Source organism: Mixophyes fleayi, chromosome 4, assembly GCF_038048845.1.
Source record: "Mixophyes fleayi isolate aMixFle1 chromosome 4, aMixFle1.hap1, whole genome shotgun sequence".
Lineage (NCBI taxonomy): Eukaryota > Metazoa > Chordata > Amphibia > Anura > Limnodynastidae > Mixophyes > Mixophyes fleayi.
In genome coordinates, this window is record NC_134405.1 from 237106795 (window position 1) to 237250973 (window position 144179).

At 39.5% G+C, this 144179-nt stretch overlaps 2 protein-coding genes across 2 annotated transcripts; both read left to right on the forward strand.

The window, feature by feature from the left end:
• Positions 1–2670: 2670 nt before the first annotated feature.
• Positions 2671–12508, forward strand: RAB21 (RAB21, member RAS oncogene family). The gene is made up of 7 exons (XM_075209531.1): positions 2671–2996; positions 6114–6173; positions 6921–7028; positions 8875–8938; positions 10810–10864; positions 10965–11053; positions 11486–12508. The coding sequence occupies exons 1-7, from the start codon at positions 2844–2846 to the stop codon at positions 11620–11622; spliced, it is 666 nt and encodes a 221-aa protein (XP_075065632.1). The 5' UTR covers positions 2671–2843; the 3' UTR covers positions 11623–12508.
• Positions 12509–27225: 14717 nt separating this feature from the next.
• On the forward strand, positions 27226–117600 carry TBC1D15 (TBC1 domain family member 15). Its single transcript, XM_075209532.1, has 17 exons — positions 27226–27333; positions 49595–49693; positions 51205–51279; positions 57295–57433; positions 59442–59652; positions 62547–62649; positions 68776–68973; positions 72344–72472; positions 76043–76146; positions 95539–95633; positions 102402–102518; positions 109692–109792; positions 110187–110286; positions 110994–111091; positions 111396–111512; positions 114446–114532; positions 115793–117600. Exons 1-17 carry the CDS (start codon positions 27310–27312, stop codon positions 116006–116008), a joined length of 2013 nt encoding a protein of 670 aa, XP_075065633.1. The 5' UTR covers positions 27226–27309; the 3' UTR covers positions 116009–117600.
• The last annotated feature ends 26579 nt before the right edge of the window (positions 117601–144179 follow it).

The window sequence follows — 144179 nt, forward strand, 5'->3', positions numbered from 1 at the left end:
TAAATAATATATAAATAATAAATATAATAATATAAAATAAATAAATAATAAAATGTCATAGTAAAATGACATTTTTTTTATACTCTGCATTATAAAACTGCCCTGTGGCTCTCACAAACTTGACCTATAAGTGGAAGCCTATGGACTCACAAAGAGTCGTCCTTCAGCACTCGGGAGAGGAAAAACCCCCTGTGGAGGAAATCTGTGGGGAACCATGGCTGCGAGGACCGCCCTTCTCTCTGGACACTAATAGGCTATGCAGAGTTAAATGACCAAAATATACTTTCTAAAAATATACTTTCTTAAAATATATAAATATAATATAAATGTAAAAAATAAATATAATATATAAATAATAAAAATAAATAATATACTTTCTAAAAATATAAAGCTGAGCATTTCTTCATCCGTTTTTCCAGTCTGCTCAGTTTTACTGGGATATCGCGGGTAGCCACTTTCTCCGCTGTCTTCTTCTTCTGCGCATCCTGAAATTGGGCCACCAAGCTCTTAGGAAGACAGCAATTTATACCTTGGCAGGTATGACATTTTAATGCAGAACATCAATGATATCACAAAAGACACTGGGTGCGTCCAGCCCCACTCACTGGGCGTGTCTAATGCAACTAGTAGTACTTTGATAAGCTCTGTGTCGAGTATGAACTGGTGACAGTTTATGGCTGCAAACAAATTAATTTTACATTGTAAGGGGGGTATTCAATTGTTAGGAAATCCCGCCGCGTAAAAACTACTACCGTTATTACGGTAGTAGTTGGCTGGATTTCAGCTCGCGGCTCAGGGAGCTGCGAGCTGAAATCCAGCGAGAAAATAACCGTAGTAACGGTAATAGTGCGCGGACCGCGACATTTTCGGCGTTTCCGCCGACAATTGAATACCCCCCTAAGAGACTTTTTAAAGTTTCCTCTGTAGACAATTTTCCCCTGAACTCAGTCTTCACTTTGCGGACCATGCTGAACACGCAAACAATTTCAGCATTGCTGTGAGGGAGGACTAGGAATCATTTTGCCATATTTACTAATAAAGGAAACTTTGGGTTGCCTGTTACTGGATGTGTGCAGTGTCAGACTGGCCCAGAGGGGTCCCGGGGAGATGCCCTGTGGGCCCCACTGCCCGATTGCCTCGCCTCCTTTCCCTAGGGGGTGGGGCCAGAAAGCGATCACCAGGGCTCCCACAGACATAGATGTGTAGGAGCAGCCTGTGCTGCTTGGTAATACAGAGGAGCTTCCTGCTCATGCAGGAACTCCTCACTGTCTCTGTAGCGCTCTGATTGGCTGACTGACTGTGTAGGCCAGACAGAGCACAGCTGATCTGATTGGCTGACACAATCAGAGCAGCTGTGCTCTGTTTAGCTGGCAGTCACTCAGCCAATCAGAGCACAGACATGCCCTCTACTTATACAGCCATGGAGGAAGCAATGCAGGTACGTTTACGGGTGTATGAGAGAGAGAGAGAGAGAATGTGAGTCAGTTTGTGTGTATCAGAGTGTGCGCGAGACCTGCATTGGTGTGTGCCAGTGTGCGCGAAACCTGCATTGGTGTGTGCCAGTGTGGAGAATTGTATTAGTGTGGGTCAGACTAGCCCACCAGAGAAATCCCTAGAGGGCCCCAAAGCAGGGCCGGACTAAAAATCAGCTCTGGCATTTAAAGCACACAAGCCCACTTCTGTTCCAGATAATAATATTACAGTACTTTTTGCAAAGGTCATTGTTATATGGTGTCCCGTGCGATACAAATGTTTTACGTGCAGCTTGACTCTCTTTTTGCAGCTTAGGGCGCACTAGTATCAGATAATATGTGTGTGTGTATGCTATGGAATTTAGATTGTAAGCTCCAATAGGGCAGGGACTGATGTGAATGTGTTCTCTGTACAGCGCTACGGAATTAGTGGCGCTATATAAATAAATAGATTATGATGATGGCTGCTCTCTATTCCCAAGGGATTCATCTGCAAAGCAGAAAAATCTGAAGAGGAACATTGTGCAACAATATAAAAAAAACACATCAAATGCCCAACCTCATAAACTTTTCTACCACTCTTTCATTAAAATAAACTTTACATTTTTTAAATTAAACTTTATCTCCTAAAATACAGCTGAAGTACAACTGGAAGGTCCAAAATACCTCACCATAGAACACTATAGAACAGGACCCGATAGCCGCCAGTTAAAAGCTGATGCAAAAGTCAAGCCACCTTGTGGACTGCAATCAGATATACACCCTTCTGCAGAGACAGAAAACCCCCTAAATGCGCCTTATTCAGTACTTTCACACTGCTCCACAAAACTAGGTGAAATACTGTGCTTAATCAGTGCTTAGCGAAGAAAGACAATCATTGCCCATCTCTTCCCATTAGCCAATGCAAACTACTCCTCCATGGAAACATCGCCATCATGATCCATAAAACTAATCTCATCACGCTAAAAAGGATTTGACCTTGCTCCTCCACTCTTGCATTTGAAAAAATAAGATATACTATACTGACAGTGGCCACCGCGCATGCGCACTTCACAGCTGAATCTGTAATAACCACCGGTAAACAGCTAGATGCGCCACGCCCACACCACGCCCTTCTGTGCTTGGGCACGCCCCCTTCAGCGGCAGCTCCCTCCGCAAGCGGCTCACCACCAACATCACATGACCGAAGAAGTGACGTAAGAGGAAGAAGTCGCCATTAGAGAGTGGCCGATAGAAGATCCGGGAGTCTTTGGCCTTTCAGATAAGCGCCGAGTATCTGATCGTTGTGTCTAGTGTCAGGGCAGACAGGGGCGCTCTCCGGGGCTGCTTGTGCCCTTTGGTGTAGCTTGTTCTTTCGCTCCATTGGTGTCCATGGCGGCTGGAGGTGGAGGCGGAGCTGGCAGCAGCAGCAAGACGTACTCGTTCAAGGTGGTGCTGCTCGGGGAGGGCTGTGTGGGGAAGACGTCGCTGGTTCTGCGCTATTGTGAGAACAAGTTCAACGATAAACACATCACCACCCTGCAGGTGCGAGTCCTCTGTGTGCAATTGCTGTCTCTGCTGCAGGACATAAGGGGCCACCTGGGATCACGTAGCGCTGTCACACAGTACTTGTATTACAGATGGTAGCGAAGTTTGTCACCATTGGTGGTGACGTGAAGTTCTATTAAGTTTCGTTTTCTCCCCCATGTGTCAGCAGACATCGGTAACTACTTAGTTTTGTTACCTGGTGTTTCCCCCGGGATTGGGAATCCGTGCAGTGGTTACTTGTTGCTCTAGAATACCTTGTGTTTCCTGCTAGCTGCAAAGCATTTCTGGTCCGACAATCATGTTATGTTTTATAGTTTTGCCAAATCACTTTTGTCCTAACACATGTCAAGAAAATAAGTCTCTTATGTTACTATACAGCACAATATAATGACTTTTGGGAACACTGAGTTGTGTGACTATGTAGTGGAATGCTTCAGGCTGAGGAGACTGCTAATATCCTATATATTTTCATTTCAGGTGGACATTTTGAGAATTAAATAAGTCCCTTGAATGAGGCATGTGTGTTTTTTGCTTAAAATAATGTCTGTACTAAGCACTAGATGACACACATTTTACAGGTTGTTCCCATAAATTTATTATTGCTTGCTTAGTATTCAATGTTATTGATGATATAGACTAGTGGTAATGCACAGGGCTACACTACTGTTTAAATATGTTGAAAATAAGCTATAGATGAAAATTTGAATAGCAAACTCATGTGGAATGCTTTCTACCATGTGTGTTACCCTACTGGCATTTCTTAACTTTGGCTTTTGTGAAGTATTGATAATACTTGAAGTCTCTTGAGGTTGAAGTCTCTTACTCAAAATGTCATACATTTTGAGAATGTGATATTTAAAATTGTGAATGTTGTTTACAGGTATGGGGTGCTCTCTGTACCTTTACTAGAAACATTACTTTTATGTTCCTTGTGCAAGGAAATGAGTCCATAAAACATAACCTTTGTTTTGGCCTACAACTATTACTTTGTTGTCAGTTGACGTATTTTTATTTTGTTAGTGGATTCTAGGGGACCCAGCAGGATCACTCTGGTTCTGATCGGCACATTGTCTGTTCTTTCCATTGTTAAATAAAGTACTTTGGGTTAATTTTTGGGTAACTAGCCAACTCTCCTAAATTCTATTTATCTTAGGGCAGCACAGTGGCCTAGTGGTTAGCCCACAGCGCTGGGGTCATGAGTTCAATTCCTGACCATGGCCTTATCTGTGAGGAGTTTGTATGTTCTCCCCGTGTTTGCGTGGGTTTCCTCCCACAATCCAAAAAACATACTGGTAGGTTAATTGGCTGTTAATAAATTGACCCTAGTCTGTGTGTCTGTGTTAGGAAATTTAGACTGTAAGCTCCAATGGAGCAGGGACTGATGTGAATGAGTTCTCTGTACAGCGCTGTGGAATCTGTGGCGCTATATAAATAAATGGTAAAGAGTACTCATTTTGAATGTTGACTTGCTGGTAGATGGCTGGGTTAATTTAATATCCTAAAGCATCTTGTTAGGCTATTGGTTTTGGTGTAGGATTTTTGTTTATTTTTTTTTCCATTTGGTTAACATCTAGTAGTCACAATGCTGCCTCACTAATAGGCGTACTGTAGTTTTTGGCTTGATCACTAGTCAGGAGGACACGTACAAGAATGGGTAGGAAGTCATAAGGCATTCACAAGATGTTACATTAATATTACAGTGTTAACATTCAGGAAATTATGCTGTATAGCACATCTGTCTCTAATTTAATACCAGAGCTTTCATCTCAGTCGGTTGTAGTCATTCACATATAATTTACTGTTTTATCTTGTAAACTGTTATCCAATTTTTTATTTATTTTAATTTTTATGGTTTTGAAGAGACCTTTAATTAACCTTCCACATTAAAAATTGATCATCTTTTCACAAAAGTAATTTGGAATGGGTCCATCCACTCAACATATTGCATGAAAATCTGCCATTCATAGCCTGTGCTGCATAGTTAACTCTGTAACAGGGAAGATATGACATAGAGGCTCTAAAACTTCAATTAGCACCTCTGTGTTGGATGTCACCTACTGTGGAGAGAGCCAAGCTGCTCAGGACATCCTGTATGTGTTTGTATGAGGACCCTATTCAAAATTGGTGGAGGTTCTAGGAACAGGGCCACTTTTAATTGTTCTTAGCATTACTTTATTTTTCAAATCCAATTTTAAGGCCACAAAAATGAGATTTGGAAGTTTCCATGTTTCAATAAGGCATCAGTGTTTGTAGTATTATGAATACACCTTGCTTTTGACCTAGCATGTACTGTATATAGATATAGAGAACAACCATATTTCTAAACAGGGACAAAAACTAGCACAAGTGTTGAAAAAGTCAGTATAACTGACAAAAAAACAATTGTGTGCTTATGTATAAGAGAAAGAGAGAAGATATATATCTATCTCTGTGCCCTCTTTCATGTGTACCTGTCTTCACTCTTGTAAACTGTTGATGAAATATAAATTGTATATCAATCTGGACAGAGTTTGCTAGCAGTCTGTGAAAGCTCCCCATAATTTAAAGAGCACCTGTTGCCTGCACAGTAAAAACATTTATAAATCGTGATACTGGATTATTGTTTATAAAGCTTCATGGGAACTCAAAGGCTAAATTCTCATGAATATAATTTAGCCCACAAAAGTTGCTTCAGCTGTTTGTAAGGGGCACTTGAACCCGTTTTTCTTTTGCTTCCACAATACTATTCAGTGCTTTGTTTTCGTGGTCCATGCAGGTTCCCCAACAGTGCTGAGAAAGGACTAAAATACCTTGCAGAGAATTCAATTCGGCCTCGTTATTCTAGGAATAACGTGGTTTGCGCACTATTAACATTACTACGATAAAAGAGCGCAGTATTAACGTTGGTACGATAATGTTAACGCTGATTGGGCTGCGAGCAAAAATCCAGGTTAAAATTGCCGTATTAACAGTACTACAGTTAGCGCTGCGTTATTCCTACACTATTGTGTCCGAATTTAATTCCCCCCCCCCCCTCCCGAATGTCAGCTAAATGCCTAAACACTTACTAGGACAAACAGAAGAAATTCACCAACCTGGACCTCACCAAGACTAATGCTTCCTCTTTATTTGCAGGCATCCTTTCTTACAAAGAAGTTGAACATTGGAGGAAAAAGAGTGAACCTTGCTATTTGGGTATGTCATGTCACATGTCAAGTCTATATATCAGCATCCTTAACGTAGTTTTATACGAAGATATTATAATCAATGCCAATGATTATTAATTTAAAACCTAATATGGGCAGCACGGTGGCTAATTGGTTAGCACTTCTGCCTTACAGCTCTGGGGTCATGAGTTCAATTCCTAACCATGGCCTTATCTGTGTGGAGTTTGTATGTTCTCCCTGTGTTTGCGTGGTTTTTTTTTTTTGGTTTTTTTTTTTAACCTGGGATTCGGAGTCCGTCCTGTGATGCCGAGAGCAGAGTTTGCTCCTGCTACCCTTGTGTTTTGCACTGACAACATGCTGCTAGTACTTCTAGGATAGAGTGTAATCTGTGTGTGTGGAATTATCCTTTGTTCTAAAAGCAGAAAGGGATATATCTTCAGTGTATCCTTTGAAAATCCTATTACTATTTGTTGTTCATTTTATATTAAAAATAACAAATAGATTCCGTTTGATATTCTGCAGCAACACAGGTTTTTTCTGTTTTTGTTCTCTGTTTGTGAATATCTTTATGTACTCTTCAAAGATTCCTTATCGCCTTTTTGTAAAACACCTGTACCCCGTACAATATGTTTAGGTCTCTCTACAGTCAGTCATTTGTTCACAATAAGATGTAACTGAGGGCTTTCTATGCCGCTTTGGTTCTTCAGTGTCCTGCTACAGAGAGGAGTTTACAAAAAAAAATAAAAAAATCTTTTTTTTGTTTTTTCTTATACAGGATACTGCAGGTCAAGAGAGATTCCACGCACTTGGTCCTATCTATTACAGAGACTCTAATGGAGCTATTTTAGTATATGATATTACAGATGAGGACTCCTTCCAAAAGGTATCGCTGTCTCAACGCCTTGCCAAATTACAGTAAACAAAGCTAACTTTTAACACTGACATTATCCTATTTTTAATAGTGTACTTTTGACCAGTCATCATTTTACTGACGTTGTAAAGCCTAAATAACAGCCTGCATCATTTTCCTTGAAAAAAAAAAAAATATACCTGCACAAGCACAACTCCATGCACTCGCTAACAAACAATTGCTACAATTTAAAGGGGACATGTTACTTTTTATCTGCTATTTGAAGGACTAAAAAAAGTGAGGGTTTTTATTCTATCTATATCCAAGAGAGCATAGAACCACAGCAAGTGCTCTGTGCCAATGCCTTGACACGGTTTCTGTTGGGTACCATACCGATTTATGCTCTCCCCTGGTCAGCTTCTTCTAGTGCAATCCCCTGCCTTGTGAAGCAGGGCAGTAGTGTTTTAAGGAGGTAGCTGACTAGGGGAGATCATAACACTGCTGCTGGCTCATGTGTCTGGGTGTTTGCATACATTGTGGACTGCGCTCTTTCCTGGGCATAGGGAACACGGGAAAAAAAACCGTTTGAAATAAGAGATAAATATGAGTCTGTCTTGTAAATTCTGTGGACTCCTAACATGCCTACAGTTATATTGTTTTGACACCTGAGAGATTTTAAAAAAATAATCGCATCTCTAGTATATCTTCCATTCCCAAAAAAAAAATAGCCTGTGAAAATTCTACATATGAGCTATGTATTGGGTTAAGTGAGCATTTTTAGCTCTTGCTGTTGTCTAGCGGGTGATTCCAGTATTGTTGTAGCACTATATTGTGCGATCACATATAATACTTTACATTGTAGCCAACTGAGCTACATAGAAACAGGGGTGTGTGAACATGCCCATTCATTTCTAGGTAGGGGCCAGCAAACCAAGCGAATCACCAGCTTCCGAAGTAGAAATGAAAACTTAAGTCATTATGGAGAAGACGTTAGCAAGTGAGAGCAGTGATGGTGGTCTTTAATGTGGAGAACCCTTTTAGGAAGAAAATGTATTGTGAAATAAAGTTGATTTCTATTGCTATGAGAAGATTACATTAAGCATTAACAACACGAACATGAAATATCACTAAATATCACCAACTCTAATGTCAGAATATAGATGTTTACAGTGTACTGCAGCTTGATGTAGATTTATTTAGATGAATGGAAAAGAGGCTCTAGAAATAGTGTAGTATATTAATACAGGGATTATAGGTACTGAAGCAAGGTATAAATATCTGTGCACCAAAATGGAAGTAAAAAGCTTCCTTCCAATGGTTTTACTTTTTTCTCTTGTTATTGCAGAAAGCCAGTTTTTCAACATAACTTCATAAGTCGGAACGGTGAAGTTGTAATGTTATTAGTGTTGCGCTCCTCAAATCAGTGGCTGGTGAACCAGAGAGGTTCTGCTTACTGTAATTTACATACAGTGCCTTGAAAAAGTTTTCAGCCAGAATATACAATTATTTTTTTGACAGTTGTGCACAAAGTATTAACTTCCATGTCAAAATAGATATTCCAAATCCATTCCACATAAACCTTCTGAAAATGAAAAAACTGAAATGTTTGACTGTAAAAAGTATTTATATCATGTAAGTGTGAGCTCACATTTGCATTGGTGCAGTACCTCAAGTAAAACCATTTAATGACTCAAACTTTGAAATAAATAAGGGTCAGTTTTGTAAAAATACATAAAACTGTACAACATAATGTAATAACTTTGTCCCACCCCCCAAATTATTGTAGTGGCTGACACTTGAGAGATTTGTTTTCAGATAAAGTGTGCATTGTGAAATACATTTTTCTTTGCTTGACTGCTTTAATTCTATCCTCCTGCAGGTAAAAAATTGGGTGAAGGAGCTGAGAAAAATGCTGGGAAATGAAATCTGTTTATGTATAGTAGGTAGGTTCCCTCTCTCTTTAAATTACAAATTCTTTTTTTCGTAAAATAGTTTGTTTTTCATAGTACAAAAATCTGTTCCCGTGATGTAAAATACAGTTGTGGGGAATACCCCTTAGTGCACAATATACAGGGAATATTATGACTATTCATTAGTATGTTAGCAATTCACCTGTATGAATTGCTAAACTCTAAATTGCGTAAAGCTTGCTTATGGAACGTTTTCCTAAAGTTCATCTAATATAACTAGAAAAAGGTTTGCTCTTTTCAACCTATACAGTTATATATAATGCATATTAAAAGTACAATAAATAATTGTTTTGTATTTCTTAATAATACAACGGTTGTGTGGCTGTTATCTAAAGTGGAATATATGCCTCATTTAGAGCTGGCCACGCACTGCCCACCATGTCCACGTGTGTGGCCAGAATGGACAATCTCTGGCTGTTCTGTTTGTGCAGTTAAAATATGGCACACAGTCCAGTAGTGTAATTTTCTGAACACCCTTTAGAATATGGTTGATAATAATTCGATTTCCTCTTGATTGGATTTTTCTGATCATGCTTTGTTTTTGTGCCACCTACTCTTTTATATTAAGAGACTATTGCAGTGTGTCCAGTGTAAGTGATAGGAATCACCTGGTGATACAACTTCAACGTGTCTGGATGGACTCTAAGCTAATTGTGCTAGTTAGTCTGAGCGAAGTGACTACAGTGATAACTGACTGCAGCTCTATTAGGTTGAGAACCTTAATTTCTATAGAAGTAGCATTTTGTTCCACTATATAAAACAATCACACTATAAGTTCCTTAACCCCTTCATGGAAAGGTGTATTCTGTAACTGACATGACTGCTTTGGAACAGTTTTTTCTAAGGTGTTTATGAAACTGAAAATACATCTTTATTTTTTTTTCTCTCTGGTTCTTACTATAGTTTGACCTAATTAGTGCAACTCCAGAAAATAACTCTACAATTAACAGGCTATTTCTCCAAATGTATATTGGGGTTTAAGGTCTAGAAACAAAGTATAGTTCGCTTTATTTTGTTTCATAGTTTTGTTTTTTAGACCAGGGATCCTGTTTCAAATCACCCCTACAGCCTGCGTTGGCTGTAACCTGTATCGAACAGCCACTAACATGCAAGCCACTGTTAAATTTAGAATCCGCTGAATTTGTTGCTTCAGATATGCTCCATTTCTCCATGGTTTCTTTTTTTTCCTGAGAAGTCCTTTAATATTGCAGGATTTCCCTCTATGACCGAGTAAGCACAGACTTCTCCATATAATCACAGCATTCACTTTTGATACAATATAAATGGATTTTGTGGCTGAAAAGAAAGCAAAAAATTGTTTTCTTGCACCTTTTATGTGGGCAGCTTGGCTACATATAAATGTCATTTCTGCATAAAGTACTCATCCCAACATCAAACAAATGGCACAGGAAATTGCATTAAGATTATGTGGGGGAAAAAAAGATTAATTGCCCCAAGAAACATATAATTATATCCAATTCTAAACATTATTTATAACATCACCTATACAATAATTTGCTTTGCTCTCTGTACCTTGTGATCCACCATACCTCTCAAGCCCAACTTTACAATTAGTTCCTTTCTTGTAAAGACCACATTCCCTCATAAAATCTTAAATTAATATTAACATATGTCAAGATATAGGAGGTCCAGTAGTGTGCTGGTTATAAACCCCTTCAGACAGGGAAATAGTACAATCTGTTGCATCACTCAGATCTTGCTTTTTGCTGTTTTAGCCATCTCCCTTGTAAACAGTGTAACCTTTTATCAGCACCAGAAATCCACACCTGTCTAGCTGACACTGTTCCATATTTGGCTTTAAGTAATTTCTGTTTTTCCAACAGGTAACAAAGTAGACTTGGAAAAAGAAAGACATGTGTCAATTCAAGAAGCAGAAGCGTATGTTTTTTTTTTTTTTTTTTGTTTGTTTTTATATTTGAAATTAACTTATATATTCTGGATGAACCATTATGAATGAATTTCTTTGTTTTCCTTCAAGGTATGCAGAGTCTGTGGGTGCAAAGCACTACCATACTTCAGCCAAGCAGAATAAGGGAATTGAAGAGTTATTCCTTGATCTCTGTAAAAGTAGGTATTGAGAGATATGGTCACAAACTGTACATTATTGGTATAAACCAGCATTCTATTTAACATGCTAATCACTTGAGTATATATGCAATAAACTTTCTCCTGGAAGGCAGTGGGTGCACAAGTCTGGTCTTCAATTGTTCTTAATGTAAATGAGATTCAGTAATGCATAGAGTTTGGTTAGAAAATGGGGAATTTAAAATGTTTTGAGATTTAAAACAAAGAAAAAAAGTGTGGTGTCTGCCTTGCAAATGTATACATGTGATGTGAACGCTGACCAATTGATTGCTTGCTCACATCTCCCTTGTTCTATGCAGAAGTTAAAATTGCTATATCTCAAAATCCCTCAAATAGTTAAGGGCATGTGGTTTAGTGTTTTTTTTATTGTGTTAATCCCCAGTAAAAAGCTAATATCCGTTTTGAATTTCATAGGAATGATTGAAACGGCACAAGTAGATGAAAGGGCTAAAGGAAATGGCCCCAGTCAATCGGGAGCTGCAAGGAGAGGAGTACAGATTGTAGATGATGAACCACAGGCACAGATTTCTGGAGGATGCTGTTCTGGATAAATGTACAAACTGAGTGCATACTTGTCCTATCAGGATGATTGCCATATTCCAAGTCACATGTTCTTTTACTATGGGAGTAACAGAATTTAACATTTAACAGTATTTAAATGAGGAAAAAAAGTAACAAAATCAGAGACCGAGTGATATACTAGTGGAGTGCGTGACCAGAGAATTGGCATTTTCTACAACTGTTAACAGAGCAATTACCAATGGCCTTTTTACATATGTTTTTCTTTAAAGAAGAATAATATGCATGTAGAAAAGACCTACTTAAAGCTTCATTTATATTCTTTTTAAATCTGATCCTTATTTAATAACTTATGTACTTTGTTAGAATGGTATGCACTTTGCTGCCCTTTGTATTCTGTGGAAAACTAAATGTATTCTAAAATGCATTTTTTTCTGGCAGATACCAGTCATATTTTTGCAGGGTTTGCACATATTCTGACTGTCCACTTTGGTTATACTTAATTCATTCTGTAAAATGATCTGGTAAATGTGCACTGTGCATTACATATTAAATATTTTATCTGCTTTTTCATGTGCAAAAAAAGTACTACAATAATATGAATGTCATATTCTCTTTAATACTGTTCTACAAAGTGACCTTCATGTCCCTTGTATCTTCTATTTCTTCTTGCCTATCAATATAACTTGCTCTAATTGCTGTGATTGAACACCCCCCTCCCCCTCACACTTTCAAAATATTGCTAATCTTAAAAGATCTGTTCTCCTAATCATCATTGGATCTCTCTAATTGCAGATCAAAGAATATAACATGAGGACTAGAGCTAGAACCTCTAATTTGGTACATATTAACACCCCCACCCTCCATGTAATTGTTATTATTCGTTGTAGAATAAATCCATTTGTGTAACATTGTAAATCTTTTTAGTTTTGAAGAAAATTACATTTGAAATAATTCTGAATCTTGCGTAACAGTTTGAACTAATTTTCTTTTTCTTTTTACAAACTGCTTTTTTAGAGTGAGCCAAATTTAATTTTCCTCTGATTCACTAAACTTATAGTTTGTGTGGATAAAACATTGAAATATTGGAAGCAGTAAGACTGTTCAGTAAAGAGCAGGGTGGTGGCTTTTCTGCACTATATATATTAGTAGATAAACACGGGTGAGTTGTTGTTTTTTACTTCAATTGTCTTTTATGAAGGAACAGTAAAGGTAATATCTACGACCTGGCTATAAATCACGACTTATTCATTTTGTGAGTGCTCTTTGACATCCCATTTGCAGAGGTTAATAGAGAAATCTGAATAAATCTGTGTATTGGTAAATATTTTAATGTTGGTTAAAAACGCAAAACTAAAATATAGAATAGTGTGCTGCAATAATGTGTCAATATTATGGTTAATACATATATACTCACAATATGTAGTAAACTGTGTCTTGGATCAGCGCTCATAGGGGCATATGCAATTGACGGGATTGCCGAAAATCCCGCGCTCAAAAAATATTACCGTTAATACAGTAATATCTCGCTGGATTTCAGCTCGCAGCTCCCTATTAACGGTTTTCCCGCGCAGGATTACCGTAATAACGATAATATTTTTGGAGCGCAGGATTTTTGGCGATTCCGCCGTCAATTGAATATGCCCCATACAGTTTTGTGGTATGCAGGTTTATATTGAATACAGCTAATGTGTTTAGACTGAGCTCTGTAGTTGTACTACTCCAATCCTGGTAAATTGGTGTTTCCCCTGCTTAAAAACTAGTGATTGAGTACTTGCCTGCAGACACTGTAGAAAGTGTGTGATGGAAATTAATAATGCTAGACCCAGTAGAGCAAATTCAAAACCCACAGTCTGGTTTATGCACTGTGGGCCACGGATTGCACCTACTACGTTAGGAGGATAAGCAATAGAATAAACATTTGATCTCGGCAGACCACATTCCAGAAGCACCTGTCTGTCTTGCAATTGTGGCAGCTCTAGTAGTTGCTGATTTGCAAGGACATCCATCCCTGGCTCTGATCCAGGATCCCTGCCCACATCTGCTGGAACAGCCGCAATAACCCAGTCCCTTCTTTGTCAGCCTTGGGCCCCTCCTGGGTGTTCCTGAGCCTGGCCAGGAAACAGAGTAGAAATAGAGTAAGGATTCCTGGTCCTACTAGCAGCATCTCTATAATGAATGCATGGCTCAGGTCCAGTCTATATGCTTTTAGCCAGCAATTCTGGGCAGTATTAAACATGGAGGGTTTCAGACCAGGGCATCCGCAGGTATGTCTTTCTTTATTGGGCAATACCAGCTGGCTATTGATCTCAAACCAGCCTCTACCCTAAGCCCTTTTAAAAAAGACATCACTGAATAAAGTGTGAAACTGGCCTGGCACTTAATAATAGGAAGTAGCCTCATCTTACTATAGGTATAGCTGCTTTATTTCCCCTAATACCACAAGTGACTTACCTTTCTGTTCAGGCAACCAAAACACCCTTCCTATTTCATTGAGGGCTATACATCTTTAATATCTGTGCTCATAATACTCTCTGGCTACGCTTCGACTGGCTGAGCCTATCGCCAACATCTTCACACTTAATACAGATATGTAAAATAAATAAAAGGTGCATCATCTGCCGCATGACTTTTGGATGTGCCACGGTCTGCGTATCCTGGCTACTGCACCACCAACCAGGACAGCAAATTTCACGTCAATATCAATGACTATTTTAGAGGTGAATCTGTTTTAAAGCAGCCTTTTGTTACTTTCTGTCACAAACATAACATTCATACTGATAACTTTAGCAAAACTGATACCATTCACTCTGCAGTAGGTGGGAAAGCTGCTTTAATGATTTACATATAACCTATGAGAAGTACACCATCACTCTGACAGAGGTTGTTTAAAAAACATGGGGGAACATGATCATTGATAACTCGACACAAAGAAAAGTTGTTGAAAATGAGGGAACATGCTTCTCAGCTGATATGCAAAATAGTCTAAAAATATTGACCTTTAAACAAGGAACTTGCGCATAACTCCTCAGCCGTCTCAGATTCATTGGAGAGGTTAATGCAATTGGACCACCTCAACCTCAATTGATTGAAATAAGATCGGTGCGATTCTTGTGAACATCAAGATACTGCCTATAAAGTGTGAAATGGAGTTGCTATCCAGGTTGACATTTCACATTTAGCAACACTTACTCTCTATGAGAAGCTGACAGAAGTCCTTTCAGTGCAAGCTATAGAGAGCTTTGATCAAAGCAAAACTGAATGGACGATCTTGACAACGGAGGGAATCGCACCAATATTCCTGTTCAAGGGTTCCCTGTGGAGATACCCTCCATAGGTCTTGACAGATGCCTTATCCAAAAGTTTTATTTAAATCCGTGACCTGACCCTAATGATCAGATCGCCTTTGATAGGACCCTTAAGTTGCATGCCAAAAAAAAAAAAAAAAGCTGTGTGTTGTTATTTGTGTGCGGACACAACACAAATGTGTTTCATGATCTGTTATGGCACACACTGCACCTACACAGATTGTTGTAACCCCTTATGCAAGAATAATGTGAAATATTTCTGTGGATTCCCATACAGGTGTCACAGAGTGCTCTCCTATAGACCTGGACATTTTTATAGACATTTTGTACAGCAGTAAATATACACAAAGCAGATATACTGGATTGGCAAGTGTTGTTCCTTTAGCTGGGCCCTCCATACAATCTCACAAGTAAAGAGCAATGGCAGACTATTCAATTAACCAAAAGAAGCACCAAAGTCTGACACAGACTTCAGACAAGACGCAAAAGAATTTGAGAGACTGCTTTACTTGATATTTATATGATATTTTCTTTGTTCTCTTCCACTCCATATAGGTTCAAGTGATGCAAAGGATGATGAGCATCAGGAGGCAACATAAGCAAAGTGCACTTAGCTGAAATTGGTTATTGTGATTTATTTGTTCAATTTCCAACAGTATACTCTAGTACTCAAATTTGTTAGCTTTACTCTATACCTCACCATGATTACTGTGAAAGAGTCTTTATCCAGGCCCGACCCAATAGTTTAAGCACTCATTCCACCACTTGAGCCCCAATATAGTCTGAATAATTTTACCCATGTATACCAATAGTGTTTCATGTTTATGATTTGCTACTTGTTGGCTTCCTTGTATACATGTCCCAACCCATGGCTGGTCCCTTTGCCCTCTTCCCACCACTCCTGTCCTTATGCAAGATGTGGGCACTCTCCTTGGAGTGACACCCATGACATCAGAAAAAAGGAGGTCACAGACTTGATGCGGCAATCTGTTGACCCATATGGCTGATGAACTCCAGATAGTTTAGATTAACGCTAAGGGTGTGAATATCCCAGAGAAGAGATCTTTGCGCAATACAGACCCTGCATGCTGATAAACACTGTCCCACTGCACCTTAACCAAATGTATATTTCAAGGAGAAAACAAAGGTGGTGGCAATCCTTTTTGCTAGGTGGCTGCTACTGGTGGATGTGTAGACATACAGGTGAAAGGAGCGGTCTGGTGAAGTGTAACATCTTTAGCTAAATATTCATGTTTGTAGATGTATATGCAACCAACTAGGGTTAACCAGCCTCATATGATAAGATTCATAACCAGGTGCAGTTGCTTCAAGAAGGAATGACAGTGGATGAAGGGGACCACAATTGAGCACTAAACCTTAAACAAGTTAAGTCAAGTGGGGCACCCCAACATTCGGGAAAGGAATGCCGTAAAAGCTGCTATGGGCTCCATACAAAATATGGAAAATAAGTCTTTCTTCACCATTGAGCATGGGCTGATGAAGTGTCGGAAAGGCCAATGGTGCTAAGTATGTGCAGTAGGAATGGATGATCAACTGTGTCAAAGGCTGCAGACAGGTTCAGAAGGTTAAGCAGGGAGTAGTGGCCTTTGGATTTGGCAGAAAGATCATTAGTGACCTCTGACAGGAAAGTTTATGTGGAGTGGAGGGGGCAGAGTCCAGATTGGAGAGGATCGAGGAGGGAGTTGTCGGAAAGAGAGCTAGAGGGACAGTTGTAGACAAGCTATTTGAACAGTTTAAAAGCAAAAGGGAGGAGTGAGATGGTTTGGTAGTTGGAGTCAAGATTTGGTTTTTTTTTTAAGGATGGGTGAGACAAGGACATTTTTAAATGAAAAGAATATGCCAGTGGAGAGGGAAAAGTTGAAGAAGTGGGCAAGGTGTGAGCAGGCAATAGACAAGAGGGATCTAAGTTGGAAGTTAATGGGATCAAGAGGGCAGGTCTGTGGAGGAGAGGACATAAGAGAAGAGAATGTACTTCCTCACCCGAGGAGAGGAGGAAGCACAATGGGGGGTGGGGTGGGGTGGAGGCCGGGGATCTATGAGAAAAGTTGGAGGAAATTTTGTCTCTAATGGAATCAATTTTGGTGGGGAAGAATGTGGCAAAGTCTATGGCAGTGACGTACGGTGGAAGGGAAAAGTATGGAATTGAAAGTAGCAAAGAGGAGATGGGTGTTAGATGACTGAGATAAGATGATACTTAAAGAAAGATTGGCTATCGAGAGGGAGGAGCTGTAGGAGGAGAGGATGAACTTGAAGTGAAGAAAATCTGCTAGGGAGCGAGATGAGGGGGTTTTGATGAAAACCTTGACTGAGGCAAGATGTTTTGATTCACACAAGCCACCTGTTCCATTGAGGCGACTCAATACAAAGTTTGGTTGTGGTGGTACAGATACCCAAATGTATTCAATTATGTTCACCAGAGTTCCCTAAAACTTGCAAGAGATGTATTGAAGCGGCAGGCAGTCCCCTTCATTTCTGGTGGGAATGCCAGGAAATCATCAAGGGATGTAAGGGGGGAGGGGGGTGCCTAACGATCAATTATTCTGAAATTACAATGAATGAATCCTAATACTTATTCACCAAAGGCCACTGAATGAAGGTTGTCATCTGAAAGATTGGATCACTAAAGTCAACTTTTACATGAATATGTAAGATATTATATCTGCACCTAATGGTAGGGGTGAGAAATTCTGTATCACATGGTTATGGTGGTTGGAAGGATTCCACTGTGTACAATTTGCTGTGTGAGGAGAGGCGTTTGGTAGTATACCTTTGGAAAGTAGTGCTGCAACAGGGTTTGCAGCAAAACACATTAGGGAATATATTTACTAAACTTTGGGTTTTGAAAAAGTGGAGATGTTGACTGTAGCAACCAATCAGATTCTAAGTTGTCATTTTGTAGAATGTACTAAATAAATGATAACTAGAATCTGATTGGTTGCTATAGGCAACATCTCCACTTTTTCAAATCCACAGTTTAGTAAATATACCCCTAGCTGTTTGAGTCATAAATTGACCATTCTCACTTATCCATAAGTGCGACGGAGTGAGGTGGGATGCCATATGAGAGTGTGCACAACCTCAGGAGCTACCACAAAAAGGTTTTTAAGTGGAAGATGACTGGCACAACAACTCCACCTTTATCCATTCCCTACCCCACCTCAGCCATCTCAGGTTTTTGGACCTGTACCCACACTGCTAGTATACATTTAGACTGGTTTTACAATTTACTAGCAGGGGTTTTAATGTATACTACAGCTACTGGACATAGTACATGCTGACTGAAATTGAATCATATTGTGTTTAGTGATGAAACACAAATGTAAGTTAAAGTGACAAATGTGGAAATGTATGATCTAGCATGGATACACTGCTTTTTTGTTGATGTATTGTTTCATTCCCATATCTAATAAAAACAGATTGAATAAAAAAATGATATATATACAATTATAAATGTTTTGCATTTTGATAATGAAGTCAGTTTCAATGCATAATGGTATATGTATTTACACTTACATGTTTTTGCACTAGTAGTCCTTATTGTTTGAATGTGAATCAGTCTATGGGGAGACGTATGTGGGGTTAGACGTGTGTGATTTCTACACTAAGTGGGATTTTCTCACAAAGTGGACGAAAATGCACAGTTAGACAACACAGTTGGACAAACATTGGACTACATTGGATTACTCCCAGGAATAAGCTATATCTGCAAAGTCTATTTCTGCAATACTTGTCTATCTATACAGTGCACTGCAAAGAGGTACTTCTTTAAAAAACCTCTCATCACAATGTTTAACAAACTGCTCTTCTTGGTCTCCTTTCATGGCATTGTTTTTAGGACTGTGTCATCTTTCACCCCTCCACCAACACAAACATTTGTCCACATTGCACCTTCACTACTCCACTCACCTCTAGTTAACACCCATGAACTGTTGTCCTATTTATTATCTCTAACAGGTACAGCCTCCACCTGTCGCCAGAAAATAAAAGGTCACACATCTTACAATCCCCTTGCCTATCTTTCGCTCTCTCTCTACTTCTATTAGCCGGTGATGTATCACCTAATCCAGGTCCCCCACACTCCTCACACACACATGCATCAGAACACTACCGCTCTATAGCAAACCTCAAACACATTACCTGCCTCCCCTCTCTTCCAAAGTCCTTTAAATGTGCCCTTTGGAATGCACGCTCTGTTTGTAACAAACTTATCTCCATTCATGATCTCTTCCTCTCAAAAAAAACTCAACCTTCTGCAATAACTGAAACATGGCTCATGCAATCAGACACTGCCTCACCTGCAGCACTTTCACATGGTGGCCTCCATCTCACTCACACCTCCAGACCTGAAGGCAGACAAGGAGGTGGGGTTGGACTACTTCTCTCCCCACAGTGCACGTTCACAGTTCTACCAAACGTCCCATCACTCACGTTCACATCTTTTGAAGTACATGCTATTCGCATTTTTAATCCAGTCTCTCTACGTGTTGCGGTGATCTTTAGTCCCCCTGGAGCACACCAACAATTTATTGAGGATTTCTCTGCATGGCTCCCTCACTTTTTATCTTCAGACATCCCCACCCTCAGCCTGGATGATTTCAACATCCCCATTGATAACCCACCTTCCAAGGCTGCTTCCAAACTACTCTCTCTAACCTCCTCACTTGACCTCTCGCAGTGGATTGAATCATCTACTCATCAGGATGGCCATTGCCTTGATCTTGTCTTCTCTAGACTATGCTCACTTTCTAACTCTCTTAACACACCCTTCCCCCTCTCGGATCATCACCTTATCAGCTACACGCTCACCCCCACTGCTCTAACCTCTCTACTGTCTAACTCTACCAAGCCTCCTCATACCCGTAGAAATCTTAATTCTATTAATATTCAACAATTTTCCACCTCTCTCCAACACCTTCTCTCCCCTATCTCTACATTCTCCTCTCCTGAGATGGCAGTACCTCATTTTCACCAAACCTTAGCAACAGCCATTGATCAAGTGGCTCCAGCGACACTACATACTACACGTCGACTTCAATGTCAACCGTGGCACACTACAGCAACGCAAAATCTTCAAAAACTTTCCCGTAAAGCAGAACATCACTGGCGTAAAACTCACACCTCTAATGACTTCTTCACATATACTTCTATCTACCAATTCTATCGAAATGCTCTGGACACTGCAAAACAAACATACTTCTAATCTCTTATCTATGCTCAGGCTTCCAACCCCAAATGCCTTTTTAAGACATTTAAAGCTCTTCTCAATCCTCCCACCCCAAACCCTTCGTCCACTATCAGTGCCCAGGATCTTGCTTCCTATTTCAAGGACAAGATTGATGAGATCAGACTAGAAATGGTATCCTCTTCCTCGACAAGCAATTTGTTCAATTCCTTTCCACCAACCTCTGACACCCTCTCTTCATTTGACCCCACAAATGAAGAGGAAATTTCTACTCTCTTCTTATCCTCCTACTCTACCTATCCTTTGTTCCCCACATTGACTCTATATCTAAATCATGTTACATACATCTTTTCTACCGAATCCAATATAAAATACTCTTACTAACCTACAAGGCCATCAGCAAAGCTGCACCAACATACATCTCCTCTCTTGTCACAAAATATCTCCCAACTCGGCAACTCCGTTCTGCACAAGATCTGCGTCTCTCATCCACACTCATTACATCCTCCCATTCCAGATTACAGGACTTTTTCTGGGCTGCACCCACTCTATGGAATTCTCTCCCTCACACAATAAGACTCTCCTCTAGTCTACAAGCTTTCAAGCGTTCTCTGAAAACCCACCTCTTCAGACAAGCTTATAATATTCCTCAACCACCCTCTTAACCTCACCCTATTACCCCCTGTTATACAACTACCCCTTGATCACCATTGTTGTGTGACAGGATCATTTAGCTTCTGAGTAACTTTTACCTTTGCAATCTGGCTGGGCTGACTGCAAATGTAGACTTAACCTCATGTGTCAAACTCCCATTGTCCAATAGATTGTAAGCTTGCGAGCAGGGCCCTCTCACCTCTTTGTCTGTTTTACCCAGTTTGTTTATTAGTGCATCAAAGGTATCTATGAATTTTTGTTCACAGACACCTTTTATTTACAAATGCTTAGCACTGCTGTTGGCAACAGTTTGAGCCAAGTTATATTAATATGAGAATATACTAATCAAATTAATTTTGTCCCAATAAAACCACTTTGGAGCAAGCCCTGGTGCGTTATGTTGATGACTACATTTTCATCTGGAATGAGTACATCAACTCTGTACAAGAATTCTTTACTTCTAAGTGGGCTACACGTGAAACGATCCTGCCGCTTGAATCTCCCTGTGATGAATGTTGGAAATTTCTACTGTATTCAGACTGAAGTACTATCTTTCATGAAGCTTTTGTTCTTTCGGAGGGATAGTACAACAAAATATAAGAGGCAGTTAAATCAGCATACAAGCTGGTTGATGGAATGAACAGTACTCATAACATATTCTACTCATGTCTTATACTAAACAATATGTCTATCTCTGCAATTCTCCAAAGTCAATGTGGTGTAATATCCTAGGTTAAACTATTACATCTAAAAGCTACAGTTTACAAGCCATAAGCATTTATCTACATTCCATGTATGTTTGTCAACCTTGCAAGATTTTATGATATCATAGGTCACTATATCCTTCAACTCACTAGACTATATAACGTTCCTGAACTCCTCCAAAATATTTCCTCTCAAAACACACCAACATATGACCCTCTACTTACAGACATTCTGCTGAGTTAATAAAAAGTACAATTAATTTAAAAATGAAGCATTCCAGAACAAAATAGAGGTTCATTCTATAACAAAAACAAACACATAATCTAGACAATATTACAAGTGACTGTATCTCATATTATAACCATTTAGTAATTAAGGGATGATTTTCATTGTGTATGTGAAACAGCATGACTGAAGTGCTGTAGATATTACTTTGCATATTACAGGATCTTAAAATATGGGCAGTGCTAAATCATGACAGTCCAATGGTTTTCACTGATTGTGGGGTGCTGTGTAGTGTTCCAGGCCATACAAATTTAGATTTAATATGAAGGTCTGTGGATGACAAGTTTTGGGGGTATACCACAGAGGGAGATCAGGTATGTACCATACAGAAAGTTTCTCCTTTACAGAGCAGGTGTTGTCTAGCAGTATAAGCTGTGAAGCAATTCACCCACTGTACTAATTTAATACAATTCTATATATTCTTGCATGTCTTTAGCTTACACTGCTTATTTTACTTATTCAGTCTTCTGATGTGCCAAAATTACACCCTTATCGCCCACTGCCTGCAGATTTACAGTATGTTGTCAAAGAATGGGAAGGCTTCAATTCTAGCCATTAATTAATGTTGGCTGGTTATGCCAGCCGTGTGCATGGCGATCCCACATACAAAACCCAGCTGAAAAAACAGGTTACAGCAACGATGGGCAACAATAGGTGTCTCCTTAAGTGATTAATGTATTGTTTTAATTCAATATATGAATTAAAACAATATATTAATCACTTAGGGATATGCCACAACAGGAAATATGTGACAACAGAGGATATGTAACAACAGCGGATATGTAACAACAGGGAATATGTGACAGCAGGGGGATATGTGACAAAAATGGATATGTGACAACAGGCTCAACAGCAGATATGTGACAACAGGAGATATGTGACATCAGGGGATGTGTGACAACAAGCCTAACGGAATATGTAATACCCTGCAAATCACAGGTATATTACTGTATGTACTCATTCAGAAAACTAATTCCCCAGAGTGCCTCTGGGAAGTTAAATGCAATTTGCATCTGCTATTTTGAAATTGGCAAACTGCAGTGAATGAACTAGAAGGTTCCAGAACATTCTTGGTGAAAAGGGGAGGAGCCAAAAATGGAGTGGCCAGAGGGAGACGTGTGTGTGACTGCTGGCTGAGCTAATGAAGGATCTTCCCACCAGGAGCCACTACATGCTATGTCTGAATTGTTGTCCTGAGGGATGTTTGCAGCTAGCCCAGAAAGAAGCACCTTTGCAGCATAGGAAAAGGCCTACCTTGACACTGCCCATAAGATGCCAGCAAGACTCATATGAAGACAGATAAGTTTCTTTTGCATTGCTATGTTCAAGTTATTTAAGTGAGACATCAAACTGTGCTATTAAAACCTCTGACCGGGACTGTAATATTGCTTTTTTGAGAGGTGTTTTGGTGTTTTGGCACTGGCTAAAGGAAGAGTTTGTTCCAGCCAAATCTGTATTTAAAGTTATCTGCAAGCTGACTGAAACTGCCTAAAGTAGATGCTCATGAGAGAATTGCAAGTTGTTTAACCATACAATAGATAGGTAGGGTAATCTGCGCTTCCTATAAAAGCTGCCTCTGTACGGAACCTCTTAAATAGAGGGAGGTCCCTACGCTGTAACACTTGAATAAAGGTATGTTCTGGTTTCTTGGCGCTTGTAGGGATGTAACTCTATTGTGATGTATGGAGATCTATCAATTGTTTTGATAAAACCAAAAGCAATTTTTTTTTTCCAGATATCAACATTGCAAAATTAAACAGTGGTTCTGGCCTACAGTTGCTGCGAGAGAGTTGCTTAGTCCATTAGATGGATTGCTAAGTGGGCACTGTACTTTACACTGGAAATCGTTTATTGTGCAGGATTGCTGTTACGGAGCTCAGGAGTCACGCATGCATCAAGGTGACTACTGATTTCAACTTGTACAAGTAAATAAGCTTCATGTGTCAGCTGACACTTCGCTTAACATGTGAATTATAATTTACCCCCTTGGGTTCAGTATATCATTAAGTGAACTTGAAAGCATCTAACCTGAACAAGCTGGATTAATCCTTGTTGCATCTCTACTGATTTTTGTCTGATAAGTATAATTGGACTAACTATAATTGTGATTGATTGGTCTAAATTATCTGCTGCCGCAGCATTTAGTGTACTGGTCTAATTAACTTATAGCAACCAGTTGTCTCCTAAAGTATCTGGTCAGTAAAGCACAGTGCCTAAGTTTAAAGTGTGATATATTTATTCAGTGACCTATGTGTTGTGTCGATTTATGTTTGCATATTGTTGAACCAAGATTTCTAAAATGTTATTTATTTTGTGACATGTTGAATAACATTGCATGTTGATGGTATAGTGCTATTACTTTTCTACTCTACCGCTACTTATCTGCTGCTGTAGTAAAGCCTTGTGTCACAAGCAAAAAGAATAAACCCACGAGTTTATGCAGTTTTCGCCCTTCCTTGTTTTATTCCAACTCTACCATACCACCGGGCCTGTAGAATTCTTCCTTACACTACTTTTGGGTGTCGACCAACTGCCCCGTTACAGAAATGTGACAACAAGCGATATGTGACAACAGGACCAACAGGGGATATGTGACAACAGGTGATATGTGATAATATGTAATTATTATAATACATGTGTGAATGACCCGTGTGTATTACCAGTGGGATCAGTTCCTTTTCTTACAACAAAATTAACAACTTTTTCCATTGAGAATATACCCTGGTGTCACTGACAGATAACTGTGTTTGTGTCACCATTCAGACCCGCTGATCAGACAGGCGCTCACTTACCTCAGTCTCCCTGACCACTCCCCTCCGGACGAATACCACGGCTCTCCGGTGCGGTCGCCATCTTGCCCGGTGCTGCACATGTGTGGACCCGGCATTTTCATTCATGTTCTGAGACCAATCAGCTGGCAGATCCACTATAAAAGGCACCGCATGCAATAGAAGGGTGTCAGATCTTCATGTCTCTCCTCCTGGTTAGACGTGTCCAAGTCTTGACTCCTGTTCTCTCCTGGTATCCTGTTGTGCAGTCTCCAGTGCCTTATTACATTGTACAGAAGTCGGCTCAAGACCTCTACGGCAGCTGCTGCTGCAGCAGAACATCTTACTCCGCTGTATTCCTAATTCATAGGTGCTTCCGAGCGCCATAGGAACTCTACGGCAGCTACTGCTCCAGAACATCTCCTACCGCTGTCATCCGGATCCCTGGGGATTCCTATCCCCTGAAACCTCTTGCTACTCTCTTCCACCATTTACTAGGCGCTCCCTTTGGTTTCACTCGTTACCTTCTGAGAGGACCACGACCTCCGGTTAGGGAGCCGCTAAGTCCATACTCCCTAGTGGGGGTCCCTGATGAAAACCTCCCTCTCTGTTAGACTCCGCACCTCAAAGAGGGTAGCGCCAAATTGGGCAAACCTTTCGTGCACTCCTAGATCTACAGATTGTGACAGTTGGACTATTTGTATTTTGAAGTCTGCTCAGATGTATGAACACTTGAAGAGTATTTATATATAAGAAACCTTATACATTCCCATTTGATCACTTGAGGTGTTAGGAGGCATGGAAATAATAACCAACAGCTGATAATCACGTTCTCACACATTAACTTCAGTTTGTTTATATCAATAAAAATCATATTTTGCTCTCTGTATTGGGTGGCAGTCTCATGGCTGCCCTATGTATTGTTTGGTGGTCACAAGAGTGGGCAGCACTGTGTCTATGTGGTTAGCACTTCTGCCTTACAGCACTGGGGTCATGAGTTAAATTCCCGACCATGACCTTATCTGTGAGGAGTTTGTATGTTCTCCCTGTGTTTGCGTGGGTTTCCTCCGGGTGCTCGGGTTTCTTCCCACACTCCAAAAACATACTGGTAGGTTAATTGGTTGCTAACTATTTGACCCTAGTCTGTGTGTCTGTGTTAGGGAATTTAGACTGTAAGCTCCAATGGGGCAAGGACTGATGTGAGTTCTCTGTACAGCGATGCGGAATTAGTGGCGCTTTATAAATAAATGATAACAATGATTATACTGTGTGGCAGTCTCATGGCTGCCCTCTGCATTGCATGGCAATAACAAGAGTGCTCTGTATTGTGTGGCAGGCACAAGGGTGCTCTGTATTGTGTCAAAGGGGTGCTGTGAGGTCTTCTGCTGCTGTAGCACATCCACTTCAAGGTTGGATGTGCTGTGCATTTAAGTGATGCTCTTCTGCATATCACCCATGGTTGAGTTACTGTTGCCTCCCTGTCAGCTGGCCATGCTCATCTGATGTCTCTCATCAACAAGGTGTTTCCATCCACAGAACTGCCGCTCGCTGGATGTTTTTGGCTTTTAGCACCATTCTCTGTAAACTCTAGAGACTGTTGTGTGTAAAATCCCAAGATCAACAATTTCTGGGGTACTGAAACAACCCATATGGCACCAAGAATGATTCCACAGTAAATTCTGGTGTTTGGTTGAACAATAATTACAAATTTTGACCATGTCTGCATGCTTTTATGCATTGACTTTCTGCTACATGAATGGCTGATTAGATATTTGCATTAACTAGCAGGTTTATAGGTAAACCTAGGTGGACAGTGAATGATATATATAAATTCTTACGTTTTTCAGTACCCTGTACTTTGTTCAATGTTACAAACCTGACCATGAGCATTTTTTACGTATGTTTCTCTTGAAGCACTTTATAATTAAAATATTCAACCATTGTTTGTATTTTTGTCATCCATGGTCAATAAAATAACATACCTTTACCTCTCAACTGTCCCAGTTCCATCAGGATAGTCCTGATTTCAGGGATTATCATGATTAGCCAGGAGCTTGTCCGGCTTGAGGGACAGCTGGGGCATATTTCCACTCTTCACACACATGCTGTGTGAGCAAGTTAGTGGTGCACTCTTTATATAAGGGAAGGGAGGGAGACGCTAGCTATGCCCTCCATGGCGCTGCCCACGCCCACACACAACTGGCCACACCCACACATCACTGAACACACTTACCACAATAGGTCCTTTATAATTTTCAGCCCCAGGCCAATGTGGCCCTTAATCTGGCCCTGAAGGGGAGGGTGAGGAGTTTCAATTTAATTCTGTAGGCCATGGGGAGCCAATTATGCCAGCTATGGCCCTGACATGGCTCATTGCTGGATACATTCAATTGTGTAAACCAAAAATAGTGTTTTGCTTTCACTACTCTAGTGATCACATGCTCCTAGGAGACCGCATTTGTTTTATCTCAATTATGTAACGTATGAATCATTTGCTGAAGGCATTTAGCCTATTTCTATTAAAAAAAAAGAATTGCTTTTCGGAACAATGGCCACCCTAGTAGTGTGCTTACGTGAGTAAGACAATATATAGGGCAGTTGTCTCCTGGATCTTATTACGGGGACTCTGAATGGTAAAAACATCAGATGACAGGCAGTTGTTATTGCCCCTTGTGACACATCACGTGCTGTCTAGTCATCACTAAGAGACGGACTGCGCATGCGCGACTGGCAGCACCCGTGTTGTTCCAGGGCACGTGAAAGAGGGAAACGTCATCATAAACACTCGTAGGCAAGATGGCGGCGCCTGTCACCGGAAAGGTAACGGAAAAAGGAAGTTTTGTTGTCCCGGTGATCCCGGAAATGCTGCGTCTGTGGTGTGAACAGTCACAGAGTTAGGCTGTCATGTTTTATTTGCATACCTTTTGGTAATGCACATAGTATACATACATTGGCTGTTATTATACACGGTTATGTTATTCACAGTGGACAGTCCTGCTACTCGTCTTTTACTGCCGTCATTGGCGTACCACGAATATGAACTATGTGCTCAGTCACCTATCGCACCACCAGAATCGGGACTAACAGTATAGACTCGCTTTCTAATATATGGCATTGAATCTATGTATATTAACAAATAATAGTTTACATCAACCTATTAGTGTTGAACTAGTTTTCAAAATGTTCTTGCAGTTGCTTTAATGTTTGGTCAATGGTCTAACCTGCTTTTGTCAAACTACTGTGTTTTTAGTGCTTTTCTGTTTATTGCATAAGTTTAAGTGCAGGGAAAGTTTTGACATGTATGAACTTTTAAGAACTCCTCCCCCTTTTATTCCATCGTGGAATAACCTGGACTGACCCTAGTGTTGGCCTTTCCTTAAGGTTTGGATCTGAGCAGGTTTAAAGTGTGGTATGCTGCTGACTTTATAGCCTTGAATTATTTTGCAAATCTCCTGACCCACACAAGTTTAACTTACACCAAGTAAAAGCCTTTTAATCTGTCCAATTTCTGCACTTGTTGCCCTCACTCCTAGTCAAACTGATGTATCCCTTGTCGCCATATGAAACAATATGTAGAACATTTCTGATTCAAAGGGCCTCATTTCATCCCTTATTCTAAATGCACAAGAATTGTATGAATGGTAATATGAGCATGATTTAGGACCTACCCCAAAGAAACATTATGGAGAAAATTAGGCAATTGCAATATTTCTATGTTAATTAAATAAAACTGTATAAAATGTTAGTGGGACTATATCCCAACAAGCTGCATAAAGTGTTTGGTTTGGCTGATCTAAGGTACACCTGGACGCCTTTCTCTATATTTAGTGGATGTGTCCTAGCCACATCCTGGGATAATGTTAAAGAATAGGATAGGGTGAGATGAAACATTCCTAAATATCCATGGTCTTTCCTGCTTTCTTACCCGGTCCAGAATGCAGATAATAATTTAAGCAAATTGGCATCACATGTTTTTTCAGCTGCTAAGTGTTCCTTAGCCAAGGCATGGAAAAAGCCAGAAATATCCTTAGGAACTTAGTGTGAGACATTGCACACTTTGAAAATTTCACCTGTTATCTTCACATCATCATCATCATTTATTTATATAGCACCACTAATTCCGCAGCGCTGTACAGAGAACTCATTCACATCAGTCCCTGCCCCATTGGAGCTTACAGTCTAAATTCCCTAATATAGACACACACCCACAGACAGAGATGGAGAGACTAGGGTCAATTTTGATAGCAGCCAATTAACCTTCCAGTATGTTTTTGGAGTGTGGGAGGAAACCGGAGCACCTAGAGGAAACCCACACAAACACAGGGAGAACATACAATCTCTACACAGACAAGGCCATGGTCGGGAATCGAACTCATGACCCCAGTGCTGTGAGGCAGAAGTGCTAACCACTAGGCCACTGTGCTGCCCAACATTATGGGTTCCAAGTATGAAACCAATGTTTTTTTTCCTCCACAGACAAGGATACTATTGTTTGTTGGATTTGTTATTGCATTGACCTTGGGGCTTTAGCCATGGGGAAAAAAAACCTCCCTTCTCTGCATAAATTCCAGCTAAGCTAAATCATGCCTTCAAAACAGCTGAGCTAAACATGTATTCCTCTGCCCCCTTCCGCTACAATACAATAAATGGACCAATAAAAATATGCTTTTTTTTTTACATGTGTGGTTTTTGGGTAAAAAATGCCTCTGGGCACATACCTTTTAGTTCCTCTTGGGCAATATTTGTTATTTGTAATATATCATAAATTAGTGATTATGTATCACAGAGATTACTGTCAACATTTGTAAGTGTTTTTCACATGCCATACAAAAAATGCTTTCTATCAGTATGCATTTATTTATTTACTTAGCAAACTGTTATGTTAAATGCCAAGTGTCTTTCCAAAAGTAGCTATTGCATCTAGAGCAGGGGATCTTAACCTGGGGTCCTTGGATAGATTTAATTGGGTCTGTTTACTTGGATGGGAAAATAATTACATCTTTATTTTTACTAACCTGTAATCGAAATGTAGACTTTTCTTCAATTATGGATGTAGGCAACAAACCACAGTAGTATTAGCAGTATATGTGACTTTGTCACCAATAGAAGTTTATAGTAATATTTTCATGTTGTACTTCGTGCAGATTGCCATGCATGCTATGAAAAAGGGTCCATAGGCTTTCACGAGATTGCCAAAGGGGTCCATAACACAAAAAAAAGTTTAAGAACACCCGGCCTAGAGGAAAAGTAGTATAATGGATGATGTTAAAGGGGTTTAAAAGTTCAAAACGTTTTGGTATATTCATAGCTTGGAGCTATCTAAACAAGTTGACCCTGAAATGCTTTGCCATATAAAGCATCAATAGCAATATCACAACAATCTTAAGATAACAGAAGGTACATAAATTAATTACTCAGTTATTATTTTATCACTTTGAATTTGACAACCACCAATATATTGGTTCTGTTAGTCGCCAGCAATTTTAAAACCTATGATCAGGCACAGCAGAAAGTCAGTAAAAAAAACTAATCAGGATTCTAGGCTAAGTTATCCGTAGATGTACCATAAACCCTGAGCCTTAAAATAAAAACTTGATAGTGCCCATGTGTGGATATTTTGTAGGGCAATTGAATTTACTGTTTTATTTTGTTGTTCGTACAGTCCTGTATGGAGTGTTGTTGTGTCTTTAAGAATGACTGTTGCAAACCATTAATATGAGTGTGCCACAGAAGATCCTTTTACCTTTTATAGCTCACATTTTGTTGCCATAAACGGGTAAAAGGAAACCTTTCCATTTCATAAAATGCTATTGTTCTTGGCATTTATTAATATTAGCAATTATTTATAAAGCAGCCTTCTTTTACATAGGGTTGCATATTTTTTTTTAAGAGGTAGCCTGACATTACATTTTAGTACAAACCAAACCATGGTAGCCCTGTTCCCAAGTGCTATCTAAAAAAGACCATCTAAAGTGGCACACAAAATGTACGCTTGGTGAGGAAAGAGCAGTTGAAAGCATGGAGATTGAAAAGTGTAAGAGGGGGTATAGTGGGCTAAGCATGTAAGTTTTTTTTGTTTTTTTTTCACTTAAATAAAAAGATGAGTTTTCGCTTTCCACTTTAAGGACCACTAATCCAAAAGGAAGTAGTCACCATCTATGCACGAGTTATTAGTAGCATTTACATATATGTATGGGTTCCCATACCATGACTGAACTTATATTTGATACTGAAGTTATGTTTGCTATGTAGCCGAGTGCAAATTATTGCTCTGTCATCATCTATTGTCTCTAAAGGTGGCTAAAAGACGAAGTCTGTTGTTTGATTACTGGCAGGATGTCTTATGAGGGTTTACCCCCCCCACACCCATGGTCATAACTTTTTCTCAAGTATCTTCCCTTTCAATAGGCTTGTGAAAATGTTGCTCATCTGTCAACATTATAAGTAGGTATTTTAATATAAAGTATGGCTGAAAAAAACCCCCTGATAAACCTGGTCACCATGGCTTTTAAGAAACCTGCCCTGGTGACTTTAGCATGTCCTGGTTTATTCCACTTCTGTGCTCCAGCTGTCTCTTGCTTACTGATAGCCAATTACATCTGCTACAACCCAATAAAATAATTTTTTTCTTTTGCATGTTGCATTACAGAATGCTGCTGTTACAGCAGCCAGCCGGAAACTCTGGTGACTACATGGTTGGGGTTTCCTGTAGAAACCTCTGACGCTGGCTACTGTAACAGTGCAATGTTCTTGAATGTGTATGGGGCAGCTCACTATACCGAGAACATTTTCTTATAGGTTCCAGTAGATGTGCCAGAGGAAAGCTAGGTAGAATGTAATGTTTAATGGGCAAAAGCTGTAGTTGGCAAAGCTGGTGATATGTTGTGAGGGCATATATTGCTGCTGTCTTGGGAAAGCACATGTTGGTGTTGCTTTTTGATGGCAGGATGGTATAACATGTTGGGGGGAATTCAATTCCCCCCCAGATTAGCGCTGCGATAACGCTATTGCCGTTATTACGGTAAAATCAGTCCGGATTTCTGCTCACAAAAAGCCGGCGTTGAAAGTACCATAATAACGGTATTTAAGCGCACTATTACCGTAATATCGGTAATAGTGCGCAGGCCGCGTTACTTTTTGCAGTAACGCGGCCAATTGAATATCCCCTGTAGTGTATAGATTAAGATAATTGCCATTTTTGCAGTTTGGCATTTTGAAGTAATTGTTAGTATTTTTGCTCTACAACCTGAAATTGTGAATGTCCTCACCACTGAAAAGAAATATGTACAGCTCTAAAATTTATTTACTAATTTGCTGACTTCGATTTTTGTCCAAGTGTGATATAAGGCAACATATTTTAGGTTTAGTGTTTTTTTGTTTTTTTTTTAAGTAGAGAAGCTGAAGGACAGTAATGGATTGAAGGTGAGAGATATCCAGTGAAGGAGGATATTTTGGCCAGTTAAACTGCTGTAACATCATTTACCCTGTATCTTTCTTTGAATCCAACAACCCACACAGTGCATTTCTGCAGAGCAAACCAACAAACATGTCACTGTCTCAGAATAATGTATTTCAGAGAATAACCTCACTGTACTATGGCAGCCTGCTGCAAAAAGAGAGGGAAGAGTGTGAAGGACATAATCAGTAATACAAAGTTTCAATGTATATTAATCTCCAATATTGGTATTACTTGCTATCTAGTGACTATATACAACCATAAGTGCTATGCTTGTGTTAAATTGGCTCCAAAGTGATTATATTTGTTTATTGCTTGTTTTACTTCTATGTGTGCCTGCTCAACAGCACCACCATGTTTTAATCTGCATTAAATAATAAATGCGCAGTCGTTGGTTATGCATTATTGTGAATGCAGGTCTATCAGTAACTTAAGCATCAATCAACTCTCTTGACACACCTCCCCTAACATTGGGTAATGTGTGGTGCTTCAGTGAATGAGAGGTTTGCAAGAGATTGAAGCACCAATTCAGTAGGTTTCAAAGTACAATCATCTTTACAAGGCTAGTGTTTAGTTACACAAAAATGAAATGTATATTGATGGGTACACTTTGAAGGAATTGTAATATATAAAAATGAAAGTGCTTGAAGGCACTGTAATTTAAAAAGAAATCTGTGCCTAGTACGAGGTAATACATAAGCTAGGCATAGTTTTTTGCTACCACCTGTGTAAAATATGTACATTTCCCAAGGTGTTTGTGCCACTGCTCTGCCACATTTTCAGACCTGCTCAGGGAAAAGACACCTATGGGGAGGAGAAGTCACACTATATATCCTCTGGAGGTGTTTTCTTTTTCCTCTCTGCTCAGGAGATAACCCATTGTAAGGGCTTCCATGGCATCTGAAGAGGAAGAAAGTCTAATATGCCTGGAGATCCTGCTATACAGTATTTCCACACTGGAATAGTCAGCGATGTTAAAGGTCTGCTGTCTAACAAATTGTTCCAGAATCCCTTCCCATCCCAACTGAAAAAAATGCTCTCCCACCCTATTTGATCTATTCAAGTTTTTTTGGAGAAGCTTAGAGCAATATGCAAAGTCTGTTATTGGGGTGTGTGATTTTATTGCAGTTTATTCTTCTGTATTTATGAACACATATATCCATTTCAAAGGATGCATACATCACATGATGTATTGACCATCAATGACCTGCTGTGCATATGGTAGAGCAAATAATTATGGGATAAACATTTATTATGCATGGTATCGCAATTTAGGATATATTAAATGTTCTGTGAATAGTGCAGTAGGGCAAAAGGGTAAATACTTAGCATGCGCTGTATACCAAAATAAGTAAATATAATGCACACAATCCCCATACTCACACTATATACAGCTATATGGCCATGGTACACAACCCCATGACACAATGTACAGGCCAATAGTTATAATCCTAACATTATATACTATGCTACGTTATAATTCTAACACAATGGGACATTATAAGTTGTGAACCCAATGAGATGTACTTGACAAGTAATAAGTGCCACAAAATGTAACATGACCAGCAAGTTGTCCTGTGAAGTACCCAGCGTGATACCCTACATGTGCCCAGATATATGGTCTGGCTGTTCCCAGCTGTCATTTATCTTTTCCTCTGAACACGTCGCCTCCATTTTTTGACCTGTCTTTTCTCTCCTGCACGGTCATGAGTTCAGCTGGCATGTGTTGCATGACAAAGCATCATTGGCACAGCTCCAATGCAGTGTTGCCCAGGCAGGCCTGGACCCCAGCCTCCCAATTTGGACATTTCCTTTCTCATGGATGAAAACTTTACAAAGCAAACTCCTCCCATTAAATACATATTGAAAACACACACATGTTCTTTTGTGCTATCAAATTCTGTTTTACTTTTGTAGACATTTCTGTATGCTTGTTTAGTGCCATCTTGTGGCTATTAGCAAATGATTATACCACCACCCATTTATTACCCAAGAAGAATGACATAATCTGAAAGACACTTTTGGGGAAAGATCTATTGAGCTATATGTCATAATATTGTGAGCGAGCAGAAACCCCTGTGTCTTTAATCTGGTCTCAAATTAGTGACATCATAGAGGATCATCTGACTTTGAAGTCAAATGAGATTTTAGTCTGGTTATAGAGCCAGGTAAAACAAGGGTTAACCTATTTGTAGTACTGAGATCATCATGTGTTACTAAGAAGTCAGTTTTAATGGTTTGCATTTTCGCTATTTCCAGATTTTTGGGAATAGATATAAAATATATTTATGGAAATTAGAAGTAAACCTGCTATTATAAATTAATTGACAATCGGCTAATATTCTAGATACATAAATGTAGGAATACAGATCATTTTGAAGGTTCAGAATGTTTTTCCCCGCTCTGTAGTTGCAACTGTCCCTGCGTTTCTAGCTTTCAGGTTTATAGGTTTTTGTCTGTGATATTGTGTTTGTAATTTTGACTAATGGCCCAGTACTTTCTCATCTACATGTAATTCTCAGGATATGTATTATTCTGTAAGCTGTTCATGATAGTTTATTGAAGGTGATACATTATAGTGGATTTATGCTGTAATCATGTCCAGAGACTCATGTAAATAAAGTTGTGAGTGGAATTTCCTTCTGTTCCTACATGTGACACGAATATGTGCATTTGCTTATTGCAATGTGCCCATTTAAAATTGTATTCAAGTGTTAGATTCTATTCTAATTGTCTGGATAATGTCGACTGTGTAATGGTTGTTTTGTCTAATGTGTGATCACTTAATGGGTAGTTTAACAGATTGAAAATAGAATGCATGACTATTGGAGACCTGAATACTGTATGTAGTGTTTTTGCTTAACTGTTGTGGAATACATCTGTAAGGTTGTTTTTCTTGACTTAATTGTGTGTGGCTTAATCTTCATTTATTTTCACATGACAATTCCCTAAACAGACATGCCCTTGGAAAGGCCAGCTGCCAAAGTTGTCTGATTGCTATGAGAACATTGAACAGATTCTGTTTCTGTTGTGTTGTTTATCATTGCAATATTCATAACATGTTTTGGTTCTTAGTATTTTATTTTTACTAGAATATACATCTTGATGTTGAAAAGGAACTCAATAATTAGTGTCTTTTTGTAATCTTTCTTACTGTGTGTAAAGGACAACCAGCCTGCTCGACTGACGACGTATACATGGGCAGTTCTCCCAAAACTGTCTAAAACCTGTTATATTTCTTTAAAAGGTCAACTTTAGTAAGCCTTGCTGTCACATTCTGGATGTGTAACAGACTCTATTTACAGCTTACGAACAACTAGTGATTTTCTGCATCCCCAAAGCTGCTCTGACAACCAAGGAAAAGCGACTACAAAAATAAAAGTATTTTCTGAAGCTTTGTTTCTCCCCTTCCTCAAATAAAGGCTTACAAAACATATTGTTTTCCATATGAGTACATTCTTAGTATAATTCCTTTTAGGTTAAGCTGATATCAAGCTAAGAAGCAGCTCGAAATATAAAATTTTGTTCAATCTTCAGTCGTATACTTGTTTTTAGGATCATGGAAAGCAGAGGAAGTATGAATTACTGATTAAAGCAAATGTTTTGTTGGCATAATCCATTTTATATTTTGATTGACAACACCAGTGCCACTTTTATCTTTGTAAAGATGGGAAACTCAGCTCTTCAAGGCAAAGCAATCTGTTACTCCTTTTCCCAAATAATTTGCATTGTTGTCCATTCAGTAGTAGTTATTTGGAATTTCTATGATCATATATTTACAGAACTGGAATTGGATACTTGCCAGAAATATGGAGTAACTGGTAAAGTGGCTATTTATATTACACAAGTTAACCCGTGCATGATACTCATGCATTCTAGTCAAATCAAGCTACTTAAGGTGTTAAAAAGGTTCTTGTCATGCATTTGGGCCTAGCCCAGGCCTCCTCAGGGGAAGAGCGTTACTTCCCGACGCAAGCGCCCTTTTTAATGTGTGTTCATGAGGTAAAATTACCTCACGAAAATGAGTTTGACCCCTCAACTCGTAAATTTAGCCTTTACTACCCCTCCCACGGGGGGAAGGGGGGATGATGGAAGTTAACTGACTTCACTATTATAATTTTTTTGTCAAATAATGTCAGTATACCAAATTTCAGGTCAATTGGATGAGCCCTTTCTGAGAAAATAGTTTTTTACACACACACACACACACACACACACACACACACTAACGCACGCCTCTACACATGTGTGTTCATGAGGTAAAATTACCTCACGAAAATGAGTTTGAGCCCTACCAAATTTCAGCCCTTTTTGAATTTGTTTCCCCACACACACTAAGAATTTAGTAGGTCAGTGTATAACTCCGCCCAGCAGGTGGGGATGCAACTTGTTTTTTTTTTTTTCCACAGTCACACAGACAGACAGACGCCACTAAGCATTTATATATTAGATATCTGGTGGAAATTTGAGTATTGCTAAAATAAAAGGGTTTATTAAGACTCCATTATTGTGCTATTACAAGCATGTATAAAACACCTTATTCTATTCATGGTTCGTATATACAGGGACTGAGAAGTAGTCAGGTCTTGGTGAATGCAGGTCAACCTGTACCGCACGTAGAGATTGCTGAAACCTTTGTCGACCGTGAACACAAGTGTTTAGAGTTCTGTTAACCCAATGTGCAGTTCTGGTTTAGCTGCAATCACTGTCTGAACGCAGCTTGGTGAATGTACCATGAGTTTAGAGACAGCGCCCATGTGTAGGAGTCTTCATCTCTTATTTGTTCCAGTTGTGAAGTAGTGAGGCTAGAGCGACCTGCAGCCAATCTGATCATCAGAATGTTCTCCACAGCAAACACTTTTTAAAGAGACAAGTTTGCTGATTTTGTGGGAAGCAGTAACGTATCTGTTTTATTTTATGACAGGGGCAGTGTTGTGTGGAAAGGGGAATGGAGAAAAGTAGGAAACGGAAGATTTGGTGTTAGCTAGCGAAACAAGCCTAGTCCACAGCGAAGTACCTCTATGTGTTCATACATCCAAACACAAGTTGCCTTACATAAAAAGTTACTAATGAGATTCACAGATACACATTGAAGAGTTATATAACTTTGACAGCACATTATGGGGCATATTCAATTGTTAGCGAGTTTCGAAGTTCGAGCGTGTTAAGTAATTTTTTGGCTATTTTTCCTTATTTTCGAGCGCGGAAACTTCTCCCGCAATTCTAATCTTTTTTTTATTTTTACTGAAACGGTGTTATCGCGCTCCAACCGTTTGTCAATGTTAAAGTATAGGCTGGATGCGAACCCTCAGCGGAAAAAGCTATTCAATTGTTTTTTTACGCTGAGTGTGAAACAGGCAAATCTGCTGTTTCATCTCGCACCTCCTTGGTCTGCTCAAAGAAATTTTTTTTTTATTAAGTTTAGAAAAATATACAGTAAACTGAAAAAATAGGTGTAAAAGTTCATCAAAATAACCTAAAAGCTGAGAAGTACTTAAAAAAGTGTAATAATAATTAATAATTTTTGGAAAGTTCACCCTTTAAAAAAACCCATTAGTTGTGCATGTATTTAAACTTTTTTTATATCATTTTTTTAGAGGGGGGGGGGGGGGGGGGGGGTGGTTGTGCCTGACCTCAGTCAGCTCTCGGTGAAAAGTAGCATGTTTTTTTTGGGGTTTTTTTAAAACCAAAATCGTTTGCTCCCCACTCTATTTAGTCTGAGCCCTAGTGCTGGCAGGCTATTGATGTGTGAGTTAAAATCTTTGAAAAATTTGGTGTAGGGTTCCCCCTATTTTAATTGAACCAGCACTAGGCAAACCAGCCGGGGTGATAGGCACTATAGCAGGGGGGGGGAACGCAGTTTGGGTCCCACGGCCATAATGACTAAACACCCACAGACTGTTCAGCGCTGGGCTGGATTCCCTAGGGAGTGTGGTCCGCTGAAAAATGTAAGCGGGCCACCCCCCTAGGGACACCCAGCCCAGTGCCGATAGCACTAGGGCTCTTCCTACTACCCCTGGGCTGTGAGTAGTAGGGTAATAAATGGGGATTTTGTATGAAAAAAAAATAATAATATTTTGATTTGTGGAACTACATGTCCCAGCCAGCCATGTTGGCCTAAATAGTGTGGACATGCTGCTACTTGTCTAACTACAAGCACCAGCGTACCCATGGCACCCAGGGCATGTTTGCACTTGTAGAACCACAAGTGCCAACATGCTCTTACACCCATGGCTGGCTGTGATCTGTAGTTCCACAAAGTAAAATGTTAAATAAAAGCACAACACCCTCATTCCAACCACAAATCTTTATTAAAAATAATAAAACCCCAAGAAATACAGTAAACACCCTCATGTACACCATAGATTGAAAAAAACCAAAACAAAATACTCACCATTGACGAAATCCTCAGTTTTATGATGCTTTACCTACACGCACTCATTTACGCAAAGCCCCAAAAATTATTTGTACCTTCCAAGAAATGTCCGGCTTGCCCACTGTGCCACAAATATTTGTACCTTACAAATGTCCATGCTTGGCCAGTGTTCAAGAAATGTTTGTAAATGGCAACCTCCTTGTAAAATCTTTTAATCAGCTGTACAGGGGGGGGGGGCATTGTTGCTTGCAGTGCTGGGGCCCTTCTTGATTGCAGTGTGGGGGCCCATTCTCTTGTGCAGTGCTGGGGCCCTTCTTGATTGCAGTGTGGGGGCCCATTCTCTTGTGCAGTGCTGGGGCCCTTCTTAATTGCAGTGTGGGGGCCCATTCTCTTGTGCAGTGCTGGGGCCATTCTTGATTGAATTAATTTGCATTCATTTTTTTATACTAAAATGACTGCCTTAACCACTCCTCATTTCAAACTCGCTAGGACCAATAATAGAGCGCGAGGGGGTGGATGCAATATAACAATTGAATTGAGCGTTTTGTTTTTTTAAACGCGCGCTCAAACAGGAAAAAACGAGCACAGGTTGTTTTTTTTTTCGAGCGCAGGATTTTCACCCGTCTCGCTAACAATTGAATATGCCCCTATGATTGTTATACAGCTGAGTTATTTGTTCTGTTGTCAGCCATTTGTTAGGCTAGGCTGTCTGCAGTGTCCATCAGTAAAATTAAAACTGAAACAATCATGATTATATCTTAAATATCTTTAGTTCTGACGTTTTCCTGGAAACTTTTACATATATATTATTAAACAGGATTAGTAGCTATTTTTATAAGTCAAATTGTATTCACAGATAATACATTTATTATATAATTATTACATTAATTGGTTGCAAAAAACAAACTAAAACAAAGCAATAGTAAACTAATAAACAACACTTATTTTTTTAAGGTACCACTTATGCCAAATTAATCTGAGGGTTTCTGTGAGACAGTAAGTTGGAATAAACTCTATTTTGGCAATGCACAATGGGAGTTATTTGTATTTGGTAAAAGCATTGGATATAGTTCAACATAATTCGTCCATAAAATGAAAGCACTGGGACTAGAAGAAAAATATGTACTTAGGTAGATAACCGGCTCAGGGATAGGAAGCAGATTGGACTAAGGTTATTAATGTGGGCCTCAGGAATAAGTAAGGGTGTATATAAAAGGGGCAATAAAGTATGAGGAGCAAATGTAAGTTTGTCATATAAATCACTTGTTAAACCACCATCTTGAATATGGGGTACAGTTTTGGACACCTGTGTGTTAGAAATACATAGGAGAACTTCAGATGGTTCAGAGACATATAGAAATAATCTAAGGATTAAATTATGAAGGACTTGCCAAATGGGAATAAAGGCACCTTGGAAGTGGCTAAATTAATATCCATATCTCAAGGACAGTACGAAGATTTGTCTGACAATCTTTTTACACCCGGGATTGTTCAGGTAACAAGGTCCACAGCAATTGGCAGGACAGCCTTTTCATTGCTAAAATAGAAAAGGGGTTTTCACTTTGAGAATAGTTAAGCCAAATACACACATCATGACATTTTTTAAATGCATTTACATGCATTTTTAATGTTTGTGAACATGCATATGAAGCCAACGCTAGAAATCACTGTTTGTAGTGTTACCATACCCATTGGTGTTTTAACTTGTAGTCAGTGGTTGAAGTGGGTTAGTAATCAACGCTATGCCATACCACCACTACTACCACTGTTTTTATTTTATGGTCAAAATGATTGACCACTCATCCTCCGTTCCCTCTTCCCTCCCCTACTCCCATGTCTCTGTATTACCGCCGTTTAAAGACTTCCGATATGTCCACTACCCTGGCATCCCCACCCACATAAGGGCACGTAATCTAGCTAGCAGTGTGGCTTTGATTGCCTTCCCTCCACACCTCCCAGCAGTGTGGTTGCGATCGTGACCTCCAAGAAGTGTGGAATTACATAGCTACAGTCATTCACTTTACGTACCAGTGGATTTGATTGTTTAACTTTTTTACCTTTGTGGCTCCTTTACCCAAACAGAAGTGGGATGCAAGACTATGCATTTCACATGCATTTCGTTCACTCTCGCTGAGTGAGACACAAGTAAGCAGAGAAGAGAGAAGTCATCAGAGAAGCGAGTGTGAGTGGGAGTGTTCTAAGAGAGAAAAATGAGGAAGCAGAAAAAAGAAAATGAGAGAGAAGAAAGTTTCAGGAGGACAGGTAAATGGAATAGTGTGCATGGGTGTCACTCACCGGACGGTTAGTGCCTCTGGTCTGGTACGTGGCTCTCTCTCATTCCTGCCGGCGCCTGTCCTAAGCCGCGGCCGTCCGCCATCTTGACTGGATTGCGCATGTGCAGGACTCTTGAACTTTAAACCTTGCTTTTAATCCTATTGGTGAATCGATCACCACTCACTATTTAAGGCACCTGTGTCCTTAGTATCATCGCCTGTGCTTGGTTCTCATTCCCTTGAGACTCCTAGGTGTTTCCTGTGTTCTGCTCGTGTGATCGGTTTTGCTGTGGACAAGTCCTCTCTGCTCATCCGTGGTAAACTTGCCCGCTAGAGACTACCTCTACTCCGCTGCATGCCTACACCTGGACAAGCCTTATCTGCTCTTCTGTGGTAAACGTACCCGCTATAGACTGCTTGCCATTCCGCTGCATACCTGCACCTGGACAAGCCTGCTCTGCTCATCAGTGCTAACGTACCCGCCACAGACTATTTGCTATTCAGCTACTTGCCTGCATTTGGACAAGTCTCCCTTGCTCATCAGTGGTATACTTGCCGCTACAGACTACCCGCTATTCCGCCACCTACCTGCACCAGGACAAGTCTTCCCATCACCGCAGTGGTACAACTTGCTATCCGCAGACCACTGACGCTCCCGCTACCTACCTGCACCTGGACAAGTCTTCCCATCACCGCAGTGGTACAACCTGCTATCCGCAGACCACTGACGCTCTCGCTCCTACCTGCACCTGGACAACTCTTCCCATCACAGCAGTGGTACAACTTGCTATCCGCAGACCACTGACGCTCTCGCTCCTACCTGCACCTGGACAACTCTTCCCATCACAGCAGTGGTACAACTTGCTATCCGCAGACCACTAACGCTCCTACCTGCACCTGGACAACTCTTCCCATCACCGCAGTGGTACAACTTGCTATCCGCAGACCACTGACGCTCTCGCTCCTACCTGCACCTGGACAACTCTTCCCATCACAGCAGTGGTACAACTTGCTATCCGCAGACCACTGACGCTCTCGCTCCTACCTGCACCTGGACAACTCTTCCCATCACAGCAGTGGTACAACTTGCTATCCGCAGACCACTGACGCTCCCGCTCCTACCTGCACCTGGACAACTCTTCCCATCACAGCAGTGGTACAACTTGCTATCCGCAGACCACTGACGCTCCTACCTGCACCTGGACAACTCTTCCCATCACAGCAGTGGTACAACTTGCTATCCGCAGACCACTGACTCTCCCCGCTACCCACCTGCACTGGCACGAGTCTTCACTGCACATCAGTTATACCTACCTCCGCATTATAGTTGCAAGTCGCTGACTCCTGCTGCATAGCTGCAAGTTGCTGACTCTCCTGCTGCATAGCTGCAAGTTGCTGACTCTCCTGCTGCATAGCTGCAAGTTGCTGACTCTCCTGCTGCATAGCTGCAAGTTGCTGACTCTCCTGCTGCATAGCTGCAAGTTGCTGACTCTCCTGCTGCATAGCTGCAAGTTGCTGACTCTCCTGCTGCATAGCTGCAAGTTGCTGACTCTCCTGCTGCATAGCTGCAAGTCGCTGACTCTCCTGCTGCATAGCTGCAAGTCGCTGACTCTCCTGCTGCATAGCTGCAAGTCGCTGACTCTCCTGCTGCATAGCTGCAAGTCGCTGACTCTCCTGCTGCATAGCTGCAAGTCGCTGACTCTCCTGCTGCATAGCTGCAAGTCGCTGACTCTCCTGCTGCATAGCTGCAAGTCGCTGACTCTCCTGCTGCATAGCTGCAAGTCGCTGACTCTCCTGCTGCATAGCTGCAAGTCGCTGACTCTCCTGCTGCATAGCTGCAAGTCGCTGACTCTCCATTGACATTCCTTATCCTAAGTTGTTGTACTGTTCCAACCATTCACCATACTGCCCAGATGATCGCTGTGATAAACTCCGCCCCTCTGGTAAGCATAATCACACCTGGTGAATCCTGGGTAGAAACTCCTAGTGCCCGTGACAGTAAGAACAGGCCATGACAGACCCAGGATCGGAACCAACAGCTAGGGAGATGCTGCAGCATCTGGTTACTCGGATTGAACAACAAGATGTACGGCAGCAACAGCTGTTCCAATGTTTTCAGGCCCTAGCTGCCCGAGGAGACCCTGTGCTACGCTACACCTGCCTACTCCCGCTAAATATGATGGAGACCCGAAAACTTGTAGGGGTTTTCTCAACCAGTGCTCCATTCATTTTGAACTTCACCCTCACAATTTCCCTACTCATCGCTCTAAAGTTGCCTATCTAATTTCTTTGTTTTCCGGACAGGCTCTGGCGTGGGCCTCCCCTCTGTGGGAAAGAAATGACTCTCTATTAGATAGTGCCATATTTATTTCAACTTTCCGAAGAATTTTTGACGAACCTGGTCGTGTTATTTCTGCTGCCTCCAGTATTCTCCGACTACGCCAAGGATCCCGTTCAGTAGGCCAGTACGTAATCCAATTCCGTACACTTGCCTCTGAACTCCAATGGAACAGTGAGGCGCTGATAGCTGCCTTCTGGCAGGGTCTTGCTGACAAAATAAAAGATGCTCTGACTTCACAAGAGTTACCCTCTTCCTTGGATGATTTGATTTCTCTGTGCCACAGAGTAGACATGAGATTTCGAGAAAGAGATTCTGAAAGAGAAAGTTCATCTAAAGTCTCCGTTCACCCGACATCTCGAGTTCGTCACCTTCCGCCTCCTGTAGAACCCATGGAGATAGGACGCTCTAGACTAACTTCTGAGGAGAGAGAGCGACAAGTGAAAAATAGACTCTGTATCTATTGCGCTGACTCTACTCATATGCTGAACTCTTGTCCCAGAAAGTCGGGAAACGCGAGTCCCTAACCTGTTCCGGAGAGGTAAGGTTAGGGTCCCTGGAATCCTCTCCATGTCTCATGGACTCTAAAATTTGTTCTTTCGCTGTTACTGTTTCCACTTCTACCAAGTCATTTACGTCTCAAGCACTTCTGGACTCTGGTTCTGCCGGAAGTTTTATTTCAAGTTCCCTAGTGTCAGTGGTCCTTACCAGTGATTCCTTTAAAAACAGCTATTGTTGTCACCGCTATAGATGGCTCACGAGTTATCAATGGAATTATTACTCAACACACCATTCCTTTGACCCTTCAAATCGGAGCTTTACATCAAGAGCAAATTTCTTTTTTGGTCTTTCCCGTTACTACCAGTCCTATTGTACTTGGCTTTCCGTGGCTTCAACTCCATTCTCCTCAGATTGACTGGAACACTCTGCAAGTCATTTCCTGGGGTCCGAATTGTCATCACAAATGTCTGACTCGAGTTGTTCCAGTAAAAATAAATAAATCTTCTATAGCACCTTGTCCGCCCGGCCTTCCTCCACAGTATGCTTCCTTTGCGGATGTATTTGATAAAGCCCAGTCAGAACGCCTTCCACCCCATCGGGTTTAGGATTGTCCTATAGACTTACAACCTGGCAAGAACCCTCCTAGGGGTCGTGTATAACCTCTGTCGTTACCAGAGACTCAGGCAATGTCTGACTATGGCAAAGAAAATCTCCATCGTGGGTTTATTCGGCCGTCCACCTCTCCCGCTGAAGCGAGGTTCTTCTTTGTTAAGAAGAAGGATGGGTCATTACAACCTTGTATAGACTATTGAGGCCTTAACGCCATTACCATCAAAAATCGCTACCCTATCCCGTTATATACCGAACTGTTTGACCGCATCAAGGGAGCTCGAATATTCACTAAACTAGATCTTCGTGGCGCCTACAACTTAATTTGGATCAAGGCCGGAGACGAATGGAAGACAGCTTTTAACACCAGGGATGGACACTATGAATATCTAGTCATGCCTTTTGGGTTGTGTAACGCCCCAGCTGTCTTCCAGGGATTCGTGAATGAAATCTTCCGGGATCTGTTGTATGTTTGTGTCGTCGTCTATCTGGACGACATATTGATTTTCTCGCAAGATCTGTCCTCCCATCAACAGCATGTGGCAGAGGTCCTTTCTAGACTCCGAAAAAATGTACTATTCTGCAAGTTAGAAAAATGTTCCTTTGAATTATCCCAGATTCCATTCTTGGGATATATTGTTTCTGGAGTTGGTCTAGAGATGGATCCGGAGAAAGTCAATGCAGTGCTACTTTGGCCCCAGCCAACTACTCTCGGGGCGATTCAACACTTCTTAGGATTCGCAAACTTTTATTGACGCTTCATTCAAGGTTTCTCCTCCAGTGTCTCCCCAATCGTGGCTCTGACCCGTAAGGGCGCCAATACCAAGCAATGGTCAGATGAGGCACTTCAAGCATTTCAATTCCTTAAGAAGGCGTTCTCCACCGCTCCTGTTCTTGGACAACCTGATGTGACCCTTCCCTTCTTCCTCGAAGTAGATGCTTCTAATAATGGACTAGGGGCCATTCTATCCCAAAGATCAGAACAAAGGAAATTCCATCTCTGTGCTTTCTACTCCCGAGCTCTTCTACTTGCCGAGAAGAACTATACTATCGGGGATAAAGAGCTATTGGCCATAAAAGTGGCTTTAGAGGAGTGGAGATATTTACTGGAAGGGGCTCGTCACCCCTTGACTATTTTTACTAACCACAAAAATCTTCTCTATTTACAGTCAGCTCAATGTATGAACCCCCGACAAGCAAGATGGTCACTTTTTTTCTCTCGCTTTGATTTAATCATAACTTTCAAACAGGCTTCAAAAAATAAAAAGGCTGATGCATTGTCTCGGGCGGTTGCTGCTTCCGCTGACGTTGAAGATTGTTTTGACCGTCCTATATTGGATCCTAAATCTGTGAGTTTGGCCACTTCTTCCACCAATGTTCTACCATTTGGGAAACCCCTTGTGCCACCACCTCTGCGTAAAAAGATTTTGTCGTATCACTCCTCTCGTTTCACTGGACATTCTGGAGAACGAAAAACACTAGAGATTCTCTCTCGGAGCTATTGGTGGCCCTCGATTAGGAAAGATGTCAAAGAATTTGTGGCTGCTTGTGACATTTGTTCCCAATTTAAAACCTCCTGTAGAACACCGGCGGGCCTACTCCAACCACTACCTATTCCTTCCAAACCATGGACCCATATAAGTATGGACTTTGACACTGATCTTCCCCCCCCAGCAAGAAATGTAATACCATCTGGGTAGTGGTAGATAGATTCTCAAAGATGGCCCATTTCATTCCTTTGACAGGATTACCCTCTTCATGTACATTGGCTGACCATTTCATCAAGGAAATTTTTCGGATTCATGGATGTCCATCTGAGATAGTTTCGGACAGAAGAGTGCAGTTCGTCTCCAGATTCTGGCGAGCCCTTTGCAAAACCTTGGGTATTCGACTGTCATTATCATCATCATACCATCCTCAGTCGAATGGGCAGACCGAAAGAGTCAACCAGGATTTAGAGACTTTTATAAGAATGTTTTCCTTAGCCAACCAGGACAATTGGGTAGACTTGCTTCCATGGGCTGAATTCGCCCACAATAATATGTATCACGGGTCCTCTTCGAAAACACCTTTCTTTGTAGTATACGTCACCAGCCGTCTCTCCCAGAATTTCCTGCCCTCCCTCCCACCCAAGTTCCTGCCAGAGATTTAAAACTATCTGGTCTCAGGTTAAAACCTCCCTGAAGAAGGCATCTTCCAGATATAAATTTTTTGCTGACAAAAAGAGGCGAGCAATTCCACCACTCAAAATTGGAGACCGCGTATGGCTTTCTACCAGGAATATTCGCCTGAAGGTTCCTTCCATGAAGTTTGCCCCACGTTATATCGGTCCATATAAAATCACTCAAGTGATTTAATCCCGTGTGTTTCAAGTTGTTATTACCAAAGAACCTTTGGATCTCCAATGCCTTCCACGTTTCATTACTCAAGCCTCTCATCATCAACCGATTCTCGGTTCCTCCTCCAGTACCTCGCCCAGTTCAAGCTCATCAAGAGGAGGAGTTCGAGATTACCCAAATACTGGATGCCAAAATCTCTTGTGGAATCCTTCGCTTCCTGGTGCATTGGAAGGGTTTTGGCCCTGAGGAGCGCTCTTGGATCCGCGCAGAAGATCTCAATGCTCCAGCTCTTCTAAAGAAATTTTATTCCAAATATCCGGGCAAACCCGGTTTCAAGTGTTCTGTGCCCACCTTTAAAAGGGGGGGTACTGTCATTCACCGGACGGTTAGTGCCTCTGGTCTGGTACGTGGCTCTCTCTCATTCCTGCCGGCGCCTGTCCTAAGCCGCGGCCGTCCGCCATCTTGACTGGATTGCGCTTGTGCAAGACTCTTGAACTTAAAACCTTGCTTTTAATCCTATTGGTGAATCGATCACCACTCACTATTTAAGGCACCTGTGTCCTTAGTATCGTTGCCTGTTCTTGGTTCTCATTCCCTTGAGACTCCTAGGTGTTTCCTGTGTTCTGCTCGTGTGATCGGTTTTGCTGTGGACAAGTCCTCTCTGCTCATCCGTGGTAAACTTGCCCGCTAGAGACTACCTCTACTCCGCTGCATGCCTACACCTGGACAAGCCTTATCTGCTCATCAGTGGTAACGTACCCGCCACAGACTACTTGCTATTCAGCTGCTTGCCTGCATTTGGACAAGTCTCCCTTGCTCATCAGTGGTATACTTGCCGCTACAGACTACCCGCTATTCCGCCACCTACCTGGACAAGTCTTCCCATCACCGCAGTGGTACAACTTGCTATCCGCAGACCACTGACGCTCTCGCTCCTACCTGCACCTGGACAACTCTTCCCATCACAGCAGTGGTACAACTTGCTATCCGCAGACCACTGACTCTCCCGCTCCTACCTGGACAACTCTTCCCATCACAGCTATCCGCAGACCACTGACTCTCCCCGCTACCCACCTGCACTGCCACGAGTCTTCACTGCACATCAGTTGTTATACCTACCTCCGCATTATAGCTGCAAGTTGCTGACTCTCCTGCTGCATAGCTGCAAGTTGCTGACTCTCCTGCTGCATAGCTGCAAGTTGCTGACTCTCCTGCTGCATAGCTGCAAGTTGCTGACTCTCCTGCTGCATAGCTGCAAGTTGCTGACTCTCCTGCTGCATAGCTGCAAGTTGCTGACTCTCCTGCTGCATAGCTGCAAGTTGCTGACTCTCCTGCTGCATAGCTGCAAGTTGCTGACTCTCCTGCTGCATAGCTGCAAGTCGCTGACTCTCCTGCTGCATAGCTGCAAGTCGCTGACTCTCCTGCTGCATAGCTGCAAGTCGCTGACTCTCCATTGACATTCCTTATCCTAAGTTGTTGTACTGTTCCAACCATTCACCAATGTGTCAAACTCCCATTGTCCCATAGATTGTAAGCTTGCGAGCAGGGCCTTCTCACCTCTTTGTCTGTTTTACCCAGTTTGTTTATTAGTTTTCTATGTTTGTCCCCAATTGTAAAGCACTACGGAATATGTTGGCGCTATATAAATGATGATGATGATGTTCAGCTGAATAATATACCTGAAATAACTGGAGTGTTTATACTTGACTAAATATGTCCATCATACTCTGCTTTTTTACTGGAGCAGACACAGTATAACTGACAGCTATGCAGACTTGCTTACCTTGCAGAAATGTACTGTGTAGATTGGTGGATTCATACACAGGGACAGTGCCAGTTTAGCTTATATTACCCCTGTCTCAGTTTTTGTCGTCCAGCTGATTCCATCAGGGTAGTAGTTTCTTAATGATATGGGAGATGCTTCAGCTATCTGCAATGTAGTGGGAAGGCAACATTTTAATTTTTAACACATATGCTGTAGTCAGGCTAACACTAAACATTGTATTTTCTCTTTTATATTTTATATATAGAAATTTCAGTTTGGTGGTAGGGCTAGGCTAATCCCAGGAATCTGGGAGCCAATGCGTTTACAACATTATTGCTGGGATCTAACGTCTAATTTCAGTGTAATTAAATTAATATTTTTCGCTTCTTAAAAGATCATCATGAACATTTTTTTATATATAGCGCCAGCAAATTCTGTAGCGCTTTACAATTGGGAACAAACAATAATAAAACAATACTGGGTAATACATACAGACGGAGAGGCAAGAGGCTGGATCCTAGATTTGTTTGACTGGCTGCTGAATGGGTCATCAAGTAATTTTTTTTATTTCTAAGCTATTTCTCAAGTCCTAAAGTGAGGTAACAGTGGACAGCTTTGCTTGAGTGATTTTAATCAATGGAAAATCATGTTTGAATTAGTACTTAACTAATATATGGTTTTGCAATTATACCATACAGACTATTTAATGTCATGAGCTATCATGCAATCCAGGATGGAATATCTAACTATTTCATCATTATCACCATTTATTTATATAGCACCACTAATTCCGCAGCGCTGTGCAGAGAACTCATTCACATCAGTCCCATTGAAGTTTACAGTCTAAATTCCCTAACATGCACACACACAGAGAGCGACTAGGATCAATTTTGATACAGCCAATTAACCTACTAGTATGTTTTGGGAGTGTGGGAGGAAACCCACGCAAACACAGGGAGAACATACAAACTCTGCATAGATAAGGCCATGTTCGGGAATTGAACTCATGACCCCAGCACTGTGAGGCGGAAGTGCTAACAACTTAGCCACCGTGCTGCCCAACTATTTAGCAGATTAATTGTGGTTCAAACTTATAGTTTGATAAAAGAGTTAAGTCATTGTATGATGATATTTTATACACAGTCCTTTAAATACTATGTCCATCAATATTTGATTATGTATTGATTTGCTTAAAAAAACAACTGCTTTTTTTTTTTGTTATTTTTTGTTATTAAGTCTCACTGATGCACTTTATATTGTGGCTGAGTGTACAGCATTGAACATCACTCCGATGCCTGGATGCCTTATCAAATATCTTTGCTTCATTCAGCAGGGCAATTCTGCAGCATATTTTCCTAACAACTTGATTGATTCTGTTAATATAAATAGTTTTAATACATATATTTCTTTTTTCTGCCTTCCAGATAGTTTTTGACCAGGAAGGGGTGTTCATACATTCTTCTTGTGGAAAAATGGACGATCAAGACAGCTTAATACCAGGAACATTGTGTGTGATAGACAAGGTATAGGTTTTTTTTTGTTTTTTTTATATGGTCTGCTGTTTATCTTTCATATTCATATAAAATATAAAAGGTTATTTGCAAAAGTGTATAATTGCACACCAAGGTGCAAATGATGGAAGCACAGAGATCTGCATTCAGTGAAAAATTACAATTCTCACATGTGTAGCTGGCTGGAACTGAGTATTACTTGCTGATTGAGAGTTAGGCGAAAATTAAGTTTCATTTTATGGGACAAGATATTTAAATACTATTTAAGGAGTGGAGAGGGCAGTTTTATGAGATAATTTTCTGGTTATTGGAGGGCCACCAAATCTTATTTGTCTTCAGAAGTACTCGAGATCAGGCCTTGGCCTATATCTTGGGATGTTTTAGCATTTTCGATGTGCTATTTATTTGAGAAGGTGCATTTTTAGGAACCTTTCCACTGGTGTGGTAAAAGTACATGTTTTCCCACTTTTTGGACCTCCAGATGGAAGCTCAATCGCAGCGATATCCGTTATCACAGCCCCCCCCCCCCCCCACACACACACACACACACACACACACACACACACACACACACACTGTGCAAAGGCACCTGGGGAGGAGGGTGGTCCAGATGTTGCGAGTCGCATGTTCAGGACCCAACTATTGCCTGATAATATGTATCGTCATCACGGACTTGCCGTCTTAACCTTAAGGATCAGTGGGATACAGGAGGGTGGCCTACTCATTCGAAGATCCGATTGAACTCTCCCAAACTTGTGAGTCTTCTAGACTTTCTGGAGTGTAGGCAAATGTACTTTAAATTAATGAATGGGGTCATGTTGTATAAGACAATAGAGGTTTCAGGCAGCAGAATGGCTGGGTATACTCTTCTAGGCAGGACTATAAAGTGATGCTTATGCACATTTCCAGATGGACCTGCAATCCTGCAGAATTAGACAGTTCCCAAAACAAGAATGTAGCTCAGCCTCTATGTATGCTCAAGGTGAATAATGAGGTTCATTTGCTCAAAGTGAATTGTCCTGCAGATTCACACTTTTTCATAAATGAGGCCATTTGATTGTTAATGTTATTGGGAGCCAGTGCAGGAATTGATACAGGGGGAGAGCAGTGTTGTGGAGGATAGACTGAAGAGAGGAGATTGTGTTTTCAGGGTCAGGCTACAGGTAACAGTTGTCAGTGAAGAATAGGTCTTAATGTACCGTTATATTGGGCATATATAGCCATATGGTGCAATGTGCATAAATAGGCCAGAACACATAGCAATCAATCAGTGTTTGCTCTCATTTTCTAAACTGCACTAGGATAATGTCAGCTACAAGCTGGTTGCTTGTTATGGATTACAACAGATTTGTGCGTACACCATATATTTTGACAACTGGAGAATATAGATGAAAAATCTTCATAATTATGAAATGTTTACATTTTGAAACAGGTCTATGTAAATAGCACACAATACAAATATACTAAAATTACATCTGTAAACTGCAACTTTCACCATTGTGTTCTTATGTTTTTTTTTAAAGGATGTGGAAGTCATAGTAGATTGGAGACCTCTTGAAGAAACATTGGATTCATCTAATATTCTTTGTGCTGTAAAGGTATTTAGTTTGGTTCGCTGTACTGTGTTTATATAAGGTGAACCCCGCTTTTTTGTTTCAACATTTTCTCTATTTTAAAATAAGTGGGATGAAAGGAGGTGTTGGGAAATGAGTGGGAGAAAGGGGGGGGGGGCCAAGTAGGAGGTTTAGTGAATATTATTGGGTTTGATTGTCTTTAGGTTGCTCTAAATTGCAGAACATAGACAATTAGAAGCAAGGAGCCACTCATATTAGACCGAAGTGAAATGTAGTAGAATATCTTATATGGGAGAATAATACTGAAACATTGAAAGGGAACAGAAGAAAATAAATATGTTCGTTACAAAATAGACAATGGAGACAATCATAACTTTTACATGTATATTTGGGAGAGTAATTAGTAGTTAAATTATATAAGGCAGCCTGTTTTTAGGTGTTATGACTGGGTCACTTTTTTATGGTATAAATTTATTTAAAGGAAATAGCGCTGAGCGCTTATTTATATAATTGTAAAGGTACTTACTTTTGATATTGTGTGCATTTTGTTAACGGAAATATTTTTATTTCTGAGACCAGGGGAGGAAATTCGTTTTTAGTTTTAACTTTGCTAGAGGAAATGCATTATTTCTGAGATATATACCTGATGCAATAAGCATTTGTTGAGGAAGTCTTTTGTATATTTTGGCGTAGGGAAATGACTTGTTTGGGGTTTTGTACCTTTTTTCATTGGGAAATCTCAAGTTAGCAATAGAGTGGAGGAATGTGTATTCTGCAACTGTGTGAAGAAAGGACCCATGTTAATGTCATGTTAATTAGACCTTTTGATGTGTGGGGGGTCCAGCACTTGAAGGCACAGGAAGGTTTAATTAGACTTGCTGTTAGATTTCCTCTGTATCTAAAACAAGATGCAGGAAATCACAGCAAGTTTAGGATATCACAGATAAGTGTAAATATTGTTAGCTTTGCATTGCATGTAAATCAATGTTTGGGTAAACATCTTGCATCCTGATACTAAAAATAGCTCAGACCTCAGGGGGCTGGCTTACCCTGTGAGGCTGTGTCCAAAACTGTATAAAAAAAAAAAACACTGTTTTGTATTGAAAATTGTTCTTCTTGTTTCATCTGACTTGATCGCTGGTACCAACCAGTGTGAGCAAATAAACATCACTTGCTTCAAAGACCTGCTTGGAAACTTCTCTATCCCTGTGACCTACAGATTAGACCCAACTCTAATCCATTCTCGGCTGTTCTTGGACCCAACTTTCCGGTACCACCGCTCTGCCCGCTACCCAGCAGCTCTGGCCAGGGGTATCCATCCACAGCAACCCTGATCCATAGGAAGAGGTCAGGGGTACCAGGCCAGTTACGCCAGTAACGGGGGGTACACTAGCAGCGTCAGATACCCAGAAGAAACCTCTTACTGGATGCCGGTAAGAAGTCCACTGGTGGCAGCATTTGTAATCTAACTGCGGTTAGAGGGTGCATTTGGGATAGCAGAAGGGATCAGTGACAAAGTAAGCCCAGCCAGTTCCCTGCAACAACAGACAGGGTGGCATAGGCGGTCCATCCTGTCACAGATTTCTGGTGGCAAGCGGTGGGATAACCCCAGGCAACTTTTCATGCACCAGTCAGGAGAGCAAAGTTATTCAGGAGAGGAATAACTGCAGCCAGGAGAACGATCAGGATGTCTAAGTACAGTAAAATGTCCAAGGCGGACCTTGAGATACTGTGCCAAGCAAAGAAGTTAGAAATTCCTTACACATCGTCAAGGAGCGAAATTAAAAAGGCCCTGAAAGCCTGGGATACGCAGTACGGGTTAGCAGATGAGGAAGCTAACTGCGACAGTGACTAGGAGGAGACGTTAACTCCAAACCTAGAGGTACCTACAGTAAGATCCCAGAACACACCTGTTTCCAGCTACAGCCCCCTCCCACAGAGTGAACCAATGGAGCAAGTTCCACAGCATGATGAGGGTAACTTTTCAGTACTAATGCAGCAGCTGGGGTCTCTGGGAGACAAAACAACTGAGGCGGAGCGGTTGCTTATCATCAAGTTCTCGGGTGATCGGTGGGCACCACCTCCTGCAGCGGCTCGTGAACAGACATCTGCTGCACACAGATTGGGATCTCTCCACTTTACCAAATTTGATGACACTGTTGGAGATATTGATCGACATTTGCAGGTGTTTGAAATGTCTTGTAGCCTCCATGACTTGCCCAAACAGGAGTGGGTAAAGTTGCCACGCTGCAAGGTCGTACAGTGGAAGCTTATCGTGGAGTGGCCCCAGAGGACGGTGTGGATTACGACGTGCTTATGCGGGCCCTCAAGCGCTATGTTATTACCCAGGGGACCTACCGGCAGAAGTTTCGGGACTTGGCTAAAAGCACTCATATCAGTCATGAGGAATTTGCCAACCATTTGTGGCAGTTGGCAAGAAGATGGGTTAATGGATCTGACGCCTTGTAATGGGAAGAATTAGTGGACTTAATATAAAGAGAGAGCAATTTCACCGCCGGTGCGCACCAGAGGTAAAGGAGTGGGTATGGGACTGTAGCCCAGCAACTCTGGAAAAAAGCGGCCCAGTTGGGGGATCAGTACGTGGCAGTGAGGCCACACTAGCAGAAGTGCCAGGTTAACAGCCAACCCCAAAGAACTGTACAATCAGGGGGACACCCCTCTTCTACTCACCCTCAAAAGCAACTACCTAACCCTTCGGGTACCATTCACCAGCCACTGCCCCGTCCTGTCTCTGGGAGTTATCAGCGACCACTAGAGCCCAGGCTGGAGAAGTGCTACAACTGCGGGAAACACCAGTCATTTAAGGATAGACTGTCCCACAGCCCCAGCACCCCAGACTCTTGCCCCTAATCAGAGTCCTAGGGCCTGGCTGACTTACATAACTGGCGAAGGTGAGCCATTAGAGACTATTTCCACCCCCGTCGGCTCAATTGAGTGTGGTGTGTCAGAAGGTGACTCCGCAGAGAGAGTCACCTGTGTGTCCAAAAGACCCCCCAAAAAGTGGGGGAACCTGCAGTCGGTCCAAGTGGGACCCCTGCAGGGAGAAGGACTGAGAGAGGCAGGTGCATCCATAACTGTAGCCATCTTATTGATCCTGCTGCAGTATTACAGGGTCACACTGCCAATGTTACCGTGGCAGATGGACTGGAGAAGGAAGTGCTTGTAGCAAGGGTGTATCTGGACTGGGGAGACGGACAGGATTTGCGAGATGTTGCCATTATGGATGGCCTCCCAACTGAGGTGATCTTGGGCAACGATGTTGGGGGTGTAATTGTGACAGCATTTCTCAGCTCTATTACCCGGAGCCAAGCTGCTAAATTTCAGTCTTCAGGATCTACACCTGCACAACCCAGCCCAGAGGAAAAGACTAAGGCTGCTAGACGATGTCCATCAACAGCAACTACCGCTTCAGCCAGCCCAAAGGAAAAGGACCACATCTTCTATTTCTTCAGGAAACAGCCAGCCCTCTGCCGCTGGAAAGACTATGTCCCCTAGCAACGCTGAAGATGTTGTCTCTTGCCGACCTGATTTTGTGGGGGTGCCCGGTGATGCTCCTGTCCCTAGCAGTATGCCAGTTCCAGCGGTGAGTATAGCTGACCACAGTGACCCCCCTTTGACTGACCCTAGTTACCCCAACCTAGATCCCCCTGCAGCGTATCCTGACTTAGACAATAGTAAGGGCCCCAGTGAACAGTTAAGGGCAACTCAGCTCTCTGATCCCTTACTGGAAGGCAACAGGTGCCAGACTGGCGGCAGCCTTCCAGAGGTGGAGGTGGGGAGTGTGATCTGGCATAAAGGGTTGTTGTTCCGTTTGGCCAGGAAGGTAGATGGGGCTTTCGCGCGCAACTGATGTCAGTTGCCCACAAAATTCCTATGGCAGGACACCAGGGAAGAGACCGAACACTGAAGCGCCTGTCACAGAACTTTTTCTGTCTGGAAATGACGGATGACGTCAGGGTCTACTGTAAGTCCTGTGATGTGTGTCAGCGTCTTGGGCATCCCAGTGCTCGTGCTTCCCTCATGTCTTTGTCAATATTTGGGGAACCTTTTCAGCAAGTGGCTGTGGACATCGTAGGTCCCCTGCCTGTGCCCAGTAGATCGGGTAAGAGGTACGTCCTCACTGTGGTAGACTACGCTACCCGGTATCCAGAGGCTGTAGCTTTGTACTCCATAACTGCGGAAAAGGTAGCGGACGCGCTACTAGGAGTATTTAGCAGAGTAGGGTTCCCTACTGCGATCTTAACGGATCAAGGGACACAGTTCATGAGTGAACCAGTCCAGTGTTTCTGGGCGGAGTGCGGAAACTCCGTAATGCCCCCTACCATCCCCAGACTAACGGACTGTGCGAGCGGTTCACTGGCACTTTGAACCACATGCTACGGGAATTTGTAATTTTGGAGGGGGGGGGGGGTTTGGGAACGCAACCTGCCACACCTCCTGTTTACTTATCTCGAGATGCCGCAGGAGTCTATCGGTTTGAACTACTATATGGACGCAGAATTCGTGTGCCTCTTGACCTCTTTCGGGAGTCTTGGGAAGGGGAGCTACCCACCCTGGATGTCTCTGTGGTGGAGTATGTGTTGAAGCTCAGAGATCGGTTAGAGAATCTCATGGGGCTCGCACAGGCTAACACAGGCAGAAGTGCAGGCACAACAGAAGACTTGGAATGATCAGGGTGCGCGCAAGTTTTTGAGGTTGGGCACCAGAACAAGCTCAAGGCTGCTTGGGCTGGACCATACACGATCTCAAAACGCCTTTGCGACATCACTTACGTGGTGTCATTTGATAGCGACGGTAGGCGGCAGCGGACCTACCACGTAAATATGGTGAAGGCATACCACGAGCATGTGGAGTCGATAGCAGCGGTTTTCTGCTTACCAACTGAGGAGCCAGGAAGTGACCCACTACCTGACCTCGCGGATGCCAGAGGTGAAGGTGGTGTAGAGGAAGTGGGCTGGGATGAACAGTTGAGTGCCCGCAAGAAGGAGCAGCTTGAGGCAGTGCTGTGGCTCTTTGCGACTCAGTTCAGTAGGAAGCCCAGTCGGACTTCCTTGGTGGTTCACCATGTGGACACTGGTGAGCATAGGCCAGTTAGGCAACCCGCTTATCGGGTCTCACCAGAAGCCAAGGAAAATATATACAAGGAGGTACAGGAGATGCTTGAGCTAGGGGTTATTCAGCCATCGCATAGTCCTTGGGGTCCTTCGTTGTATTGGTTCCCAAGAAGGACAACACAATGCAGTTTTGTGTAGACTACTGCCGGTTGAACGAGGTGACTGTGTCTGATGCCTATCCCCTGCCCCGAATTGACGCTCTGTTAGATGAGTTAGCTGGGGCAATGTATATTTCCTCCTTTGACTTGAGCAAGGGGTATTGGCAGATACTGCTGACCCACGAGGCTCAGGAACGGTTGTCATTCATCACCCCATTTGGCCTGTTCGAGTTTAAGTCCATGCCATGTGGGATGAAGAATGAGTACTGGCCTTCTTAGGGACCTCAGGGTACTACAGACGTCTCGTCCAAGACTTTAGTACTTTAGTACTGTAGCGAAGCCGCTGGCAGAGCTGGCTAAGAAGAGACTCCCCAAAGTAGTTGATTGGACACCCACTTGTGAGCTGGCATTTCAGTCATTAAAGGAAGCCCTGGTTCGTGCTCCAGTACTGTTGGTGCCCAATTGTAACAAGGACTTTATTGTGCAAACTGACGAGTCGCAGTATGGACTGGGAGCATTACTTGGCCATATTTTCCCCACAAAAGTGTTTTATTGCACTGGAGTGACTGTTACAGTTGTTCCAGGTAAACCAAGTTGTTTTCCAACTTATAATTTTGGGTGACTTAGCCCAGGCCCTCTGTAAAGCACTATTGACGCACCACTAAAGCTAATTTGCAACTATCCAGATATCTTGGGTGTACATATCGCCTCAAGACAAAATGTGGTGGTCATTTATATATTTTAGTTAATTGTTATTTATTGTAATTCATTTATCTTTTTATTTTTTTTCCAATATTTTTTTCAAGGATTCAAGTTCAGTTGTCCAGTGGAATCAGACTCCAAAAGAGCGAATTGTTGGTTGCACAGAACATCAAAACAGTTATGAAGCAGAGTGGGACATGGTCAACACAGTTTCTTTTAAGAAAAAGCAGTTTGCAAATGGGGGTCTGTATTAAGAAGCACAATTTGCAACATGTAAACTTTTTACCAGTATTTCTATTTTTCAAATAATTTGCCATCGCACTGAGGAAATGTGTTTGGAAAACTGTTTTATTTTGTTTTTTATTATTGTTTTATGTTTTTGCTAGATGTTAGAACATCTTTTGCCTAATAATTGAATCATTAACTTTGTGAACTAATTAATCAGATTTGTTAAAGTAATGCCAACCTATAACTTAATGGATAACTTTGTAGGTGAAGTTCAGTGCATTTAAATAAAATAGTAAATTACTGTGGATGACACTGATCACCAGATGTGGCGGGTTTCCAACTTGCTGTAAAAGTGCTTAATTCCTTTCATCTTTTTCGGCTTGGCCTTTTTAATACAGGCTGAGAAGTTGTCGATGACCCCCATTAACTTCACACTTACTTATGGCAATAAAATGAGAAAAGTGAGACTTTGACAGCAATGGCTGACCCTGGCATATCCAGCAAGCAGCACCTAAACTTTACAATTTGTTTCTTATTTTAGCTTATTTCAGTAAAATGTTGGGTGGGTTTCTTACACTGCCTTGAGTTGGAGTTGGTGATTATATACCTTGCAGACCATGTAATTAAGCGTTTCTGCTCATTGTGATACCTTTTACATTTTTATTTGACCTATTCCACCACCATAATTTCATAAAAATATTTTAATATTAACCAGGACACATACTCTCCTTACAAACAGGCACCAGCACTACCCTTGTTTCCAGGTTATAAGCTGTTTGTTCTTGTTAGAGTTCCTGGATTCCGACTAACCCGCATTCTTTTACTGCCCACATGTGAATATTCCATTCATGTGTGTTTCTATAATGAGACAACCTGAGGAAGCTTTCTCAAGTTGCCCATATTCATGATTCACGTGTATAAATAAATGGTATTTATTTTTGGAAGACACAATAATGCTTAAAAATGTCAATACTTGCCATTTAAAGTGCACACAAATCCTACACTAATTTTTGTGCATGGGATTTCAGTTGCCGCCTCCAGCAGCAGAATTGCTAGGAACACAAACGTTTTTGTTCTGTGTCTGTACAAGTTGTTCTATGAAAATATTGTTTGTAAAACGATGTTACTTAAAATTCATAAAATCTTTACTTGTATGGTTACCTTAAGTGTAAATATATATAAATCGCTTATAGCCAATACCCAAGAACATTGCGGCGCCTTTGATCTTAAGTGCTGGATTTGTATTTGCAGGTATCCGTACTGTCTAACATTAATATAATGTATCCTTTAAATAGGGGTTGGATAGGTAAATGTGCTGAGGAGTGCCTCCGGAATGATAGAGGCACGCAGAAAAATCTGCAATGTTTGTTACTGTAGTAACATGCATGGCTGCACATCGCTGTGATATTTGGATGCACTGCGCAAAGAATTTAATCGGCTCCTTTAAAAAAAAAAAAGTTTATAAAATAAATTGGTAATACATTTAATATAGATTTTTTAAATTAGCTTCACTTTTATTTTTCCAAAAATGGTATCACAGGTGTTTATGTCTAAATATATATTATGAGTGATAAAATTAAAAATGTTATGGGTAGAATGTAGTGTTTTTAACTTTTTGTTTTGTTACTTTTTTAATTTTTCAGATTTAGTTCTTGTAAACGTCCCAGTTCCTTATTCTATATTAATGTATGTGATCTTGCCACAAACAACCATATTTTGTGTAATGTTTCAGATTTATCTAGCCTTACTACTTGACTGAATCCTGTTCACTGGACTTATTCATCTACAGTTATTAGAGGGTCACTGGGTCCACATGTCAGAAAAATAAACTTATTCAAGAAATATAAGAACTGACAGATGTGATTTCTTTTCCAGCGTTTTAATTGTAATTTATGTTTTTATTTTTCAAAATGTAGCAGACTATCTGACATTGCTATAACTGATGGTAAAGTTCAACCTCCTGTTCATTTGCAGATGTCCTGTCACATTTTTAGCCAACTCTTCTTTCTTTTAACTTTTTAAGGTGTTCAAAGTCCCTTAAATGTCCAGAGCAAATGGTCATTTCTCTTCAGCTTGACCGATCTCAAGTCAATTAAACAGAACAAAGAAGGCATGGGGTGGTCGTATTTTGTTTTCTGCTTGAAGGATGATGTTATCCTTCCAGCTCTCCACTTCCATCAAGGAGGAAACGAACTTCTGCTTGAGTGCCTTGAGAAATATGTGGTGCTGTGTGAGTAAGTATCACATAATACTGTAGGCCCTTTTCTGTTCTATTTGAATTGTAGAATGTATACCTATTAATAGAGCGTTGACTATAGGAAATCAAAGTTTTCTTGTTGGATTTTCTAACTATTTTCTTAAAGGAACTGTAACCCTATTTTGTGTTAATTGCGGGTGTGGTCAGGTGTAGAGATGTCTAAATATATGACCGTTGCGGGCAAAGAAGTGCCAGACCCAGCAGAGAAGGATAATATAAACTGTGTCTAGCAAATGCATTTCCCAATATTAGGCTCAGAAAATATTGGGTTAGTGTCCCTTTAACGCTACACATTTTGCAGTACTTTACAGTGTATATATTTAATTACGCACATCTGTCCCTGTCCCACTGGAGTTTACAATCTGTTATAATCTACCACACAAATGCACACATAGTTTAATGTCATCAAAAGCCAGTAAACCTACCAGTATATCTTTGGACTGTGGGAGGGAACCGGATCCACACGAGGAACACATGACCCCAGCTCTGTGATTTAGCAATGTAAACCACTTTCAACCACTGTATATATATATATATATATATATATATATATATATATAATTTCTGCAGGACTTGTATGTAGAAAGAAGGTAGATTCCTACTCTCCAGGTGGAATGTGTCTCTTGCTAGCATACAACGTGTAACTGGCTTACATATGGTAATGTGATTGGGTGATGACGTGATTATTTTCAATAAGTAATTAGCATGCTATTGCTGAAATGGTTTATTGTATAATGTTTATTTTTGTCTTAGAAAACAAATTTAAGGCAAACTCAATACGGGTTTTAAGCAGGTTTTTTGTCCTTGTAATTTTGTCTGTTCTTATTGTGAAGAAACAAAAAAAAAGAGTATATTCTATACTGTTTAGTGTTCTTTAGCCATGTCAATTTCTCTTTCACTCCACATTTCCCTAGGAGGTCCTAGACCCCTGTCTGCCTGATTGTTTAGAAATGTGTTGAAAGCTCTCTGCAGTAGAAAGTTATGTGGTGCATGGAAATGTTATGTTTGATTTCCTCTAACCTCATAATGCCGTCCCATCCTGTTGTGTTGAAAATGCAGAGATAAAACTTATTAAAGATCCTATCTCACACTTTAATAACACTCAAGGTAGTCCTAGTACAAGTGAAATAAGAAAATTCCTTCTTTGCCCCTAGCAGAACAATTGCTGATTATATCAGTATGATTGCATTTAGTTCAGGAGAGTAATATGGGACTGTTGGAATAGAGCTGTGCACCAGAATAAACATATTGTTTTATGCAGGCAGTGTACTGAGGCCTCCTCTGCCTTTGTTATCTATCATGTCTTTGCTTTACTGGGGCAAATAACAATAATAACGTTTTGTTTTTTTTAAAGCTTTCCAACAGCTGTAGGCTGAATAAAGTATGTGCTGTCCTGTTAAGTTAGACTTTTAAGGTCCCCGCTCTGAATAGTTTTTGTTTTTTTGACCTTTTACACAACGCTAGATATATATTTAAATATCATTCTATGATTATAATATTAGAAATACCTCATGTTGTGTGATATTTTCTAGTGTGAAAATGAAGCTGGTATTATTTAGAGGATACTTGTTCCCATTCTTAAATTCTCAGCCCTCTGTTTTATCGCTCTGCAATAATTCATGAGTAGTGTTTATTGTTGTGCTCATTGGAGAAGTGATAGACAGCTCGTCTACCAGTTTGTTGTTCACGCTCTCAACAGTGGCTGAAAAACGTTTCCTATACTTAATAATAAACTCTTGTTTAAAATCACTTTGCAGTATTGGCTAATATAAAATTGTAATAACTCCGGGGCTAAAAGTACAGTTTAGTAAAGTTTCAATGTTTATGTGGCAGACAATGATTTATTTTTCATATTTGAAATACTTCGGACTGTTATTGATAAAGAAGTTTGCCATAACTTTTTATCGTCTGAATTAGTTTGGAGTTATCCTTTATAACATGATTGTATTACAGCATAATATATATTTTGCCATTTACCCCTTTTGCTTAGCTGTTACACTCTGAGTTTAAAAAATTACAACGGGCAGTTTTGTGTCAGAAATTGCCTGTCTCGAGATATTTGAGTATTTTTTTTAATAATTAAAATGCTTATTTGATTTTAATTCTATACCATTCTTGAATAAAGGAATATCTGTTTTCCTTTTCAGCCATTAAATTAGAGTACAACCATGTGTAGGAGTGTCTTTTGTAGCTTGGTAATTTTTATGCAGTACATATATCGTACATGTGATGTGCCTGTAGTCCATACAGCTTGAACTGTGTTCAGCCTCATGGTGATTTAGAACAGCAATAATTGATCCTAATGTCCAAATGGCATTGATACTGCATTCACCATGCATTTTTGGCTTAACGGATCATGGATGCATAAACAATCCACGTACACAGCTTTATATGCTAGTGTGCTAAGGAATAGTCCAGCAAGAAAAATAAACATTATTGTAGGCAGTCCATAATTTTACTGCAACTGCACTAATTTTTACTGGGAATACACTAATAAATTCAACTACCATAAGTGGTTTGGTTAAGCCTTCGATTTATTAGATTGACCAACTAAGATTACTTCTACTAGATTTGAAGGTTTAGGCCTAAAGTGACTTTTAATTATTGTGAAAGTGTTTTCATCTGTGAAATTATACTTAATTCATAATAAATCAAGCACGTTTTCTTCCGTAAATTTACTAAGTGTAGTCAATTGCGAGAGAAATTTTTTGTTTTTAGCAATAATAAATGCAACAAAAGATTCATGCACGCAGTTTGCAGTAAACGTTGTTGTTAATCCAGTTTATACTTCAACATAGAATTTGTATATTATAGACCTAGTACTTGGCTGGTTCTTACACTTTTTTTAAAAAAAATTTTTTTTTATTACAGATCAGAACAGGATAGCAGAATTCTTCTTGTTAATTCCCATAACAGGAGTCTTTCACAGTCTTTTGAAAACCTTCATGAGGAACCAACAGACACTTTATTACAGGCAAGTACACATAACATTAAATAACTAATCACATCTGGGCTTCTAAGACTACTTGACTAAGCAAAACATCATTTTGATAATTGTGATATGCTATGTATTAGCGTCGGCCCACAATAAAGACCACTTAAGCTCTACTCTCCAAAGTCACAGTAGAGAGCAGTTTTATTAATTGAAATCATGGCTTGTAGAGGCTGCTTGGTTTCATTGTGAAACTGCTATGGCTTCGTTAATTGAATTCAATGACTGAAGCCAGCTGTCACTGTTGTTAGAGGTAAGCTCACAATTTCATTGGACCAACTCCCTTGATTCTCATTTGAACTGCCCATCACTAGGAGTTGTTCAAGAGGTATCATATGTTCCCCCATGGCATGCAGAAACACCTGATGGTAGGAAGTTACTGGGTTAATTAGAGACAATATTTAGTCTCTAGTATTAAATGTTTTAATTAGGATTGTCTAGTTCATTTGTAAATATGTGTACATAACTTTTACTTTAATAAAAGGGTAAATACAATTAAAGTTCTGTTTTCTTCACATTTTTTTTAATGATATGTTGTCTTTTTATAGACCTTGAATTTTGTGAGTCAGACATGTTTTAGATATAACTGTACCCACCAAGGCATGTAAGTAATACTTAAATACTTGCAGTATAATATATATGATAGAAGTGCAATCGTTATTGTTATTTAAAGCAGTGGTTGAAGTGGAAAATTAGAAGCGACACGGCAGGCGGAGTTCAATCCAAGCAGAGGTGAGGGCAGCCAGAAAGTAAAAAAGGTCCAAAAAGCCAGCCACTGAATCGCAGGAGCTCAAAGAACACTGCGCCTATTATGGGCAGTGAAGGAAAACACTACTTGAACTAAATAGGTGCAGACAGCCAATCACAAATGCTATCAGACAATGAGATGGTCCCTGGTGACCAGATACAGCTGCCAAGTGGTCATATGATCACTATTCAGAGTATCGGCCCAGCATCTCACAAGACCTTTTTGTATTTGTTGATTCATACAAGATCGTAAAACTCATACATGTATGGTAATGTTTATTTTTTAATTTAGACCAGTTTGTACAATGAAATTATGGGAGATGATTGATCATCTGTAATATATGTTGCGGTAATCACTGAATATTGAAAACCTATCCTCGTGAAATAACAAAATAAAACTAAGCTTAACCAAGAAATGGTTTATCAAGGATGTAAATATTTACTTAACTAGATTTGGAAACTTGTTTAACCTCTTATTTTTTTTTTACTGCACCAAATATTGACCAGACAATATTTCTGTGTATTTGTGCCATGTCTTCACAGTTGAAACATGTACAGTAGGGAAAACACGACATACATAAAACTGGGACATACAAGATAGACAAAATAAACACAGACATGAAAACTAAGGGTGGGGAGGACCCTACTTACTTGAGGGCTTACATTCTAAGTGGAAGAGGGCACAACTGAAACAAGAGGAGCAGAAGTGGCTTCGAGTGGAGATTGAGGCAGCTGTGAGGGTGCATTAGTGTGAATAGTATTATCGGGGATAAGATAAGCCCAAAAATAAGAGATGGGTTTTCAAAGAGCATCTATAGATTTGAAGGCTGTGGCATAGCCTGATTGGGTGTGGTTGTAAATTCCATAACTGGGGAGCAGCATGGGAGAAGTCTTGTAGGCGGGAGTGAAAGGTGGTTACCAGAGATGAGAAAAGGCGCTGATCAGAGGTAGCTCTAAGAGGGGGAGAGTATTTTGTTATGAGATTTGAGATGTATGAAGGTGTGGTGGTGTTGAGGGCTTTGTAGGTAAGGATGAGTAATTTGAATTGGATTCTGGGGGACACAGAGAGCCAGTGTAGGGATTTGCAAAGTGGTGGAGCGGTGAAAGAGGAAGATCAGTTTTGCAGAAGCATCTAGAATGGATTGAAGTGTGGATACATGGGAATCGGGAATACCAGATAGCAGAAGGTTGCAGTTTTTAAGACGAAATGATGAGAAGAATGGACAAGAGTTTTGGTAGCAAGTTGAGTAAGAAAAGGGCGTATTCTGGAAATGTTTTTACAGTGGAGTCGACAGGACTGGGTGAGAGTGTGGATGTGGGGAATAAAGCAGAGGGCGGAGTTAAGTGTGACACCAACCCAGTGGGCTTGGGAGACTGAGGACATTATGGTTTCAGTGATGGAGATTTGAGGGAGGTGGTCACTCTGCTAGGAGGGAAGATCTGTTTTGTATATGTTTAGCTTTAGGTAGTTTAGGCGGTGGTAGTTATCATTCCGATGACCTCCACTCCGATAAGTTATAGCGACCAATAATATAGTGATTGCTATAACTCCGACTTTGAGAAAAGCCAGACTTGCCTAAAAACTGAAATACAATATTTCCGACATCACTGCAAAAAAGCATGACAGCACAAGTTGCCGTCAGTGTGATTGACGTCACTTAAAATGGCGACCAGCCAACTGTTTAAAGTACAAACCTTCATTACATAATGATGTACCCCATCCATCGTAGGGACATCCATGTGGAGATAGCAGACAGACAGTTGGTTACACGAGATAGTACAGAAGGGGAGAGTTCAGGGCAAGAAATACCAATCTGAGTGTCATCAGCGTCGATGTGGTACTGGAGGCTGAATGAACGAATTAGTGCCTCAAGAGAAAAGGTGTATAATGAAAAAGTAAAGGTTCAAGAACAGAGCCCTGTGGGACCCCAACAGATAGTGGGAGTAGAGAGGAGGATGTGCCAGAAGTAGAAAAACTAAAGTAGCGGTTAGATAGGTAGGAAGTGAACCAGGAAATAACTGTGTCACAAAGGCCACTGGAGTGAAGGGTGTGTAGGAGAAGAAGGTGATCAACAGTGTCAAAAGCAGCAGAGAGGTCCAGGAGAATGTGTGTGGAGAAATGACCCTTAGAGTAAATAGATCATCATTCACTCTTTGTAAGAGATGTTTCAGTGAAATGTTTATGTCGGAAGCCTGATTGCAGAGAGTCGAGAATGGAGTGAGAGATGAGAGAATGTGAGATAGGCGTTCTTAGACTAATCGCTCAAGTAGTTTAGAGGCAAAAGGGGAGGAGAGAAATAGGGTGGTAGTTGGAAAGAGAGGCTGGATCAAAATAAGATTTCTTTAGAAATGGTGAGATGAGTGCATGTTTAAAGGGAGATGGAAATGTGCCAGTGGAGAGAGACTGGTTGAAGTGGTGAGCTAGAGGTGGGCATGCAGTCGAGGAAAATGAGCAGAGAAGTTAGGAGGGAATAGGGTCAAGGGGACAGTTTGTAGAGTGAGATGATGTGATGAGTGCAGAGACTTTGTTTTCAGTTACTGTAGAGAATGAATTAAGGGTGTATTGGGGAGAAGGTGGGTAGACTAAGTGTAGTGTGTTGAATTTGGCATGAGGAATTATCTTGTTGACTGATGTCTGTTTTGTCTTTGAAGTAGATGGCAAAATCATGGGCTGTGAAAGAGGAAAGGGGAGGAGATGCAGATAGGCAGAGAAGTGAGTCATAGGTGGCAAAGAGGCCAGAAGACAGGGCGGGTATTAGAGATTTGAAGAAAATTTGTTTGGCAATTGAAAAGACTGCTGTAAGGGGAAAGGATGAATGTATATAGGATGAAATCTAGATAGAAACAAAATTTTCTACACTGGCACTCTGCAGTGCGGGTGCACTTTTGCAGGTGTCACATCTGTTTCATGTGCCATGGTTGTGGTTTGAATTGTCAGAGACTGTATTTGGCAGCAGGAGCTGCATTGTCTACTGAGTGTTTTGTTGTAGAAATAAGCGACCTGATTAGGGCGGGACAATACAAACATAGGAGACAATAGTTGTTTTAGTGAAGATGAGAAGTTGATTGGGTTAAGGGTACTTAGGTGTCATTGTGTACGTGTGGACTTGGGTGCAGGCAGGAGGGTATGAGGTAAGGTGAGGCTGAAGTAAGGGAGATTGTGGTCGTAGAGTGGGAAGGCTAAGTTGGTGAAGCTAGAAATGAAGCATTAGCGGGAAGACAAGATCAAGGGAGTGTCCATTACAGTTGGTTGGCAATATGGTCCACTGGGAGAGACCAAAAGAGGAAGTAAGTGAAAGACGTTTAGTGACAGAAGAGACAGTGGTATTTTCAATGGGAATGTTGAAATCGCCTAGTATGAGAGCAGACAGGTGAAAGAATAGGAAATAAGCGAGCCCGGCCGCATAGTTGTCAAAGAATTGAGACTGGACCTGGTGGGCAATAAATGACAGCACCACAAAGGTGTGGAGAGGATAAAATAGACGGATAGTGTGGACTTAAAAGGAAGAGAATGAGATGGTGAGTTCAGAAGGTATGAGTTGGATGGTGCAACGTGGAGAAAGTAGAATGCCTACTACACCACCTTGTTTGTTTCTGGGTCTGGGAGTATGGCTGAGGGAGAGTTCTCCATAGGAGAGAGCTGCAGGGGATGTAGTGTCAGAGAAGGTGAGCCAAGTTTCTGTATTGGTAAGGAGGTTGAGGGGATTTAGAAATTAATAAATCATGAATGGATGCAAGTTTGTTACAAATAGATCTAGCATTCAATAGTGCACAGGAGAAGGGAAGATAGAGTAGTGGAGATATGTGGATAAGGTTGGCGGGATTGCAATAGTGGAGGAAAATGTTTGGGATAGAAAGAGGAGCGTGAGCAGAGGAGAAGCAGGATGAGGAAGAGGACATGCGAGGAGGATTTGTGGGCGTGAGGTTTATTTCTGTTTATGTTGGCTGGTGAGTATGGTCTGTGTAGGGGACAAAACAGTTCATGAGTGCGGACTAGCGAGGAGAGAAGTAGTTAAGGCAAAATCATAATAGGGGAAGGAGAAATAGGATGATAGAGAAAGAAGAGTTTAAAGAGAAGTGTAGTAATGGTGAATAGGAGAGAGTGTAAATTGAGTAGGTACATGATGGAGAGTTGTGAATGAGAGGGTGGGAAGGGACAATTGATCCAAATGGTGCAAAGCAATGGAAGAGGTGAAGGGATACTCTAGCAGCCAACCAGAGATGGCAACAGCAATCACAATTGAGCTCAGTGGGTAGCTGATCAGATGTTGAAACAGCAATGACAGTTTAGTTCTGTGGGTTCCACAGGTGAAAAGAGATGGTAGTTCAGTAGATCCTAAAACAGCATTGTTTACTGTTCTTGATGTGGTTCTGTAGTTTCTTTTTTATGACTTGGTTAGGTGCACCTTTCCAACACCAGTGTGTTCAGCATACATAGTTTAGAAACATGTTGCACATGCCCCTATATCGTAACATTTATTGACTTTGGGATCTTTTGTTGTAATGTACTAAATCTTCAAAATACTTTTGTTGCCTACTTTGTACTTTAATGTAGTAGAAAATTATGTGTGAGAAAGGGAACAGAGCTGATCTAATTTAATCATCCTTAACTGAAATCCACATGTTGATTTTTTTTAATTGCAATATATAGGGATTATATAGGGAAATTGACAAAAATGAGACAACAGACATTTTTGAAGACTCTGCTAAAGATTACGGTTATGTTGTAGGTGACCCCATTCATTAACTTAGTTCTTCTTAGTATAGGGACACCACGTAATGTGAACTTTTGCAAATGCTTTGATGCAATTATAGTGAGAACATTTTCCTCATGGCATGTAGAAACAGCTGTGTTGATCCCTAGTCTTTAAATGCATCACAATATATCCCTTTCATTATATATATAAAAATAATTGAGTCTCAAATTGAATAGATGTAGCTTTACTGTATAGGTAGATGGGAAAGAGAAAACTGATAAGAGGCCACCTGCTACTTTTAATTGCTTAATGGAAATAGTATGACAGTTGCTGTTTATAAATGCTTTTCAAGCAGTACAATGATTAATTTTGTATAAACAGTTCTTTTTAGAATGTCTCAATTAAAACTGCCCATCCATCTAGTCACACATACACATTAAACAGATATATGAACATACAACATTTGAAATGTATCAGTGGTCAAACTACATTTTTTTCTGTTTAGTAAAACAGCTAGAATGACAGCTATGTTGATCATACTGAAACAAATAATAGTAGGGAACAATAGATATTATTTAATAAATTACTAATCCAAAATTATTTTCTTGATTTCATTCTTCAAATAATTGTAATTTGCTTGTAATCTTTTCTATCTTGTACACAGAAATTCAAAAAAGACCCTTACACCGCCACTATGGTTAACTTTTCCAAAGTTACAAACTTCCTGGTTGAAACCATAAGAGGTAATGATCCTTCAACGCACCGCAGGCCACCCCAGGAAATGGCTGACTTCCTTTGTGATGCAATTCCCGATTTAAAAATAAATCAACAAGAAGAATCAGGATTTGAAGTAATAACTCGAGTAAGTATTGATGGCTTTACTTTTTTGTACTGCTATTGGGCATAAAATACAAGGAAGATGATTGTAATGCTGCCCTGAGCCATAAATTTATTCCTGTTCAGGAATTGAGGATGATCTGTGAGGACACTTAAAATCGGGTATGGAGAAGTTTCGCGACAGTTGAGTTATTTAGCCCAGTCTGATGCCAGGAGGCTCCACTGTGGACTAGCAGTCAATCTATCTCCGCTTCCCTCAGCGATAAACCAGTCTGCATTTTGTATGACTTGTCTCGTTTTGAATCTTATTTTTTTTGACCAGATACAAGTTTCTTCAAACTAATGTTTATTTTGCTAGAGTCATTTGTTTTCTGAAAACAGTTAACACATATTAGATTTATAAGACAGTGTGAATGTCAGAAAAAAGACACCAAGATAAAGAGCTGTGGGTTTTCATCTCGTCTGTGACTTTCCCACAATGTCTTTGGTGTGTTGCTGTCTTCATTTAATCAAACCTTCAGATGGTAGCTGCTTTATCAACAATTAAAGATGTTTTTTTCAATTAATAAACTAGTCATTTGTTTGAAGTGTGACATTGTAAATAATTAGCCACTTTCCTTTCAAGGCTGCATTGATGCTAACTTTGTATTCAGTGTAGGGGATAAGGTAATTTGAGAATTGGAACCGTGAATATATTGTAAATAGAGTATTAAATAGCAAGAAACTATTCCAGGCTGTCAAGTGAGATAGTATATGTCTTTAATATCTCATCTGTTGTAGAAGGCAGTAACACTTTTCACTTTGACTTATTACCTTGCTCTGCTGTAAATCAGATGTTATTTTTCACTTTTTCTTAAAACTTGTCTTCTGTGTAATCTGCCATTTAATAGTATCAATAAACAGAATATACAGGCATCCAGTAAAGTGATTTTGAAGTGTCTGTATAATAGGAACATTAACTGTTTATCCCTTGTTGTACTGTGTGAATTTATTGATGTCATTTTCAAAAGTGATAGTTTAACAGAATGAGGAAACTGCAACAACTGTATAGAATCAACCAATTGTCACCCTTGTGTATTAAATAAGAAAGTACATACTACCTAAGCTCATTTGTCCTCTTGGTTGAATTGCAACTAAGAATGATTTTTTAAGTATGCTATATAGCACTTCATATAGCCTTAAATCTACTCTTAATTATCTTTCTGTTAAATGAACAAAGACAGTTTTTAAGTACATCTCTATAGCTATAGGTGCACTATTTTTTTTCCAAACAAATAATGTGCAAATTATTAATTATTGTAAGAGATACATTTTTATTTAGTGGAAACATTTTCCCCTTTTATGAAGGCCTTCTAGAGTTGTAAAAAAGTTGAGTCATTTCTGTCTACAGATAAACTATTTGTATATTTGATCATGTCAACTGCTAAAGCAGCACTCCGACATAGGTTTCTGTGTTTTTAAACAGCTAGTAAAGTACCTTTTTAAGCATGTCATTTTAATTAGCTGTCTCCCTAGAAACCAATCTCATTTTGAAAATCTCTCTGGAAGTTGCAAAGTGTAGCTGCCAGTTACACAGACACAGGCTTACCAGGTCGTTCTGAAGTCTTTGCTCACTACATCATGTGCCTTGTGACTGTGGTTGCCATGGTAGTCCATGACACTGTGCAGAATTGTAAATCATTAATTGCAGCTTAAAGAAATAAACCAAGGAAAAATGGTAAATACCAACATTCTTCTAATAGCCAGCCACATGTATTTACGTTAAAAACACACACATCTCATCTTTTTCATAGGATTGTTGCTTTAAATTATTAGCAGATATTTTTGCAAATACATTAGACTTGTGCATCCATAAAGAGTATAATGTTTTTTAATTTTACACTTGAATAATTATGCACCACGTTTTGCATAGAAAAACTCAGATATTACCATACCATAGGTTATTTGCATGCTAACACACCTTAACATACATAATCTACAAAGACACTCCTCTACTATCATGAGACCTAAGGAAAACTAACTGTAAGATTTAAAATAATGTCAAAGTATTAAAATTTTATATTAGTAAGTATATAATCCATGTAAAGTACATGTACATTTTATTTTAAAATAATCGTTAGTCTTCTGTACAAAATTAAGTTGATTCTCTTACTGCTGGAAGATGCCCACGTGCCAGTTGTCAAAGCAGCCACCTGTAGTTATAGTATTGCAGTATCGAAGCGGAATGGCTGTGCTGCACAATGGAAGCAATATGGGAAAATACTACTAGTATAACTGTCATAATAGAAAGTTGCAGAAAAGTTAAATATTGGTAATTGTTTTTTGTGTATGAATTTTCTTTTGAACTTGAACTGTACTTGGAAAAACTAAGTGTAAATGTTCTTTTTTTTTTTTTTTTTTACACTGAGAGAAAATAAGGTTAGGAGTTTGTGGCTTTCATTGATTATTTCAGTTTCAAAGTTTGAATATACATTTCGCCTCTCATCTGAACACACAGAAGATTAACTTTCTTTATTTGACTACTATCATTTTTAATAATTGTGTGATTTAAAAAGGGATATAGGAGGAAATAATCAGCTACTAACTCCTTGATGCTCTTTAATAGTTACCATCAGCCCACACAATCTGTACCATACCATACGGTCAGTTTCTACATCTATGTCATAATTGTAACACAGGACTTTAAAGTCCCATGCCATGGATCTCTGGATCGGACGTATAGACGATATGACCAATTTCTAAACGAGAAGGCATATTCACAAGCGTTAAATAAGATCATAGAGAACTTTTATGCAGAAAAGGTAGTCGGTCAGTCATGCGAGAGAATGAAACCCGCTGGATGTTAATGAAAAGAATAATTTATTTCTTTTTCCCTATAGGCTGCCTTTTTTATTGCCATGTTTATAAGTTATGACGAATTCTAGTAAAATTATTTTAAATATTATGTACTTTGCTTTATAGTTTAAATTGTGCATGTAGTGAGAATATTGATTGTGACATCACCACTTTTTAAATATTCTGTGTATGGAAATTGAAAGCACCTTTCATACTTGATAATGTGACATGGCTCTTTGGTTAATGTTAAGTGCTTTTGTATCCTGTAACTCTTCACAGCTATCATGCTCTATAATTTAATATACACTTTGCCTTTTCAGTTGTTGAGTGCTGTGACAACTGCTTTCCTCTTTTCATATACATGAATGATCTTATCTGATTGGTCGCCAGAGCCCCAAGTTTGATTGCTGCAATCAGGAGGCTTAGTCAACTTTACCTGTAAATTCAACTCCAACTTGAATTCAAATTCAAGTGTGTGATTCAACTCCTTATCTCCTTTACTGCTTTCTATGTGGGATTGAGTGTGGAGTGATATAACTATCCTCATATCTGGGTTTCAGATTGATGTTGGCACACGACCAGAAGTTCATAGGAGAGATCCAGTATCAACATTTGAATGGGACAGCAGTATGGATTCAGATGGAAGAATTCGTAATGTGGACCACATAAAGAACATAATTTTTAAAGGGGTGAGTTATTTTTAAGATTTACTTTTTAAGATATACATACACAATATGTCAAAAAATTTGCAAGGCCAATTTTCATTTATCTCCACATCCTAAGCATTTACTGTGCTGTCAAGTTTATCTGATAGTGTGGAGTTTGTATGTTCTCTCCGTGTTCACGTGGGTTTCCTCCGAGTGCTCTTTCCTCCCACACTCCAAAAACATACTAGTAGGTTAATTGGCTGCTATTAAATTGACCCTAGTCTGTGTGTGTTAGGGAATTTAGACTGTAAGCTCCAATGGGGCAGGTACTAATGTGAATGAGTTCTCTGTGCAACACTGCAGAATTAGTGGAGCTATATAAATAGCTGCCGATAATGCTTTCATTTTCAAGGCACTCCCCCTATCACGGTATTGGATGCCTGGCTTTACCTTGCGTCACCAGGTTGCCACAGAAAACTGTGGAAAGACAGCAGATAGTCACTGACCCTGTCGAGTCATACTGCTAACATCATCTGCAATGTGCTGAGCCAGTTTTGATATATTCTTGCCTGGCTATATTGATCAGCACCCAAAAGCAATTTTATATTTTTTTATATGAAAGTTTAGGAGTTGGTACTGTTCAGTCTGCATCCTTTATATAACACTGGACCATCCTAGAAAGTATGCATTTGTCTCTCTTCATTTACCAGTCTAGTGCCCACATTTTTTTTTTAATTTTTTTTTTTATAGACAATTATTTATTGCTGCATTTTTGTGTCTTTTCTATCAATTGAATCGCTATGGAAATATGTTTTTTTACATGTATAGTTTAAGGGTAATGTTTTCTGTACTGTTTAGATCATTGATTGGCAATAGGCACCCCGGCGAGCTTACACCAGTGAACCCTAGCTCCTTCAAGGTTTATGCCTCTGCTCTGATTGCTATTGAGTAAGTTAGACCCGGGGCTGCAGGTCAGAGCAATTGTTTATGCATCCTGTTACTGCACACTGCAAGAGGTGGAAGTGGAAAGAAGGAAGGAGTTCAGTACAGTCAGCTTCACATGATCTCCAGTTTTCCTATGCAGTAAAGGCTATGATTTCAGATTACTATTAAAAAAAAATGTTGAATGAAAAAATATCTTGATCCATAGAGGCCCGACATTAACTGTTTTTAACCTATGCAAGTCTGAAGGGAAAATACAATGAACTTAAAAATGAAATAAAATAAAAATTCATCCCCACACCTTCAATCAGACGTGCAGACGCTAAGACTGGGTACAGACTACAGAAAATTTCTCACAATGCGACATCTTTAATGATTTTACCAATGATAGAAAAAAATAAAAAGCCCTGATCAGCATGCCGATTCATTTTTACACACTATATACACGTTTTGCAAGATTTACCTTCAGATCTGTGCTCTTCATCTGGCATAACCATCTGCTGAAAAGATTGTGACTCTGTAAACTCCATAGAGATCTATGGACACTGCTGGTCATGAGTGCAAACACACTGCAGAATTGGAACGATATCGTTAAGCGAGATTATTAGTCCCACTTTAAAAATCAAATGGAATGATAATCGTTCATCATTGGAGAGTACACACTAATGCGATATCGGTACGAACAGTTGTTTATCATATGATTGGCACGATAAGCGGCTGGAAACCCTGTAGTGTTTATCCAGCCTAAGTAAATAACCCCCAGTTTAAATAATGTATCTGATTGGTTGGCTGATTCAACCATTTAGATGGTCAGTATGGGAAACTCTTGGTTTCATTCATTTAGCTCTGGTACAACTGCATATTCATTTACCCTGTGAATTTAGGCCTCTAATTTGGATAAGATTCTCTGGATCTTTTCCTAATTTTCTACCTGTAGAGAAACTCCCATTGATCATTTTCAGTTTTCTTTTTCAATTAACAAAATAGGTCATTGTTGTCTATACTTACCTACTCTCCTGGAATTTTTGCGATGCTCCCGGACCCTGTAAAATTCACGGCATTGAATACTGTGGGGTGGGTGGGGGTGGGTGGGGGTTGGGGGGGGGGAGTACAGATTTAAAAGTAGGCAAGTATATTGTTGTCTCATAGTGTTCTGTCTCTTTGTTAACAGTACTGGTTTACAGCATTCTTGCTTGCTGCTCACTGTTCCTACTGACCACTCCAGCATAGCTGTAATGTAAAATAAACAAGATGGTGAGCTAATTATTTTACAATGGTTCTGAAGTGAGAGCTTCCTTGTGGATGGGGAGATAAGCAGTCACAGCTAGCTAGCTACATTTACAGATCTATACAATGAATATATAAATAAACATATATTTTTATTCATGTATTTAACTGCAGATATAGAAAAGCCATAGTCATTTGTGTGCTAAACACTAAAACATATGCTTTTTTCTTTATTTTAGTGATTATTTCCTTTTAAGAAAAACATCTTGCCCCCTTTTATCATAAATGTGAAGTGTTACATGATGGAATGCTTTGATAAAATGATTTATAATGTTGTGTTATAAAAGTCCTGTTACTACAATGATAGAATGCTCTGGAAAATGTGGAGGAGTCCTCAAAGAGAGAATTATATGGCAGCTGTTAATACAAGTTGTGTTGCTTATTTTCTTATAAAAACATTATACATATCCTGAATAAGTACAGTTTAAGCTACTGTACAACTGCCATTGAAGGCAAAGCGCACCCAGATATGAGGAGCATCTTAGAAGCTGTGTCCTTATTAATGTGCAAACTAAGTTTATAGTCAGATAATTCTGACTAGTCTTACCTAATATGTAATGCTAATTATAAAATTTAGCCTTTTTTGTTTCCTACTGACTGAGATAGGAATGTTGCACATTCACCAAAATGTGTATGGTGTATTATCAGAATTAAAGTAACCTTTGAAAAGCACCATATTGCTGTGTGTCCATGCACATGCCTTTTATCAGAGATTAAATCCGTTTCATAGTTGTGTTTCTTTTGTGCAAGTTTGTTCCAACACTCTTTTTATATTTATTTCCTTGATCTCTGGTACTTTGATCACTTCTTGCCAACATTTACTTTTCTATCCACTGCTCGGTACACTGATTTTTGTAGTGACTTGTTACTTTTGACTTGGACAGCTCTTCTTTGAATTTGATAAGTAGGAACCTTTTATATTTGTTAGTGATAACATAATGTTAATAACTTGAGTTCATAAATACACATTTCCCAGAAATCCATTTGGTTCGTTTTACAAATACAGATTGCTGTTCTGTTACTGCATCCAAAATGTCAATCTTAAACTGTTCAAATTCTCTTCTCATTGACCTCCTTATATCACAAAGCAATCCCTGTAATCTTTTTGCAGCAAGCGCACATTGTGATATGTTCAGAGCAGCCTATGCATCCAAAACAGCAGTAATCTTTGTTGAAAATGCTCCATACCCCATTTCTTATTAACAGTATGATTTATGGAATTTCAGCTTTGCTTAGTGCTTATGGGCTTTCATGGTTTATATCTGTAAAGCTGATTTCAGTGGAGTCTGATAGTGTAAGCATAAAAGCTAGACTCCAGAGGCCATTTATGAACGCTTCTCTACTATTAGGCAAACACAATTTAATTGAATTTGTTACCTGCAGGGGCTCTGCCATGCTTTGAGAAAGGAGGCTTGGAAATTTTTGTTGGGATATTTTCCATGGGACAGCACAAGAGAAGAACGAGCTCAACTACAAAAGAGGAAAACGTAAGTAACTATGCCATACAAGTTAACCCGTGCACGATACTCATGCATTCTAGTCAAATCAAGCTACTTGAGGTGTTAAAAAGGTTCTTGTCATCTTCATCGCCACACACACACACACGCCGCTAGGCTTTTATATATTAGAAGATAATGCTAAGAATTTAGTAGGTCAGTGTAGTATATAACTCCGCCCAGCAGGTGGCGCTGCAGCTTGAGCACTCTGTCACCTGGTAGTTTTTTCCACACACACACTAACACACGCCGTTAGGCTTTTATATATTAGATTATTAAGTTCAGCCTCTAGTGCTGTAACTGAAAATTGATTTAAAAATGTAATTTTACTTATTAAAACACTAAAAGGAAAGTAATTCATAATAAACTTTTTTCACCCATTCTGTTTTCACGTGGAAATGGTCACTACATACTCGCGAAAGCAGCTTTCTGGACTCCAGAAATGTGCACAGCAATCACAGTTAACATTAGCATTAACATTTGGTTAACATTGGTTTAAGCCAGGATACCTTTTGTGATTTGAAAGCAAAACAGACAGTATTACCTGGGACTGATGGCTACATCACTTAGGCTGCATACACACTGGTGTTTAAAAGTGCATTTAATATGCATTTCAAACTCAAATTGTGCGTGTGTACACGGATGTTAAAAGAAAAATCGTTTTGCCAAACAAGACAGTGCATATTTTCATTTTTATGTGTATTGTGTTTTACTTGCTCTCTACTGCGTTTCTACAAGTCTACTCATTCAGTTTCATTGCATTTGGTGCGTGCCAACTCTGTTGAAAACTTAAATTTATGTCAATGGAAACACATTGTAAACAAAAAGAAAGGTGATTAAATGTTTTCCTATATATTTCCACATGTGTTTTGCTTGAATAATGTAAGAACTTCCTGTTTTTTCATAAGTGCACAAATAAAATGCAAATTTAGCATCCTTATAAACCCATCTAAATGCATAGTAAATACATACATACATAAACACAATGCGGTTTATATGGGTTCTTACTGGCGGTTTAACATGCTATAAAAAAATGTGTTACAAATGCCTGTGTATATGTAGCTGTAGGCTGCCCATTTAATATGATGTAAGTGTAGCAAGCATATTTCTTTAGGGAGCATTAGTTATCAGATATAATTGGCAAGCTATTGGATCTTATTCATTCATTGTTTTATCCCTACTTAGCTATGGGTGAGTTCTTTAGAGCTGACTATAAGGAGGACAAAATGAGAAGAGCCCAGAGGAAGGCTTTAAGAGGCTTTCAAGTCCATGGCTTGTTCATAATCAAATAATAAATGTCTAAATATTACATAACTTGTTTGGGTTGAAAAAAATACATATGACTATCAAGTTGGACCTTTTATCTCCAAAATTCCTAGTAGTTTCACAGAAAGGCAAAAAACCTTATACAACATTGTCTCATATGCCCTAATAGGAGAAAATGCAACCTGATCCCATACAGGCAATCAGACAATTCTCTGGGTCAGCATACTATATTGTGTTATTAATGGTAGCAGCTCAGTATATTTATTCTGCTTTCTTAGAAAAATGTCCAATCCTGTCTTAAAATTTTCTGTCGCATCTTCCAATACCAGTTCATGTGGAAGTCCTCAAGTAAAGAACCCTTTTCGTAGCTGGAGATGAGTTTTCTTTACTTGCATCTTTAAAGGGATAGTCTTGTGTTATTTGTTGAGACCTGAAACTGAACAGACTGCCACATCATTTTTGGTATGGACCATTGGTTTGGGTTGGTTGGGTCAGCACGGTGGCTCAGTGGTTAGCACTTCTGCCTCACAGTGCTGGGGCCATGAGTTCAATTCCCGACAATGGCCCGACTGTGTGGAGTTTGTATGTTCTCCCCGTGTTTGCGTGGGTTTCCTCCGGGTGCTCCGGTTTCCTCCCACACTCCCAAAACATTACTAATAGGTTAATTGGCTACTATAAAAATTGACCCTATTCTCTCTCTCTCTCTGTGTCTGTGTGTGTGTGTGTGTCTGTGTGTGTGTGTGTTAGGGAATTTAGACTGTAAGCTCCAATGGAGCAGGGACTGATGTGAATGAGTTCTCTGTACAGCGCTGCGGAATCAGTGGCGCTATATAAATAAATGGTGATGATTGGTTTATACAAAGTAATCATTTCAACTTTAATCTTATATTCTCTAGTGTAACAGTAATGGATAGTACAGTATATTAACAATTAATAAACATAATCACCACTAATTGCACACAGTATGTGTTTTTTATTTTTTAATGCCAATGATTCCACAGTGCTTGGCAATCGTATAAATACTAATAGGACATAGCGAATACAATATGCAAACACAAATAAACTAAGCAGCTACACATAGGTAGCATAGATGAGTGTGAGTAAAACTGTAGGCTCACAGAATGTACCAGAAGACTGACAGAAGACAGGCATGAAACAATAGATAGAGAAGACACTACCTGTGAGAGCTTACATTTTAGAGGAATTTTAAAATATATATCTTTACTCACACAATAATGTTGCAATATATATCCTCAGTAACATTTATATTACACGCATAATATAACATAGGTGATACAATACAATTAAATACTCTCATGCTAGTGATCAGTTTATTTGTGTCTCATCATGTGTATGTACAACATCTTCGTATCTTACGGGACATTCCCATAAATAGCACTTCATCCCATTTGTTGCTATCATTCCCATCTTCTATTATTCTAATATTAATCGTATCTTATTCATTGTTTCCATACCAGTCCTATCTGTGTTTCATAATCCCTCTCATATTTAGTGGTCCCACCCATATCAATATATTTGTACCTTACCTGCCTGTGTGTTCCTCATTGTGTTTCCGTTATCTGTCATGTAGACGTATAGGAGAAGGGAGAGGAGAGGGAAAATGGTACATGCAGACAGATAAAGAATTGAGTGTATTGCTGCCCATTTGTCCAGAGATGAGTGTGGTCAGAGCCTATGCTGCATGAAATGGACATTTTAATTGATATGTAAATTGGGTCTTATATGCAACATTTGTATTTTCAACAAAGCAAAACATTGAGGCCTTAGGCCTTTTAACTTTTCCAGTCTCCCAATATGAATCATGTATAGGTGAAGATTGCAAACTCTTTCAAACTATTTTGTAAATAAGTCTTACATTGATAGTGTTTGTTCATAACCGAGATCTCCTATACTACTTTCTTCCTTTATATGCACTCGCTGTGTCTGTTTTGTGAATTTGTGGACAAAGTGAAACTGTGGACAAAGTGAAACTGTGTATTCAAGGTGTGGCCTTACCTGTGGGTTTATAAAGGGGCAAAATTATACTTTTCATTGTTGAGTCTTATAATATTCTCTCAATATGTGGCAATATTGTGCTGACTGTGGATGCAGCAAATAGACATTGCGTTACATTTTTGTATGATCTACAACTATACCTACAAATTGTCCCTTTACATACAGGGAGGAAAAAAAGGCAATTTGGAGACCCATGTATAAACTTTGTTTTGCAATACCTAAGCCCACCCTCCAGTGTGTACTCTGAAAGAGTTATCAGCTCAGCCGGGAATCTTGTCGGTAATCGGCGTAAGGGGCTACTTCCTAAAAATGTGGAAAAGCTGATGTTCATCAAAGTGAACTACAAATTAAACAGGCCTTTACCTGTAATTACATCAAAGTACTGAGACTTCTGTAATGGGGGATTCCAGCTGGGATGAATTAATATTGTGTGAGGATGATGTATACACTGATGAGGATGAGGCTGAATATGATGACAACAACATCTTGCTACTGTAGAGTTCATTGACAGCACTGTTAGCTCAGTTGCCTTAAGCCCATCGTTAGCTTGTTTTGTGGGGGCCCAAACAAACCAAGTATTTCAACCAGAAAAGTGTCAGTCCTTGTCACTGAAGTGGTTGGTTTGTTAAACTGTACATGTCCTTTATAATATCCAACATAAGTGTGGGTGGGAGGTCCCAAGGACTATTCCATCTTGCACCACTTTTCTTTTCTGCCACTGCTCTGTTGCAATGTTTCATAGATGTGCTATAAACTGCTGTCTTTGTGCCGTTGCTATTTTGCTTAGTAACCAGCCAGCATGCTGCAGTCTTTGGCCTAATCTGGATAAAAATAATATTGTAACCTATGAGGTGGTCAAAATTGACTGGAAATTAATGTTACTGAGGTTAATAATGTGGGAACAAAAAGAGCAAAATTATGTGGTTTGGGCATATTTTAGCAATATTTTTTTAAAAAAATACAGATCCAAAACCAAAACGTGTGAGGGCGGAGGCAGGGAGATGTAGGGGGAATCCGGTGCTCTGGCTTCCCCCTCCACACTCCAAAACATACTCTAGTAGGTTAATTGGCTGTTATCAAAATTGACCCTAGTCTGTGTGTGTGTCTGTGTGTGTGTGTGTGTGTGTGGTGGGATGGGGGGGGGGGTGTGAGTGTGTGTGTGTGTTAGCTAGGGAATTTAGACTGTAAGCTCCAATGGGGCAGGAACTGATGTGATTGTGTTCTCTGTACAGCGGAATTAGTGGTGCTTTATAAATAACTGATGATGATGGTGCAGAGGAAGGGTGGTCCCCTTTGGAGGCGGGACCACCAGAGTGTAGCATTGCAGCAGAGTAATAGGCTGCACTGCTCCTGCCTTCTTCTGGCAGCTCCATGACATCACTGGGGCCGCCAGAATTAAAGTAAAACTCTGTTGAGGTCAATTACTGGTCTTTGTATAGGGGATGGAGGTGGCGAGTCAGGTATAGGGGGGTTTCCGGACAACTGGAACGCTCCTCTAAGTGCGCACCTGACCAATATGGAACCAACTCTCACCAGATTAGTTGATAATAGGATTTCTGCTGCTCATTGTTGCATAATAGCTGTAACCATACAAAAGTTTGCTGTCATAGATGCCTGGTTTTTTAATGAATATTAATTCAGTTATTAAGATGGCACTGGACACCACTGCCTGGACCTTTCCCTTGAAATTATGTGAGGAGGGCTAGGTAAGGGCTTAGTAACAATTTATTTACTGTATAACTAGGTAGGGAAAATAACTTTTGATCCTACTTTTAAAAACACAAACTAGTGAGGCACTGACACATTGTATAATAGTAATGCTTCATAAATATCACTAGTTGTATTTTGCGGAGTCTTGCGTGTTGTTTTTTTGTTTGTTTTTCTTCTTCTTGCTATTCACTCTGTATCTGTTGCATACCGTATTTTCATTTAAGTCTCTCTCACGATTTCCTAAAAGTCTATATTAGCCCTCCTCCACTGAAACGACCTCTCACACTTCATCAGACTGTCTCCTAATTTGTGCACCTTCAAAACTCAACTATTCCTCAAAACATACCATCCATTCACCTAACCCTATCTCCATGCTTGATCTCCTCACCTATCTCTTCCCCTGTGTCGCTACTCATTCCTCTTATACTTGATCCCCTCCTCTGACTCCTTTTGTGCATCCTGTCTATTTGCCCTGCCTTTAGGATGTAAGCTCTTACAAGCAGAGCCCTATTCCCTCCTGACTCTATAGCTATTCTTCTGCTCCAACTTCACTTTACAAGCTATGTTTGGAGCTGTGGAGTCCTGGGGGTAAATTTATCAAGCTGCGGGTTTGTAAATGTATAGATATTGGCCATAGCAACCAATCAGATTCTAGCTGTTATTTTGTATAATGTACTAAATAAATAACTAGAATCTAATTGGTTGCTATAGACAGCATCTCTACTTTTTTTAAACCAATAGCTTAATAAATTTACCCCCTGGTATTATTTGTTGATTCTTTACTGTTTTCCCTGTATGGTCCACTGTCTGTATTGTGTACGGCGCTGCAGAAATCTTGTGGCGCCCTATAAGCAAAAGATGATGATGATGATAACGCAAAATCTGAAATTAGAGTCTGCACTAATTATGTATTGCTGTGTCTTTTGAGTCAGTGACCTGCATGTAACATTAATTCATCTAAATTGGGGGCAGGCTATCGAAATACGTTGCAGAATATTATGGTAAGGTGGGGAGACAGCTTCTGTGCCAGCAATCTCTTTACCTTGTGCTCTGCTTCACTACTTGATATACATGCTTACTGCATTTCTTCCTGCAGGACGTTTTCTGCTTAGTTTGTTTGCCTCAGGTCTGTAAGCTGCCTTCTTGCTTTCTGTATTGCTCATTTCCCCATCACATCGGATTTACGTAGTTTTTACTGACATGAAAAGGTTGTGATTCTTCTGTATATAATATATTTTAGTTTTCATAACATGACAGAGAATAAGAAATATTTGCACTTAATATTGATAAGAAAAAAATCGATAATTTTGTCAAATGATAAAGGATAGGCATTTTTAAAGGTGCTCTAAACATTGTTTTTGTTGTTGTTGTTGTTGTTAATGTTTCCAAATCCCATAAAATAATTTTGTAATTAAAATGTATTATTTGTTATAAATAGAAAAAAAAACCTTTCTCTAAACTGTCCAGGGTTCCCCCCAGAAAATTTTGCCAGCCGGGTGGCATCAAGAAGAAGCCGGGTTGGGGCTTGCAATAATTAAATGTTGCAGTTCTGACCTTATTTTGATTTAACCGAGATTAACATTTTATATATTAATTCTTCTCATCTTCTTAGAGGCCCAGTGGTCTGCGGCTTTTTCATAATCAACCTGTAGAATCCGGTCCCTCTGTTAAAATCAGCATCAGATTATTCAGCGTGCTGTGCTTCATGTGATTTCTTAAACAGGTTTTAATTCAGGTATGGTTAGTCCAATAGCAGCTTCTCCCCTGGGAGGTCTGGGGGAGAAGTCATGTGACCGTGGGAAGGAGGGGGCGTGGCGACATCGGTGTGTTACCATAGCCCCGCCCCCACTATAAAATGCAGATGATCACGGCATTGAATAGCGGGGGCGGTGCTTTATGACACCATTAAGCCCCCCCACCATTCAATGACGTGAATTTTGGCGAATGTGGGAGGTTTGTCTACTCATCTGGGAACACTCCCCGAAATCCTGGAGCCTACCGGGAGAGTAGGCAAGTATGATTAATTGTTTTGAATCTAGGTTTTAGTAGGAATCTAGCTCAAACAATTTTGATGCAACTGACCATTCTAGTTTTCTATTTTCATATTTTAGTATTGCAGGACTTCCATTCTTAGAATAATGCTCAAAAAGAATCACGCAAACCTCATTTTGATCATATCTGTACTTAAAACTCTTGAAAAACAGGATATGATTGGCATATGGAAATCTTGCTTCTAGGTGATTAATACCTGTGTCTATATGTTTACCATAGATATTCGTCTTAAAAGCAGTAGCATTAGCATCAGAACATTTTATGTGAAAGTCTGACCATTCAGCAGCAAAATTTAAAATGATTAGCAGGTGTGTGTTTTAATTCCATAAGGCATAGTTTTGTAGATTTTAAAATGGGGTCTATTTCTGTTAAATTGACATCTTGCATTTGTCAAACTTTAGACAAATGAGGCAGCACATTTGAAAGCGACATAAGTGAAGCTGTGATATTGTATGTTCTCGTATATTTGTTTAAACCTTCTGCTGTGATGTTTTGTTCAGTTGCCTCTCTTTCGGGTGCAGCAATGACACTCACCATCCATTCTCTTAAAGACTGTACAGCAAAGTCAACAGACTGTCACTAGCTATTTTGAGTTTAATCTGAGGACTCTTTATTATATTCTGGGTTTCATTTAAACCAGCCATTCTAACTGGGGAATTTTGAAAAAGAACAACAGTTGTCTTAAGAAATCCTTAAATTTTACTAAATAAGGCACCACAGCAGCTGCTTGGGCACTAGCAAGAGCCAGGCGGTGATTTATACAATGACTTTTGACCATTACTCTGTCTGTTTCATCTTTCAATAGTTTTGGGCTTCCCAATCTTGACAGCTATTCCATCAGAGCCTAGACCCACCAAGTTAGATTTTTTTTTCAACCCTATATTGGCAATTTTTTTCAATTATTTTGTTAGTTATAGTTCAGGCTTTGCCATCAATGATATTGTATGTTGATATAAAACAAACAGTAATCTCTTTTTTAGGTTCACAAATGTATTTAATGTACATAATAAGCTGCTTCGAAACTGAGATGTCTGTTGTTTCATCACACAGAACACTGAAGTAATCTGCCGAATGTAAATGTTTAAGCAATTCACATCTTATTTGTGAAGCTAGGATGTCGAGTAATTCTTGCATTATTGTTTTTAAACTGTAATTTGCATTCTTTCCAATTTCAATATGCTTTAAGTATGTACAACCCATAGCCTTGCAGTGCTCAAGCAAATTTCCATAAAATGTAGTATGTGGTAGTTTGATTTGTTTGCCAACCAATACATAGGTCTTAAAGCTCCCACAAAACCATCTCTCTGCAAGTTACTCAAAATTGAAATTGATCATTCAATTTCCTCTAACCCAAATCGGATTTTTGAACATAAATCGGTGTGTAATTTATTTTGCTCATGGTCAATTAAATTTTCTTTTGGGAGTCTTTTGCACGGAATAGTCACTCAAGTCACTTCCTTATTTGTGGCTGGTTTCTTTTCATATTTGATAACGGTGGAACACATCATTCCATTATTTTTCACCAACAACCACAGGAAATGTTTTAAACCAGTCACTATTTACTCTTGATATGCGATGTTTAGAGAAACATTTTTCATATGAAATAGACTGATTCATAAGATGGGCCAGTGTCATCTGCAAAATCCTTGTTGGAAACAAGTTTTGTTGTTTTGTTTGTACTTTAATTTTTCTTAATGAAACCTAAGTTTGTTGTTTTCTGATTTAGTTTCCTACTCATTATGGGTAACAACTGGCTGAACACAGATATAGTTTTTAACAGCAACCAGATACTGCACAAATGCTGTTGGACAAGGATAATTTTTAGAAGTTCCCAGATACTGCACAAATGATGGCTGTACACAAAAGACCACCCAAAGTAAGAAACACTGTCTTTATAGTTCACCAGCAAGTGAACTCTCCCTTGAAGTTTGACACCCCCCTGAGACCCTGTTATCAAATACTGATGCTCCCCTTGTAATCCAATATTGACACCCCATCTGGGTCTCCCATGATGACACCCCGGCTGGGTCTCCCATGACGACACCCCGGCTGGGTCTCCCATGACGACACCCCGGCTGGGTCTCCCATGACGACACCCCGGCTGGGTCTCCCATGACGACACCCCGGCTGGGTCTCCCTTATTGCTTTTTGGTCGGGTCGTCACAGTAAGTAGTGCGTGCCGAGCTGCAGGGTAATTTTATCAGGCGAAGCACCCGCCAAATAAAACGTGGGGAGAACACTGCTGTCTGTTCCCCTTCCACTTTGCTGCCCTCTGATTTTATTTAGAAGTTGAAAGTCATCAGCGCATTAATAACCATATTTTGTGAAATATAAAATGAGTCATTAGAAGTTTTAAGACGAATGAACAAAATTGCAAGGGCCTCAACCATTATTCTTTGTTTGTTAAATTAAAATCATTTCCTCATGTGGTTTCCCCATCTCTGAGGAAGCTGCAAGCTGTAATGAAATGCGTTAGTGGATTATTTACTTGTTAGAGGAATTTGTTACTAATACATCAGTATCTGGATTATCGGCATAGTAATCCAAATAGTGATGCAAATTATTTCATTCATATGAACATATTGAGTGACGAGAACTAAGTAGGGAGCAATCGGCACTTTTCAACGCATTGGGGACACCATAATTCTAGGTCACTCTGTTCCTAATTAGCCTTTCTATGGGATATATTTCAACATAACCATACAGCTACAATAAGTCCTAATAAGAGATCTCCGCTTATCCCACTAAGACCTCTAGAGACTGATTAACAGCTGTAGGTAATCTCTGTGCACACAATTTCATTTGTCTCTTAATTTTACAACATCAATATTTGATTTTCAGTTTGCAAACTGAATAATTTTTATGCTTTGGGTGCACAAATGGCTCTGTCATTTGTAAAACATTTTTATGAATGTAATAGGCTTGTGCTCCCTCTTTCCATGAAACGAATAGTGGAACAGTTATTTTTTGTCATGTGTGCATATTTGTAAATAAATGCACACATCTGTAATGATAAAAGTGCACAGTGCCAATATTCGGTATAGATTTTTGAATGAAGAGAATCTGTTGCTTACTATCATTATGATATCAGTGGAACTGATATATTACTTGTGAATGCAGTGAACCTGTGCTCTCTGCAATACAATATCAGCGTAACTGTTACTATTTTATGTACATATTTGAGTTCTCCACTTTACTATCCACTACTTTACAGGCAATGTTTTGAATGAATTTTAATCAGTATATTCTATTTTAATATTCTTGTTGAATAATACAGATCTAGTTTGAAGAAGTAATGTACTTGTAATGATTGTACCAGAATTGTTTTATTAACTGTTACTGTGTATACAATTTATAAATTATTTATATAGCACTACTATCTCAATTATTTGTGCTGATATTTAAAATTTCAGTTACATTTTTTAATATACTTTTCCCAATGTGGATTAATTCTATTACTCTTGTACACATGCTCATTTGCCAATTCTCACTATCTGCTAGAAGATTTATTAATATATTGCCTTTTTATATATATTTGGAGTTTTGATAATTGGAGGAATTTAAGCAAACAAAAACGCAAAACTCCCAAATTACAGAAATGTATTGAATCTCACTGTCAAGCAAAAAAGCAAACCAATATTATATTGGGGATATAGACCTATGCATTACAGAAAGATATAAAGAATGTATATTTTACTGATAAAAATCAATGAAAATAAAAATGGTAAAATGACCAGCCATAAAACAAAACAGAATAATCCACACAGCTAATCAAAATAAAACCATAACAGCGTAATGACTAGTAGGATGCAGTTACATTACAATGTATCAAATAATTCCTAAGACAATCCAGTGGCATGAGAAAGATACTCTAACATAGATGCGAGTAAAGTAACAGTTTCCATCTTGTATAACAAACAAATTCAAAGTATATACCACTCAATATGCATAGTTGCTGTATGGGTCAGACGCCCACATCCAAGGAAATTAACAGCTAAAGTGCTCTGTTAGAATACAAAATAATTACCAGGGTTCTCACCGTGTAGTTTAAACGTTTACTGGACCTAACTTCACCCATGTAATTACCAGTATTTCCTTTCCCTACTCCATGGCAGCCCTTACAATGGGTAAATCCCTAATAAACTAGTGTAGACAGGAAGAATGTTGTCCCACCTGGCCCCTATATAAGGTAACTCCTGCTCTTCCTCAGTGTCTTTAGTAACTTCCCAAGCCGTCCTATACATAACTACAGAACAAGGTTGGGAAAATATAGGGCTGCCATGGAGTATTTCAAGGAAAGGAAATTAACGGTGAGTATAATTCTCAATTTTCCTTGCACATTAAGTAACCAGCTTGCGTCCTTGGCCTGTAGTCAGCGGCATGTTACAGCTGCTGTACCTCTGCGTGAAGATACTATTATACAGTGATGTACCTGCATTTGTGTGAATTAGGGTATAACTTCCAACATACGTATAATATCAAGAAATCACCTTGCACAATGAGAAATATTTTTTACCTTTGCAAGCTACTGTAGGAGTTTAGGAGCTGGATGTAATATTATTTTTAACATTTAATTTATTTTACTGTTTTACAATAGGTTACCTTCTATTACTGGTTGTTTTAGGTTTAAATTTGCTGTAAATTTATTTGCTGTTTAAGGTTGCAATACTGATTGTTTTCTATATATGCACTAACTGTAACTTTTCTATGATCAGTAAGAAATACTTTAAATGTTTTTTTTCCTATTTTTGTTTACCATTTGCAACAGTGCCAACCAACTGGTGGCCTGCGAGTCACATCCAGCCTGTCGGGCAACGACCTATGGTTCGTTGCATATTTCAGACAGTAAGCAGCAGTGTCACAGTTGAAACTGCTGTTGTAGCTAATAGTTGCTTTTACTTAACTATAGTAACAATCTGTTTCATTGAGTTTGCTTTGAGACCAGCCTGGGGCTAAGTGGTTTCAGGGAGATACTGCTCTGACTTAAAGCAATGAAATCATGGTGTATTCATTGGCTGAACCTGCTGCATCTTGCAGGGCTTTCTTTTATTAGCTCCCCACACTAGGGTGGTCCATGAGTAGGTAGAAAAAGGTAAGTAAACGTGGAATGGAAGCTAATGTTGCAATTATTAATGTAGTATATATTTTTTGAGTTAAGGTGGGAGTAAATGCCGTGGGATGCTAAGGTGTCCAAAGACACCAATGAGGGCACAGTATATCTGTATATGGGGTGGGAGGTGGCCAGAGAAAAGGGGGGTTTGATTTAAAAAAAAAAAAAAAGATGAATTTAGGAAGGGTAACGCCAATGATGGTGTAAGCAAGATATATATAAGTTTCAAATTAAAGTTATTGTAGACAATGAGATGAATTTAATAGAACTTTGGCCCATCCACTAAAAAATGTCTGAATAAATAAAACCGCCATAAAATATAGGGAATAGTTGTATGTGGTGTGGAGTAGAACAGGTTTGAAAACCAGTTGGATTTACAGAGAGATCATCATCTTATGTTGGGTTTAATTCATATCTCTCTCTCCCTCTCCTTGACACAGCGATCCTCAGTAATTGACAGTTTATGTTCTTGTCCTCTGCTGTTTGATAGTGTCTGGTGCGTTAGTTTTGCATGTGCAAATTTATATTAATATACAAAATTTATAGTACTGGCCTATTGTGCAGGTAATACTCAGTCCAGTTAAAAAGCAATCCATGTGGAAATTCAGATTGAATACATGTTTATATTTAGTGTAGGATGGACAGAAGATGTGTGAGTTGGTCAACTTAGCACAAAGTGGCCACTTTATTGTGTTTACCTTTATAGTGCTGGATAGGGACAATCCCCCGTCTCCCCTGCACAGCTTGAATTCTTCGTGGCATGGATTCAACAAGGTGCTGGAAGCATATGTTGTAGATTCCAGTCTATGTTGGCATGACGACTTGTGGCATGACTCTATCCTGCTGGAAGTAGCTATTAGAAGATGGATAGCCTGTGGCCACAAAATGGCCTACTATGTGGCAATAAAACATTCACCACACCATTACACCACAACCACTAGCCTGCACCATTGACACAAAGCAGAATGGATTCATGTTATTTACCCAAATTCTGACCCTACCATCTGCATGCTGCAGCAGACACCGAGATTTATCAGAGCATGTGAAACTTTTCCAATCTTCAACTGTCCAGTTTTAGTGAACCTGTTCCCATTAACGCCTCAGTTTTCCTGGAATTAAGTGGGGTCTTCTGCTGCTGTAACCCATTCACTACAAGGGTTGATGTGTTGCACATTGAGATGCTCTTTGGCATATCACTGTTGTAACTCATGGTTATTTCAGTTACTGTTGCCCTCCTGACAGCTGACCGTTTTCCTCTGAATTATTAACAAGGCGATTTTACTAACAGAACTGCTGCTTACTGGATGTTTTTTGTTTTGCACACCATTCTCTGTAAAGTGTAGAGACTATTGTACGTGAAAATCCCAGGAGATAAGCAGTTTCTGAGATACTTAAACCACCCCGTCACAGTAACAATCATTCCACAGTTAAAGTCACTTAGATCCGATTTCTTCCACATTCTGGTATTTGGTCTGAAGGAACAACTGAACCTCTTGACAATGTCTACCTGCTTATATGCATCAAGGTGCTGCCCCATGATTGGCTGATTAGATATTGCATTAACAAGCTAGTGCACCTCATGAAGTGGCCATTGAGTATTTATTGCAATATTTGAAATCAACATTCCCAGTGTTTAGTACAGATTGCAGCCTAAAGTAACTATAATAGCTTTAAGAAGGTTTTGGTGAGTGCAGGGGATCAGTGTCATTTGTAGGACAGGGCTGGGGCCATTTTTTAAAATTTCTCTGCTCAGCAGGCCATCTATGAATATACAGACGATGGGTGGAGAATTTGAAGAAAACTTTAATCAAAAGACAAGCCCTGATGTAAAACATGTACAGTTTTGATTATACTTAATCTTAATTGGAGGCATAACACAATAATAGTCTATGAGCAGATTTCAATCATAAGTCCGTGTCGGAACTACCGCAACTGCAGGGGGTACACCTGCAACAGGGCATTGAGACGAGGTTCACCCCTTCCACCCGAGGCCCCCACTCTGTTTTCAAACTACATTTTCATGTGGTTGTTGCTGTTTTTTCCTATTTTATAATATAGATATGTGTAGTATAAATGTTTAGAATATACAGATCTATTCCATTCTGCTGGGAAAAGACATGTGTGTCTAAAGAAAAAGAATCTAAAACATGATTGAGTAGACTAAGGAATTTAAAATTGTATTCTTGTTGATACATTATTGAAATCTTAATGCCTTGAGTGCAAGAGAATTTGCTGCAGAAACCTGTTAAGTAAAAAAAATACTTTTGAACTGGGATGAACTTTCTCAGTTAGTACAAAGTATTGAGCTATTATGTTAATTTTGAAATATGCTTGAGCATTAAAATATTCTTAGTTTCTACTTTATTTCTGTTGTCGGTGGTGGTGCAGTGCAGATTTCTGGGTGAACTAAAATAAATAGCAGGTGTCTAAATTAAAAATCTGGAAAAACTCCTTTAATTTCCTCCATCAAATAATCTAAACTATATTAAGTCTTGCTGTTCTACAATCCTGCAATAAGAACGGAAACCAGTAATCATTTTATCACTGAAGTTTATTAGTGTAATTGGTTGGCAAAACTCTTCAGGTTTCAGGAGGGAGATTTAATACTTTTACTCTTTGTGCAAGTTAAATTTGAAAGGAAGAGCAATGAAGTTTAAAACCTATTGCCAGCACATTTTTATCGTTCAGATGCATACAAGCAAGAAAGAGGCAGGTTGAGTTTTCTGTGATGTTCCTTATAACATCGCAAACACACTTTTTTTTTACCGTTATTACAGTAAAAAGTAACGCTAAGTTTTGCTTGCACCTTTATGGGGCACAAGTAAAAATCAGCGGTGCTTCTGTCAAAAATATCCGTGCAAGTTGCCTTGCAGCCATTCCGGAGGCACTTTGCGAAAAAATATTTAGGGAATTGAATGTGCCCCAGAATGTTTGATGGAAGTTATCGGTCTTCATATAGATCCTTCAAGAGTTATTATTCTTAGACGTCTAGTGTAAGTCCATACACATATTCTGATAGCCATGAGAGATCCAGCTTGTGCGCTGAAAGGCTAGATCTCATCCAGCCCATATCTGTGTGTGGACATTTGTCACTTGTGGCAGGATTGACCAGTGTGTAGCCAGTTTAATGTGGGGATTTTGTTGGTTGATTTATGCATTTTGGCCCTAAATAGCCTTGTGTGTGGGTTTTTGCCACCGCTGATTACCATTCAGGGTGCGGAAAAGATTGTCCGATAACTACTCCCATACTCCCCTTGACTTCATAAACCGTTATCAAGGAGATAACACAAAATTACTCTTACTACCAATAAATTTCTGCCCTTAAAGATAATTTGCATAAAATGAGACATAACATCAGTTGAGTTTTATTTTCTATGATATTTTAGGCTTAACAACAAAAGTCTTCCTAGTCCGAAGGGTCATTCCACATCTCCCCCCAAAAAATTGAAATGTCCACCACCCATCTCAGATTTTTATGATTTTTTTTTTTTTTACTAGAAGATGTTCAAAAAAACTGTCTGCCACATATCTCGACTGTTTGACCATTAGTTTCAGAAATATTGATTTTTCAATATATTAAACTATTTACTAATCGTTATTTATTCCAGTTTGTTTGAAGTATCACAGGTGTTCATTAAGGAATTTCCATGAAATTTGGACCCCTAAGGTACCTTTTCCTCCCGAATCCAAAAATCCAAATAAAATTACTTTATCTGCCCTATGTTTCGAGTTACAGCAAAAATGGAAGCATTTGGAACAAAATTTAAAATGCTAGATTAAATCAAACTTAGAAATCCCAATTTTTTTCAGGTGCTTAATAAAGGTATACATTACTATCACAAAAAAAGAAATCGGCATGATACTCTTTCACAGTGCAGAAAAAATAATGATGTTGATGTGTGATTACTGTTGTACTGCATACATAATTTACACAAGAACCCATGCTAGGTTAAAAACAATACCCAAAAGTGAACAAAACTGAGGCAATGGGAAGGGGATTCCCGGTCAAAATCAACACTGAAACTTTCCAGAGAGAGGGAGACAGACAAAAGATAGTCAGTCTTGACAGCTGCTCTTCCAAAGTGCTATCTGCTCAAAAACTTATAAGATTACATCGCTGGGACCACTTTAAAGCTGAAGAAAAATAATTTTTGATTCTGAGACCTGAAGGTTTCAAATGCAACCATTGATTCTGAAACCTCAGTCTGCTACCATCATGAAAAGGTACTGCTGTTAAACTATGAAGAATTTCAGAAACCATGCTGTAATTCTTTTTTGTCCCACCAAAAAAATAGTTGCGTCACTGAAATAGGCAGAAAGAACATGGTGAGTGTCAACTTCATGCTGTTAAACCAGGGCAGAAACTTTGCCCAAAATGCAGTATTCAACTGTCGCACTGTAAAGGACAAACAGACATAAATATGTCAACAGAAGAAGTTGAATCCCGGTGAAGAGTTTCACTAAACCTGCAGAAACAGATGAGCTGAATGAAAGTATTACAAACCTTGGTTGTACACCAGTGAAATTGCATGGACTAATGAGAAGATAATGGGAGGCATATACTAAAAGAAAGACAGCAGACAAGTACAGACATTCTAGAGAAGCTTACTCAAATATGGTCTCTGTCTAGTACAACCCCAGAATCACCCCAGAGAGTAAACAAATGTTCTGTGGGTGATGATTTGCAGTCTGATATATGACTTAAAACAAAAGTGTGAAGAGGCACCACTACAAGTAATAAGAATATTAAATAAAAATCTAGAGTGAAAGCCCTTCCTGTACAAATCGTTCATCAGGTACAGCAGTTTTACGAAGATGAACATTCTCGGAAGTGGCCTGGAGAGAGTTTGTAAAAAGTAAAAAGTTGGAGGCACATATAGAAACCATTGTAATTCCTACACCTTTCACCTGATTTGGATGTAAATACCCTCAAATTAAAGCTGAAAGTCTGCAGTTAAAGTACATCTTGTTAGTTTAATTTCAAATCCATTGTGGTGGTGTATAGAGCCCAAAATATGAGAATTGTGTCAATGTCCCAATATTTATGGACTTGACTGTATACTGCTTGTCATCAGACAACATGAAGACAGCAGGAACCACAGTTAGTGTAACTACGATCACAGTCACAAAAAATGTAGACAAAAGTGATCTGTCACCTGGAACATACATAGCAGCAGTGTACGTATGATAACATCTGGTACATTGGGTATATTATTCAATGCAGTGTAATGAGGAGGAACAAAATGTGCTGGTACACTTCATGAAACAAAATCAATCAACAAATGTGTTGTCTTGGCCTTCAAGAGATAAGTGTTTTTGTTCCTTTTATTCACGTCATCTGTGTAACCGAAGTGCCTACTATCCAAGGAGGTACTGGAGGGCAGTATACACTGTATGTTGACATTTTACAAATCATTAGAACAGGTAAATTATGTATGTGGTGCAACAGTGATCAAGCGTCAACTTCATTATTTTTTTTTCCTCCACTATGAAACAGTGCCAACAAAAGTTACCTTAGGGTTTCAAATTTCATGGTGATTCCTTAATAAACACCTGTGATACTTCAAATGAACTGAAATAAATTAGCTGTGATTAGTAAATAGTTTAATACATTGAAGAATCAATATTTTGGAAAGTTATGGTCAGACAGTCGAGATATTTGGAAGAATAGTTTTTTGGACATCCTCTCAACTAAAATTTTTTAGTTAAAATCTGAGATACGTAGTGGACACTCCTGGTTGAACTGACATGGAATGACCCCAAAAATATTAGAGATGGGAGAAAATTCAGAACAGATCAGCAAAATATTCACTTCATACATAGTTAATCCAGCAGAATTTGGCCTTAAAGCTTCACTACCATCATCATCAACATTTGTTATAAAGCGCCAGTTTACTGAGTTCCTCCTTCTCCGCGAGAACTTATATTGTGGCTTATGATTGGTCCTTCCGCTCACAACCACCATCCTCTGCCAATTAAAAATGGTGACCTAAATTGATTTGCTATTTCTGAAATACAGAAAAGGTAAAGCCCTGGGACTCTGTCAGTGAATTGACCATTGCTCTAGATCTATTCAGAGTCTATTGTGCAAAATTCAAATTTACAAGTACATGGAAGAATGACAAATCAAAAGCAGAACTTGGAAGATTGTTTTAGCCAGAAGCCACACCTCAGAGAAACAGACTTACATGGTGAAATTTGATTTGCCACAAAATTTCACAGTTATTTTGCCCATCTCTAACTAATATATGTATTAGAGTTCTGCAGAGCAATGCACATTTTCCATCTCTGTAATCACCCTAATTCTGGAACTGCCAAAGTCAAAATGGACTTTTTTTGGTAGTGTTTCCGAAGCACTTTTAACTATTTGACTAATATGCCACTGAAAGCCCCTCCATTTACTTGAATGGAATACTATTTTTTTTTTATTTTTTTTAAGAAAACTGCTTCTGTGCTACTTATTTTTCAACCTGGTGAACACAGCGTAAAAAATAAAAAAGACACTCATAGCATTTTTAAAAGAAATGAAAAAACGTTTGGATGTTTCCTTATTATATTGGCGATAACAGACAATGGTTTGTCATTTGTCATACATGACTAATATATTCTTGTCTTAATTGGATAGAATGCAACTTGTAGGCACAGGTTTTATAATGAAATTGATTCTTTATCCAGCACATTTTAGTTAAAAAATACTCATTGTCCTTCCCTACCTAACCAAGTATAGGCTTATCAGTTATATGAAAAGAGCTATTCAAGCATTGCATTCACATACTAAATGTGTATATTCGTTATATTGTGAGTAGACAGACATTTTCTACCTCATTACATTAAATAGTTTTATTCAGCACTGGACAGGGTGATCTGATAGGAATTGGGAGAAAGTCATTTCAAGTGGAATAAAACCTCTATTTTCATCCTTAATTCGATTAACCTTTTTTTCCCCCCGACATCAAGCTGTATAACAAAGATGGGGACTAATCTTTTTCACTTGACATTTTTATTAGGCCTCACTTCTACATGGTAATTAAGGTGCCATTTCATAGCATTGTCTATTGTTTTATTTTACTATCTTCATGGAAAAAACTGTAAATGTGGAATGTGTTTTTTTTTTTTTTTTTTTTACCTAAACACATTTATTGTGGAAATGCTATTGTTTGATGTACTTGGCCAGATTTTTTGTGTGCAATAATTATTGTAATTCGTGTCTCCCCTAATTCTTCTTTCAGAGATGAATATTTCCGAATGAAACTGCAGTGGAAATCTGTCAGCGAAGAGCAAGAAAGCCGCAATTCAAGACTCAGAGACTACAGAAGTTTAATAGGTATTTCCTAGTGACAAGTATGCTGTAGTTAAATAGATTTTGTCAGAAAAATGTTTTAATATGGTTGATCTCTGTATAACCAAACCACACTGTGCTCAAGTTATGTATTGTCATCACTGGAGGATGTGTAAGAAGACAGGCTTCCATATACGTCCTGGCTCAAAAAGCCCAAGCCTCAGTAGCCAGTAACAATAACACGTCATTTAGCATTTCTCCAAAAGGCACAGTATTTTTACCAATGATTCGTAATCCCTAATATCTACCTGTTAACAGACAATTATTTTCATAATATAAAATAAACACCCATGTCCAGTATGCAGGTTCCATAATTTTATAGAATGACCACTTGTGCCATACCTACATTACACATATGATAGATATATGTGCTTATTGTGCTTTCCTAGTAATTTAGGGTTGCCAGGACAGCACTGGGCTGTCTGCATGGGTAAACGAGCTGTCATTCCATCAAATTGCTACTTTGCTTTAGTTATTTTGCATTATGCAGGGTATGTAAAGTTCAGACCAGTAGTGGTAGCGGTTTGACCTTTTCTGAATTATAGTTGGATATATATTTCAGTCACAAATCTAACAATTGATAAAAGCTTTTTTTTTTAACTTTCATGTTGCAGTTAACAGACTCTAATACCTGAAATTGTACCCCTCTTTTACATTGTTGTAAAGTGGGGTGCAAATGAAATGGGATGTAGTCAGTCTGGCACCAAAGTGGTGATGCTGTAATTGTCGATAGATTCATTCCGTTGACGTTTACAATGGTGACATTGTGACTGTCGACAATAGTAATGTCAACATTTACTATGTCGATATTCCAAAGCCAGGATTAATTTTACTAGTTTTTTGGGGGGGGAACAACCTCAAACCAATTATTACAGAACCTGGTGGTTGGTGAGTATTACTATTTTTTGTTTATTTACATTAAAATTAATTTTGCAAAGAGGGGTGTTTTATTGATTTTAAATTGTGTTTTGGTGCACTATAGGTCCCAACAAGCCCTGGGTGCCAGTATATTGATCTATATAGTGTATATACAGGGTGTTTCAAAAAGATGGACCCAATTTTAAAGCAATATATTTCATGATGGCAACATGTTAGAATAACACTAAAAATTACAGGTTAAAGAGTTGTCAAATTTTGCTAACCATTTTATAAATATTTTATGTGTCCACTTGCGGTACGAACAACATTAAGAGGCATTTGGGACAAATGCAACAACCATCATCTCAGAGTGTATTCTTCCACTGAATTCACCACTGCCGTGATTTTGTTTTTGCGGTCATTCAGATTAGTCGCTAATAGTAGCACAAAAACACATTTTTTGACATATCCTCACAAGAAAAAGTCGCAGAGTGTAATGTCTGGGGATCTTGGGGGCCAGCTATGCAGAAAACTCTCTTGAATTCTTCTAACATTTTCCTCTGAAGTGCATGGTCGCCCTGCGCTCTTCCCCTTACATAAACAGCCTGTTTCCTCACAGTGTCGGAACCAACGACGAATGCTCTTTGACATTGGCAGATCAATGCCAAAATTCCATTGAAACGCACGCTGCACCGCAATTACAGATTCAGTCTTGCTGAACTGCAGAATGCAAAACGCCTTTTGCTGCGTGGTCGCCGTCTTGCAAATGACTGAGGCTAGTGGCTGTTGGTTCACTGGGAGAGGCATCGAACGGTAGTCATTTGAAACTCTACGTTCCGCCCTTTCAAGTGGTAAGAGTTTCATTCATGGGCGGTTCGTGGTAGCAATTTTAAATCGGGTCCACCTTTTTTAAACACCCTATATGAGTGTGCATATATATGTGTGTGTGTGTGTATGTATATTTATTTGTCTGTATGACCAGCTGCAACACTATGACGTTCAGTTGATTGTGAGTCGCCATTTAGTTTGGTTGTGTTTTCTGTAGAGTGACGAAAAAAGTTAAATAACCTGTCAATTTGAAATTCTTAGTAAAATTGCACAAAACACCAACAGAATGTTTTCAAATGCTTACTACGGTCTATGGGAATGACTGCCTGTCTCGTGCGAGTGTGTTTGAGTGGCACAAAAGATTTAGCGAGGGACGTGAGAATGTCAAAGATGATGAATGACCTTGCACTTCAAGAGCCGAAGAAAATGTAGAAAAAAATCAGTCAGATTGTTCGAAAAGACTGCCGACTCAGTGTTCAAATGATAGCTGAATCCGTGGACATTCAGCTATCATTCAGCTACTCCCCCTACATCTCAATCCTTATCTCTCTTCCCAATCATGCCACCTGCTCTCTCTGCACTCTGCCAGTGGCTGGCACCTTGACTTTCTACTGATTGCCACATCACAATTCTGCCTCCAAGACTTTTGTATTTGTAGATCACCTGATTGAGCTAGAGAGTTGGGCAAGGTCTCATTTTAAACCTCTTTTAATGGGCTTTCATTAAATTTATAACACAGCAGTATGTTTCAATAAAAACTAAAAATGTAACATTTTCAAAATCAAAATTTTTAATCTTAAAAAGCCGTATTTTAAAATTTTTGAAAAACATCTCAAAAATTGTTCATACTGTTAATTAATAAATCCCCAAAATTTTATTTTGGAATCCTGATGAGATCATCTGCTACAAGAGCTTTCACTTTGGACTGTTAGTTAAAATAATGAAAATGGGAACTATCTAGGTCTGTTCATTACATTTAATGTATATCCTTAAACAATCCCTTTGATGTATATTATGTACAATGACACTATTTTAATGCTAAAATATTTAAAACATTTTTGATAATTTTATGTCTTTCACATATTATAAGAAACTTCATATCATTACCATTTGGTGCTGCTGCTCTGGATGGATGGTGCTACTTTGATGGTTTGGAATTGGCTGAAGGTATCAATTGTTTTTAGTATTTCCATTTTAGAAAGGGTGTACATTAGAGCTGTTGGAGTTAACAGATTTACCTTACACAGAACACCTACCATAATAATCCATAAAACCCCCGGCTTCCCTGGGTATGAAAAAGATGGTGATGGACCAGCTGGATGGAGGAATGTCACTTTCACTTCATCAATCTTTTCATCTTTCTCCAGAATAAATGCGAATCACCATTTCTTGTCATAGACAGCGGTTACATAACCTCTTATGTCAGCAAGTGGGAGCTGATGCTACATTATCTTGAGGAACTGAACAATGACCCTCTTGCACTTTTTGAAGTGTCCCACATTGTTTTCTGCAGCTGGCACAAACTTTTTTTAACTTTTTGCATTTCAGAAAATAATTTACACATCTTTTCCGAAACAGTTCTCAACCCCTTCTTATTGGAAGTTTGAATAGACTTTTTAAATGGGTTGAAACAATAAGGTACCTGTCACTTTCCTCCTCCTTTATTCTTATTTACTTCTTTAAACCAATTTAAACACCAACCACTGCAAACACTGCTCTAAACCAATTTAAATACCACAGCATTCTCGGACTGGGCTGCTGGGGAGTTGGGGAAATAATTCCCAAGAGACTCTGCTGAGGGGTGAAAGGAGCATGTGCTGAGCTCTATTTGGAGGAGTCCATCACATGCTCCTCAGACCCGTGGAGATCAGCAGCAGCCTCATGGGCTGTGTCTTCTCTTCTCTGCCTGGATGGGTGACTGAGGCTTCTTCTTGTGAGTTCAGTGTTGCTCCCAATCTGCTGTCTGCTATTATTCCACTGTAATTAAACACTCCGCTTTTTCAAATGTGATACAAATGGTCCAGGGACAGGTTAGGTTTGGGTGGGCTTAAATTATTGACCAAGGGGCTTTCTTCACTAATTAAACCCCATCCAATCCTAACCTGAACACTTGTAGTGGTTCAGGGAAATGTAAAAGGCGAGCCTATTCAACAAAAATGAAGTGTCTTTCCACGTAGAGTATCTTTCCCAAAATAAAACTTTGGGGATTTATTAACAATAGTATGAACAACTTTTGAGATGGTTTTTCAAAAATGTAAAAATATGGCTTTTTGAGAAAATCAAAATTTTGATTAAGAAAATGTTACATTTTTAATTTTTATTGAAACATACTGCTATGTTATATCATATGAAAGACCATAAAAAGAGGTTTAAAATGAGAGCTTGTCCGACTCTCTAGCTCAATTGTGAGCTACAAATGCAACTTAAAAAAACTTTAAAAGCACATTTTTCGTTGAAGTGCAACTTTATAGGCATATAACTTAAATACCAGTGTAAATATTGGCCTATGATTTGGTGATTTTCTTTACAAACCTGGCAGCATTTATTATACCAAATTTAATTGAAATTAGAGAATGTCAGGTATAATTTTTTCTAAAATTGTTTTGATTTGATGTGGACTGACCCTAATGTTTCATATGAATAACTTTATTGGCAGCTCCTACTGCTGATCAAAGTGCCTCCTCTCTCTAGCTATAGATCTCCTGCACTTAAAGTTGTCCCTGCAATCATCCAGAGCTTTTAGCTTTAGTTGTTTTAAAGCAAGGTTAATGGAGGGGCATAGTCTTTGGATGGGGCTAACAGTTTAGGGGCTTCCTCTTATTTTACTAAAGGAAAAAAGTGCTGCTCTATTTCTATAAATGTTTGTGCATACTCTTGTAATACCGCACCCTAAATCCCTAAATCCGTAAGCTCAAATATGAATACAAAATAGCAAATTAACTCAGTTGGTTACTTTTTTGGTAAAACTATTTGTGAAGGCTTGACATTTAACCATCTCCTAACTTCTGGTCTTTGGTTTATCCTTGTTTGTGTGGTATGATCATTCTCTTGTAAAGGATATACCCTGCTGATGCGATTATTGTCCATAAACATCTTTAGTCAATGTCTAAAATATCTTCATACACAACAAATGAAACACATCATAAAACAAATGAACAAAATGTCTAAATGTAATTATGTAATATACAGAGAATGTACTCGCATAGCAATGTGTACCCAGAGTAGACTGTAACAAGTCATTAAGTACAGAAAGACTGAGGCTGCTCTCCCTCGCACAATGTAATGTTGACTGGATCTCTCCTATCTCTTGTTCAGCAGGTCTTCTCTGGACTTGACATACCATCACTGATGCATTTCTTAAGCTCGACCCCTTGAGTGTATGCAGTCTGTTAAATGGACTGCTGGGGGCTTTATATAATGGATTGCACGTGTAATCATCATTATTTATATAGCGCCACCAATTCCACATCGCTGTACAGAGAATTTTTGTCATTCACATCAGTCCCTGCTCGGTTGGAGCTTACAGTCTAAATAGCTTAACGCACATACAGACTAGGGTTAATTTTGTCAGCAGCCAATTAACCTACTAGTATGTTTTTGTAGTGTGGGAGGAAACCGAAATACCTGGAGAAAAACCATGCAAATACAGGGAGAACATACAAACTCCACTCAGACCTCTTTAGCCACTTTTACTACAAATACTATTGGGAGGGGGGATGTGCTGTGTTCAATACCCTAACAAGACAAAAGACAAGGTGAATCTGCATACCAAGGCCATACAATTAGTGCTATATACCCATTGAGAATTATTTTATAAGTCATTCAATATCTATTTATGCATATAGGTCTACATTAGTAATATACAAAAAAATGTAAAATTGATAATTTTTCAAGATCTATATAAACCCCTCCCCAGTGTATTTAAATGACTGCATACATTTCAAGCAGGTGTTGAGCCTGAAAAAGAGTACAGCTGAAAGAACATTTCCATTATAACCTGTGACATCACTTCTGGTCCATAGCAAACATGCTAACAGAAAACAGGAGAGATCCAGCCACCATTACATTGTGTGGAGCAGCGCAGTCCTGGGGGTTTGAAAAACCAATCCGATTCTAGTTATCATTTATTTAGTACAGTCTACAAAATGATAGCTAGAATCTGATTGGTTGCTATAGGCAACATCTCCACTTTTCAAACCTGCCAGAAAACTCTCACCTTGATACATTTACTCCCTGGTCTGTTTGTGCCCTATGTCATATCACTTTCTAGATGGACATTGCTTTGTGAGTAGATACCGTGCTAGTTATAAATATATATATTTTTTCAGCTGAACCCTTCCTTGGTCCATGGAATGCTTCCAAAACTGGTTTTGCGTATTTCTATAAATAATAATTTTTAAAAAATGTATTTCTTCTTCCCTTTCTCTCCTGAGAACCTCAAATAGAACAGAGAGGGTAGCACTCACTTTGTAGGTCATTGTGGGCTAGCTTCCAAGATGTAGGATTTAAAGATGTCTCTGAAAGTTTGGCCCATTATTTGGCTGCCACTATATTATTCCTCTTACTTGTTCTTGAACTAGTCTGTGACACATTTGCATTATGCCTCAAATCCCCACCTCCACCCAAATGTAGTTTTGCTAATGCAAACACAATACTGTGCAACCCTAAACAAAACAATACATATCAAAGCTTTCTCTGTTTATAGTAATTAAATTACAAAGTATTACACAGCATATTAAATATCATATTGGCTTTCGCAGTTGCTCACATTGGTTTAGGTTATATTTTCCAAATGTAACTTTTGCCTGTCAATCTACCTTATATCTCTGGAATATTTGATCAGCATTTTATAAAAATATACAGGTGTACTTAATGTAGCAGTGCCATTTGAATGATCTGAAGTGTCCTGTAATGCATTCCTCTCTGGCATTCATCAAGGGGAGCTGTCATCCTAAGCTCTAGGATATAAGTATGCCAGTACTCTGCATTTGGTAGATATGGGTTTGTTCTAAATCAGCAGTTCTTCTTTCAAATATTTAATGTCATTTTCTTTATTTGTCATGTTAGAAAAAGATGTGAATCGTACAGACCGAACAAACAAGTTTTATGAAGGCCAAGATAATCCAGCGTTGATTTTACTTCATGACATTTTAATGACATATTGTATGTACGATTTTGATCTTGGTAAGTTGATGATTAAATTATTATGGAAAAATTTCATTTCTTTTAATTAATACAATCTTCTGTTTCCTGGTGATATCTGTTCCATGGCTATAGATAAGTGAAGCATGTTCATCTTGCTTCACAGTGTTAGGCAAGGCTGGGACAGTGCTAGGTCTTTATTCAGCATCTGTAATCCATCATGATTGAACAACAAACGTATTAATCCTTTGTAAAACTGCATGACTCTTGTTTATAGCCTTGAATAATGATAGACACTGAAGTGATCAAAAGTGGCAAAGCTTGTATATAGATATGTGTCACACCTAATATTTTGTTGACAATGAAACTAGTTTTTTACACACTGGAATAAGAAAGACTTGTGCTTAATGCCTCATTACATTGGATAACCAGACAATGTTTTTCCATTTCTAAAATGTATAGCTGACAACATATCTGTGCGGTATTTTGTCACAATTGACAAATTCTGTTCAGATGGAGATTCTGAATGTAAACTGTGTCTTTCTCTGTTTTTGTACATTTAAGAGTTGGTAATTGTCCTTGTTTGCATGTTGTAAGGAGAATCAAACATTTTGTAAGTAATGTTTAATGTGTACTAGTGTAATATCGGCCTGCAGTGTTCTCCCGAGAAAATTTTGCCAGCTGGGTTCTTTAAGAAGCAGCCGGATGGTGGCAGTTTTAATACTTTCCAATAATAAAGAACATTTTGGAGGTTATTGCCCACACCTGCCAGGGCTGATCAGACTGGTGGTCAGTGGTATGACACTGCTGACTGTAGTTCTCACATAGTGCCTATTCTAATAGGAGAAACAATGGTTTATTCTATTATAATAAGACTCTGTTGTGCGCCAAGAGCTGGATGGCAAGTAAAAACAGCTGGGTGGAGCACTCTCGAAATAGGTGCTGGAGAGAAAACTACTATACCAAAAGCTATTGGTGCAGATTAAAAAAGACATGCATAGCAGTATACGGACATAGCTGCTACTAAATTCTAGACTCTGCACATGTTCTTGTAAAAAGGGATTCAAACTTCATTGACTCAAGGCACTAGTAAGGTAATCTCTAATAAATATCTGATGATATTTGGCGATCTTTAATGAACATTTCTCTGTTAATATGTTGATAAGTATTTATAGAACCCGTTGGCCATATGGTACAAATAATGGATAGGTATTAGGACATATAATATTGAAAGAGTATGTTACAAGTTTAGCCATTAATTTACTAGTTCTCGGTCATTATGTGATGTGATGGCCTGAGTCTCACCTTAATGATTTTGAGATATGTATTCATGACATCACTTCAAAGCAAATAAGCCAGCAATCTGCAGAACAGGAAACATGAGCAGTGTTTTTTGCTGACAAATAGAAAAATCTGTACCATATTTGCATAGTATTTGGCACATTTAAAGGCTATTTTAAAAAGGTTAGGAGACCCTTTTGAAAGATTATGGTGCATTAAACATTGAGGTCCTCCTTTATCTTCAGACGCAAGTCTCGTTACATGTGCTATTGTGTTTGAAATTGCTCTGCGCATTCTCAGAAGCTGATTTTACGCCAGTGAACTCAAGTGCATGCAATTCAAGTTCAACCTCAAATGACATATCCAACAGCCTACGATTTGAAGGATAGGCTGAGGTCGAGTGGATGCACATTCGTCCGTCCAATTCAGTCTCTGATAGGGATTTTTAGCCATATCACTTGCATCAGCTATAGGGCAGGTGTAAGTGGCAATTGGTAGGATGACAGAGGTGTATGCATGCCAAAACATGTGTTTGCAAGTAAGAGAAATTGTAAAAATGCATTTTATGTACAGTTGGCATTAAGAACATCCAGATGTATGTATTTCATATAAAAACAATTATTACAAAATATGTTTTCAATGTGTTTTCGTTAATGATTATAGCCTAGTATTAAGAGGTTTTAACATTTTTTTTTTTTCCCCCATGCAATCTGATGGGACTTTGCAAGACACACACATTCATATCTGCAATATACTGTATTCTGTCTGTCTGCATACAGCAAATACTGTGTGGCCAAAGCGTACTTATTGTCGTATTCAAATGGAAAAGTTTCTTGCTGTCCGATGATAAATGTACTATTTTTTTGTTCCTTGTTGAATCAGGCCCTGAATGTATTTTCTGCTGCATTCTATCAAAGGCATGTGTTAATTTAATACAGTAAAATAGTACTGGTAAAGCTCACTTTAATACACAAGTGACTTTCCAAAATAATATTGCAATTGGAAACAAACATGTAGAACCTGTTGTTAAGGACCATAAATGGACAAAAAGCCTTGCTTTTCAGAGCCTTTGCTTTATTCACAGTAAAAACACATCATGCCTAGATGTAACTATGGTAATTGAATTATACCTTCTTTATCCCTTTATTATTATTATTATTATTATTATTATTATTATTATTATTATTATTATTATTATTGTTGTTGTTCTTTATGTGGTCCTTACATAGTCTGCAGAATTTTACTAGAATTTTATCTGGCAACATCCATTTTTGCCCCCTAATCGCATACCATGGTCAATTTAGTCAGAAGCCAATTAACTTACCGGTATATCTTTTCATTGTGGAAAAAAAAACTATGTGAACACAGAGAGATCATGCAGACTCCTTGCAGATCCCTTTTGGTTCATCTATTTGTTAAAAAGGACTCTAAACCTTTAATTTTGTATCTGGATAATGGAAATATTAAGGGATAAATGTGTAAAAAATATTCTTGCTATAGGACTTAGTTTCTATGGTAATACCAGTTATTCTACTTGCAAAGCTCACCTCTCAGTACAGTTCAATTGGTAGCCTTCTTTATCCCAGAATGTCTTTGTAATCCTCTGCAATACAGTACTTGTGGCGAAGGATATGTGTGACATCATTGGGGGCAGATTATGCCATCATTGTGGGTATGGGCATGTCGGGAAAGCATACTTGGCTACTTTTTGGATCTCCCCTCCAGGAGCCTGCGGAGGGGAGGACCAATGGACAAGTGGACGGAGCGTGACATCAAATCACATTGATGAGAACGCCACGAAATTTTAGACTTTGTGAGTAACGGAATTATGATAGGAAGCAGGCAAGGTATAGCAGACACAACCCACAGAATTTGCTTATAGCCTGCCAAAAGGGATAGCACAAACGTATGTCTACCATATACATTCCCAGTTACTTGTCCTAGGTGTTATTCTCTACTTATTAATTTGGTTGCTACACATAATTAACGCATTGGTCTAATGATTTAGAAAATGGAGCATAAATGTTATGCATGTTTCCTTTGATGCAGTTTGTCATCTGTGAATACTTCCATTGCTGTAGGAGCTTACTGGCTAATTATATAAGAATACACTAGTGTGTCTCATAGGCCTTCCAGCCATCCATGTGTTAAACACCATGCTGGGATGATTTATCCAGATCACTTCTGCTGTAATGAGAAATTGATTGTTGAGATATTATCAGGCTGACATTCAAATCCTCCTCTTTGTAACAAAGTGTTCAGCTGTGACGGTAATGTCTTGCATCTCTTTTCCTTTCTTTATTTGCTCTGGTCATGACAGAAAACCATATGTTAAAGCAAGAAAAGAAAATATAGATTCTTAAATATAATGCAATGCTTTGAAAAAGCAAATACATGAGATAAATAACTACATTTTAATTGTAATTTTTATGAGGTTTGTTTTTTTAATTTTTGAAGTTTCTGTGTATAGTACAACTGAGTATGCATATTTGTACACACTGATAAGTATAGTGCACTTATTAGTCAGGACTCAAATCATTGGTCTTTATATAATTTTGAGTCGGTCACTATATATACAGTATGATAAACTCTGCAGTAATAAAAATTCTATAATAGAACTAGAATAAATATGAGGGTCTTCGTACACATTTTGATCAAACTCTGGATGCCCATCTACCACGTCAAGGTGACCTCTTTCAGAAGAGTACCGACACTAACAATTTATCATTTTCTAACATGCGACTTGCCTTATTTTGTGCCTCTAAACTACAATAAATTACTAGTACTAGTAATTCGAGTTTTATTATAGAGATTATATTACTGCAGAGTTTAACGTATATATGTCCTTATGTATAAACATTGTCTTAGTGCTTAAATAGTGCACCTTTGACTGTGTATCGTACTTTCAGTCACAGCAGTCTAGCACCTTTTAATATATTTTGAAATTAGGGTGTGCAGACCATCCTGCTTTTGAATTTTGTATGTATGTGTATGTATACATATATATGTGTGTGTGTATATATGTGTATATATATCTATATCTATATATAGATATAGATATAGATATAGATATAGATATATAGATAGATAGATATAGATATATAGATAGGTTGCCTGGAGTCTATATTTATCTAACACTGACTAGACGTACTTTTCCTGCATGGTCCTCGGCCACTGTTTGCCATCAGTCACAATGTATAGTAGCACAATACAGGTTTTTATCTTTAGCTTTATGGACAGGTGGCACTCCCATCTTGCCTTTCAAAGGAAGTTAGCAAAGCATGTAATTTAATCACACTTTATACTTTTGCTTTGTCATACATGTCTTAAATCTAACCAGTATACCTTAACCCAGATGCTCTACTATACATGTGTATAACCCTGTCTGCAGCAAATAAATATATATATATATATTTTATGGTATGTGTGTGTGTGTGTGTGAGCTGTCACACTTAGCACGGTACGATTAGAAGGGGATAGCACATGAGAGAATCAGCTCTCCCAGAAGCTATAGAACACATAACACCTTAGAATGAGAAGGGAAGGTCCTGACAGCATTATGGAGTGATGAGTAACCAGATTTGTGAAAATAGTAACCAAGGGCAGCTGAGCCAGGAACCAGATACTCACTAATGTGGGTATCTGTAAAATTAGTGTATTATATTACAGTTATTTTGTGCAGTTGCCAAGGACCTTTATTCAAACCCAGTTGGGTAGGTTTCATATAGAGCAGTGTTTCTCAACTCCAGTCCTCAGGACCCACTAACAGTAAAAGATTGCCAGGTGACCAGTGAAATAATTATACCACCTGCTACACTGTGTCAGTCAGCAATGAATACACCTGGGCTCCAGCTAGGGGATATGTACTGCTAGGGGGGTCCTGAGGACTAGAGTTGAGAAACACTGATATAGAGAGTCTGAAGTGAGGTTCATGCTTAATATTTCCATGAATTTTGGAAATGTTCTTGCTGTTTTTTGCAATTGCCTGTAGTGTGAAGCTTGCTGAGTATTTTAATTAGTGATCCAGAGTGGATATTAAAGATTTATGAGTATTGGTAATCAGAGACAAAATAAAGTATGTGGGATGGGGGGCATAGCTTGAACACTGCTTGGAGCCCATTGCAATTTACATTTTCAACTGATTAAGTACAGCAATTAAATTAAATGGACACTATCATTTTATGTTTTATAAATGAAGTACTTGGTTTAAAATAGTCTATCTTTAAGTAAAAAAAAAAATAATACTTTTTTATATTTCCCTTTTCAAACATTGTGGTTTTATGCCTGGCAGACAGTCCGATACTGAACTGCCTTTTCACACTTAGTTGCACAGCAGTAGATTTTGCTGTGCACCAGTTTCTTACAGTTATATGCATGAGGCCACAAAATGACTGGCATTCTGGTCAGTGTTATAGAGCAGCCAATGGTCAACAGTCCCAGTGAAACATCTCTGTTTGGACCTCTGTCTTTGATAAACCACTCCTCTCCACCTAAGCTGCTGTGTAGTTATGAGGAACCTCCTCTTGCTACTCCACTCTATCCCATCACTCATCCACCTCCCACCAACTGTGATATTTTTGCCATTATCTATGTTCGACAGTCCACGGCTTATTCTGCACCAAGGTTATTTCTACCTTTTTATGGTATAATGTACATGACTGGTAGCCTCTGTAGGTAATGTTGAATCATGCACTTATTTATCTTTTTTGGCCATCACCCACAACTCTTTGAACTAGTTTTTATAATGAGGGCTCCATTTTGCTGGTTTTATTGTTCTCTAGGCTGTTTTAAAATTATATATTATTTTTATTAACAGCATTAGTCTTTCATCGGTAGAAGGACCTCATATTGTAGCACCCTATTAAGATAGGATCAGCTCTGTCAATAAAAAAGGGTAGCATGACCCCCCCACCTCCCCTGTAATAAATTGTATAACCAAGGGCCAGACAACAACAACAAAAAAAGGTTAAAATTACCCTCAATTACTAGTGCAGGCCATCACAAACTAAATGATTGGATTCTCATTGACTCCCAGTCTGAATTACTGGATCAGTAACATGGGACATTTGTAAAACCTTATTCCACGTATCTGGTTGGGTGGCCAGTTCTACCATTTACCTGCTCAGTTTAGGAGACTCTTGATTTCTCATTCATTTGGCTCTGGTACAACTCCATAATCATTTGCCTGTCAATTTTGACCTCTATTTACAATGTATTCCCACTTTCTATGTATAGAGAAACGTGCATCACCATGATGTGTGTGTGTGTGTGTATGTATGCGTGTGTGATTGAGATATATATATATATAGTGTGTATTTTTTTATTTATTTTTTTTAAACGTAAAGAACCCAGTGCTGTGAGATAGTGTAATATCTTACCAAGTTAAATAGAAATGAGAGAATATCTTAAAACCAATGTAAGTGGTTCACTGAGAAGAAAGGTCAAGGATGAGAGATTAGAAATCAAAAATATTAGAGGCATGTCTCTGTGCATAATGCATATAACATGAAGTGGCTGAAGGAGAGAAGACTTATCAAAGCCTACTAAGTTATCTATGGGGTGAGTGTAGAGTAGGGGTGTTTTAGACTCAACTGTGTGATTTTGGGGAAATAGGGTGTGTTCTCTAAGCTTCAATACATGTTCACATTGTAAAGCTACATATTGAAAATTATGTTCCATCCATACCCAAATCATATAATTGCAGTGCAGTATAAAGTTATCTGCATAACAGTGGATTTGATATGTGCAGGCTCTACATGACTCTATATTAGATTGTTGTTTACTGTTGGTGTTTTTATGTAATTGCAACACAGTGGATAGGGCTATATGCCCAAACATCATGCAGAAACCTTGCAGTAATGCTTAGTGTTCTGTGTGCAATGCTCTGTCAATTGCTTTTTTTTTGCCATCTGTAATAATTTTTCTCTATTTTAGGATATGTTCAGGGGATGAGTGATTTGCTTTCCCCCGTTCTGTATGTGATGGAGAATGAAGTGGATGCTTTCTGGTGCTTTGTATCATACATGGATCAAATGGTAAATTATTATTAATATCATTGTAGATTTGTAAGGCGCCACAGTGCCCCGCAGCACCGTACAGTAGGGAAAACAGTACATAGCAAGATTAGAGAACACAAAATTGTAGATTGTTTCCATATGCAGTTTGTATATAAGGCAGTATATTTAGGCTCATATAATATAGAAATAAAATATAGAATAGTATAGAATACCCCCCATAGGTAAGTTTATGGTAGTATATGTTTTGGTATGGAGAGGTGCAGGTCCATAGAGCAGTTATTGAGCAGCACTACCTTAGTGAACTCAGAGAACATAGCAAACTATATCCGATAATATGCTGGCAGCTGTTGTTCGAATATTTAACTTAAGTATATTAATTTGCATCCTATAATTTGTATTTGTTCTTATTCAGCATCAGAACTTTGAAGAACAAATGCAGGGGATGAAAACACAATTGGTCCAGCTCAGTACTTTGCTGCGACTTCTGGACAGCGGGTTTTGCAGTTACCTTGGTAAGTGTTGTTTCTCAAAGTCTTTGCTTCAAGCAGCATAACTCATCTGTCATCATGCACAAAATCTGAGTCATGAAAATCACGTGATTGCAGCTGGAATTGAAGGGAAATTTGTCACTGGATCATTTATTGGCGCGTGTCCATCTGGCTTTTAGAGGGTGGATATTTGGGATCTGGCTAAAATATCCTGTTGCTGTTACATTCTAAACAGAGCCTGTCCCCAATAATTCCCCATAAAGATAAGACATCTACCAAGTAGCTCCTCCATAGCTCTGGTGGATTTGTCTTGATGTCCACTGTAGGCAACACCATTTCTGGGTCACCCACCATGCTAACAGAGTATTGCAGGATTAACAAGATAAGGGTTGTGAAATCTTACTAAGAGTTTTCTGATCAGGTACTTTCCTATTAAGACAAGCTAATTTCATGGAGATGTGCTAATGAAAAATATCCGAATATTGTTGCTCCTAAATCATGTATTTATGTTGTTAAGTAAAGCTGCATATTTTTAAATTAATGTTATATTGGAAATAAATCGTGTCATTTTAATTATTATATATCCAATGTTTGGTCTTAGGTTGTTAAATAAACCTAATCAAAGCTATATTGGTTGGCAGTTTTTTCAACATCGGGACTAGCTAAAGAAGGTAACTCTAGTATTTTGCATATATCATTAAGAAGTGATTCTTGTGTGCATTTTTTTCTAGAATCTCAGGACTCCGGTTATCTGTATTTTTGTTTCCGGTGGCTTCTGATCAGGTTTAAAAGGGAATTTAGCTTTCATGATATTCTTCGGGTGTGGGAGGTAAGTTTTTTACATTATGATTTTTACCACAAGTACTCTGTTTCTCAGGAAATAGAAATAATATTATTAAATCTTTGTATATGCATCAGTAGTGTAACTCATGCTTCCAAAATGGTTATGTGATTTAGAGGTAATTACCACCCCTCTTCATTTGATAAGAAATGCAACAGATGGAAGGACAGAAAACCAATGATTTGCCCTTTATCTGAATTACTAATTGTTATTCATAGATTTTTGTCTGAAGAATGGTACATATTTCTCATGAAAAATTAATAAGGTGGTTACTGTTTTTACAATTTTATAGGTAATGTGGACAGACCTACCCTGTCAGAATTTCCATCTGCTCATTTGTTGTGGTATACTGGAGTCTGAGAAAAAGCAAATAATGGAGCGAAACTATGGCTTTAATGAGATTCTAAAGGTTTGTCAGTTTACTAATAATTTAATATAACAGAAACTAAAAAAACTATTTTAAAATTACACAGAACAATTTTACATTTTTAATTTATATGCATTGCACAAAATACTGATTTAAAGTGGTCTATGTTTCAGCAATGCTACTTAATCATCTAAACTTTAACTTGTGATCTTGTTATGTTTCACTTTAGCTCAGTGGTTCCCAAACTTTTGCAGTTCGCGGCACCCTTAGAGTCTCCATAATTTTTTTAAGGCACCCCTCCAAAATAATTACCGAGCAGTCCTGTTTTAGAAGTAGTTGGGTCAAAAAATTGTAATAAGTATTTAGGTCAGGACAGAAATGCTTATTTAGTTGTATGCAAAAATGCCCCCTCTTCATCCAGACACTCTACCCCCACTGCATCCAGACACTCTGCCCTCTCTCCCACTGCCCCCTCTGCCCTCTGTCACGCTGTCCCCCCTCCTCTGCCCTCTGTCACGCTGTCCCAGCTCCTCTGCCCCTCTGTCACGCTGTCCCAGCTCCTCTGCCCCTCTGTCACGCTGTCCCAGCTCCTCTGCCCCTCTGTCACGCTGTCCCAGCTCCTCTGCCCCTCTGTCACGCTGTCCCAGCTCCTCTGCCCCTCTGTCACGCTGTCCCAGCTCCTCTGCCCCTCTGTCACGCTGTCCCAGCTCCTCTGCCCCTCTGTCACGCTGTCCCAGATCCTCTGCCCCTCTGTCACGCTGTCCCAGCTCCTCTGTCACGCTGTCCCAGCTCCTCTGTCACGCTGTCCCAGCTCCTCTGTCACGCTGTCCCAGCTCCTCTGTCCCCCTCCTCTGCCCTCTCTCACGCTGTCCCAGCTCCTCTGCCACGCTATCCCATCCTGTCACGCTGTCACTCTCCTCTGTCCCCCTCCTGTCACGCTGTCACTCTCCTCTGTCCCCCTCCTGTCACGCTGCCACTCTCCTCTGTCCCCCTCCTGTCACGCTGCCACTCTCCTCTGTCTCCCTCCTGTCACGCTGCCACTCTCCTCTGTCCCCCTCCTGTCACGCTGCCACTCTCCTCTGTCCCCCTCCTGTCACGCTGCCACTCTCCTCGGTCCCCCTCCTGTCACGCTGCCACTCTCCTCGGTCCCCCTCCTGTCACGCTGCCACTCTCCTCGGTCCCCCTCCTGTCACGCTGCCACTCTCCTCGGTCCCCCTCCTGTCACGCTGCCACTCTCCTCGGTCCCCCTCCTGTCACGCTGCCACTCTCCTCGGTCCCCCTCCTGTCACGCTGCCACTCTCCTCGGTCCCCCTCCTGTCACGCTGCCACTCTCCTCGGTCCCCCTCCTGTCACGCTGCCACTCTCCTCGGTCCCCCTCCTGTCACGCTGCCACTCTCCTCGGTCCCCCTCCTGTCACGCTGCCACTCTCCTCGGTCCCCCTCCTGTCACGCTGCCACTCTCCTCGGTCCCCCTCCTGTCACGCTGCCACTCTCCTCGGTCCCCCTCCTGTCACGCTGCCACTCTCCTCTGTCCCCCTCCTGTCACGCTGCCACTCTCCTCTGTCCCCCTCCTGTCACGCTGTCACTCTCCTCTGTTTCTCTCCTCTGCCCTCTCTCAATTTGCCCCCTCTGCCGCGCGCCAGCCATAAAAAAACCAAACAGAAACACTTACCAGTCTGCGCGGCGCCGGGACCCAGCATCCTCTTCTCTCACGCAGCAGCTGTCACTGATATGACAGCTGCGTGAGAGAGGAGGATGCTGGGTCCCGGCGCCGCGCAGATTGGTAAGTGTTTCTGTTTGGTTTTTTTATGGCTGGCCCGCGGCACCCCTGAGACAGCGCCGCGGCACCCCTGGGGGCCGCGGCGCACAGTTTGGGAACCGCCGCTTTAGCTAATGCTGTATTCTTTGCATTGGTGTGTGTTTTCCTATTCATACTCTCTGTATGTGAGGAAGTAGTGACTTTACTTTATCTGTCCTATCTTTTTGGTTTCATGTATTTTATATATGTGTTTGTTCTATAATGCACTGTAAGGTGTAATGATATGGGTTGTCGGTAACATGCCTGCCTGTCCCTGTTTGGAAAATACGGTATTATATATGTATGTTAAACATGTACTTTGTGTATTCATATAGTACTGCTATTCATGTTTGTTTCATGTAGTACTTCTATTAAAGGCTTGTAGGTGTATTTTTGTTAATGTATTAAAGGGATGTTGGAATTCTGAAGGAAAAAATTGGTATATGGTGAAGACAAATAGTGACTTATTAGTAGACTATATATATATATTTATTTATATAAAGATTTGTTTTTATTTAGAAAGGTTCATCATAATCAACAGCAATGCACATTGAAATTATACAGTGCTTACAATGCAAGACCAGAACTTGAAACAAACTAAGGACCCTGCTACACTCTAATAAGGATTGCTTCAAGTATAGGAATGTAATAAATATAGATTCTGCAAGACCTTAGAGTCAGTTCCCATTTCTTATACCATCTGCCATTTCCTGTACAATATATCACCAGCCAGATCCTATAAATCAGCGCACACACTTCCCATTTGTAGTACAAGTGTCTCTTTATAAATTGACCACCCCGACAAGTTTTGCAATCTCACTGTTACCTTCCTCCACAAACTACATTAAATGTGTGAATTATGTTGTCATGTATACACAACATACCCTGGGCACAGGTATGTTTCACAACCATTGGTAGACAGTGTGTCACAACCAAACCTGTAAAATCTCTCTGTTCAGCCATTTCACTCAAACAGGTCAATTCACACGTACCATCCCTTGTGTGTTGTACACCCATCCAAATCACTATTGTCCTTAGCTTATATTGATCTACAGTACATTTTGATTTGAAGCCTTCACATGTGAGTTTTCCCTCAAACCCTAATACATGTATTTTACATACTTGGTATACAAAATTCTCTCCAAAAACTTCTGTTTTCTGTCTTTTTTCTTTTTTAGCACATCAATGAACTTTCCATGAAGCTCGATGTAAATGATGTTCTATGTAAAGCAGAAGCAATCTCTTTACAGATGATGAAATGCAAGGTATTACAATGTACTATGCATGACCTTTATCATTTTAACTGAAACATTCTCATTTTGCAGGAACAAGAACATTTTAACTTGGTAGAGCCCCAGGGCTTTTTTTTTTTTTTTTTTTTTTTCATATAAAGGTTAATATTATGATTATGTGACTGTGTAATTAATAATGAGAATATGCAGAGAATAAATTAAACGGAATTATGCAGAAAAATTGCAATACTTATAGAACTGTAATGTTATGGTAAACTGGTTGTGAGCAGTGATCATTAACCACATGGCATCTTCTCCCGATCATAGCCAAACATTTTATGCTACCCTCTCCCACTATTTATTGTAATGTTCTAGGTCTGCTCTTCCATCCATATATTGACTAGCATTTTCTCATGCCTAAAGTTGGTGGAGAAGAGTGTCATTGACAATTGTCACTTTCTAAGTCACAAAACCATATACACACACACGCACACATATATACACACACACACACACACACACACACACACACACACACACACACACACACACACACACACACACACACACACACACACATAAATATATACAAAATTTCTTACCAGAAAAAAGTAAATAGTTGCTACCTTGCATGTTACCTATAATATATTACACTTAGAGTTCCCCCCTCAGTCAATGTAAGGAGCACTGTAAAAGCATTTAAAATGGAAGGGAATGTCAGAGACTGTGTGGTACAACAAGTTATTGTAACATTATTACATGGTGCACCAAGCACTCCCGACTTCTACATCTCATTTTTAACCCTGCTATGCTTGATTATATTATATGTGTGTGTGTATAGACATACACACATAACCAAGCAAAGCAAAGTTAAAAATGAGCTGATGTAGAGCAGAGGACAGTTAAGAGATTTCTATGTTGAGTGTACTTTGTTGAGAACCTGGCAATTGGTTATTGTACAGTACTGTTATATCAAGTTAAAAAAAAACTACACATGAAACCCCAATGACACATTCCCTTTATAGTGGCATGTTTAATGTTTCACAACATATTAATAATAAATAAATAAATCTGTTTTATGTGAATCTGTTGAACTGTTTTTAAAGTTCGAGGTATGCCTACGTTGTGCATCTAAGGGCTTCATATTGACAACTTTTATAACCGCTGCAAAATGCAGCAAGCATTGGTTTTATGGAGTAAGGAACACAAACAATTTGCACATGTAAAAGTTGGCTCCTCAAACTGTAACATATTTACATCATTATTTAAATGCATGTTATTTTTATCATATAGGATTTAACTCCGGCAGTTTGTGAAGTTCTTGGACTTGAGAACAATACTGCACCCCCGTCATCGGACACAGCTGAAGAATGCATTATTAAGAAACATTACCAAAACTCACCATCTCAAAATAGTACTGTGCCTGTACATCCTGCTAACGGAACAAGAAGTAACTCATGCCTAAAATCTCTGCCAAACAATGTTCACACACCAGCCTCTGCCTGGTAAACCTCTCTTTACCAAGAAACATATTGAAGAAGACCTAACAAGGACACTTCTTTTATTATGTGATGTTAATTGAGCTGTTAATCTTGGAGACTTTGGAGAACTCGAGACATTTTGTCTACAGCGGTGTCTTTTCATTAAAAATTTTCAAAAAACCCCATCTAACTTAGTTACTTTTGTAGCGAATGCTGAACCAAAATAGCCTCTATGTCATTATCATTCCATAGCCTTTCACTAGTGAAATACAAATCATTTGGTGAACTGAAAAATATTTTTTCATGTAGCTGATATGTCAGCTGTTCAATTAGCTAACTAACTAAAATACTAGCAAATAAAAATCCATTTATTCAGAACAATAATAATCATTTTAATTTTATTGTTTGCATATATTTAATTATTGTAAGCTAATAGTTTGTGCATTACAGCACATGCTGAATTTCTATACATTACCATCACTGAAAATTGCAAATATTTACATGATGTAGCTACTTAATGTTGGTACCAAAAAGTGGCCTTTTTTCTTTTTTGTTTCTTTCATGCTGGGAAATGTAGTTTTTCAACAATTTGAGGAGACTTGCCTAACTTGATCTATAACGTATACTATAGCATTATCCCTCACATGGTTTGTATAAATTTAAAATTTGATCATTTAAAACCATCAAAATCTTCCTTTCGATTCATATCAGCCAAGTGAGATCCTGAGCTATTCCAATACACAAACGTAATTACATCTACTTCAAATTCTGTTGTGTGTGTAAATATGTATTCCTTTACAAATGGAGAAAGTTATTTTGCAGATTCATTTCCCTAAAAAGTAAATAATTGTTATATCAAAATCTTTGCTGATTTTCCTTTCAGATTTCTGCAGTGCATTTTGTACTAAGCTATTTTTGTGAAAGTTAAGACCATTTTCAAAAGGACTTGCAATGTTCAGGTGAAACATACTAATTTTATTAACATTCTTACACTAATGAAAACTCATTTTGTCAGGTGAGTCTGCAAATGCATATGCCATGCTGCTTGATTATTGGTTATGTAACATGTTCATAACTAAATCAATGTATCCATTGTATAGTGAAAACTGTAAATATTGAATAAATCCCAAGTGTAATTATTTCAGCTGAAACTTTTACATGCAGTTTGGTACTTTGCAATAAAGTTTTCTTCAAAGTGTTTACAGTAGGTATTTGTAGCCATACTGTTTCCATAAACCAGATATCTATATTTGCACACTGTGTTTCTTTAAAATTTTCTATAGCCAAAGCTGTTCATAAGGGGGTGATATGAAAATAGATCTTTTCTACTTATAAATCTGGTAGGCAGAATTATAGGGAAAGAGAGTGCCTATTTTTGATGTGATTATAGTGGTGGTGAGCAGCAGTTGGCCCAGGGAACACATATCAGCAGATGAAGTGTTATTATTTTATTAATTCTGATGTCATGAACCAGTAACAATATTTTGCAGATTATAGGACAAGGGAAATCATGATTCAAATATTTATTTTCACCCATAATAACCCACCCCTCACTTCACGTTCTTATTGTAATGTCATGATTGTATACCTTTTTAATTTTATTAAATTTGGTTGATGTAACTGAAATCTGCATGCAGTCTTCCTAATGAAAGTCTTATATACCATTGCTCAAGAGCAGTGTTGTGAACTAAAAGTCCTCCATGCATGTCCGCTAGTTGGCAGATCATGTCATGCAAGCAAGAGTGGAGAGCCAAAAGTTGAATGAGCCTTTTTGTAGTGTTTAATTTATGGATAACCAGCCAGCTTATGTATGAAACCTCAACTATGAATGGTTAATAATAAAATGAGGTTTTTATCTACATAATGGTGTGTGCTTGTAGCTCTAGTATTTTAACATAGTTTCCTGTAGAGATGACATTTTAATTTCATTGTTATAGTCCCTTTAAAGTTAGCAAGTTACTATTGGTTGGGGTGTTTAAGGTGGTATGCCATATACCGCCATTTCTCCTACTGCCTTCAGTGTACAACTATCAAATTCCATTCACTTACATTCCCATTACATTTTTCATACCGCCACTTCTATATTTGCACTTGGACCACTGCAGTGCATGCATACAATTGTCAACAAGTGATTTAGATTTAATCTTCTCAATCAACCCTACCCTTTTTCATATTTGCATTCCTTAACATGGATGAGAGTTATATTTTAGATAAAATTTCACTTCATGCACAATCTCAGTGTCTTCTAGCCAAAACATTGTTAAATATGATTGAAAATGTTATTGATTTTAATAAGCAATTCTAAGAAATCAGAATACCCTTGTCTTATTCAGCAGAATAATTCAGCAAATAAATATGTAATGTCTTAGTTTAATGCCAATATAGATTTCATTCCCTGAAAGACTTCAAATAAAAAAAAGATTCATTCCACTAAGCTAGCCGCCATACTTGGTAATAGAGGTTAACATTCAATTGCCTCTTGGACTGAGGTAGAAGTTACAAAATGAAAGGGGTCGAGGGCATCCACCGGCCTCGGTAGGTGGGGTGGGGCCATCTTTCAGGAGAAACACCATTTTGGTATTTTTCACTACCTTATAACAAACTGTACTAAATTTCTTTGCATAGATATTTGCCACATGTTTTATTGATTGCATCAAAGAATGAAAGAAAACAGCACTATTAAAAATCCCTATTGACTGAACTGCTACACACTCTGTGGCAATCTGCTTATGGTGCATTGCCCTGAACTTGAATGGAGCTGTTAATAGCAATCTGTAGATCATTGAGGAACACGTTGTCTAAACTTCGTGTACAATTATTAACACAGTTCTGAATGCACAATTATGTAATTTTGTTTTGTACAGTGTATGAAAAAAAAAAAAGTGCTTTGCATACTGACAATGCAGTTCTCATAGTGATTGTGTATGTAGTGGTCTTTTAGGTTGCATTGCACATCTGGAGATTGCAGTACAGGGCAATGCACCACTTGTGATTGTCAAACAGACTGTGACTACAAGCCTAATCCTTTACCTATATAGTATTACCCACTTTTACATCAGTTTTACATCTGTGTGGACATAACCTTTTATCTCTCTTATTTATTAGACTATCACATTGTGTTGTAAAGAACAGCAATAGTGTTTCATTAAATTGAAAAATTTCAGTAGTCCAGAACACCTGAATATATAATAATTATTGGGGCAGTACGGTGGCTTAGTGGTTAACACTTCTGCCATACAGCACTAGGATCATAAATTCTATATCCAACCATGGCCTTAGCTGTTTGGAGTTTGTAAGTTCTCCACGTGTTTGTGTGGGTTTTCCCTGGTTGCTCCGGTTTCCTCCCACGTTCCAAAAATATACTGGCAGGTTACCTGGCTGTTATCAAATTGACCCTAGTCTTTCTGTGTGTGTGTATATGTTAGGGTATTTAGACTGTAAGCTCCAATGGGACAGAGACTGATGTGAGCACAGCGCTGCAGAATTAGTGGCGCTATATAAATAGCCGATGATGACTATGATTAATTAGAGCAACATGTGCAATAACATTGCTACTGTTAAAAACAACACACCCTAAAGAAAATCTATTACTTAGACAATTCTAGTTATCTTTTATGTATATATTTACAAAGTGTAAAACAGCTGAGGCAAAATGGCAAAACCTTTTTCCTAGTGCTGTGCTCCTACATTTGACAAAGAGAATTTAATTCACATAAGAGCAGAAATTTGCATTGGCCAGAGGGAAGAGTTGGGCAGTGTGAGTACATTGAATTTTACAGGTCCATCTAGTCGGGGTTTTTTTTGTTTTTTTTTTATCTAACTTTTTTTAATTTAAAATATTTTAGATCTAACTCTTAGAGGCATATTCAATTGACTGCGGGATCGCCGAAAATCCTGCGCTCAAAAAATATTATCGTTATTACGGTAATCCTGTGCCGGAAAACCATTAATACAGTAATTTACTCGCGAGATATTACCGTATTAACGGTAATATTTTTTGAGCGTGGGATTTTCGGCGATCCCGCTGTCAATTGAATATGCCCCATAGAACTATATGTTTGTCCATGTATTCTACAATTCTACTACTGTATGAGTCTCCACTTCAACTGCTGGGGATCTGTCCCAATTGATAACCCCCTCTAATAAAAAGTTCTTCAGAATGTTACCTTTTAGTCTTCCTCCAATTTCAAACTGTGTCCCTGTCCAGCATTCTATTAATAGCTTTGATGTACTTAATTATTTCTATCATACTACCTCTGTCCCTTCTCTCATCTAAACAATACATGTTCAGTCTTTTCTAATTTTAAATTTTATTGATGTCCTTTTGGATATAGTGTTTCTAGAACTGTATCAGTACTCAAGATGAGGTCTTTGAGTAACCCCTAGAGTTTGTTCACAAACATGTCCTTGGAAAATACATGAAAGTATGTGAAAAGGCACTTTTTAATGGTGATGTGGCCAGGTCCATTGCTATTCCATCTTGAAATGTGCTTCAGCGCTGGGAAGTTTAATATGTAATGAGGATTTTTATACTTAATATAAATCCTTTTTTCTGATTCCATCTTGGGGACATTGCTACTATGGGGTTGTATCAGGGGACTAGGAGTTGGCGCTTAAATTGTTAACTAACTTCAATGTAACGGCTGACAGAACTCCTCCCCTCTGCAACCCCTGTAGCTCCACAGTGTAATTGAAAAGCCCGAAAGAAGGGGACCAGAAACAACAGGCAAACAGCAGAAGAGCACAAAGGAAGGGAATGCAATGCCCCTCAGATGGAATTAGAGAAAAGGATTTATGTAAGAATAAAAATACTCTATTCTTTTTTAGCCTATCTGGGGCACACTGATACCATGGGGACGTTCTAAAGCAGCCTCGTAAAGGAGGGAGAACTCTGTCAACCTGGCACACAAAATCAAACAGCCAAAACTTGCGCCAGGGGAGGTAAAAATATTAAGCGATAAAGATGGGCAAGGGTGTGGACAGAAGACCAGGTGGCTGCCCGTTAGAGCTGATTCCTTCAGCCCAAGAGTCCCTCACAAAGCAATTGTTATGCACGGCGACATGACCAGGCACTGGGCGATCATGACTAACATAAGCCTGCTTAGTGGTGGGTGTAATCCACCTGGCGATGGTTTGTTTTGTAGCCAGCCAACCCCTCTTTTGAGCCTCGTACAAAGAAAAGCCGTCCGCCACACAGCGAACATTCTATCTACATAAATCCATTGAGCAGGGACAACATCCAATAGAGCCAAAGAACCCAAATCTGAAGAGGCAGTCTCCTCCTGGACAATCGGAACCACAATCTCCTTTTGAGGTGGAAGATGGAAACAACCTTGGGCTGCAAAGAGGGAACTGTGCGCAACACAGTCTGTCATCATGAAGCAGCAGATAAGGCATATGGCAGGAAAGAGCACCAAGTTGCAAAACCATCCTCGCAGAAGCAATGACGAGTAGGAAAAACACTTTGCAAGTCACGAACCTGAGCTCCACCAAGTCCAGTGGTTGAAAAGGAGAATTCAGGGGGGCGTGGTTTGGCGTCCATGTCTTGCTGAGGTGGCTTTGAGGAGCTCCAGCTATACTCCCTGAAATCTTGGCATGACACCCCTCTAAACATTCTGTCCTTAGCTAGGTCAACTGAGTGTACAGCGCATCTGGGGTATGCAGCAGACTCTTTGATCAACATTACTGGGGTGCCTGCTCCTGCATCGCACAGGACTCGATCTGTGGCCTGGTCCCTCCAGAACACTAATACCATACGGCCCCTGCGCAGGAGTTATACATACCCGCACGGACTCCATTTATCTTCTGAGCCATTGCGGATGGTGGGCTGCAGGGAAGCGCACTGTTCTCTGAACTGGGTCGATTGGATTGCAAAGCTGCTGTTTCACTTCGAGTGCCTGGTCGCTCCTCTCGCGCTCCTGGGCTGCATTTACATCTGAGGTGCTAGGGCTGAAGTGGGCTATACTTCTTAACTGTAGCCTTCTCTTGAGACATTGCATTGGGCCCACCTGCGTCCTGTTACTGCACACTACAGGCTTGGTTCCTGTATTTATGGCCCTGATTCTGCCTCATGCTGTACAGGACATTTACACAGCAGTCATCAATATCTTAATTATTGCCACAGCATACTGATAATACAGGGATTGACCTTCCCCACAGTATTAAACTGCCTACCCAAACCTCTGTACAGTGCATTATCCGACAAGGGAACTACTCCTGGGCTATTAGTGTGCTGGTTATACTGAAATTGGACTCTACTACCACCCTGTGGCTGTTTTATGATCTGTGGCTCCCCTGCTCTATAGTGAGCCTGACTTGTATTGACCTACATGTGAGACCACAGCCCCCAGTTAATTGAACAGTTATTTGCCAATATATTGTCCTGGATATTTATCTCTGCCCAATCACAAGTCCAGTGCCCTCAACAGTGCTAGGGTGTTGCACTACACAGAGTTTCCAGTGCACCAGGGAGCTGTTTTGTACCCAGCGGGGTGCTCGGAGGCTGAATTTCTACATATTCTTTATTTTTTCTCAAGCCTTATCGGTAAGCACTATAAAGTAGGCATACTATCTACTCCTATGGGACTTACAACTAGCTCCTGTATTTACCAGCGCCCCCAAATGCTGCCCCTGGGGACATCTATGTGTGCAATGTGACAATTCTTGCAACATTTCCTCTTTGTGCTTTCCAAATCCCACGCCATAAACATACGTCTTACCTTCTATATGCCTAGAAGATAACGCTACCTGGCTCAGTCCATCCGGAAACACTTTCACTGCCAAGCAATCAATTGGTCATCCACCACCCATCATGAGGAAAAATAGTTCCAAAACTAAAAGGAGAATGTAATCAGGGATACTCCAACATATAACGCGACAGAAGTCTCCTGCACTCACCATATCATCCCCCCTTCTTCTCCAGCATCATCTGCTGTGCTGATGGATACTATGGACGCATTGGCTACTATCTAGGCAACTCATTCACGGTTGAATGTCAGAAATTATTGGATGATTTAAGAGGCAAAATCGCCATGCTTACTAAATGAACTGCATCTATTGAACATAAAGTGGACTCAAATGTTAAAACGCTATATGAAGCAACTCAGGACATTGATTACTTAAATAGAGAACTGGCGTTCTTTAAGGATAAAGCCGAAGATCTTGAGAATAGGGAGTGACAGAACAACCTCAGAGTTCATAATGTTCCTGAAACGGTTGACCACCCAACACCTGAAGCCATATCTGATCCGTCTTTTTCAATCCCTTCTGCCTGACTTATCCAGTCATGAGATCCAAATTGGGCGTGCACATATGGCCTTGTGCTGTAAACCGAAAGACTCTGACCCACCTAGGGATGTTGTTCTCAAATTTCTACCTTTTAATACCAAGGACAGCTGAGTTACTGTGTGTAGAAACTCTCCGTACATCTTCTTTGAAGAATTCAAGATCCAGACGTTCCAAGACTTGGTGCCTTCTACGATTGTCATGTGGGAGGTGACGAGAACACTGCAACAGCACAGCTACAGGTATAATTGGTGCTTTCCTTTTCGTGGAGGCAGGGACCCATGAAATTGCTATCCGGGACCCCAATGAAGGCAGAGATTCGCTCCTGACACTCGACCTGGGCCATATAGCACTGGAACAGACCTCCCAATGTTAGAGACTGAAGTAGCTTTCTCCATCTTAATCAATTGTGGTCAATATGGGCCCCTCTGGTGCGGACTAAGATCCTGACGTCAGCAGAGTCTTATCTTGGGGCACCAATCTGAATTGTCCTGTCCTGGCTGAGACCGGTCCTACAGTGAAGCCCCCTTTTAATTGATCGCCATAATTTTTTAGACCGTACATTTGCCATATAGAATCTTCTATACAGTCAGTCCTATATTCATTCACATGAAGACGGGTTCCTGGCTCCTTGCCGGTGCTCAGGATTGTCTGAGACTTACGACATGGCAGCTATGTCTGTCCTATTAGCACAGTCTCTGGACACCTGGTGGGAGATCTTGGGTCTTTGTCCACTTTAATTTTTTGGATAACACAGTGACTCAATGTCTGTAATTTTTCACTTTTCTGTTTAACTTGTTGTCCGTTATTATTTTTAAAATGTTTTGTTGATTTACTATTATGTTGTATGATGCTTTTAATATACTTTGTTCTATGTTTCCAGGTGTTCTGGCTCAGCCTCGCCCCCCTTAATTTGGGAACTGTGAGAGGGGAGACTTCAAGCTCTCATTATAGTTACAGTTGTAGTTACACTAGTTTACCTTCCCACACCCTGAGCCCAAATGGTCTGTACTGTGACTGCATTCTCCCACTTACCTCCTCACTCCAGTCCAATCCCTGTCATCATCCCTCATTACCCTGCACTCACAGCAACATTGGTCTATTTTTTTTTCCCTCTATTTCTCCTTTATAAGATGCTAAGTATTCAAATGGTGTATCATGTCTTTTATTTTTGTCTCCCTTATTGCCAAGGGAAGTAACTCGGCTTGATAAAATTATCAAGCTGTGGGTTTTAAAAAAGTGGAGATGTTGCCTATAGCAACCAATGAGATTCTAGTTATGTATTTTGTACATTATACAAAATGACAGCTAGGCTCTGATTGGTTGCTATAGGCAACATCTCCACTTTTTCAAACATCGCAGCTTGATAAATTTACCCCCTGGAGAGCTTATAATCCCTCATCTGGGGATTATACATTTTTACTTATTCTAGGATTGATGGTAATGGGCTGCAGTAAGGCTATTCAATTCTTACGCAAACTGATATTTTCCCTAACTCTTGGTCTGACCACTCTGTCGTCAAGGCTATGTTTGCTCTCCTGAACAATTGTAGAGTTTATTCCTCTAGGAGACTAAGGGCTAGATTTACTAAGCTGGGGGTTTGAAAAAGTGGGGATGTTGCCTATAGCAACCAATCAAATTCTAGCTTTCATTTATTTAGCACCTTCTACAAAATGACAGCTAGAATATGATTGGTTGCTATAGGCAACATCCCCACTTTTTCAAACCCGCAGTTTAGTAAATCTAGCCCTAAATGACTCCTTGCTCAAGATTCCTCAATTCAAAAAGCAACTATCAGCTCAAATTCTAGAATATTTTACTATAAATTTGACTCCAGATTCCATACTCCCCACTGTGTGGAAAGCTCACAAGTTAGTCATTAGGGGTAATATTATCAAGTATGCTTTGTTTCGTAAGAAACAGCAGACCCAAAGACCAAACTCCCTTACTGTTAAAATACAGCAGCTTGAGCTTATCCTTAAGCAGACTCATTCAGACTGTATACAAGCAAATCCTTTCTGTTAGGGTTGAAATTCAATCACTCCTGGCAGAAAAAACTGAATGGGCCCTTCGCTGGTTAAACCAGAAATTTTATGAAAAAAATCATAAATCGGACACTATGCTTGCGAACATGGCTGTACAGGTCAAGAGAGGGAAACTTGGTTATGATCCAATGGTCATTAATGACTCCTTCCAGTGTTTTTATGATTCTCTACAATTTGCAAGAAAGTGCATCACTTTCACCTTCCTCACCTGCAGTTATAAATCAGTACCTGACTGATTGCAATCTACCTAAACTGGATGGGACTTTGGCGGCTAATATTAATTCCGATATAACTGAAGAGGAAGTGAAAGAGGCTCTTAAAACTCCTCACCCTCACCTACAAAGCCCTCTCTAACTCCACTGCTCCTTATCTCTCCAGTCTTATCTCAACTCATACTCCTTATCGCCCTCTATGTTCTTCCAACGACTGCCACCTCACCATCCATCTGATCACCACTTCTCACGCCTGCAAACTTATTTCTTCCGTACTGCCTCCCTTCTCTGAAACGACCTCCCCCTGGCTTTCCCCCAGGCTGCCTAACTTCAAAACACCCTTCAAAACCCATCTGTTCAGATTAGCCTATCCTTCTTCCATCTGACCCTGCCCTCCTACAACGCTCTTCACTATCCTTCTACACCTACCATACTTTACCACCCCCTCATTCCTCCCCCGCTCCCTCTTCCTCACGTTCACCTCTTCCCTTTGAGTTCTTGTCTCTTTATCATATCTTCCCCCTCTATGTTTCTTGTCAGTCTCTCCTCACCCTTAGAGGGCCCTGCTCAAGGGAGCTTACAATCTATCCTGTTGTCCTCATCCTTCTGTTTACCTTTCCCCCCTCCCCCTTCTTTTCTCCTTTTCGTCACTCGTCCCCTGTCGCTGTCTCACCTCTTATTATTTACCTTTGCTTCTCCATCTTGGCGCTGATCTTGTTTGTGCGCCCACACCTGTGGGCACAGGTTCAGCATCCTTCCAACACTCCCCTACTCCCTCCCTTCCCACTCTATCTGTGCTCTGGTAGACACTTTTACCTCTTTGCCTGTGAATCCAATTTTTGTGCTTTTTGCACCTTTTTGTACTTTTTTGCACTTGTGTACTGCCTGTATGCTGTGTACTGTCACCCTGTACTGTTCTCCTATGCTGTATGTACAGTGCTGCGAACCCTTTGTGGCACCTCACAAATAAACAATAATAATACAACTCCTGGCCCTGATGACTTTACCATCTCGTACTACAGAACCTTCTCAAATATTTTGTTCCCACTTCCGCTTTCTACTTTTAACTTTGTTCATCAGAGAGGAATGTTCCACTGGGATGAGTTATCCCCAAACCTAACACGGACCCAACAGTTTGTGCAAACTATCATCCCATCTCCTTGCCCAAACACGGAGGACAAGCTATTCGCTAAGACAGCGGTTGGCAAGCTTTTTCTATCAGAGTGCTGGCTAAAATTTAGTCAAGCCCAGGTGTGCTAGTTGGGTGTGTATGTATTATTATTATCATCATTTATTTGTTAGGCGCCACAAGGTTTCCGCAGCGCCGCACATAGTACAAACAGTAGACTATACAGGGTATAACAGTACAGAACAATAAACAAAAGTACCAATACTTCAGAAACTCCAGGCAGGCAGATGCAATAGACACGGAGCAGAAGAACGGGTAAGGAGACAGGAGGGAAGAGGGCCCTGCTCAAGCGAGCTTACATCCTAAGGGATGTATATCCCTTAGGGATATATATATACAGGGCTGCCTAGAGAAATTTGGTTCCGGTAAGCAACTTCATGGGGCTCCCCTTATAGTTGAGCATGGCAAAAACGTGTTGTGCAACACTGCAAGTGGTCGTACAATTGGTGGCGTGTCTAGCAAGTGAAAAGCACTAGATCTTACAGAAAAGTGCATTACTCACGTGCCGCCCTCTGCCCAGCAGCTATAGTCACACATGCCCCCTCTCTGCCCAGCAGCTATAGTCATACATGCCACCTCGCCAGCACACCTTCTTCTTACCTTATTCTTCACTGCACAGCACACAGGATGGGAAGATATCCAGCAGCCCGCCCGCACTGAGTACCATGTGATCGCTGCAGTCACATGACCTGGCGTCTGAAGGTACCTGAGCTGAAGGGGATTTAGCCACTACCGATCCCCCCCTGCACTCGTGGGTCCGTGCGCGTAAGCGACACCCACAAGGAAAATAAAAAAGTTTAACTTTTTTATTTTATTTTTAAAGATATGTCTTCAGTGGGGCCCCAGGCAGGTTTGGGCTATTTGTAGCCGCCCCACCTTTCGGCGGCCCTGTGTGTATATGTATATATGTATATGTATATATATATATATATATATATATATATAAATATAAATGCTTAGTGGCGTGTGTTTGTCTGTGTGTGTGGAAAAAATAAAACCAAGCTGCAGCGCCACCTGCTGGGCGGAGTTATACACTGACCTACTAAATTCTTAGTGTGTGTGGAAAAAAAATTCAGAAAGGGCTGAAATTTGGTATACTAAGATGTTTTTAATTTGTTAATTTAATTTGTTAATTGTTAAAAGTTTTTATAAAGATTTTAAAAAAAATATATATATATTTCTTGAAGGAGAAGTGACGGTTGGGAGTGGTTGGTGGTTGCCAGGGGTGACAGAGCGAGAGGAGTGTGATACTCAGGACCGCTGAGAGAGATCCCTGTGTCTGGATAGACATCTGGATAGATGTGGCGATGAAAATGAAGGATGAGGTGATGGAGAAGAATGATGAGGTGGTGACATGTGGACAAAACCACGTTAAAAAAGGGCACTTGCGTCGGGAAGTAATGCTCTTCCCCTGAGGAGGCCTGGGCTATGGCCCAAATGTATGACAAGAACCTTTTTAGCACCTTAAGTAGCTTGATTTGACTAGAATGCATGAGTATCATGCACGGGTTAACTTGTGTGTGTGTGTATATATATATATATATATATATATATATATATATATATATATATATATATATATATTTAATATAAAAGCCTAGCGGCGTGTGTTAGTCTGTGTGGAAAAAAAACAACAAGCTGCAGCGCCACCTGCTGGGCGGAGTTATACACTGACCTACTAAATTCTTAGCATTGTCTAATATATAAAAGTAAAAGCCTAGCGGCGTGTGTGTGTGTGGAAAAAACTATTTTCTCAGAAAGGACTCATCCAATTGACCTGAAATTTGGTATACTGACATTATTTGACAAAAAAATTAGAATAGTGAAGTCAGTTAACTTCCATCATCTCCCCTTGGGAGGGGTAGTAAAGGCTAAATTTACGAGTTGAGGGCTCAAACTCATTTTCGTGAGGTAATTTTACCTCATGAACACACATTAAAAAGGGCGCTTGCGTCTTCCTTCTATATCTGTATTGCTATTTGTTTCCGGACTAACCATACGTCTGTGAAGATTGGCTGCCACACATTTACCTGTGGAGGTGTTGTTATAATCTAATTTCATAATATACCTTTATTATATACTTGTGAAAGTATCCATACACTGGGTTAAGCACCATCTAGATGTCTTGATCTATTATTTATATATATATATATATATATATATATATATATTATATGTAATTTTTTGAGGCTTATATCATAATATCATATTAACTGTAACGGGACCAGCAAAAAAAATTATGCTGCACAGTAGTGCCCCAGATCACATCATATGCCTCATAACTGTTCCCCCAACTCATAGTATGCCACTATTGCCCCCAGAAATTTTTACTATGCCACAGTTAACCCCAGAAATTCATAGTATGCCACTGTTGCCCCCAGAAATTCATAGTATGCCACTGTTGCCCCCAGAAAGTAATGGTATGTCACTGTTGCCCCCAGAAAGTCATAGTATACCAAGTATATGTGCCCCTCAATTTGCTGCTGTTACTTAGCTTTGGAGACTCGTTTTCCTCCAGAAACCCGGGACACTTAAAAACTGGTTTCTTCTGCAATTTTTTCAGGGTATTCAGGCACAGTACCTTACTCCATCTTCTTCGGTCATGATGAATGACTTATACTCCTTTGTGTTTGGTATAAGTAATGAAACTAGAGCAGGCTGCCATCTTTCCCCCTCATCTACACTTTATGCATTGAAGCACTTGCTGCTAGAGTTCGACTGAACCCAGATGTGAAGGGAATACAGATTAAAAATAGATAGTATAAAATTTCAGTCTTTGCAGACGACGTTCTTTTAACCTTGTCTTTGTCTGAGATTTCCCTCCCTAATTTGAGGAGCTTCAACAATTTTGCTTACTATTCAACTACAAACTGAACAACTCCAAATCTGGGACATTTGACCTACATCTTCCTCCTCATACTAAAAAGCTATTGGAATTCAATGACTTTCAATGGCATCCACTGGCAATTCGCTATTTAGGAGTTTCCATTACAAAAATTTATGACCAAATTTCTCAAAGCTATTTATCCTCCTTTGCTGTTCCTCATTAAACGAGATGTGTATACTTGGAATTCCCTTCACATATTGTGGTTTGGGAGGATTAACACTTAAAATGAATGTCTTGCCAAGGCAGCTGTATCTTTTTCAAACTTTACCCTTGAAAGTCCCAGATTCTTATCTCTTCTCCTTCCAGTCACTTTGCATCAAATTTGTTTGGAATTTCAAAAAACGTAGACGCAATAGGAATTGTCTAGCCAAACCTAAACACAATGGGGGTCTGGGCCTCCCACTGTTTGACCAATACTATCAATACAATACCAATCCAATTGAGTCATCTCATCTCTTGGCTACATAACCAATAAAAGGTGAGCACTCTTAATCTATAGATGTGATTGCTGCTCCTATAAAGATGGAATGTAAAGTTTCACAGGGAGCGCAAAAACACTTCTTAGTTATCGGTGAGTATATGAATTGTCAATGCAATACTGTATGTAGAAATAGATACTAAGAAATAATAATGCAAGTGTGGATGGATACAAGTTATCAACATATGTTATGGGTAGATATAATGAGGATGGAGTATAAAAAAACCAAGAATATATTTATGGGATAATGCGGTCAGTCATGCATAGTGATATAATAGCCTTTTGCAGAGTTAGTGCATCATAACTCTTTTGCGAGAACAACAAGTATCATAGCAAATTCTATCCCTATTTCTAATGCTACTCTTACCCTGAAATAATATTCTGAAAATCACTTTTCTTTCAGATGCCTTAGTCTTCTTTCTTTCAAGTACTTTCTTCTGCGTCTTCTTCCGTATACTCGGGCCCAGTTGACACGCAGGAGGACCGCATACATCACTGTGCGTCTCCCAGTGTCCCTCCTGAGTTAGGGTGTTAGAGTCTCCAATGCGTTTCATTCAATCGGACTTTCTCAAGGATATTTTCACGTATAGGGGGCAGCTATATATAGTGTATTCCCTATAATACTTTATTAATACTTTAAAAACAGATCTTGATTGTTTAAAAATTGTGATTCTAATTTGGTAAAAAAGTATGTAAATATAAAATCCTGAGAGGTTGATAATGATATGTTAAAATTCCTGTGTTTTTTAACCAAGTATCCATTCTCACCAATTAAATATTTATTAAACAGATGATTTATAATCCTATATCCCCTAGGTTCATATATGTGATAAGATACTATATTAAAATTATATTAAAACTTTTCATAAGTTATTTAAGAATATAGAATAGCTTAATAAAACATTATTTTTGATTATAAGAACATTGTTTATGGACATAGGAATATGTCTATTCATATCTTAACATAATATATACATTTTCATCTCTTGGCTAGTCAGCATCAGTTTTAAGAAAAGTGTTGAATTTTAGGAAGCAGGATCTGGGGGTGAGGTTTTTGCCTTGGACCCTAAGACCACCTTCAGCCTCCACTGCCCCCTCCGAAGAAGTTTGAATTGGTTCCCTAGCCTTCCCCACTTATACCACTCTGTATTTGGGCAGTATTACGGCTTTCTCACAACATTGACAGGCAATGGGTTTGGACAAGTTCCTTCATATAATGGGCGAACATGCCCCACAATCCTTTGCAGACATATGCAGAAAGTATAATTTCCTTAGTATCCTTCAGTTTTATTATGTTCAAATAAAAATTTTCATGCAGTCCCAAATAAAATCATCGAAGCTTCGCCCCAAAACGCCAATTGAATGCCACTGTATCTATAATCCCAGATATCAAGGCTAAGGGCCTGATTGATTAAGGATCTTAAATGAAGAGTTATCTTCTTTCAGTCTCCTGGACAAAACCATGTTACAATGTAAGGGGTGCAAATTGGCATTCTGTTTTGCACATAAGTTAAATACTGACTGTTTTTTCATGTGGCACACAAATATCAACTTTAAATTTCAGTGTACAAATAAGCTATCAAGTATTTGTGTGCTACATGAATAAACAGTCAGTATTTAACTTATGTGCAAAACTAATTTGCACCCCTTGCATTGCAGCATGGTTTTGTCCAGGAGACTGAAAGAAGATACCTCTTCATTTAAGATCCTTAATGAATCAGGCCCTATATCTTGATACCATACACCTCTCTTCTCTCTTCTTCCTTGCAGTGATTTGAACAGTCATGGGAACAGGACCTTGGAATAATACTGTCTAAGGAAGATTAGTCGCTCGTTCGTCAACGGATAGACAAACCCTTTATCAAAAGAGCTATGCAGGAAAACACTTATAAAGTATATGCCAGGATATGTACATGGTGGTTCCCACGAGATTACACTTTATTTACCCCCATGCGTCTGCTGTCTGTTGGCAGAATTGTGGGCAAAAAAGGTACTTTCCTCCATGTATAGTGGGATTGCCCACTTGTATCTGGATTTTTAGGACAATATATTGCTCCTGATCACTCAGGTTACTTCTGTCCACATACATAAAATCCGTCTATCCATATTACTGTGCCACCCAGTTAGCCTTTTGACAAACTTATTCGCCACATATATAGCGCAACTAAACTTCAAATAGATAGCAACTGGAAGAAAGCCTTGCAGCCTTCTACAAATGTTGTTATTAATAGAGTCTGGCACACTGCTTCTATGTAGTATATTACAAGCCTTCTATATTACAAGCCATGATACTGTCTCTACATTTCAAAAAGTGTGGGGTACCTGGTATTTATTCAATAGCAGTAGCCCACCTGGCACCATCTGACTTCTTAACTCTTCCCTTGGTCCCTCTGCCCAGTTTAATTTGTTGCTCTTCCCTGTACTTCCCTATTTATGTTTCCAGTGTTGCTGTGTTTGCTCTCCCTCCTCCTCCCCTCCCTCTCATCATCATCAACAACTATTTATATAGCGCCACTAATTCTGCAGTGCTGTACAGAAAACTCACTCACATCAGTCCCTGCCCCATTGGAGCTTACATTCTAAGTTCCCTAACATACACACACACAGGTATAGAGAGAGACTAGGGTCCATTTAATAGCAGCCAATTAACATACTAGTATGTATTTGGCATGTGGGAGGAAACCGGAGCACCCGTAGGAAACCCACGCAAACACGGGGAGGACATACAAACTCCACTCCTCTTCTTTTTACCCTTCACTAGCTATGTGCCCTCGTACTAGGGGTACTTCTCCTTGGCTTGAAAGTACTGCTCCTTCCCTTAGCTCCTTACTTTACACACTACCCCATTTAAATATCCATAATCTCCAGCAGTCTTTGTGTTATATTTTTTATCACTACAAGGTTTCTCTATCTCAGGTTCTCCCATATTGCCATTTAACAGATGTCTAGGATCACCAACTTTTTGCAACAATTGGGATTTCATTGTTTTTCCATTATTTTCCATATTGTATGTTCTTTATGACTGGCCTTTTTGGCTATATGTTTCTCGGATTTTGTGACGTGTACTGTTTCTCTGTTGTTGATGTGCAGAACCCCTTGTCGGAAGGTCCGCACCTCCAGAATCTCTGCTAGTCACTTTTGGGAAAAAATCATAAGGGTCGGCACCTGTGCCTTCAAGGAACCAAGCCGAGGACCCGCATCCAATCTATCTTGTAAAAAAAAGCTAAGAACCGGGACAGCCGAAAGGCTGCCATATGACAGTTCCGGTGCTTGCACCAACAGACATATATCTACAATACACTGTTGTAATTGTGAGCGCATAACAGCCTGAGGGCATTCAACATGGTATCTACCACCCTGGAAGACAAACCCTTGGACCTCAACAGGCACACCGTTAAAACCAGCCGAGGAAGGTCCTGGTGCTGAAAGGGACCCTGGAGCAGGAAGGCTTCGCAATTTTGGAAGATCAGGATCATTGGAAGCCTCCTCACTTTACCCAACGTAGAAAAATAGCAAGCAACAGAATGGGCGGATCTGGTACATCAAGTGGAACACCTCTGGGTGTAAAGACTACTCCCCTTGCAGTGTCTGCTGAGGTAGTCAGCCTCCCAATTTTTCCACACCTGGAATAATTACCGCTGATATTGCCAGGACAACCACTCCACCCAGAACAATATCTGGGCAGCCTGATTCCGCTCTGCCGATTGACATACACTACTGCTGTAGCTTTGTCCAACTGTGAAGGTGGATAAAAGCTCCCTGAAGGAGCGGTTGGGTTTCCCAAAGTGCTAGCAGCATGGCTCCAGAGCTCAAAGTTGTTTATCAAGAGAGACCCATCCCAAGCTCACCAGAAGCCCTGGAGTCAAAGTAAGACTGCACCTCAACCCAGAAAACATCCGTGGTAACAATTATCCTGGACCATTGGGCAAGGAACCTGCCTACCATCATGTGATCCTCCACGAACCACCAACGGAGAGAGAGAGGTGTCATGGGAGACAGCCTGAGATGCTGACCATTTGATCGAGAGTTCTCACTAAACGTCTGAGAATGGAACTAACCATACAGTAGTGTCACGAATGTGTAGACCATCTGTCTGATCAGCGTCATACAGAGGAGGATTATTGGGTGACTCATGCCCAAGACCTGCCTCACTGTGGCCTGAGAGAGTGCACCTTGATGTCTAGATTTACTCAGTTTGGTCAAATGTTTTTATTCTGTACGGCACTGTGGAAACCTTGTCTTATAAATAAAGAATAACGATAATAATAATAAAAGAACCTCTGCACCCTGGTGTGACAGGATGGACCGCCTATGCCACCCTGTCTGTTGTTGCTGGGAACTGGCTGGGCTTACTTTGCCAACGTTCCATTTCGTTATCCCAAATGCGCTCTCTTGCTGTAGTAGGAGGCTTACAAGTGCTACCACCACTGGGCTCCTTTATGGCGACCAGAACCATGTTCCTTCTGGGTAACTGTCGCTGCTAGTGTACTCCCATGCTGGTACACTTGGGCTGGTATCCCTGACTGCTTACTATGGTTCAGGGTGCTGTGGATGGATCCTCCTGGCCTTTCATACTGGCCAGCTGCTGGGTAGAGGAAGAGTGGTGGTACTGGAGAGCTGGGTCCAACTTCAGAAACAGCCGGAGAATGGATTAGATTTAGGGTCTAATCTGCAGGTCACATGATTACAGCAATATTGAAGAAGTTGTCAAGCAGTGTCTTGAAGCAAAGAGTGATGTTTTATTTCACTGAGGTGCTCTGACAAGGACAGCTCCACTGATTAAAGGTATCAATGATCAGGTCAGATGGAACATCATAATGATACATTTCAGTGTACAAGACAGTGCTTTGTATACTCATTTGGACACAGACTATTCTTAGAATCAGGATGCAATGTGTTTACACAAACATGGATTTACATGCACTGCAAAGCTAACAATATTTACGCTTATCTGTGATATCTTTAAAACCTTGCTGTGATATCTTGCATCTTACAGTGGACAGCAAGTCTAATTACATCTTCCTATGACCCTCACACATCAAAAGGTCAAATTAGCATGAGATTAGCATGAGTCCTTTCTTCCAACAGTTGCAGAATACACATTTCTTCCAATTCTTTTTCCAAAGAAAATAATCCCCCAAGAAAAGTTGTAAACCACAAACAAGACATTTCCTTACACCAAGATATACAAAAGGCTTTCAAAACAAAGGCTTATTGTATCAGATATATACATCAGAAATAAGGCATTTCCTCTAGAAAGGTCCTAACAGAAAAAAATAATTTTTTCTCCCCCTGGTCTCAGAAATTACAAATTTCCCTTACCAAAATATACACAATATCAAGTACATGTGCAATTATATAAATATGCGCCCTGCGCTATTTCCTTTAAATTAATTTATACCAGAAGTTACTTATAAGTGATCCAGTCACACCTGGTTTTCAAGATAAGGCCAAGGAACATTGTCTACTGACAGGCAATCAACTGTGACTGTTTCAGCACTTCTAAGGTCAGTTACAGATGGAGCCGAAGGTTTTGATTAGAGTCTGCCTTTATCTGTATATCGTTCAGATATGGGACTGTTTAGACTATGATCCTTGTAAAGACCTGTGGTGCCACTGAAAAGGCTGAATGGAAGCGCCCTATATCCACACCACAAACCTGAGGAGGGACTGGTTCCCCTCCCCAATAGGCAAGTGAAGTTAAGCAATGCGGACATCGATGGAGACCAGGAACTTATTGGGTGCCAACGCGTTGATCACTTACCTCGGGGACTCCAGCTGGAGATCGGGGACCTTTTAGTTGAGAATGGGACGATAGGAGCATTGGAAACCTGAAAGAGGTTCGAGTAGAAACCTTGGGACCAAGCAGATAACATCTGTGGAGAGAATCAAAGCAATCGACTGGAGCAACGCTGATCTTTCCACTTTGTCGTGCAGAAATGAAGTTGAAAAGAAACGGTGAGGGACCTGACTTTCAAAATTGATCATATACATCATTGCATGATCCCCATGATCCACTTATCTTGAGAAGAAGAAACTCATTGGTCCCGGAACAACAGTAGGTGCCCTGCATCTGCGACATGTGGCCTCACTCATGGGTTGGGAGCGTTAACAGGGAGCACGGTGCTCTTAACCCCGTAGCCTGATATATCATGTTGATCAGCTCCAATTCAAAAGGGCAGATCGTTTTTAAGGGATGGACTCCAAGGTCTACTTTGACTCTGCATAGCGTCCCATGAATGCAACCACAGAAACCTCCTGGCAGCAACAGTCCAATGCTGAGACGAATACACTGAGGAGCTACAGGGGTTGCAGAGGGAAGGAGTTCTGTCATCCATTACATTGAACAGTTAACTATTTAAGTGCCAACTACTAGTCCCCTCATGCAACCCTATGGTAGCAGTGTGCTCCACATTGGATGAAAAATAAATTTTAACTGTGCAGCAATGAGGGGGTAAAAATGTATATTTAAATAATTATATGAATATTTAATGTGTTGGCTCTGCGGCACCGGCTAGGGATTGTCTTGCAGCGCAAAAAGGATTAATAATTGTAAATATGTAAAGTGTAATGTTTAGAGGTATATTTAATCAATAAAATGTGTTCCTACCTCCCTGGTGGTCCAGTGAGGATTGGGGCTCTGCCATTGGCTTTAATTCCCCTTCATGGGAACCAGAGCTTTGGAATTGTTGGTAGTGGTCCATGTCCATGGTGGTGCAGCAGGGGTTACAAGAGCAGCCCTGGAGTCACCTCCACCAGCAGCCTCAGTACAGTCATGGCCAAAAGTTTTGAGAATGACACAAGTACTGTTTTTCTCTTCTTCAGTGTTTTTAGACCTTTTTGTCAGATGTTGCTAAGGTATACTGAAGTAAAATTACAAACGTTTCATAAGTGTCAAAGGCTTTTATTGACAATTACATTAAGTTTATGCAAAGAGTCAATATATGCAGTGTTGACCCCTTTTTTTTTTAAGACCTCTGCAATTCGCCCTGGCATGCTGTCAATCAACTTCTGGGCCACATAATGACTGATGGTCGCACATTCTTCCCTAATTAATGCATAGAGTTTGTCAGAATTTGTGAGTTTTTGTTTGTCCACCTGCCTCTTGAGGATTGGCCACAAGTTCTCAATGGAATTAAGGTCTGGGGAGTTTCCTGGCCATGAACCCAAAATTTCGATGTTTTGATCCCTGAGCCACTTAGTTATCACTTTGCCTTATAGCAAAGTGCTCCATCCTGCTGGAAAAGGAATTGTTTGTCACCAAATTGTTCTTGGATGGTTGGGAGAAGTTGCTCTTGGAATATGTTTTTGGTACCATTCTTTATGCATGGCTGTGTTCTTAGGCAAAATTGTGAGTGAGCCGACTCCTTTGGCTGAGAAGCAACTCCACACATGAATGGCCTCAGGATGCTTTACTGTTGGCATGACACAGGACTGATGATAGCGCTCACCTTTCCTTCTCTGGACAAGTGTTTTTCCAGATGCCCTAAACAATCTGAAAAGGGATTCATCAGAGAAAATGACTTTTCGCCAGTCCTCAGCAGTTCAATCCCTGTACCTTTTGCAGGATGTAAGTCTATCTCTTAAGTCTTTCCTAGAGAGAAGTGGCTTTTTTGCTGGCCTTCTTGACACCAGGCCATCCTCTAACAGTCTCCACCTCACTGTGCGTGCAGATGCACTCACATCTGTCTGCTGCCATTCCTGAGCAAGCTCTGAACTGGTGGTGCCCCGATCCCGCAGCTGAATTAACTTTAGGAGACTGTCGTGGCACATGCTGGATGCTCTTAGGCACCCTAAAGCCTCCTTCACAACTATTGAACCTCTCTCTTTGAAGTTCTTGATTTAGGTGTAATCTTACTAGCAGCAATATCCTTCTCTGTGGCATGCTGCGACCTGTAGTTCCACAAAAAATGTTAAATAAACCATCCTCATTCAACTCAGCTTTAAATATTAAAACCCCAAAGAATACAAATAAACCCCTCTTTATTACCACATTATTTTATTAAAAAAAAAAATACCACAGTCTTCATCACTTCGCAGCAGTTTTCAATCCAAATTGGCTTGTAACCCATTGGCTTGTAACCTATGCAAATAAATTGTAACTCCAATTAAGGTCTATGAAGATGTCCCAAAATAAATTGTAATTCCAAATAGTCCATGCTTGAAAATGTCTTCTGATCTTTTGGTCACAATGTTTTGTAAATTCACAAGGCTTGAAAATGTCTTCTGATTGTCTAGTCACAAGGACCCCATTTTGTACATACATCCAAAACATGCTTGAATAAAAAAAATATAATAGACAACGTTACTTTGCTTGTGTACCACACAAGCAACCCAACGTTAATGAGAATAACAGAGCTGCAAGCTCTGTTTATAGTCTAAGGGGGTGTCCCTTGACAGACTATAAATAGAGCTTGCAGCTTTGTTTTCACTAATGTTCGGTTGCTTGTGTGATACACAAGCAAAGTGGACCCCACACTTCTTTTTTTTTTTTTTAAACATCTAATTTTTACATTTTAGAACCGCCGGTTCCTGTGGCTGTATAGCCCAGCAGTGTAACAGTGATGTGTGTGCTAAACTCGCCTCTAGAAAGCAGCGTGTTGTATCTGCCGATTTTAAATTCAAACTCAGGGAAGTTTGTAAAATTGCAGCTTCATACGTTTGGCGACTTGTATAACTTGTAGCTAGAGTGGGAGTAAATCGGGACAGCGATTTGTAGCGTTTTTGAAAACGACGATTTTGAAAGAAACAAATCTCTGGTGTTTAACACATCGGCGAGTTTAAACTTGCCTGAGAAAATCACTGGAAATGCAAAATCACAGCTTGATACATTTACCCCCAGATTGTAGTTTACCTAAACTAGCGCAGAGCATAAGATTAATAATAAAAAAAAAAAACAAAGTTTCAGAATTATTCTTTTCCCTTAATGTTGGCAGCAATGAAGTCATACTTCTATCTTACTGAGCTCTGTTATAACAGTTTCGCGTATTCCAGTTAAGGAAGCAGGCACAACTAAGCTTAATGAATGAATGTGAATTCTTCTGCCATGACCATGTTATCATTCATCTTTTAATAACTTGGTATATTTAGTCACCAATAGATAAAATCCCTGCCTCTCTTACATGTCTCATTTCCGGAATTTCAGGATATTAGTTTAGAACAGCCTGATCGTCTTCACCACAATGGAAACAAGGTCATTACTCAGGTCACTGTTTTAGATATTGCATCATCATGGTTACTTTTGTGTCTGTCTTGACAGCATTATGTACAGAAACACTGATATTACCAACATCTCCAAATTCATCTTGCTTGCTGTATTTAAATGAAAAACTAATCACTGACGTCAGCAGCTGTTTCTTTGCAGTGTTGATACAACATGTATAATCAATTTACGAAGGATGCCTATTTAGGATGAAGGATGTATAGGTAGTGGACAAAAAATAGAAATGATACTCCAAACATGTTTTGTATAGAAGCCAGGTGTAAATGTAATGCAGAATGTTATTCAAAACACAGAAATCATTATTGTTCCCAATTTTTATCTATGCACCTCCATATCTAAATGTACCATTACTCCTACTCCAAGGATTTTTAAAACCCCATTTCCAAGAGTGCAAATAATATGACTTGACTAATACAATAACTAATTTTATAAAACGTGAATTGTATATCCAGGCATCAATTTAGCATTAAGTACACAATAAAATGCTTGGAAAAGTGTAGCATTTTTTTCAATTTGCCTTCTTACTGCTAACAGAGATTGTCTATCTACCCTATAAAACCTCTTACATTTCTCGTTATAACTTATAGTCTACATAAGGTGCCTGTCTGTGGTTCCATAGCATGCCATGACGTGTATCCGAAAATTTTCATCCTCTTCTGATATTAGAGTGGGCTTTTGTGCTGCATAGACACCGATGTGGCTAGTTACCTCATAATAGATGTGTGTCTGGTAGATAATTCTGTATCCTGCTCACTGCTGGACACTTGTTCCGCGTGTTTGTAGGAGTTCCAGTAGAAGCTGCTGCCACTTAGGAGTCCCCATAGATCAACAAAGGAAGAACAGGGATGGTAACAGCGATGACATTTGACCTCTCTGGGTCCTACAGCTGATCTGTGATTACACCCTGTCCTTGGTGTAATGTTACTCCTAGGCACCACATTGCAATTTCCCAATGCTTTCAAACATTTTTAACTGTTGTATACCTATGAGAAGATGGGAGGTAGGGCAAATCCAGCCCTGGTCTATCTGACTACATGGTACAACATATGAAAAGCAATCAGTTTGCCATGATAACACTGTGGAGAGCGCTAAAATAATGGGTAGAGTGCCAAGGTTTAAATAAAAAATTGAACATCTGCTTTCCTTTATTTGTTTATTTGTTTGATCTGTTAGGGTCCCTAATCAATCGAATGGTCCCACACCACACTTACTGTTTTCTTTGCTTGGCCTGTTTGACACAAAGCAAACTGTCTTTAATGTTCCTTTACTATTAGCTTCCATTTCTCCTGATTGGAAACTTCATGGTGGAGGTCAAACACCCATTTACCTGAGAAGAAAGTATACAGGGGAGCTGGCATGGAACCTACTCGGCCTGTATGAAAGAGAAGAGAATGAAGTGCACAATTGGACCATCAGGGACTCTGGAGAATTCAGTGAATGAAGTGGACCAGGTAAATAAAAGTTTTCTTTTTTTCATGTCTTTGTAGATAGTTACTATTTGCTCTATAAATATTTTTTATTCATTTCAGGCTTTCCATAATACATAAATAGTTATGTATAGATTAGTGATACTTTAATTTATCTAAAATAAAACGGTCTTCCTCATTTTTACACTATTTAATATTATCTGTTATTGCAAAGGTCTCTATATCTTCTGAACAGTTCATTTGTTTTCCTGCTTGTAGATTAGTAGTACTATGAAAGCAAAGTTACATTACAATCCCAATGATATAAGATTGCATTTTACAGGTTTCTACAGAGGATGAATTTCTACTACAAAAAGCAACAGCTCACATATATTATTTACTTTCTAAATGGAATCATCTGAGGGGCACTTTTGTAATCCATAATGACATTTTTGAAAATCATTTCTGATTCTATAGTATTAGTTTTGTACATATGTGAATTGAATCTGACATTTACTGGATGTTTCAAGCTGGCTGTTAAAGATAACAAACACAAATAATATAGGTACCTGTGTAGTTCATTTCATACCCATTTCATATACCTTTCATACCCTCTCCACAAAGCTACAGTATCGGGAAATTTTTAGTTTTTATTGTACGCGTCAAAGTAAATGATTGTCAGCATTAGTAGAGTGCTCCAAGAGCATGTGAAGGGCTAATGGCGGAACATGAGTCTCTTCTGCATATGATATTGCAGCATTGTTGATACACTTTCCAGGGAAACATGTGAAACATCTTATGATTCCGTTAATGAATATTTGATACCCACCCAACATGGCAGCTGTGACTGACAAAATGAAACAGTGTTTTATAAACTAATATATACTGCGTGTGTGCATATGTGTGTATATATATATATATATATATATATATATATATATACATATATATATATATGTATATATATGTGTATATGTATATATATGTGTATATGTATATATATGTGTATATGTATATATATGTGTATATGTATATATATGTGTATATGTGTATATGTATATATATATGTATATATATATATATATATATATGTATATATATATATATATGTATATATATATATATATATATATATATATATATATATACACACACATATGCACACACGCAGTATATATATATATTTATTTATACTGCTTATACTGCTTCCCTTGAGATCTAACCATCTTTCCTCTATTTCATCCACAGGTATGTAGCCAATTCTACCAATTCAATTATCTTTGCTACCTCTGAACTACACTTGGATTTTTCTATGTATGTATCTGAAATTTGTCACCAACTGTGTTAAACTGTTGATCAATGATGCAGATTGTATGACACTAATATCCAGATTACTATCAACCCTAATGTCCAGCATTCCATTGAACAGCTGACCGATTAGCTCACATATAGCTTCTCTTTAAATCAGCCTTACTATATCTTAACAGTCAGTCTAGGGGGCAGATGTGTTGGTGATTTCCTCAGTATTTTCCCCATAAAGTGTGGGAAAATCACAGCTAAGTAACACAGTTGAACAAACATTGAACAACATCTGAGGGAAACCGAAACAATATTCTATTGCTTACAGACTGACATGGCACTTTTTATCTCACTACTCTGGACATAGTAACTTGGTAATTTTATTTACATTTTTCTCTCTATTTCTTTAGTTTGTTTGCCTTCGTTTCAGTTATTCTCATATCCTACAATGTTTAAGCAATTTATTTTCATAGTATCCGTCCATGGCATTAATCTTAGACCTAGAATACCATTCAACCTCCCTGCTTCACGATCCATTATCCATATTGCTCCCTCATTTCTTCACTCCCTTCTAAAATGTGTTCCTTAGCTATTTTATTAAATAAGTACTCATGCATCTCACAATAATTTTTTTTATTTACTGTCTCTTTTATGTCTTTCTCCTTTCACATCTCCCACAAACAGGTGTAGGCTGGGCTGGGGGGCACTTGCCTCCCGGGCCGATCCCATAGGGGGTTACCTTGGGCTGGGTCACTGGACCACCTGCATTTTTTCCTTTAAAATATTCCTTATAGGCTGCTGAGTCGAGTCTTGGGGTGCGAGGAAAAATCAGCAGAGATTTCTTTGACAAATCCTGCGGCCGCAATTTTCTAGATAATTAACTCATTTCAATCTTTTTAGGAAACGAGAAATCCAGGCAGACAATTAGAAGTGTTAAACGCTACAGATAATTCATGCTAAGTAAGAACTGAACTGTTAAAAACTTCTATGCAGTCAGATGAAAAGTGTCAGAATTGAGGAATTACAGATATTGCATCAGTATCACTAGCACCTGCAGTAAAGAGTTCTCCTCTCCTCTCCAAGCTTCAAAATATTCAATTGCTGTTTCTCATTGACTTAAAATAGAAAGCTACCCCAGGAATGGGAGCGAAAACTTTGCAATATTAAAAGCACCTGATCTATGTATATCAGGGGCCCTCCTCCTGAATAAAGTGAGGCTATTTTGGAAGATACTACTGCTATCTGGTTAATCCTCCTTACCTCTCTGGTGTTAAGAGAATCCAAAGAATCAACCTGGTGAACAGAATCACCTTGGCCTGGTAAAGTGAAAATTACACCGAACAGCATTTCACGGGTTATTACAACATCACATGTTTTCAGTCACTTTCAAAATACTTTAAATGTGACCATATTGGATGCATACTCTGTTTGTAACAAACTAATCTTCCATCTTTACCTGTTCCTCTCAAACAACTTCCACCTTATATCATTAACATAAACATGGCTCACACGAACAGACACTGCCTCACCTGCAGCCCCTCACATTGTGGGGTCCACTACACCCACACCTCCAGGCCTGGAAATAAACACAGTTCTACACAATGTCCCATCACTCACATTCCCATCTTTTGAAATACATGCTATCCGAATTTTAAGCCTATCCTGTCTGCATGTTGCTGTGATCTATCATCCCTCAGGACCAACCAAACATTTTATAGAAATTTCTCTGCCTGGCTCCTACATTCCTTATCTTTTGATATCCCACCCATTATGTTGGGTGACTTCAACATCCCTATTGATTATACACATACTCTTTGTGTCATGTGCCTCCTCTCTCTGTCTCTCTTTCTATATTTAAACAACCCACTGACCCCCAAACCAACATTGCTGTGTGACTGGATTACATAGACCCAGAAACCACTTTTCACCCTTGCATTCTGGCTGAACCAGTATGTAATATGTGACACCTAACCCTATAGGGCATATTCAATTGAAGGCGGGATCGCCGAAAATCCAGCGCTTGAAAAATATTGCTGTTAATACGGTAATATCTTGCTGGATTTCAGCTCGCAGCTCCCTGAGCTGCGAGCTGAAATCCAGCGACTAAATTACCGTACTAACAGTTTTCCCGCGCAGGATTACCGTAATAACGGTAATATTTTTCGAGCGGGATTTT

Coding starts and splice junctions, on each gene's coding strand:
- TBC1D15 (XM_075209532.1), top strand. CDS start 27,310: ATGGCGGCGCCTGTCACCGGAAAG. Junction 72,473..76,042: donor AGAACATAATTTTTAAAGGG/GTGAGTTATTTT, acceptor TGTTACCTGCAG/GGGCTCTGCCATGCTTTGAG. Junction 76,147..95,538: donor CAACTACAAAAGAGGAAAAC/GTAAGTAACTAT, acceptor TTCTTCTTTCAG/AGATGAATATTTCCGAATGA.
- RAB21 (XM_075209531.1), top strand. CDS start 2,844: ATGGCGGCTGGAGGTGGAGGCGGAGCTGGCAGCAGCAGCAAGACGTAC. Junction 7,029..8,874: donor ATGAGGACTCCTTCCAAAAG/GTATCGCTGTCT, acceptor ATCCTCCTGCAG/GTAAAAAATTGGGTGAAGGA. Junction 11,054..11,485: donor ATTCCTTGATCTCTGTAAAA/GTAGGTATTGAG, acceptor TGAATTTCATAG/GAATGATTGAAACGGCACAA.